General features: G+C 41.0%; 1 protein-coding gene across 2 annotated transcripts; it reads right to left on the bottom strand.

The window, feature by feature from the left end:
• Positions 1 to 40896: 40896 nt before the first annotated feature.
• GLRA3 (glycine receptor alpha 3) lies at positions 40897 to 111882 on the bottom strand. Of its 2 annotated transcripts, none has more exons than XM_033160940.1 (9): positions 111222 to 111882; positions 89470 to 89597; positions 80955 to 81022; positions 65930 to 66153; positions 63634 to 63716; positions 57215 to 57352; positions 54535 to 54617; positions 51281 to 51427; positions 40897 to 41255 (listed from the first exon to the last, which is right to left on the bottom strand). In XM_033160940.1, the coding sequence occupies exons 1-9, from the start codon at positions 111290 to 111292 to the stop codon at positions 40974 to 40976; spliced, it is 1224 nt and encodes a 407-aa protein (XP_033016831.1). In that variant the 5' UTR covers positions 111293 to 111882; the 3' UTR covers positions 40897 to 40973. The 2 variants fall into 2 exon arrangements, with proteins under 2 accessions (XP_033016831.1, XP_033016830.1); XM_033160939.1 differs by having other exon boundaries at positions 54535 to 54749; positions 111222 to 111880.
• Positions 111883 to 136281: the final 24399 nt, after the last annotated feature.

Below are 136281 nucleotides of genomic sequence, written 5' to 3'. Positions count from 1 at the left end.
TCCCGCCAGAGCGGTACCTATTTATCTACTTGCAGTTTGACGTGCTTTCGAACTGCTAGGTTTGCAGGAGCTGGGACTGAGCAACGGGAGCCCACCCTGTTGTGGGGATTTGAACCGCTGACCTTCCGATTGGCAAGCCCTAGGCTCTGTGGTTTAACCCACAGCTCCATCCATTGTAGTGGATAGGTAAAGGTAAAGGATCCCTGGACAGTTAAGTCCAGTCAAAGGTGATTATGGGGTTGCAGGGCTCATCTCACTTTCAGGCCAAGGGAGCCAGTGTTTGTCCACATACAGCTTTCTGGGTCATGTGGCCAGCATGACTAAACCGTTTTTGGCACAATGGGACACCATGACGGAAGCCAGAGTGCATGGAAACACTGTTTACTTTCCTGCTGCAGCAATACCTATTTATCTACTTGCACTGGCATGCTTTCGAACTGCTAACTTGGCAGCAACTGGGACAGAGCAATGGGAGCACACCCTATTGTGGGTATTCGAGCTGCCAACCTTCTGATCAGTAACCCCAAGAGGCTCAGTTGTTTAGACCACAGTGCCACTGGTAGTACAGTGGTACCTCAGGTTACAAACACCTCGAGTTACAAACACTTCAGGTTACAGACTCCACTAACCCGGAAGTAGTACCTCGGGTTAAGAACTTTGTCCCAGGATGAGAACAGAAATCATGCCGCTGTGGTGCGGCGGCAGCGGGAGGCCCCATTAGCTAAAGTGGTACCTCAGGTTAAGAACAGTTTCAGGTTAAGAACAGACCTCCAGAACGAATTAAGTTCATAACCAGATGTACCATTGTAGATACAGTGAAAGAAACCAAGTTTCCATCTCTTTTTTAAAAAGCCATAAATACAGCATTTCTGAAGACAATATTCACTTGAGGACTGCAAATATATAGATGCACCCAACATAGATACACATCTAGTGTTGCTTATGAGCTTAATAACACAAATGGGGGAAAAAAAAACAGGGTTCAACTTTTGCAAGGCAGGACATTTGAGTTTCTTCAATTTCTCCTACCCAATGCTGTCTGCTGTCTGCCCCCTCTCCCCCACAAATTCTTCAAAGCTGCTCCTGAGTCTTGTGGGGACACCTCTGGAACAATATGGGATGTGACAATAGAGGGCTGTAATGGGTGGATGTTTGGATTGGATTCCTCACCTTGTGCTAGCAGGAAAGGTTATGCTAGTTCAAATCCACCATGTGATGCAACTCTATATTCTGCCGTGATAAATGTGGGGAAAAAAGAACACATGTTTTGTAAGCAATAGTTGCATCTAATAATGGAATACTTAAATATAAAAGTTTGTAACTGGACAAAGCAATGAGGCCAGAGCTAAATTGAATTGCAGGAGGCACATAAAGCATGCAGAGCGCTAACCAGAAAAAAATGACCAGAAAAAAATTATTAAAATGTTGAATACCTCATGTTGTCAAAGCAACATGAAATGTTACAGATTCTTTTTACAGTCCTTGAATTTTCACTGGCTTTGGCCTGTTTCATTGTATATTCATGGAGTAAACATGTCCAATAGGATGCAAATGAGGAAAGGAAATTGGGTTTCCATATTGTATATTTTTAGGGGTGGAAATAGGAGATATTAAACTGCCTGCCCTGAAAAGAAAAGCAGGATTTCATCAACCCCTTTACTTTCTATTTTATAAATCAACTGTTGAATTCCTTTATTAATAATTGCTGTTGCATTTGTATTCTACCTTTTTATCTAAAATGCTCAAGATGGTTTACATGGTTCTCCTGCTCCTCCTTATTTACCAGTAATCCTCACAACATCCCTGTGAGGTAGGGTAGGTTGAGAGGTAGTGACTGGCTCAAAGTCACCTAGTGAGTTTATCCTGGTCCTCCACCTACTGCACTGCCCAGAGCTGTCATGGTTTGGCCAGGTCAATAATTGTGTTTTAATGTGTTGTAAAAGATTCTGATCTCCTCAGGCTGTGCTGAAAAAGGAGGAGAGTGCATGAGCTTGAGGCTTATTTTTGTAATAGTAAACTATGTGTTATATCTGAAAAGGCCAATGTTTCATTTTACCTTGAAAAGTTGCTGGGAAACAGATCTTTCTTTGTGAATGACCATCAGATCCCCTGTCTTTAGAAATACCATTTATTGTTGTTGAATGGCTGCAATAAGAAATACAATGATTTTCTTAAGAAATTGATTTATTTTCACGTCTTGCTCTACTGGCACAACTACAGAAAAAGGTTGAACAAAAGTTGGGAACAATTTTAAAGTGAAACGTATTATGATGAATTAAGAGGAATCCCATACTCAAACCCTGTTTTTTGATGTTCAACAAAAGAGCATGCCTAATGTGTTTGTGCTGAACCGATCTAGAACCTGCAGGAGCAAAAAGTTACCTTTAGGGAAAGTATTTCTTCACGGACAGATTCGCTGCAAAATATGGCATCAAACTTCAGAAAGTATGAGCATAAGGCAGACAGGAAAGCGGCTCTGTTTGAGAGGCTGAAAATTATACTCCTAAGGCCTATTATAGACCAAGTAATGTGTGGGAGTCTGTTACTGGAGAACCTGTGGAGTTTAAATGCAATCAAATTTTGTCTGCGGGATATGAATTAAAATTTGAAGATAAACTGGGAAATACATAAAAGTGCTTGAACGAAGTAATTTTGCAATCAGATAAGAAGTGTGTAGTGTGGTTGCAGATGTGCACAGCGTTCATCTCAGGAAACTTTTGTATCTATCTGTTTAGCTGTGCTGTCTTCTTTTTTTTTAAAAAAATCGGGTCAGTAGAAAAGGGAAAATGTCCTCATGCGCCCTACTGCCAATTTGACTAAATGTTCTGTATTTCTTTGGAAATGTGGAATTGCAGCTTCAGAGGTCCACGTTAGTTGGAGAATTACAGAGCACAGGGACCGCTTTGCCTATGGAAAGCAATTTCAACGCAAACATATTTAGAAATGGTAGAGTAGGTTGATGTGGTGCTAAATGTTGCTTCCATGCTTGGTTGCAAAAACATGTTATAAATAAGTCCACACGTAGGGTGTGGAAATGATATATGAATACCTTTAGGCACAGTGTAATGCTTCCTGTGGCAGAACCAAAGGCACAGCTGCCAACAATACCATGTGTACAGCCAAGCACAAATTCTCCTTCCAGCCAACTTTGCAGTGCAAATGGAAGTGTATTTGTGAGAGTGCAGGGTGCCAGCAGCTCATCTCGGTGAATTCTGACCAATTCTCCAGACATGTCACTTGGATCAGAAAAAGGGGGAGAGAATGCAAAGAAGAATCCAAACAGCATAGTAACAGATTACAGCAAGAGCTCTGTGGGGACACTCTTAATGGAGAAGCCCAGCACAGGGGATAGTGTTGATTGTTATGAAGCACTTTGACATTTCAGATGTAGCTACATGTAGATGCTCCAGTGGTATAGAATTCTTATAATACCACAAGCAATTTCTGCCAGTATGTAAGGCAGGGAAAGGGAAACGAAGACAAGCTGATTGCAGAAATACAACTGAGTATAAGGATAGGCGTGCCTGGCGTGCTCTGGTCCATGGGGTCACGAAGAGTCGGACACGACTGAACGACAGAACAACAACAACATTTTCACATCCCCTCTTCTCAGCAATTTTTCTCCCTCCATTGGTAAAAAACTCAGATAAATCATTCCAATTTTTCTAGCTTTAAGGATAGTTGTAGCTTATCTACTTACCATACAAAGAATGTCAAAGTAAGTAGATGTCATAAATCAATTTGTTGTGCAGTACTTACCTGCTCCTTTGTAATTATATCAAATAAACTCCCAAACAGAATTGTTTAGTAGCCGATGGATAAGTGGAAGAAGACAAAATCAGTGGGCAGAAATATCCAAATGCAATAATAATAGAATACTAGAGACACTCCCTAAAAGTGGCGGCAAAGATGAGTAAGAAAACTAGAGAAATAGATTTCTGCTACGTAAAGCTGCACTGTATTTTAGGAAACAACTGGGCAGGGAAATTTCCATGAAGACCTGAAAATCTATGAAGTGTAAATGCCCAAATAGTTTTTTGTCCACATTTTTTGTCCATATTTCTGGGAAGTCCGCTGTATGGAAAGCATCCTTCATGTCTTGGGAATGTAACTTCTGCATCCATGTTGCCCCTACTGTCCAACAGATAGCTCAATCAGTAGAGCATGAAACTCTTAATCTCAGGGTTGTGGGTTCAATCCCCACATTGGGCAAAAGTTTCCTGTTTTGCAGGGGGCTGGACTAGATGACCTTTGTGACCCACTCCAACTCTATGATTCTATGAATAATTCCTAAGAGGACAAGCATGCTTTCTTTGGATCCCAGAAACCGTTGTTTGTTTGTTTTTTAAATTGATAGGTCTGCATCAGTGTTAGAAACAGATATGAAAGCTAGGAGCTAAATGGCACCTTAGGGAAGTTTTTTAATGTGTGACATTTTAATATATTTTTAATCTTTGTTGGAAGCCATCCAGAGTGGCTGGGGTACAAATTAATAATAATAATAATAATAATAATAATAAGCCTTGGTTATGGGCGCAACAAGAGAATGTCTAGGCATGCTTTTTAAATAACAAGAATACAAAGCTGAAAATGAATGAGCTGCAGCTGAAATAGTATGTTCATTTTTCACATGGTCTAATCCTTCCCCTGCCCACCCCCCTAATATTCTTAAGAGGGTCTCTTCCCCAGTCTTCAGAGAGTAGCTGGAAGTGGGGAGGCAGAAAAACGCCCTCCTTTCCTTCCACTCTGCAGTTTTAATCTGAAATCTTAGGCGCAGTACTGCACCCAGAGCCCAGAAACTGCTCACGCTAGTGAAATTCCCTGTCGCAAAATGCGCCTAGAACAATGGGAGTTTCAAACACTGGTCTACATGATATCATGGGTATCATTGAATGATGCAGCTCTGCATGCTCATTTCTTTAAAATGTTAAACATTCTCTCCTCCTAGCAGGGCAATTGGTCACGAATCAGGAAATATTCAGAGGAAGACAACCAAATGAACTTCCCTCAACTGTATGGGTGTTATTTCAGCTGCAGCTTGGTATTTTTCATTTACAGGCTATTTTTTAGGCCAGCTGTGCTGTAAGAATGAAAAGAGGGAAAGCTAAGCAAACAGAATCCCTGACATGACTTCATGTTGCTGTTCTAGGTGAAAACAGACCAATCCCCAACATGATGGGGACTGGCTATCATTAGGTTTTCATTAGGCTTTTCAAAGTTTAGCTGCATGGGTGCTAAGCATTTTTATATTTTATTACTTTATTATTATTATTATCTCTCAGGGCTGTTTCAAGCACTGAGTGGTGGGAAGATCTTACACATGTGGTGGTGGAATTAGTACACATCCCCCCATTACTTCTTTACAGAGGTGCCAACTTGCATAAAATATTGGGGGGGGGGGCAAGTAAGCCCTATCCCGCATAATTGATCACATGATGCAGTGCACAGACACCATTTCAATGTCAACGCCCATCAACTTGGGACCAATGGCCCTCTCAAATATTTTATTGGGGAGGCTGAAGGACCCTCGGCCCTTAGGAGTTGGCTCCTATGACTGGGAAAGGCACCCACCCACCTCACATACAGGCTGTTTGGAAATATCCTGTATGGGATATAAAACTTTTAAACCATGAAATGGATAGGCATGAACTTGTTTAATTTATATTATTTGCAGTGAAATCTTACAATTGGCTATTTCTGTGGGTTCTTTTAAGCTAAAATTAAATTTTGCTCAAGTAATTTCTGTTGCATACCTCAAAATGAAGTTTGACAGATCTTCCTGTGTTTAAGTATCTCTGAAACCAATTCAGAAATCGGTTCAATTGAAGTAAATGGCACTGTCTTTGAAGTAAACAATCTTAGAATGTGGATGTAACATTCTGATGCAGCTTATGCAACTATTTACCATCACTTCAGAACTCTCTTTGTACTCACACTGTCTACGGTAGCATGCAATGTAAGACAATTCTTTGGGGTGCAAGACTGAACTTGCTCATTATATGTAAAATGTGTCTAGGATAGGAATTCAGAACAGTCCTAGCATCTCTCCAAAGAAAAGGATCACTTTCCTGCTTGTTCTGAAATATGAATATCATCACAAGCATTTTAAGCATACTTTCATGAGAAAGGAATAGGGCACCTCCAATGCTTTCTTGCGGCATGTTTGTAAATATGCAGAAGCTACATATGAAATTTAAACTTTTAAGGTGTTGTTAATTATAAATTGCCAGTTACATATGCTATTAGTAGAAAACAAATTTATCAGAAGGCTGGTTTCTGTTGAAGTAATGTTTAAAGGTTGCTTGATTGCGAGCAGGAAGAGAGAAGTAGATTGGGGATTCATTGTGGAATTTTCTCTCACCCCCTTTTGTGTTTGATTTAGTTGGAGTAACAAATGTCTGTTTTAAAAACTTGTAATGTGGCATCCTCAACTCTAAGCACATTTTCCTCAGTATTTTTTTTTAAATCTGCCTGCCTTTGTGGTTAGCTCCCAAGTAGCTAGGTCAGCAGCAGGCTGATAGGGAACTTAAATTTTTAAAAATAATATCAGTGCTCCTTAGCTGACAATTCTGCCCGCAGGGACAACCTTATCTGAGGTTTTCCCACAGTGGATATAGTCATGCTGCTTACTCTGGCCTCCACTGAACCAAAAGGCTAAATCTGGCCAGTTTGAGAAGGTGCTCTGACTCATAAAGTAAGCTAATGAAAACATCCAGCCACAGCGAGTAGATTATGTTAACGTTTCCATTTGTCGGTAGAGCATTATTGCTGAATAGGTTCTTTAGAGAGAGAAGTAAAGTGAGCTGAATTTCCCTAGTGGGAAAGTAGAAGTATAAAAATAGGACTGTACGTATAATGAAAAAGCAGCTGATGTTTCATGTAGTCCAAACTCCCTGCCCTTATAGTATAGCTAAAGTAATTTTACCCTTAAAAACTTCAAAACAGGTGATTTCTCAACTCATTCATTTATTGTACTTAAAAACAAAAAACAAAAAAATCCCACTTAACTCCCTGATAGTCCTTTTGAAAAACAACAGCACTGTTTCTTATCCTGTCTGAGGTTCAGTGCTATCTCCTGGGCTACACTGGTTTATGTGATTCATGATGGAAAGAGTTTTAGTGATAACATTTTGGTTTAGTTATTATTTGCATCGCATAATGGTAGATTGTAGCTTTAAAACAAAAACAAAACAAAACAAAAACAAAAACAAAAACAAAAACAAAACAAACTAGATTGGGTGGGATATTGACCGGCTCAAGTAATAGTCCTGATTTTACACTTGGGATTTCAGACAAAACTTTGAAGGTCCGATAATATAGATACCTTTATTCATGACCGCTTGCTTTAATACAACACTTGCGTTATTATGAGCTTTCTGTCTCCAAGTACAAGTTTTATTTAATCCAAAGAGTTCAGGGTTTAGGCCATTGTTCTGATCTAGGACAGAACAATGGAGAAACACTGAGAAGACAATTGGGAAGACCTCTAGCCAAGAAAGCTTTATGGAGCGCATGTACTCTTTGACTTAAAGAACACGGGGGTTACAGTGACATGTACAATAACATAAGCAGTTCGCCATAAATTGCTGCTTAAATATAGGAATATGCTATCCTATTTACAGTGCAGGTTTACTTAGAAGTGAACTGTGTTCAGTGAGGCTTATTCTCAGGAAGGGTTGGTGCCAGGCTTCAGGCGGCCCTTGGCATTGTGCCACCGATAGGCCCTCACCTGAACACATGATCCATCCCAAGACAGCAGTGTCCTCCTTCTGCTATTAACACAGCATGTTGTTGTCGTTGTTGATGATGATGATAAATTTTATTTATATGCCACTCATCCAACTGGGTTCCCCCAGTCACTCTGGAAAGCTCCCAACAAAATATTAAAAATGCTTAGACATAAAAGCAGTTGATTTTAAAACAAGTCCAATTAAAACTAAATTAAAACTGTGTTATCTGGGAGCTCCGGGACCGGCTGCATAGTTCAATGCCATCTTGACAGGAAATCCATATTAAAAACACAATAAAACCTAGAAAATGAAAACAGAAAATACAGATACAGATACAAAATACAAATTAACATTTGAGAACAATTTACACCCCCCCCCCCCAAAAAAATAATAATTTGCTACCCTCCATGCTCAGCTCCTGGGCTGTAATTGAGCAGCAGAGAGGAAGTGATGCCACTTTTGAGCAGGAACCAAGCTCGGATCCCCTCTTCAAAGGCCACCTGCCATTTTAATTAACTCAAAATGCAAGGCTGCAGCCCACACATATTGGAAATGATTTCCTAGATCTGTGAGCTGGCGGCATTTCCTTTGGGGTAAATGAAAATGGCTGGTGTCCCCTGTGAATGGGGCCAGGGAACCTACCCTTGTCACATGGGTGAAAGGCTCTTCTGAAACACTGGAGACCTTGGCCAACGCCCAACCTTGTTAGCCACTGGCCCTGGGGGGGAAACATTAAGTAAGGTTGTGTGTATGCTATAAATTGTATGGCAAATTTTGTATAAACAAGTGAAACTGACAACACCATGTTGCAGCATGGATGTTCCTGCTCAGGATTGCATCCTCTACATCCCTTCCTGCCCCACAGTGATATACAGTGGTACCTCGGGTTAAGTACACTTCAGGTTAAGAACTCCACTTAAGAACAGAAATCGTGCTCTGGCGGTGCTGCAGCAGCAGCAGGAGTTCCCATTAGCTAAAGTGGTGCTTCAGGTTAAGAACAGACCTCCGGAATGAATTAAGTACTTAACCCGAGGTACCACTGTAGTTGTCTATTGCCACAGAGCCTGCTCAGTCCTCATTGAGCCGTCTTATTTCATTACTCACCCTTTTAGGGTGTGTGCTTCTGCAACCCTGCTGTTACTTCTCTGTTGTGGATGGGGCTGTTTTGGCTACATATGCAACAACACAGATGCACAACCACTGGAAACAGAAGAGCTGCTTTCTCATACAGTAGCTAGCAGTATGAATATATCACCGGAAACCCAGAACTATCACACTTGCCACTTGCTTGAAAATCCTGCCCTATGCAACAGTATTCAAGGCAGTTTGACACTAATTACTAAACATTCCTGACAGACAAGTCAGAAAAGTGCCTGAAGAAAAATACACACTAACTTGTTCTTTTGGATGTTGAGTCAATACAGGCACTAAAAGGAAATGTATCTAGTTGGGGATGAATAACTTCCTAGAATAACAAGGCAATCTAGAAAGTTATAGGAGGGTAGTTCTATGACAAGAGACTCCTTTATTTTTGTCACAGGATTCTCAATGAGTGGGATAGATCTTTTGAAGGAGACATATGTATTTACACGTGCAGATTTTTGTCGGTATTGATCAAACACAGAAGTTGCACAGTTCTGCATCTTTCTTTAATTTTGGGAAAGCCCTGAAACTTGTGCTGCCTCCCCCCAAAAGAAAACTGGAATTCTGAAACTTTAAATAAATTCCGAGGTTGGTGTTTCATAATTCCATGGTGCTGTTCAATCCCTTAAAGCTGACATATTCTATTTCTTTTTATTCCTAGAAAAAATTATTTCTCCTATCATTAACCTATTTTTGTTCATTAGAGTTATGTTGTTCATTAACTGATTTACTGAGAAATCTAAAAAGTTGTAACTGATTCAGTTCTGAAAATTATTCAATAAATTTGAATGTCGTCCCTGAACCAATTTGAACATGCCTTTCCCAGCTAGATAAATGGGTATTTACGTGTCCACTCTTGTTCTGAATATATAATAATAATAATAATAATAATAATAATAATAATAATAATAATAAACGCCCCGCCCACCTGACTGGGTTTCCCCAGCCACTCTGGGTGGCTTCCAACAAAATATTAAAAATACAATAAAACACCAGACATTAAAAATTTCCCTAAACATGTGTTGTTGTTTTTGTGCTTTCGTTTTCAATTATTTTATGTGTAAATTGCCTGGAGGATTAGAGTGAAATTAATAAATTAATTGTAACAACAACAATGTTTCATTGTTTAAAAGTCCCCCCCTCATCTCACTTCATCTCACTCATCGAAATGAGTATATATGCTTTAACTTTATTTTTATGCTATCTTTCTTATGCCATACTCTAAACTAAAACCCCTCATAAAACTTAGGCTTGATGGTTGGTGGGGAGAGAGCCATAGGGAGAAGTGCAGGCTTTTCTACATCAGGTTGCAGCAGAGGCCTGAAACACGATATTCCAAAGACAGAGTTGGGCCAACCATGGAATTGCTGGATCCAATGCCAGCCCAATTCCAGTAAAAGAGCCTGATATTGGGTCATCTGCTGTGCCAGACTGGAACTGGTGCAGCTAACTCCCCAGAAAAACCATATCTACCTTCCATCTTGACTGGTAGGGGTACAGATCCTGTGGTGGTTCTGCTGCTCCGTTTGACCCTCAGTTGGGTTAGGATTGCTCTGCCCCTGTCTATCTGTTACAGTATGTTCCCTCTCCTGTGGGTAGCACACAAAGTGGTTTGTACCCAAACATCTCCAGCAGCAGCATCCTCGGTGAAGCCACCAAGGAAGGAGGCACCCACCATGGTGCTGTTTGTTAACTGAAATTCTATTGCAGTTTGTTGCACAACTATCAGCCAGGAACACATCACAAACTGTCACTTCTTTTTATACTCAGTAATTCCATTCACTTGAATCGGCAGATTGAGCAACTCAAGTCTGATGGCTTTTGATTTGTGGATGCATGTAGACAGAGCAAAACTCGGCACATTAAACCCCTATTGGCAAGGTGTACAGAAAATGTCTAAAGATAATTGCGCATTTCCAAGAAATGGTTAGGTAAGAGATGAGTGATGGTGAGAAGTGTTTTCCAAATGCAGGTGAGGTAACAGTTGGTGGTTAACTTTTATTCCAGTCTTTTCACCACGTGGCACCAACAATGGATTTATTCACATATACTACCTGGTCACGAAGGGGTCACGAAGAGTCTGGTCCATGGGGTCACGAAGAGTCGGACACGACTGAACGACTGAACAACAACAACAACAAGCTTATATCACAGCAGATTCATATATTGGCCAGCTGATGGACAGGAGAAGGTAGAGAGTATTTACTTTTCAAACTACAGATCACATTACCTCCTTGAGATGTTCCAGAAGAAACCACCAAGATATCGAAGAGAATGACCTGGGTTGCACTCCCCGAACCTCTCTCCTATTAAATGTCATTAATCAGGGTGATAAGGCAGTTTCAGTGTCGTGATCAGGCCTGAAGCCAGACAATAATGTCTCCAAGTGCAGGTGACACTCAATTTACGTGGGGGTTTTGTTCCAGGGATAGCATGTAAAGTCAAAATTGTGCATAGTCAAAGTTTTAAAACAGGTGTACTAAATTCTAGCCTTTTTTCTGGACACAGTGGCCACAGTTCAAAGTGCTTATGGAGAACTTATTCTTTTCACGGTCATTTCTGAGGTAAAATTTTGTTTTGAGGAAATGTAAAAGGTTAACTGTATGTCAGCTGTCTATGCTTTATACTAAGAGGTGTTTAGATACATGGTATCAGAATGTGCAGGTGGCTAACTGACTTTGGATGGATGCTGATGATAGATAGAGGATAGAGATAGATTAGATACCGGTAGATAGATGATAGATAGATAGATAGATAGATGATAGATAGATAGATAGATAGAAGATAGATGATAGATAGATTTGAGTGCAAGGCCCTCAAAAACAGAGCATTGAAAATGGCAGACTGAGTGGTTCTGCCACTCATCCCATTCTGCCTCATCCCAGTGAATCACAGTAGTGCCCCAAGGGAAATTTGAAGTGATTGGCTGCAGAGAAGCCCTGGTGGGAAAAGAAAAGGTAAGTCATAAGCCAGAGTCCAGGTCAGTCATTGTGAAGAAGGTCAGTCACAGTGAATATGACAGCCAGCATGAGGAGAAGCACAAGCAGAAGTGGATAACTGATAGTATGAATAGGGAGATCAATAGGTCTCATTCATCCTATCTCTCTCCTGAGAGAGACCAAAGCAAATTCACTCAAGATTGGGCTCATCTACATGTATCTGCCACTGTGCCACCACTACCTACTCCAAAAATCCTTCCAGCAGAAGGGAATTGGTGTCTGGGCAGTAGTTGTTAAATATAATTGGGTCTAGGGTGGTTTTTGTTTTAGGAGTTAGTGCCCTGCTACACCCTTCAAGATGGCAGGCACCACCGAAACATAATGACACATTTAGCACATCCTGAATCCACCCTGTCACATCTTCCTGGCTAACTGATCATCCAAGAAGGGCAAACCTCAAACCAATGTTCCCTACTCAAGGATGTCGTGAAGCTAGTGGACCATTTTCATTGCATAATTATGTGCTCTAAGATGTGTTTGATCAGCTTCACAGGATGTATTGACCATATGTACTGTAGCCATTCAGAGTCCATGGTTCCCTAGGTTATCCAGGCCTATTATGACCTCCACAGCAGTGGAGAAGCCACTCAGGAGCAATTGCCCTGCCAGATTTTGCCATTTCATAATGAGAATAAGGCATTGCTGGGATCACCAGTTCTGTACACTGGCAAGTCTCCCAGAGCATTGAGCAATTCATCAGTGTTATCCATTGGTCTATGGGACTGGAAAATCCAATAAGATCCCCCCATTCCTGCAGGAGAGAACTGCTACTGTGAGTCCAAATCTCACCAGGAACTGAAACATCATGAGACCACCCCATTCCCCTCAAACACCTACCAGTCTGTGTTCATGCTGCACCAAACCTCATATGGGTCAAATTGAGTCAGACCAACTCCACCTAGCTTGTCAATCCAAGTCTCAGTGATGCATGCTAGGTTGGATTCATCATTCATGGCTAAATCCTAGATAAGCAAGGGTTTATTGTGAAGTGCAAGCCACTGTTTGCTTTGCTCTGCCCATTATGTTGCTTTTTGCTTGCTAAAAGCAAGCCACAGAATGCCTGATGGCTTTGCTTTCTTACCTGAACTCACCTAAGAACATTAGAAGAGCCCTGCTGGATCACTAGATGATATCAAAGGTTCCTTTAGTCCAGCATCCTGGTCTCACAATGCTCAACCAGATATCAATGGGAAGTCCGCAAGCAGGACATGAGCACCACAGCACTCCTGCCACTTGTAAATCCCAGCAACTAGTATTCAGAGGTATGCTGTCTCTAACAATAGGTAGTACATAGTCATCATGGCTAGTAGTCACTGATAGTATTAATCTGCCTAACTCCCTTTTAATACCATGCAAGCCGGTGGTCAACTCTGGAGACAACCTCTGCTAGTGGAGAAAGGGGTGGAAGAGGCACATATGTTGCATGTCATTCATGCATGTGGGTGGAGATGAATGAACAGAAGAGAATGCTGTTGCAAATTGCACATGAACAGCATTCTGTACAAAATTTAGAACTCAAGATAGAGCAATGGAGAATTCCTAGTGAATTGGTTTCCCATTGGAAACAATATCATGTAGTTCAGAATGCTGAAATTTGGAGAGAAACTTAAATGAGGATGATTTTGGAAGCTTCCCTTTTCCCTTTGCTCTTCAGGCATTTTCCATGAAAAATCGCCATAGTTTGCACTACATCCCAAGTACAGTTGTTGCTTAATGCTCCAATTCTGGAGCATTAATTCTGGAGCATTACACAGAAGCAAGGAACCTGCTTCATCTTGCTGTTTTGTACAATGTCTAACTAAAAATCATGATGAATGTGTACACCATAAATGACTGAAACCCTTCTCATAAGATGATTTACCTTGCTGCTTGAGCAGTACTTACTCAGAAGTAATTCTGTTTTTTTTTTTTTGCAGGAGTGAATCACATGCAAAGTATCCAAAGAACATTCCACAATGAGGAAGACTGACGCAGAAGAATAGCTTGCTCCTCCTCCTCCTTAACATGAATTGGATAATGCAAATGCACTAGGAGAATACAGTGCTTCTCACACTCAGGTGTTTTCAAAATAATGCAGTTAAGAGAACCAGTTGGTAAACCAGGAAAGTCGCCAACAATATTTTGGCAAGGTTATTAATTTGTGTTGGCTGAAGAAATATCATGCAAGGTGTTCTCTAATATTACGGCCAGATGATTGATTAACTGAAGTGATTTACAAAGTGCTCCCTTTCTCTATCCATTTTTTGTATATAGAAACCAGTGTATATAATCTAACTTTGCTAGTGATGTGGCCTAAACATTCATGGCATCTGAACTGGTGGCGACAGACCAGGAATGAAACCTTGGGTTCATAGTAGATGGCTGAATGTCAAACCAGCAGCCATGAAAAAGAAGAAGAAGAAGAAGAGTTTGGATTTGATATCCCGCTTTTCACTACCCGAAGGAGTCTCAAAGCGGCTCACATTCTCCTTTCCCTTCCTCCCCCACAACAAACACTCTGTGAGGTGAGTGGGGCTGAGAGACTTCAGAGAAGTGTGACTAGCCCAAGGTCACCCAGCAGCTGCATGTGGAGGAGTGGAGACGCGAACCCGGTTCCCCAGATAACAAGTCTACCGCTCTTAACCACTACACCACACTGGCTCTTAACCACTACACCACAAAGGCAGATTCCATGCTAGAGATTATTAGGAAAGGAACTGAAAATAAAACTGCTGGTATCATAAAACAAATCTATGGTGCAACTACATTTGGAAGATGAGGGAAGCCCCAAATAGAGCGCATTGCAGTAGTCCAGTCTTGAAGCAACCAACGCATGAACTACGGTGGCAACGCTTTCTTGGTTCAGGAATGGCCATTGATGTCAAACCAGATGCAGCTGGTAAAAGGCACTTAAAGCTGAGTGTCACCAGCATATTGATGGCACTTCACCCCAAAATGCCTAATGACAGCTCTTAATAGCATCATGTAGATATTAAATAGCACTGGAGGTAAGATAGTCACCTGTGGCACCCCATAACACAGCAGCCAGTGGGGCGAAATACAGGTTCTTATGTTCTTATGCTAGCCTGTGTGCATTAGTCTACTAATGGCTTCTCCAGTGTTCATGCCCCAGCAAATGATTTCTTGAAAGTATTAGCAAAGTGGGGAGAATTCAACATCTATCGGTTCATAAGAAAGATGCACCAATGTTGAACCACTCAAGATTCCCATAGCTAGACAGGTGAATATTAATAGCCTATTCGCGGTTCATGGTGTCTCGAAGAGATATTTTTGTGGAATATGTTTCTCCAAGTGTTAAAAAAAAACCAAGCAGCTGAAACCATAATTAAACGTACTTTATATTAACCCACTGTTTCACTGCACAGTCTGGATTTTGCCTGGAAATATATCTTGCGGAAGAATGTATGTGTGATTATTCGCGGTTGCCTGTAAACCAAGATAAGCTGCTTCTGTGGAAGTCAGACATGAGTTTGGAAAACATGAATTGTGAATATAGAGTAGATATATAAAGCAGTCTGACTGCTGTACACCTTTCCATGAAGTTACTTGCTTGCAAAAGCATATTTCTTAAGAAAGGACAAAGAAAGGCCATATGACCTCTGTTGAACTGGTTCAGTTGTTCATGAAAAACAGGATCTAAATTCCATAAAGATGTCATACATCTGCAGATACCTACTACTCTCTAATCCCTGATATGTGACATGTTGCCACATGCAATTGGAAGGCAACTGTGTTGACCCATATTTTCTTTCTAAATCAAAAGCAGCTTTTAAAGGCAAATGTTTCAATATAAGAAGTGGGCTGAGGAGAAGGAGGCTGCTTTATCCTTTCTGTTTCAGCCATTTTTTGCTCAGCACCCCATGACAGCCTGCTATTTATCACAAAAGAGTAAATAGTCACCTCTTCTTTTGTGAGTGGGTGTAAAGTAGCTTGAGGGGAGGTGGATTCTGAGCAGAAAACATTTGGTAGGGAAAGGGTTAAGCAGCTCCTCCCACACCTGTTTCTTTGGTGAAACTCACAAGTTTTGGTTTTAAAGGTTTAAGAAAATGTCAGAGAAAAGGCATGAGCTTAGCTCATTGTCCTTTTGAGTGCAATAAGTTCAACAGGACAAGATGTTCTTATAAGAGTGATGGTACTTTTGCATTCTTCATCAGTGGGGCTATCCAAGTCATGTACTGTAGCTTTTTGTAAATGAGTCACAAAAGCATGTAGGAATATATCTGCTGTAAAAAGCAACAACTCTTAGGCATTGTTTTTGCATGTCAGCACATGACATCCATCTCTTTACATCGGCCACTTTAAACCTGCAGGTGTACCTGGTATATAATACCCAGGGCTTTTTTTCAGTCGGAACTTGCTGGAATTCAGTTTCAGGACCTCTCAGGTGGGCGCCATTGCCATTCTAAGGGAACAAGGGAGGTTTTTCATAGTGAGTTCCAGCTCCTCTTCTTCTAGAAAAACAGCACTGATAGTACCCAATAATCTTTTTAATTATCTACAAAGTTTCTTCCCAACAGAGATGTGAGCAATCCCTCCAAAATACGTACGATATCTGATCCCAGAGCCTGATATCTCCAAATTTATCTTCTCGGAAATTATAGCTTTGTTTCAGATACAGCTGTTGCACTCGTGTCCTGCCTGTAAGCTCACCGCACTACAGGCACCTGGCTGGCCACTCTGTGAGAACAGGATCCTGGCCTACATGGCCATTGACTTGTTACAACAGGCTGTTCTTTTGTTGCTGCTGTTTTATCATTGGTTTATTAATTGCCTTCTAAAACTAGCCTATCAAGGCGACTTACCTGTGATTGAAAACAGTTATAAACACAAAAACAGCAAGAACATTTCAAACAAGACTAAGAACATAACAAAGTAGATGCTCGTGGTAAATACCTATTTATCCAGTTGGGAAAGTCTGTCAGAACAAAAAATGTCTTCAGTTGTTTCCGGAAAGTGGGAGCCTTTGGTAGCATTACACCAACGAAACAGAATCTTATAAACATTTCCCATAAAGAGAAGGGTTATATACCACAGTGCTGCCCCTCTGATTTTCTGGCTGTGCCAAGTTGTGCTGTACCAAGAATCTAGGCAGGCGCAGCAGGGTGAGATCCATTTTACCCAGCTCACCCACTTAGGTTTCAGTAATACAACCTCAGGTCAGCTTTATCATCCATGATCAAAGTATAATAATAATAATAATAATAATAATAATAATAATAATAATAATAATAACAACAACCCGCCCATCTGGCTGGGTTTCCACAGCCACTCTGGGCAGCTCCCAACAGAATATTAAAACAGAATAAAACATCAAACATTAAAAACTTCCCTAAACAGGGCTGCCTTCAGGTGTCTTCTAAAAGTCAAACTGTAAGCTATGCTAGTGCATTATGGAAGGCCTCAGGTTCATTCCCTAGCAATCCAGTTATAAAAGGACTGGGTTGCAAATGAGAGAAAGACCCTTGACTGAGATCTTCAAGAGAAACAGGAACCTACATAGGAAGTTGTCTTATGCCAAGTCAGACCTGGAAATGCCAGGACTTGAACCCAAGACCTCACCCACTGATTTGTGCCCCTTTCCCAGTGTGAGAGCTCATACCAGTTAGAGTTAATACTGGGTAGATGAACACATAATCTGACCTTGTATAAGGCAGCTTCCATTTTCCTAAAGGCGATAGCCTGAAATCCACCTTCTATTTACCCTTACAATTGTCCTGGGTTGTTCATTTTACTTAAAAGCATTTTTTTTAAAGTGAAGTACCTCTGAATAATTCAGGGCCATTCTGAGGGCAAACAGATAGTGACATTTAGGCTATCACCTCTAGCAATTGATATATTTTCCATGGTGTATTCTAATAACTTATAACATAGCCTGAAGTTTGGTGTAAGGAAAGGCCGTTCCCTGTTCTAGATTTTTAAATGTGACAAGCATGAGGAAAAGATACAGAAAAGAAGTTAATTGGTACACAGTGTACAAAAAATAATAATGCAGCCTCTGCCTGCAGGCATGCATATAAAGGATTTCATTCCATTTGCCAATCATTAGCAGCAAAATACATATGTAATATATCAGTAGAAAAGGAAGGATTTTCTAAGAATTTAAGCACTTTAAGTCCACCTCCTGTAGTTTGCCAGCTATTTATGGAAAGCAATTTGTGTGTCCTTTCAATGTAAGATTCATTTATTTATTTCACCTTTTCTCCAAGGAGCTCCAAGGTGATGTAAATGGCTCAGGACCTCAATATCTCGAGGACTGCCTCTCCCCATATGAAGCAACCTGGACTGTGTGAGCCTCATCTGGGCCCTCATTTGTGCGCAGTCTCCACAAGATGTTTGGAGGGCAGAAACACAAGAGTAGGCCTTTTCTGTGGTGGCTCCCTGCTTGTGGAATGCCTTCTCCAGGGAGCCTTTGTTACATATCTTTAGGTGCCAGACAAAAACATCCCTCTTTCTCCATGCCTTTGGCCTTTTAAATGGGTGTAATTGTTTTTGTTTGTTATGTATTTTTGTGTTTTTATATTGTAAACCTCCCTGTGATCCTCGGATGAAGGGCGGTATAGAAATTTAATTAATTTATAATAATGTCCTCCTCCTCATATAATCGGCACAACAACCCTGTGAGGTAGGTTAGGCTGAGAGGCAATAATTGCCCAAGGTCACCCAGTGAGCTTTGTGGTTGAGTGAAGATTTGAACCCTGATCTTCCAGGTCATAGTCTGGCACTCTAACCCAGAGGCGTACCGAACCGCTTGGCTGCCAAGGGCGGCAAGCCAAGCAGCACCCCCCCCCGGGGGCAGGGCCTCGCTCTGTAGCGTATGCATCATGATGTCATGATGCATGCACTACGGAGCGCACCCCGGCCGGACTTCGCATGTCCGCACATGAGCAGTCCTGCGGGCTGCTGCGGACATGTGCAGTTCGCCTGGACTCCCAAGCTGCCGCCCAGCACCCCTTCCATGCGGCGGCTGCTCGCGCGGAAAGGCTGCTTGGCGGTGGCTTGGGAGTCGCACTTGCAGGAGCGTGGCACAGTGTGTCACCCTCCCCAGGCTGGAACCCGGGGCGAACTGCCCCCAATGCCCTGCCCTCGCTACGCCACTGCTCTAACCACTATACCACACTGGCACTAGTACTGTGGGAGTTTGCTGCTAAGGCTAATTATGCCCAGTGTGCTAAGGAAGAGCAATTTAAATTGTTGTAAAACCTGCTGAGAGAGACTTGCCTATATGCATCAAGGGCATTTTCTGGGCTATGGAGCAAAGGTAGATTTCTCCATGGTGTTTTGATTAATGGTAGCTGCCAACAGATACTGTAGGTGTGTTTATAGCATGTTTGCTTTTTACAGGCGTAGTCACAAGGAACACATTAACCCGTCTAATAAATCTAAAGTAGCATAGAAAATCTAAAAAGTGCAAATGTTTACATTATTATTTTAGGAGAGGCTCATTGGTTCAAAACAGGCAACACCCACACTCGTACATGTATATGGTTCATCTTATAATTTTTTGTGAACCTTTCATTTGTGTTTGTGTTAACATTTAAAAAAAATTCTGGAGGGCTGATAGTCTTAATTAAAAGTAATAAACAAAACTTCGTTCAACTTGCATTCTTCCTGCAAATTTTTTAAATAAAAAAACTCCCTGTGCAGAAATGAATAAACAATTGCCTGTGTGACTATTATTGGGGGTGGTGGTGGTACAGGAGTGATTGCGGAGAGGGACAAAAACACATTCTGTCAAGGTCTGCCCACTGGCGTGGATAGCAAGCTGCAGAACAGCAAATCGGCATCCAGGCAGAATTTGTGAAAACTCATTCGCCAATCATACACACAGAGAAAAAAAAGAACATGAATGACTTTTTTGGGACTCACTCACCCTGCCCTACTTCCTCAGAGTAAGGCATAGGAATGGGGCAGGCACTCTGCAGAGAACCAAGCAGTTGCAATATCTTTGCTGGGTGAGTAGCTGGGGGTGACATCAGTGGTGGATGATGAGGCAAGTTCTTTCACTGCTAAGAGAAGTGCTTCACTGCATCTCATGCAAATGCCAGCCCTGAGGCTCAGTGTGTCTTAAGACCATGTTCTCTAGGAATGAGACTACAGAAATAAGTTAAAACACTGAAACCATTTCCGAGATATGAATGTTTTCAGTGATGGTCCAGTCTCACAATCTGCGTTTGGTGTGTTTTTGAAAGCCTGAGGAAGAAAAAAGGATTACTATGTCAGCGCTCTGAAGAAAAGTTCATTACCAAAGCAGCCTGAGAAAGTGATATGAGTCAGGCTCCCAGCTCAACTAGTGTTATCAGTGCTCCCATTTGCAAGATTTCCAAAGTAAACGAAAGTTAGGAACAGCAAGATTACAAAAGTACTAGCTAGAATACATTGAAGGAGCAATTTCTCAGGAGCTTTTCGAGGAGTTGATAGTTGAGGCCTGCCTTTAAAATAGTTATCTGATGAAGGGGGTGTATTCTCAGTTCAGTTTGTTATGAATGAAAATAGCATTGCTTATCAAATGTCAATATGGTAGTGTAATCAGGCCTGAAACGAAAATTTCACTACATTGCGGGTGGGGGTGGGGGGTGGTATGCCAAAATTAAAGTTGTCTAATATTTCATTTTAGACTTGAAAAGCCTTATTAATGATTGTTATTTCAAATTTCAGCAAAGGTTGCTTTGGTGAAACTTACGTTAGTTGATTAAATGTGACAGAGCAGGTTTGTTGCTGTTTAGGGATGAAATATTCTTATTTTATGTGCAGCTGCCCTAACTTATTTAAAATACAAGATACAAGACCAGAACTTTATGGCTGATACCAGTGGTGTGAGCTCCCAGAAATCCTAGATCCCGCCTCTGTATAAATAGTTGCGTTTGCCAGACTATTTTGAATTGTGGAACAAGAAGAAATACAGATGTGATTCATTCATTCATTGTTTTTGTTGGGAATTTAAAAGCTCCACATCAAAATGACATGATTCAGAACTGTGGAATGCCATAGAGAAATGTTTGATTTCTGTGAGGAATTCAGAACATTAGGTTATTTCTGACATTTTGTCCCTAAGTGCTTCTGATAAATGATTTCTTAGAAGCCCCAAGCTTCTAAAATGCCATAAATAGTTATATTAGATCCATAGTAGGGAAGAATGAATATGTCAGTTTTGGTTCACTACTTTTCTCATTTTTCCAACCTTAAATTCTGTTTTCCATATTTCTGCAGCAATCTGCAATCTGTTGTTTTATCTTTTTCTAAAAAAGATTCTCTTGAAAATATGTCAGCATTTTAGTACAACTTACTCCTAATATCTGTATGCAGTTTTGAGTTTTTAGAAGAAATTTCTCGCATGTAAAACATGTTTATGTATTTTATGCACATTCTCCCCTAATACATATCTTTTGTGCATATTGTGTGGATAGAGAACTGTATTGCAAAATTCAGAATTTCGAAGAGTAGCTGTGTTTTCATTCACACATTAGTTCAAGAAGTGTGAATGAGGTAGTTTCTCATTAAATGCAAACAAAATAAATTTTCTCCTCCATCCCCAAACTATATGCAAAAACAATATATTTATTTAATTTGATAATGCAAGAACCATTTCCTGTCCGACATTGGATGTATCTCACTTATTTGCCTTCTGTTTGGTTCCTTCCTTCCTTCCTTCCTTCCTTCCTTCCTTCCTTCCTTCCTTCCTTCCTTCCTTCCTTCCTTTCATAACCTTAGATGTGTTCTGCAGTAGCTACATAGTGGCCTGCTATACTGAAGCTTGAGTCAAAGCTAGGGCCTGTGCCAGAGTCAGAGAAACACCTTGAGCTGGAATTTGAAGAGTCACAGACAAAAAGTGAATAGAAAGCCATGCTTCTAGTACTTGTGCTATTTCTCACCAATCCAAAGGTTTCATGCAGCCTTCACTTTGGCCTGTGCAATGCCAGGCAATGTTGCACACCCTGTTCTCTTCTGAAGCCTGAGCACACACAGTTCTGAATCACAGTGCAATCCTAATCGCACCTGTTCAAAAATAAGTCCTCTTGAACTCAATGGTGTTTACTCCTGAGGTAAGTTGCTTACGGATTGCAGCCCTAGCCTCATTAGAAGTAGGTCTTTTCTAAATGCTGTGAGGTTCTTAACAATTAAAAATAATTATCAAGACATACATATCAATACATACATATCAAAAAAATAACAACCCACGTTTGTATAAAACAATACAAATAAACCAATCTAATTTAACACCTTAAAAATAAACAGGAGAGCAAATCTGGACTGAGCTTCAGTTTGTTGGCTTTCATTCATTAATGGACCAAGACATCAGTCCAGCACATCCCCTACCACACCTGCAGATGTGAAGGAGAAGTGGAGCTAGGTATCAGCATATTGCTGACAACATATTCCCAAACTGAAAATGATCATTCAAGTAGGACCAGAACCACTACAAAGCCCACCCCCAACTCCGACAATTACTCCAGAAGGATACCATGGTTGACCAAAAGCTACTGAGAGGCCGAGGAGAATTAACAGGGACACATTTTCCATGTCTCTCTCCTGACAGAGATTGTCATACAGGGTGAACCAAGCAATTTCTGTGCCAAAACAGGGCCTTAACTCAGATAGAAATGTATCTAGAAAACTGAAATGTATCTAGCCAACTGTCCCCTCTCTGCTAGTATTTTTATCAGCCACGAAGGGCTGATGATACAAATGGAATACTGATTTTTGTACTTTGCTCAGCACTGCTGAGAAATGTTGAGAAATGATTTGGAACTTTCCAGTCAATGCTATTTGCTTGATTATTAGGTTTTTATTTTTAATAAAATATTGGAGGGATATTTATGTGTGCGCTGGCATTTTTTACATTTCAGAAGACTCATGAGACTCTTTTGTCTGTTTTCATGATGAATGTAGGTAATGAAAGCCAGCACTGGAAAGAAAGCCAGTATGTTTGACCTTACACAACTCCTGCAGTTTCTTTCATACAGATAATATTTGCTGAATCTAGCTAAGAGATAATAGTGTGTATATTGGACTAAATGACTTTAAATCAGTGTAGTCCTAGCAAAGTCCAAATGAAAAATGGAACCAATCACCATAATGGATGAAGTTCATTTGACTTCTTAAGCTCATGTTTCCTGTTAATTCTGCTCATTTACTAAGTAACCATTTAACTCACTCAAAAGGTCTATATTTTGGACAAACGTACCTTTCAAAATAGTATATACCTTTCTTCTCTGCAGTGGATTGAATAGTCCATATATCGCTAAATGTTAGTGCAGATAGCAATATTTCTTTTTCATTCAGCACCATAACAGCCTTGTGAGAATTATTACATTTTAACTGAAGCTGAAAAGAAGCAGCATGTTGCTAGCTGACATTTGAATAATAAAGCTAACAATTATTTGATTCTATTTTTATGTCCCAAGGTAGCCAAAAGGCATTACTTCTGCACAGCAGATGGGTGGGTTAGGAATAATAATAATAATAATAATAATAATAATAATAATAATAATAATAACATCTTTTCTCCATCCATACATTGTTATCTCCCCATTTCCCTTTATCCACCTGCTCCAAAACTTAATTTATTTTTTTATTTATACCCCACCTTTTCCCCTGACATGGAATCAAGGAAGCTTACAGAGAAAATAAAAACAGCATAAAACACAGGGGGAAACCATTTAAAAAACAACTAAACATTAACAGAATTAAAACACACAGAACCTATTAAAACATATGTATAAATACAATAAAAAGTGGTAAAAACTGATTGTTCTGCCCACAGCTCCCCTGTTACCAAAACTAGTTCTGTAGGTCTGTTTAAATCTGGGGTAGGCAACCTAAGGCCCGTGTTTTAATCAGGGGTAGGCAAACAATTGCCTTCTCAATCTGGCCCATGGACGTCCTGGGAATCAGCATGTTTTTACATGAGTAGAATGTGTCCTTTTATTTAAAATGCATTTCTGGGTTATTTGTGGGGCCTGCCTGGTGTTTTTACATGAGTAGAATGTGTCCTTTTATTTAAAATGTATCTCTGGGTTATTTGTGGGGCATAGGAATTCGTTCACATCCCCCCCCCCCCAAAAAAAATATAGTCCGGCCACCCCACAAGGTCTGAGGGACGGTGGACCGGCCCACGGCTGAAAAAGGTTGCTGACCCCTAGTTTAAATGTAGACAGTTTGTGACTTGAAGTTTGAAGGGGGTTTTTCATTGCCAACTTCAATTGCAAACAAGCAAACTACTAGTAAGCAGAGATGTGCAGAACAAAGTGATGAAAATGCGCAGAAGAGGAAAACAAGATGCAGGTTGAGACCTGAACGTATTCAGGTGCTGCATATTTTGTGATCTCATTTGAGAAGAGGTCCCTGGAGCTCAGAGGCCAGGTTCTTTTGGGAGAGAGACTTGGGGAAGATATGTCCTTCTTCAATGGACACATTGGTGCCTCTGGAAAGAGAGGCCAAGGACAGAATGCATATCAGCAAATGTAGAGCTTCATGACAAAAGCAGGGAGGCCATTCTGTAGAGTGTTTCTATTTATTAGAAGCATCTTCTAATTTGTGCATTTTATAGGCAATAGATTAAAAACACCTTGTTCTATATTCAATTGAGATTGATAGGTGAGACACACAATATAGTAAAAATGAAATAAATGTAACCACCGCAAATAAAGGAACATTCTAATGCTAAGTACATCATTTGGATAGAGGTTTATTCAAAATTGACATACTTGTGTGTCACGGTCTTAATCCAGTAATACATGCAGTAGGATCAATGCATCAAAGCTTTTAAACTTTTGTTAGCCGACAGTCCTAATTCTCAAAGCACCAGAAATTAGTTCTGAAACAGAGAGAGGTGTTAGAAGACAGTTCTCGATGCACTGTTGGGAAGGCTGTGTTGTGTAAAGGCAGTAAAAGAGACATTAGCCCTTCAGAGACCCGTCTATCAAATATATAGATTGACATAGGCTGCAATCCATAAAACTGCACAGCTTCAGTTCATTTCAGTAAGGCATTAGTGATGCATGCCTCACAATAATTAGTAAGCATGAGCAGTAAGACAATGCCTGATGGATTGCAGCTGTACTGTATTTTCTTTAACAAAGAAAACAGCCCAGAAAATGAAAAATTGCATTAAATAAAAGATACTGGGAAGGAAGTTGTTTTGGCTCAAACAGTATTCTGGAACGTTTAATGCAGAGCCAGTATTTACATGTCAGCAGTTCTAAATGAACTCCTAATGGTGATATAATTTGAGACATTTGGCATCTATCTGTCCTAAGATGTCAAGGAACTGTTTCCTTTATTGTGACTTATGCAGGGTGGGGGTGGGGACAAAAGCACCACAGCACTGATTTGTATGTCTTAAGTTTAACAGTGTCTCTGCTAAAAATAATAATATTTAGGGCAAGTTTATATTCATTCTGAAACTGTGTCCAATTTTATTTTACCCACACAATAGCAATGTAGTCATGAAGCTTTAGGGGGGAAAGACAAAAGAAGAAGATCCATTATTATATCTCCCATGGTTTTTTTTTTTTTTACTGCATTTAAAAAGGGGTAATAAGAAAACAAACCAGGAGCTACTGGTAGATCTTTAGATGATTTTCAGTAGATCAGCAAAGGTTTCTGATTCCGAGCTGTTCAACAATAGCAACAACAAGAAAACATTTCCCAACTACATTTCACAGCTAAAATGAAGTCAACGATGACTAGAGTGAGCTTTTGAAGAAGAAGAAGAAGAAGAAGAAGAAGAAGAAGAAGAAGAAGAAGAAGAAGAGTTTGGATTTGATATCCCGCTTTATCACTACCCTAAGGAGTATCAAAGCGGCTAACATTCTCCTTTCCCTTCCTCCCGCACAATAAACACTCTGTGAGGTGAGTGAGGCTGAGAGACTTCAGGGAAGTGTGACTAGCCCAAGGTCACCCAGCAGCTGCATGTGGAGGAGCGGAGATGCGAACCCGGTTCCCCAGATTGCTAGTCCACCGCTCTTAACCACTACACCACACTGGCTCTTTTGTGTGGATGGATTGTGAAATCAGTTCGGTTCTGGTCCTGAGAACCAATTCCTAGGTCAGAATATAATCAGGGGCACCCTTGTCTTTTCAAGCTCTATGATATTGGCACCTGGCTCTCACTAGGAGATTTTGGAATTCTGGTAAAGAAATAACGTACACCTGACAACTGTGAAATCTTCCCACTCCTGATTTAAAGTGTCAGGGTCTCCCATTTTGATCAGGGGTGCTATTCTGGGCTAAGAGGGAGAGGTTAAATCTTCCCATCATGCTCTTTCCACAACTTAAATCGTATGCGTGGCCCTGAAGCTATTTCATTTAGCCTTTAGCCACAGAGCTGGGTGAGTGAAAGACCACTACAAGTACCTTTCTTTCTCATCTCCTTGATAACTAATAGCTTCATGCTGTGTGTGTGTTTGTGTGTGTGTTGTGGGGGTAAATGCCTGATTTAAGTTAATGAACTGGTAGAGGGAAGGGTTAGTTCCTCCCTCCCTCAGTCCAATAGTACTGATCACACATCTTCTTCAACTGCTTTCAATGAAGGAACGTTGGGAGTTGTTGATCATGGATCTCCGACTTTGGATTATTTTTCCCACCACACAGCTGAGAGATATTAGTCATGAAACTGAGCATTTGGGCCAAGCAGGCTAAAGTGAAATAGGCACACTTAAGCCTATTGACTTGTTGGATCCTGCCCCACATCTAAATAGGTTAATTATTGTTTAAAAGAACTGTTATATAATGAAAGTTTCAGAACATTTGTAGTACGTTTGCAGAGTTCAATCAAACTAGACACAATATGAAACACACATCTTTTGATGGTGTGGGGAAGGGGATTAATGTCATTCATGCCATTTCCCCCACAAAAGTTTCCTCCCACAACCTGCTATTTGCCTCAGGAGATAAGCTGCTATTTGTGTTTCCGGTGTTTCAGGTAGAGGTCTAGATGACCAGCACCTTGAGGCTTGTTGGATGGAAGGCACTCCACAACTACTCCCATGATCAAATGAATTGGTGGGACTGCTTGATGTGGTTCTCTTGGAGTCTTCCGGATGCCAAATGCTGGGGGGGGGGGGGGCTGACACTTGTCAGGCCACACACCTATGGCTTCACTTCATGGAAATATGGTTTTGCCATCTTTCATGATAGCTTGGGTGAGGGAGCTGCTCTGGGGTGGTTTGGCAGGAGATTTCCTGCCTGGCAGAACAGGCTGTGCCTCACCACACTTGTGTTTGGATTCACACAAATTCTTCTATGTTATATTTTAATATATATAAACTTTAAAAAAATCACAAATGTTTATTTATGGATTTTGGAGTTTATATATCACAGGTAACAGTGCTGATACCAAAGGGCATCAAGGGAAGGGGAGCACCACCTTGGCAATTAGAAAAATCAGGATAAAATTTTCAAATATAAATAAAGTGGAAGTATAACAAAATAAAATTTATTTACCATCTTACTGTAGGTTTTGTTTCATTTTGAAAAATAAAACTTCCTTTTATAGTTTATATCTTGAATTAGATATATATGGGGGCACAGAAATCTCTTAATTTCTTAGGGCCCCTAAAGGTGTTGATTCAGCCCTTCCAAAATCATAACATGTCAGGAATAAAGAACAATATACCTGAAATATGCAACAACTCTCTGGCCCAACATGCTCCCCTGCTTGGCATATATTTTTCTCATGCTATGGTGCATGTAGTCTGTGAAAAGGAAATGTGTGTTCCATACTTAGGACTACACAGAAGAAAAGGTATAAATGTTTATAACTGTCTTTCCCCTGGAAAAGCAGGCTTTATGCTCATTTGTCCCACACTTTGATTCCAGGTGCCTATATATTTGTGCCAATATACTTCCCTAGCAGGCAAATAAACAAGGAACTGGTGCAGGAGGAAAGCGTTGATCCCAGATTATCCACAATGCAGCCCTAATTTGCATCAGAGGCTTCTGTAGTTACTTTAAAAAATAATGAAGAATAAGGAGATGGTATTGTGATAACGCATCTTACATCTCAGAAACGTAGAGCCTGAAATGAGACATATTTGGAGCCAGAGCCGCTGGCAATTTGCAATGCAATCATGGACCTGTCTGTTGAGAAGTAACCCCACTTGAGTTCAATGGCACCTATTATCAGTTAAGTGTAGATAGCTTTGCAGCCTTAGCCCATCTTTCTTAATAGCTTAAATCACCTTAGAGACAGGGAAACTGTACAGTCTTTGCCTTCCATGTGGTTTGGAGATAAAAATTAAGTAGAGGCATGCGAAATGAATCAGATTCCATTTATTCCCCCCTAAGACTGCAAAAAACCCTAGAGAGATTTGTTCATCTAAAAACACGGCACTAGAAATTTGTCTAGGCAGCTTAATTTTTAATCATTTTATTAGTTGATGTGAACAAATTGCCTTTCAATTGTGTGAGTTCCCAAAGAGGAGATTGTGGATGCTATGCTTCTCTCTTGTCCTCCTGATGCTTAAGGATAAGCCATTGTTTGGCTCGGTATGTCACCCAAACCTAGGCTTATGGTTTGTTTCTTCAAGACATGGCATCCATCTTTTTCTGCTTAGTGGTACCTAACAGGACAGAAGTTGAAAGCTATGCATTGTAGTTCATAGATATGTTGGTGCAAACCACAAATCCATCCCCAAATCCAGGCAATTCCAGATTCCTCTGGCGTTACTATTTGGAGAGGGTATGTGAGAGAGGAGCTGCGAAGACATTTACCATGAACTCCCTGGAAACAGGGGCGTAGCAAGGTAAATTGGTACCCGGGGAAAAAATTTTTTTTGTGTCCCCCCCCAGAGGCATAGGAAGGTCAGGTGGTACCTGGTGCAGAAAATTTCTTGTCACCTCCCCCCCCCATTGATCCCCCCCGCCAAAATGGTTTTACATTATTTCATATTTTCTTACAAAGGAATAATAACATGTATTAATGATAATAAATTTTTATTTATATTCCTCCCTCCCCGGCCGAAGTCGGGCTCAGGGTGGCTAACATCAGATACATAACTTTGGTATAAAATCAAACAATAATTAAATTACTTCCTAAAAACATCTCAAAATCAAATTAAAGTCTAATTAGATGGCTTTCCACAGGGTTAGGGTTGGGAACAGTAAGTGCTCCACTAAACTGAAATTTCAGCCTTCACAACATAGGAAAACAGCCAAGTGAACAGCTATTTTGGTGGAGGAGGGTCAAGATATTAACCGATATGCATGAAATTTCATATATAGCTATATAATCCCTAGTATAGTAAGATAAGACCTTTGGAGCAGACATTTTTTTTTTAAAAAAAAGTTTTTTATGAACCGCCCTAATAGGGCAGTAATTGTTCTTTGATAGTTTGTCACCCCCTCCATTATGGAACATGGGGTGGCCCTCCCCTTATGCCCCCCCTTGCTACGCCCCTGCCTGGAAATGTATCTTTACACATCTCTTGATTTAATTTTGGACAGCACCCTTTACTATGAGATCTAGCTTTTCAACTGATTCACTTTTCTCCTTTCAATCTTATTTGTCAACCTGGCATAGAAGCCAAGCTTAAATTTAGCAGTGTTATAAGGGGATCAGTGTTTGGCTCTGAATATTAAGAGAATACCTACAACAAACAGTTGAACAACTTTAATACTGTGCCTTTATGAAGTGGGTTTTATTTAAATTCCCTGTTTAAGATACTTAGCTTTATGTTTCTTTCAAGTTATACAGCAATGTAGAAAGCATATGAGTGTTTATTCTCCCCGTGTATATAATCTCCTTTATATTTGCGAAACATTACACACACGTAACAGTAAATATTACTCCATCATATTATGACCTTCAAAGGTCGTTGGCAGTCAGTTTTGTCCTACACAGTTGCTAAATAAACTTTGCGTAAAAACACCACGCCACCTACCTGGCTGGATGCATTGAGACTGAGATACCTGTACTGACTGGTACAGGACTATAGGCCAAAATATATTGAGGGCACCAGCTTAGCAAAGGCTATTTTATACATATGCATATAAATGGAAGGCCAGTATATAGCTAACTTTATCGTTAAGTAATTTGTCCTGGTGCAGGGATTGTGTCACATACCCTCAGGTCAGAAAATCAGCAGTTTGGAAGTGCACACATGCCTCTGCGATCTTTTCACATCTCTGATGAACCCAGCATTTGGGCCACAGCGTATGAGTTAAAAATATGTTTTGAATCAGGAGTGGGGAACCTCTGGTCTATAGGCCAGACTTGACCTGGCAAGCTTCTTCACTTGGCCCATGAGGCCATTTCCCTGAAACCATGTTCACCTGTTCCACATCTGACATCATATGGGACATTAGCTGGCAAGCAGGTAAAGATGCAGCTGCAGAAAGCAGGATTAAACTTCTAGCAGATAATTCCACTGGCAGTGTGCCACTACCAAGAAGGCCCTGTCTTGCATCGGCACCCAGTGCGCTATGCTGGCTGGTGGGGCCATGAGAAGATCTTCCCCAGATCTTAATGCTTGGGCCTGCAGATATTGGCTTTGTGTAGACAAGGTCCCACAGCTTCTGTAAAACTGTGCCGCCAATTCCCAACCCTCAGACCCACTCCGGGAGGATGCCACTGTTGGTAGTATCCAAAGCCACTGAGAGATCAAGGAGTTGTTTTTCGCCCCCCTCTCTTTCAATAAAGGTCAGGGCAACCAAAGCTGTTTCACTGCTGAAACCAGATCTTAAGACATAGGAAGCTGAGTCAGATCACTGATCTCCCTAGCTCAGGAGTGGGGAACCTTTGGCCCTCCAGATGTTGACTCTCATCACACCTAGCATGCATGGCCAGTGGCCAAAGAAGAAGTTGCGAGTTTAGTTTGGCAACATCTGGAAGACCAAACGTGCGAGCTAGCTCAGTATTACCTACACTGACTTGCAGCACCTTCCTAGGGCAGATACGGCTTCCTGTGGGAGTGCCCTGGATGCAGAGTAAACAGAAGTACGCACACAGCCATAATTAGAAGAGCCACCCATATTGAAACTGCACCGTTCAGCCTTTAGCTGTGCAGCTGAGTGGGATGCAAAGGAGAGATACGAACGTGAGGTAGGCATGGACTTTGCTAAAGTGTTTTATCTCGTCGTCAGCACTGCTGCTGTAGTGAAATAAAAGCAGCCTAATTAGGCACACAATTTCCTCTAGCGTGCACATTCTCCTGGTGCCTGATCAGGGTTCCTAATTAGTAACATGACACCTTTCAACTATGGTTTATTTGACAGTAGGAATGAAGCTCGGTAACCTTATGCATTATACTCTCTAACGTGTAGAGAAAGAGAGCCACCTGGTGGCAGGCTTGCCGTGATACTGATAACTAGATGTGCTTGTGAACAAAGAAGCATTAGGTGACATTCTCAGGAAGTGATAAGCTGTAAAATAAAACCACATAATGGATACACACGGTATATTTGGAGGCAATTCACATGGAGAAGAGATGGCATGTCCAGTGTTGTTGCTCTTAATAGTTTTTAATTTCTATTTTCTGCTGACGTAGGCCACCCAGTAACCCAGTAACAGAATGCATGAAAGAGGTTCAAGTAAATTGCTTAAAGAAACTTTTGTGTCCATTTATAAAAATAAGACTACACTTACTTCAGTCTTGGGTGCATATTTATACTAATTTATGAAACTGATCCAAGCTGATTTCTTCCCAATTTTCAGAGGTGTAAATGCACCAAGGTAAATGGTTTTATAAATGGTTTCGAAAATGGGGCAATTAAACAATTGCAGAAGTATATGCGTTTATAATTCCAAGGTTACAGACTGTGTGACAGAAAGCCAAATAACGTCTTATGTGAAAAAATCTGTGATTGGATCACCAAACATAATTGTCTTCATCTAAAAGTAATTTGGTGGGGGCATGTCCTGGTTTTGATAATATCATGCACCCCAAGAACTGCAGAGAGATGCACAGGGGGAAAAGAAGGGAGATTATTTTGCTACCATCATAAAAGGATCAGGTCATATGAAAAAGTTTCATCATATTAAAGAAGTTTGGGCTGCTTCCAAACAACCTGCTTTATTGACTATTCATCCTGATTTGTTTGCACAAAGTTTGCAGGGATGCTTGATGTTTACTATTTCATGAGCATTTTTCCCAATCTGTTTGCACAAAGTTGTTATCTGGACTATAAGCTGTGGCTAATTCATCAATCTATTTATATACTAAAAACAGTGCCTTTTTGTAAAAAAATGTTTAGGGGTACTCTCATTTTGACTCAAGAAAACCACCATTTTATAGTTCAAATCGGGGAAAATAAATACAGTAAATGGACAAAAGTACAGAGATTCACAAAATGTTTAGGGGTATGTGTCCCCCTCCCCCCCGAAAAAAGCACTGACTAAAAAGAACCGCACAAACAAAAAGCTTTTTAAACTGTTCATCCAAATTTCATTATCTCATGCTGTACATTCTGTACTCACTTACCTGAGACAATGTCCCACTGAGTGCACCTGTGCTTACATGTTCAACCTCTAAGTGAACATGTCAAGGTCTGCAATGTTCACACGCTGCTTCCATTGTGTCCACATAATAACTGCTATATCAAATCATCACTTCTATTCTTCACAACTTCTGCTTATCCCATACAATAATAAAACTGCATATTTTTCTACTTTTTCAATCAATTGCAGGGTCCCTTTCAAGTCTACAGTTCTCTGATTCTATATAATGTGTTTAAATAGAATCATAGAATTCTATATAAACACATTATATGGCCCAAGTAGGACTAATTTAGCCAGCTAGCCCGGGTGACTATCTAATGTTTATAGGATGGATTTCCCCAATTGATTTTTGAACTTTGAATTTTATTGTTATTCATGCTTCTGTATTTTATGCTGCTTTTATGTTGTATTACAATTAAGTGTTTTAAATTTGTTGTTAGCTGCCCTGAGCCCGGGTTTCTGAACTGGGAAGGGTTGGGTATAAATAAGAATTATTATTATTATTATTATTATTATTATTATTATTATTATTATTATTTTCATGAATGTATGTGCTTTTATGCACACTTTCCCCCTAATATATGCATTTTTGTAAACATAGGTTTGAGTACCCTGTTGCAAAATTTGAATAAGTGCACATTTCAAAAAAATGGCTTTTTTCAGTTCTTATATTGTTTTGGAAAGTGCAAATTTGATGGGCATGGCTTTAAGTGTGAAGTGAATCAAATTTCTTCCTTGTTGCTGCCGGAGACTGAATCCAGAGTTTAACTTACTTAAACTTTAAAATGTATTTGGGGGATTTCAGCCCATGCATCTTCTTTAAGGATAACTGCTTATACAAGCTGATGTGCATGGACTATTGCTTTTGTAGGCAAATTATTCATCTCATGGCACCCACATGACATGTATACATTATTTGTTAATATTTCCTTAGAAGTATCTCCCACTCTCCAGTGAAGCATCTGAACTTAAGAAGGCACTTGGTTATTGGGTACTGAGAGTTGCTTATCATGGGAATTTCCATATTGGCTGCTCTTGAAGGAGGTAAAGGTAAAGGTAAAGGTAAAGGTAAAGGTAAAGGTACCCCTGACCGTTAGGTCCAGTCACGGATGACTCTGGGGTTGCGGTGCTCATCTCGCTCTATAGGCCAAAGGAGTCAGCATTTGTCCACAGACACTTTTTCCGGGTCATATGGTCAGCATGACTAAGCTGCTTCTGGCGAACCAGAGTAGCACACGGAAACTCCGTTTACCTTCCTGCCAGAGCGGTACTTATTTATCTACTTGCACTTTGACGTGCTTTTGAACTGCTAGGTGGGCAGGAACTAGGACCAAACAACAGGAGCTCATCCCGTCGCGGGGATTCGAACCGCCGTCCTTCTGATTGGCAAGCCCTCGTTCACAGGATTTTCGTTTATCATTTCCTTTCATGTTTGCTCCTGTATCCACCAGAAAAAGCATTCCTTTTCCCGACTCCAGTTTGTTTCCTAAATATTAGCAATTTGACAATCAATATGTCAATGCTTAAGTTGTGTGAACAGTTTGAGCAGTGTCTTGAAAAATGGTAGCTTTTATTCTTGTTTTAGAACAAAATATATACAATTACATGAACACCATAGGCAGCACACAACTTAATACCTCTGTCAGCAGAGCATGTTAGCTGTAGTGCTGAATATAGGAATACAAGAAAGAAAAGGAGTTTAATTAAACTCATGCATGACACTTTTCATTGGATTTTACTGAAAAGAAATACTTCTAGACACAAATTGGTATTTGCTGCTGTCTAGACAGAACTCACAGGATGATATGTTTAAAAATCACAGACAAGTCATTAACACACTAGTATAACAATATATATATTTTGCTCTCACCTTTTATGGAAGCTTGGCTGACTATCACACAAGCTACTGTATATAATGTTTAAACTCCATGTTAAAAGCTTATGGCACAGTTTCTTTTCATGTGGCTCACAATTAAATATCCATAGAATGTCAAAATTTACGCAGTCCATTTCATCCATTGATGCTGTCCTGTCATAGGTTGACATTTGCTAACTTAAGGAATGGCTCTTGCATATTTCATGGAGATGAAAGTGAAGAAGTGCAATAAATATCAAAGCATATCGAGAATACAGCATGAGCCAGCGTTTCATGGCCTTTAACCCAACTATTTCCCTCAATCTCATCTGTTTGCACAAATATTCCATACTGATAATGGCTAAGAGACCACAGTGCAATGTATGTTTCGCCAGGAGGCACCATTCTGTAACCTCTGCAAAAAAGAAGAAGCTCCCATGCAATAGACACATCCCAAAACCTGTATGCACATCTTTGTATTTCCATATGTTAATTTGCAAAATAGATTTCAGAGCTGTTTCGAAAGCAAACGAAAACACCATTAACTCAATTTTTTCTTATCAAACTAACCTGTGTTAGTACAGATTCTGCAATGAGTTACAAGATTATTGTAAGAATTACTATGAAGCAAATTTTGGAGAGCTATCAAGGCATTGAAGCAAATTCTACCCCAGTCAAACTGAGAATTGGAATTACACGTGGAAGGTTTATGTTGTGCTCTTTGTCTTACTATGTCACTTTCTTGCAGTTACAATTTAAGCTGGGCTTAATGATATTAACAAACAGTTCTTTCATCTAGTAGAAAATATCATGAAGTAAAAATACAATTTATATTTTTAAGGTTAGAGAATCTATTACCCCCCAAATATTTTTAATACAAAGATTTTTAACCCCAAATAATATTCCTTAAAATGATTACTTATCAGTGCTGTAACAGGCAGAGCTATGTAGCAGTAGCATTTGTCTTTCTTTAAGTCTAAAGTGCACATTTAGATTGTTTTATAGAAGTCTACCTGGTATTACACAGACAAAATATGTGCTTTTAATAAAGATTTGTATCAGTTCTCTCAAATATAAAAATTTACCATAATGCCTAAAATAAAACTCAATAGAAGAAATATATATGATTAAAATGGAACTGGTGGGAAACAAGAGGTTTATTTTGTAACATCGCCAAGTCCATTTAAACAAATGGTACATGCACTCAAAACTCCTCTAGCTATTTTAAATACATTGCTTATAGAAACTGGGTCGTATTTCCCTCTGAAATAACACCTCTTTCCCTCCTCTTATGGAAGCTTCATGGTGAATGAGAAGCAATAGCACATTGGCTGCAATAATTAGTAGTACAACCATACAACTTTACGATATCTTGCATCTAAATGTGTACTAAGCTGACAAGAATTGAGCTGCTTTAAATTCAGGAGACTGATAATAGTGGAATATGCCTGCAACACAGGATAAATTGTAATGAAATCGTTCCTCGTTCTCCCTTAACATCTTACATGGTTATAATCTATAAAAGAAGCCAGACCCAGGCCTCCAAATTTCAGGTCAGATATCAGTGCTTTATATGAAGCTGCTTTTATGCCTGATCAAATCATTTGTCAATCAAGCCCAGTATTGTCTAGTTTGACCTATAGCAGCTCTCCAGGGTTTCCCTCAGAAGTCTTTGATATCACTTTCTGCCTGATACTTTTAAATGGAGATACCAGGGATTGGACCTTGGATCATCTGCTTGCAAAGCTTCCAATAAACCATATCACATCCTCCATGGCTTCTTCTGCCACACAGAAGACAGAGTGACTAATGCTGTCTGAGCATTAGTGTGCACCTCAAAGCTAAGTTTCCTTGTGCTTGTTCCAGAAATAAATTGTTCCCAAAACATCCTGCGGTACCTTCTTCCGCATATTCTACAAACAATGCTCTCAGTGAGGGTTTTTTTTTTTAATGGCCTCAGGTGTCTAACATAAATTTTAACACCCTAGTGGTCCATGTTTGTGTTTGTGCATCTCCTGCAATGCCAGTGGGCATTGATGTCTGTCTGCCCCATTTCAAAGCACTTTTTAGGTGGGGCAACACAGATTGACATTGTGCCCAAAATACAACAGGTATGCTGTTCCTTTCGGGGGGGACGGGACTACGTAGCCACAGTAGGGAGAATCCGAGTATGTAAACTGGATTGTGAATTCTTTGCATATATTCCATAAGGATATAATAATGATACTTGCCTAAGATAACTGAGCCCTTTGATCATAATTTGGGGCTGAAAAGGTCTTTCATATTTCCATATGGATGTGGACTACAAACAGTTCTTGTGTTAGTGGACTCTGTAATAAATAATAATATTTAGAGAGTGGAGTAGGAAGCAGAACCCTATTCATGTGGCTAATACATGAATGAGAGGTAGAGCTACTATGCCGTCCTTTATGCTGTGCATACATACCCAGTTCTGAAGGTGGAATCATGCAGACCTTAAGGAAACCCAATGCAATTGGGAGCCCTGATCACATACAGGACCTACACAAGTACACACATGGGGCTGAAAACATGGGAGGTAAGGCCAAACAATAGGGTCCCTATCAATGCATTAGCTGTCTCCATGGAAATACTAATGCCTGGAAGGGGTTAGAGATAGAAAGAGATAAATTCCACATATCTCCACTCATGAATGTCTTGTGCTTCACATATTTCCAAACAAACAAACAACATTATTTATACCCCTCCCCACCCTCTCACTATATATAAGGGTCTGGTGACTTCTGTTTCAGTGTATCCGAAGAAGTGTGCATGCACACGAAAGCTCATACCAAGAACAAACTCAGTTGGTCTCTAAGGTGCTACTGGAAGGATTTTTTTATTATTTTATTTTTTGTTTTGACTACGCCAGACCAACACGGCTACCTACCTGTAACTGAACATATTTCCATATGGCACATAAGAATCCATGGTTCATTTAAGACAGCATTTTGGTTCCAACAAAGGCCAGTCGGATGCTTCTATTCATGAAAGGGCTCGTCTACAATTCCACTCATCCCATGTCTAGAAAGCATGGGTCCAAGTGGTTTCCCACTTTCCCCATTCTTTCGAGGCAGGAATCTGAGTGGTTTTGCTTTTGCTCTAAACCAGGAAAAAATGGGAATCTGTGGAAAACGTGATTGCCATTTGTTCCAATTCAGCACTTTATTGCAGCCTTGTTTAGAGGTTGTGAAGTGGCATCTGATTTTTGTTGTTGCTTTTTGTGTGTGTGTGTGTGTGTGTGTGTGTGTGTGTGTGTGTGTGTGTGTGGAGGGGCACAAAGTTCAGTCATTCTGGTGTCTCTGCCTCCTCCCTTGTCCACAACGTCCCACACTAATTTCTTCTGGGTTCGTTCACAGGCAAAATAATGATCACCATGTTGCAAAACAGTGAAATCAGATCAAAAGTGTTGCCCAGTTGCCTAGGCAATGCGGATACACTTCTCTGACTTCTGTACTTTGCTGCCTGCATCACAGTGATTGAAGATAGGAACAAATGTCCATTTGACTAGGAAATGTGGGGATGCTTCATTATCTTCCTGCAATTTGCTGGAGATCTTCCAATTTTCTGCCAAATGGTCCTTATCATCATGACTGTGAGAAGCCATGAATAACAAAACTGGTGTAAATTGGATTCTCCCCCTGGTGGGGGATTTCACACACTGGACATGTCCTAATTCACCCCAGAATTTCGCAGTGGCTGATACTTCATCTCAGCCCCAGCTGTAGCACTATAGGGTCTGACACAGAGCCTGCAGTAACCTGGATACAGGGAAAACATGTTTGCTAACTGGTTGTTTTTTTTTTTAACAGTGCACTAAATTCATAAGAAGCATTAGTTTGTCTGACAAGGGTCTGCAACACCATTCCTGGATTTATTTGTGTGATAGGTTGTCATATGCCTGCTGGTATTTTAGATTTAATAAAATAGGCACTAGTGGGTTGCTGGTATTTTTTGGTGGCATGAGACAACACAAAGTCTTCCTTTATCATTCTGCATTGTAAAGAAGAGAAATGAATTTGATGATATGCCCTTATGGCCCAACTTTATCCCATTACCTGCACTCTATATTCAATGAAAAAAATAATTTTGTGAGCAAAAGTTAAAACTTAGTTTATAATGCTTTGTGCAGAACATTCCCCTAGGCCAGGTTAAAGGCTATATCTTAGTATCACACTCATGGCTCATGAACTGGGGAATATTGGATTTTCTCTGTAGGGCTGCTTGCCTTCACTCTTTCAGACTCACAACCTTTCCCATAGATTAGGCACCTCATCCTGTTCAAATATAAACTATCTCAAGCCAATTGTATCCTCAATAGGCATGCTGAACTTTTTACGTTGAGTTACCAAAGTAGTATGGCTGCACAATCTGTGACTACTGGAAAGAAAGCTGAGAGGGCTCTCCCCCTTCCCCCCCCCAATTCATAGCCCTAGAGTGTCTGTAGAATTCCGTCATGTTCAGAAATTGTACAAAATTCATTTGCACAATTATTTACTTAGATTTAACAACACATTTTAAATCATTAACCTTTGTATTGATCACACTGAAGGCAGATTCAGAAATGTATAACTGAGATGGCACGGTCCTCACAGATTGGCCACACCACCTCAAGTTTTGCATTGGGAATCATTTGTTTGAAAGTACTTCCTCAAGAAAATATCTCCTGACATCAACATACAACTATGTTAGAGCTGTTTTTGACACAGGACACAATTTGCATATGGTTTACACCCACCCATACTTAAATGGATCTATTCAAATCAAATTTACTTTTTTCCCTTTTTAAAGTCATCTTAGTAAATATTTCTAGCAAACAAACACATTACGGAAATAGTCCTGTATCACATTTGTTCTTATTTAAAAATCAAAGTAAAACTTCAGCTTTGATTTCCCTTTTCCTTCAAAGCAGCATCTTCCTTCTCTGGTGTTCAACAATAAACTCTTGTGGTTTTTCTGTTGGCACACTTACAGAACACATATCATTCCACTGCATTAGATATGCTGTAGAGCAAATATATTCTGTCTTTGCTGATGAGAACTGTCAGAAGAAACAAAACAACAACAAAAAAACAGCTTCTAGGTGCAAAGTTCTATTCTATATTTTCTTTTAAGCCCATAACACAATATATAATTATTGAGAGAATAAATTTAAAGGGCTGTGCAATTCTAGGAAAAGGAAATAAATTTCCTTAATTTAAATATCTAGATGAAACATCACACCAGGAGGTGTGCTAGATTCTACTTCCACCATTCACACTGTGGCCCTGCAAACTACCCCCAATCAGGGTTTCCCAACTACGTAGAGCAGATATTGGGAAATGTGGGTGGGAATTGGGAGGGAAGGGAGGAAGAGCAATTCCTATTTGTGCAAGTGCACTGGTGTAGGAAGGGCGGGGCATAGGGGGCGGGGCATCCCGGGCAGCGGGATCCCAATAGGGTTCCATCTCGGCGCATCCTGCCCCCAGAATGCACGTCCCGCCCCCAGAATGTGCGCCAGCCCCACCCCCACCTGCTTCCCGCCCCCAGTGCCAGAGCATGAATCTCCTCCACTGTGCAAGTGACAGTTACAGTCTGTTGCACAAGTAGAATGCCATAGTTGGCTATCTGGTATCTTTACTAAAGAATTTGCCTTTCATAGGAAGGTTTTCGTTTTCCCCAATTTTGTTCTAGCACTTCTTTTGATATTGTTCAGAACATATGTATGTAAAGTCAGTTAAAATAAATGGGAGCTACATATGATTTTCAGCATGTTTACCTGGAAGTAAGTTGAACTGATTTCAATGACACTAACTTCCTAGTGTATATTATGTGTATATTACAGAATCAAATATGCACCACTGCCCCATAATTTCAATAGCTTTAAGCATATTTAACCTTCATGGAACAAAATCCTCTCCCTCTCTAGGGCCCTGGAGGTGACAATACTCATTTGAGTGACTCAGAATATCTGACCTCACATCCTATCATGTAGAATCTATGTTACATTTTAGAGTAAATACCAGAAGCAAGTGATCTGTTTACTCAACAGAAGGTCTAGCCTGCTGAGTCATACTCTCTGTACTGGTAAAGGATGTGATAAGACAGTTTCCTGCCTTGAATGCACAGAGAAATTTCACTAAGACATACTTTTTCTTTTTATAAAACGGCCAGCAATCAACAAACTTCTTATTCCAGTGCAGAACTGAAGCCTCACCAGAAACACCAGCAGCATTTCTCAGAGTAAGTGGTTTGTGGATTGTGTCACTATGAAGTATTTTATATGAGATTTCTCTCTTTAATGTACAGCCCAATATATGCTTGGTGTTTATTATAAAAGACGTTGGCAGTGTCTTTAAATTTAGAAAATGTGCTTCATCACTTAAAGGGAAACTTCTTTTTTAATCAGCCCCCCCCTCCGCCCTCCCCCCCCCCCGTGGCAAATCTTGACTTATAAAGTTTAAAGGAGACTGTAAAGTGGAATAGCATTTCTGTTAATACGGCACTTTGCTGCAAGAAACGTCAGAAAATATTGTACCATTATGGAACAGCAGCATATATAAACACATTGGCAGTAGAGTTTTAATTTAGAACGTGGTGGTTTCTCTTTGCAAATGCTGGATACTTTTAGTTGATAAGAAGTTGAATCGCTGTTGCAGCAGATACTGTAGCTTCTTCGGATTCCACTCTTCTATCCTTTTGTGACTTTGCATAGCAAGTCAAATGTGATTCCCCCCCCCCATGTCCTTTATGAGCCAATCGGTATTTGTACCATAGTAATAGAGAACCAGAACTGTTAAGCACTGGAAACCTTAATCTTGTTTTTGGTGAATGTCCTCGTGCCGAACGATTTTGTAGATGACCCAGTAAAAAATGTTGAATATCAGAAAGGCTAGCGGAAAACAGGCTCGGGAGATGGTGTCAATTTTCTTGGCCCGATCAATGAATACCTTCCTCATGTCTTCAGGGCTTTTTGGTGCTGGTTGAACTGGATTGTTTGGTGCTTTTGGAACCACTCCATCTTTTGCTTGTATACAGGTTGGCCCCATTCCATAGCCTGTAAAACTGAACCGATTTTCTCTTGAATCTTCATCCTGTAAAAATAAACCAACAGGAAAAATCTTCACCTGGAAATTCTAACAACTGAAATCTTCGAGACCCTTTATATCGTTACTCAAAAAAGAAAAAAGAAAAAAATTAAAACTATCGCTCTATATCCTCCCCTCCCACAAGGTAATCAGCTGCTGCAAATGCAGTAATACCAGTAGCCCAACTACTGCCGTGTTGGCTGCAATTTGATTTCTATTTGAGTCGCAATTCAATAATTCTAAAGTACTTGTTGGCTATTTTGTCTATGAAGCATGGGTCCTGGTTCCATCAACTCCCTCAACCTTCTTGCATTGAATGAAATTGTCTGAATGGAGATTGTAAGCATGGTCTGTTGAACATCTTTTCTGCGATCTGTTGAATTAACATTCATCTGGACACACTAACAGATGCCCCTTCTGACCTTCCTGTCCAATGTGGGAAGTCAAATGCAGGGGTTGTGAAGCAGTGTGCTCTCCTTTCTGTATCCACTAAAACAATTAAATCTATATATCTGCATAGGGCTTTTGGCATCTGGCCATGTGAGAAATTTTAAAATCCAATATCTGTTCCTGCCTGTCACTGAGTATTATGTTTCTTAGGATGTTATCTTACATCTGCCTATAGATGATGTTTTTAGTTGTAACCAGTGCTATTTTTCTAGAAAAAGAAGTGCCGGAATTCACCATAAACATCTCCCTTGTTCACTTAAAGAACAAGGCAATGGCACTCACCTGAGAAGTGCCAGAACTGAGTTCTGGCAAGTTTTAGCTGGGGGAAAAAAGCCCTGGCTGTAGCTGGATAGATTGTAGCTTTCAGTTGCTTGCTGCAGTGGAGGACAGAATATAATAACCACACCTTTCATAATAACTATGTTAATTTGTGATGCTGGGTTAGAACTGGGCTGTTACCAGGATACATGCAATAATAGTTAATGGCCTAGATGACCATTACAAGTGTGTACTTGGTTCAGATGAATATCGAATTTTGAATTGAATCAGGAAGATTCAGAGAGATTTGGGGATCTTCCAAGGCAAAGTGGGTCTCCTTTGAACTGAGCTGCTCCTGAAGTATCAGATAGACTCAGATTGTGGGTCTCTTTGAAATGGCAAGTGTCTAATGCAAAGATTTTTGCAGAAGGTCAGGAAGGGGACTTTAGTTTTCTTTTTGACAGATCTACCTTCCAAACAGGGAATAATTTTTCTGCATTAGGAGTGATGAAAAAGAAGGAACTGACTGTTCTCAACTGAGCAGAAGTGTCCCCGCAAAACCCACAAACTGCTTTTATTGATCCCCTGCACCAATTAATTCTCCTGAAACATTACCAGTTACTGATCTGCAGGCATTTCTACAACATTTGCTATTTTCATACAAACTCTGCCCAAACCACAGGAAGGTAAGCGAATCCTTTTCTTCATTTAGTTCTCTCCCCTCCCCCCAAAAAAATGGTTTCAAAGGCACCCAACGCAAAAAAAATGTTGCACCTTTTGTTTTGAAATCTAGCATTTTTAAAAACCTAGAAGCACCTCTTTGACATATACTACTTTCATACCAACTGTCTACAAAACAACAGAAGTTGGTGAGGGTCATTGGACAACAACACAGAGCCTTCAGTATCATTGGCCTAGTCCTGTGGGATATTCAGCAAGCACTTACTGGGCTACCTTTTGAGTGCTTTCTGAAAACCTTTCTATTCCACCAGGACTATGCCGGCAATTAAAAATGCATACTTCCACAATGGTTAATTGGTTAATGTCTGTTTTTAACTTTTCTATGTTTTTTATTGTATAGTTTTATGTTTTATGGCTCTAAAACACTTTGATATAGTTTGTATGATGTAGTGGTATATACATATTTTAATAAATAAATAAAAATAACCTGGGAAAAGAAAAACCCCTTTTAAAACCACCCTAAAACTGTAGAGGCTGTCTTGGTAGAAACTTCCTTGTACCTATCCTCCTTACATTTGATGGTACTCCTCCCCAGAGAAAGGGAAATGCCAGCTTGACAAGGGAGTGGAAACAACTCCATCAGAAGCCCCCCTGGTTGGCTGCTGGAAGGCTCCACTGGCTGGAAGCAGTGGTGGAGGAATGGGGGTGTAGAGGGAGCGGACCGCCCCCCGGCACCACTATTCTGGTAGGGTGCCATCGCGGCGGCCCCCCAGATGCGTGCCGCGCACCCCCACGCACCGGGCACAACACCCCCACAGGTGGCGGACCATGCCCCCAGAACACACGCCACTCCTCTGCAGGCGGTGCGCCATGCCCCCAGGGGTGCCAGCCACGCCCCTGCCTGCTCTCCACCCCCGGTAGTGGAGCATGCAGCTTCGACACTGGCTGGAAGGCTTTGCTGGCAAGACCTCCCAAGAACAGGATGTGAACATAGCTAGGTATCAATGGGGGGGGCGGAGTTTCTGAATCATCTTTTTCTGTGTTTTCTTCCTCCCCTTTTGAGCAAGGCACAGCTTGCATGCAGCAGAGCAACTGTTGGCAGACTGGGGGTGGGCCTCAAAACTAGATGATCCCTGACTTTAGTACTGCTCAGTACTGGGCAGCTTCCAGATTAACTTTGCCAAGATAATGTCATGTGAAGATTTTTGCCATGGCATTTAAGTATGTTGAATATTCCATTTCAAGGCACGCCCTCGTGTGGTGAGATGTGGTGCTTTGCCCTCCAAGGGAACATTGTTAAATAAAAAAAAACACCTGTGCTCAGTGTGTTAGACTACAGTAGTTTCCTTAATGTGATACCATATTCATACAAAGTGAGATTGAAAGAGTTACCTGTTGGTAACTTTTTCACATTAAAAGGTGATGTGTGATTATGCCAAATGATGGGTAAAGGTTGTAATTAAAATAATTACATCATTAATTAATTTTAAAGGGTCTTAAAAACAAAAGAGGGCAATACACAATTATTTTATCAAGAAATATAGATGCTTTATTTCCATAGGGTGCCTTCTAGAGGAAACATGACACAGAGTTCCATGACAAGGGATTATTGTTTCTAGGAGACTTCCACACTCCTTACTTTCTCTAGACTATGTACTTAGTCTGCAGCTGAGCTTGATTAAAAAAGTTCGGTGCGAAATAGTGAAATCAGTGCAACAATAAGAGGAAATTGCTTTCAAAGCCTACAGGTGCACCCAGAAGAACTCACAAATAGGATGAACTGAAAACATTAACTGGTATCCAAAGAGAGCCCTTTTTAACAAGAAAGTCTACATTGGCTTTCCTGCAGGTATGGCTGCCTCCCCACTCCTGATAAACAAAAATAAATGAAGATTGAACACAACAAGAAAATAAATAAGCTGTGGATTGCTAACAAATGAAGAATAACAAAGTTACAAAATGAAAATAGGACATGAATGGTATGACATGATTCAAAATAATAAAAAATCTTGTTTTTACTTCAAATACTGTGAAATATAACTTCTTCGTTATAATTAATCCTAGGCAATTATATATAAAGCTTGATATACATGGTCAGCAAATGTCAGGCATGTAGATTCTACTAATATGGAACCCATTTTAAACCCCTAGCAATGTATTATATTATATTATCATTTTACCCTGTCTCTGTATCCTGCATCATTCAACGGAATGAAGTCACATTCACTATAATTTCCCCCCCATATTATTCATAATTCAACATTCACATTCACTTCTGGGCCCTGGGCACAAGGGGCACCCTATCACTGACTTATTTGCTTATCTACTGCATGTCTCTCAGATCCTGGCAATGCTTTAACATTGCATCAGTATAGGAAACCTTAATTGTTTCTTAATATTTATATTGTTTTTGCAGAAGTATTTAGGTGTACCATATTTAGATGTATTAATTTCTAAACCATGTTTTGAGGAGAAAGAAAATCAGATGTGAATTCTATATTACGAACTCCAACTTAACCACCACAAATTTTATTTCCATGATGAAGGCAGGCTGAACCTCTCTAGTAACAATATGTATCATCACACAGAAGTAGTAATGGAAGTTCACAGAGTCCACATGGAAAGACATTAGTTCAGACAAATGGACTGGGCCTTTGTTAATGACTGGGTAGCATGTTAGGACAAATGGGACATCTTCTACATAGTTTACCCTTAAATTTATATTGTAGATTTGAGGCAAAGTCCCGTCTATGAATTCTGCACTTCTCAAGCCATTGCTACGCCGCAATGATTCATTGGTTTCATTTCCATCAAGCACTCCCTCATAAAACTTTCATCAAAATGGAAGGCAGACCACAAAGACAACAAAAGAAAATAAAAGGGGGGGGGGAGAAATGATTATTAGTGAAAAAAAACATATAACCAACCTAGTCTACAAGTAGTATGGCATTTAGAACTTGGGTTAAAAAGTTGAAGAAAAGTTGAAAAGTAAATAAAGACTAGTAAAATGTAGCCTTATATGTAACACTATATTTTGTTCAACACAAGCACAAAATTAGTATGCATGCTTGCTTCTTTAAAGTGGAAATGCCAACAAGCAAAGCAATATCCATATGTATCATTTATTTATGATACACCGCCAACTTACACTCTGCAACCCCTGTAAGTGCTTTTTAAAGGGCAAAATGGGTGTGAATTTTAGATGTATTCATCCTAAATATCTTTAGATCCAGTTCATGAATTTAGGGATACTGATTCATGCAAAGGCAAAACCCCAACTTGCACAGATGACTGCAGAATCTTCAAAATATAAGTATACAATTTCCCAGCGCCTCTTCCAAAGGTTTCCTGTTGCAACCACTATTTTTTAATCAGCTACTGTATGCTTTCCATGCTTGCATTACTGATACCCCTCATAGATGTGATGTTCTCTCTTCTCAAAAATAGTACAGAAGGTACAGCTCCCCATCATAATGTGGGGAGCACACTTTGTGCAATGCCCATGTGGCATGATGGGAGGGAGCCCCGCTCCCTCCCCCTCAGAACCTCCCTTGAGGTCCAAGCCCATCCTGCTCATAGAAGCCAATTGGAAGTCCAGAGGTTGGAACTGGGCAAGCAGATCTGATGGATAACATGTTTCCATAAGCCTGTACCTAGATTATAAATTTGGGTATGGACCATAGGCACAGCACTGATATTGTTGTCATGTTTCCTACCCACCTTCTTTCAGATAATGGGCATCATTGCTATGGGCTTTGGTTCATCACTGGTTAATAGGGCTAGGAAGGAATGTTACTTGCAGCTGCAATTGGCCAAGAAGCTGTGATTTTTTTAAAGAAATATTTATTGTCACAACTTTTATTTGGTTGGAATTCATAACATATTGAAAGGGGGACCCACCTCATAAGGGGTCTTTGGAGTGTCTCACTACATTATCAGAACATGCTTGAGGGGCTGGGCTGCCCCACATCCAGGCTTCTGAGGGGTCTATGATTTGCCCACCATGTGGACTAGGGGCGACATAGGACAGCAGATGTTGTCTGCTTGTTTTGTCAGGATACTTGCCTATACTATGTCAAAAGTTGTGGCAAGTTCCAATCCACATCAGTTTTCCCGGGCGTGTGCCATGCCTGTAGAACATGCCATAAAGTGTGAGGGCCACAATTTCCCTCTTTGCTGTAATAATGTTTTCAGAAGGTAGTGTAGAAACATGTCTATGCATTTACTTAAGTCTGTAGTATTAGCTTCTGAGTATTCTAGACAGAGCAGCTGAAGTCAATTTGCAACTGCAGCTCAACCCTGGAACTATCCGGTGCAGATTTCAGGGTTAAGCATCAATTGACTTTTCAATATCTAATATTCAGTGCTCATCCAAAAGTATCTGATCTTTGACATGTGATATTTTATATGCATCAGTATGCAGTGTTCGGCACATTGTCAGTCAGCACTGCTGGTTTACCATATTCCCCCACATATTATTTCTCATTGAGCAATATTTGATACTTAGAATTTGATGGCACTTGATATCTGTCATTATCTAATAATCTGCACATAATACAGCATTTACTATTTAACATTTAGTTTTTTTTTTTGCTATTTCTTGTGTTAGTTTGAGGCTGTAAGTGGCTACTTGCTCGGCTGCCTATAGTAGGAATAATCTCCAGACAAGTGGTCAGGATTTTAGTTTAAAAAACAAAAGAATAAGAAGATAATTGGTGGCATTTGTGGGCTAGTGGGCTCCCCCCCTCCCTTAAGGCCTAACTTCTCATTTTTTTCAGCTAGAAGCTCTCCGAAGCTGGTGTTGTTTTGGGAAAAGGTCAAGCCACTTGTTTTCTCCCCCAATTATATAGCTCACTAGGAAAAATAAGTAACACCAAAAACATGTTTGAATAACATAAATTGAAGTGATAAATGGAGTGATTCCATTAAATGAATGCTTGACGAGAATAATAAAAAAGGGAAACCAAAATGGAATCTCACAAAATATTTACGTATCAGGGGTTGGTGGATCACAACTTCGCTCCAAGAACTAATAGGAGGAACTGTGGTGAATTTTAGTTACATGTAGGTAGCCGTGTTGGTCTGCCATAGTCAAAACAAAATAAAAAATAAAAAATTCCTTCCAGTAGCACCTTAGAGACCAACTAAGTTTGCTCTTGGTATGAGCTTTCGTGTGCATGCACACTTCTTCAGTGAATTTGACACTGGAAGGGTTGAAAGGGGGAGAAAAAAAGGTCTTCTTTACATCTTGTCCGAGAACAGAGAATGGTCCAGCACTGTAGCTCTGATCATTCCACTTTTTCAGTCTACTACAGCTTGTTGACCTGGATATTCTACCAGAAACCTCTAACCAGAAGACTGTTTTAGCAATAATTCATGCAGTCTCAAAAAGTTCTGTGTGTGATGAGAGACTGTGCTTCTATGCATTTCCCATTGCATATGTATTGTAAGGAAGGTGGGGCATACACATCTACATCCATATAAACACAGGTTTGACTGCAAAAAGAATCCTTCCAAAAAGTGGAAGAATGATGGAAATCAAGTGTACCTCTGTGCAAATATGCATACTTGTTCCATGCTGCATAATGCATACAGCATTTGCAGTCTACAAATTATTTGGACAGAGCATTATTCAGCAAAGCAAAGGAGGGGAATTTAGTTAACAATGGCTCTCCATTCAGGAAGGAATGTAACAATTAAATGTCAATAATCATCTCACCAAGGGACAACCCAACCAATCGTTCATTCTCAATTCTTGAATGTTGAAGTCAGATTCCAAAATCATTAACAGGTTTCTAGATCATTGGCCTGATAGTGTATAAAATAGCTATCCATATGTGAGGAACTCTGAGTGGATGGCATATGATTATTGAATGGCAGTTTCATTATTCCTGACCACACTTCCCATACAGTATTTAATATTGCCATGTCAGAAATGGAATACAGTGGTACCTTGGTTCTCAAACTTAATCTGTTCTGGGAGTCTGTTCGACTCCTGAAACTGTTCGAAAACCAAGGCACGGCTTCTGATTGGCTGCAGGAGCTTTCTGCATTTAAGCGGAAGCCGTGTTGGACATTCGGCTTCTGAAAAATATTCACAAACCAGAGGAGTTACTTCCAGGTTTGCAATGTTCGGGAGCTGATTTGTTCAGCAACTAAGCCATTCGATAACCAATGTACGACTATACTGTGTTAAGCAGCACACCTTTGATCAATTTACACAGCATGCTTCTAACATTCATGAAAGGAAATGGTAATGTAGAATGCAACAAATACCGTACCTTATGGTTGTATCAAACTAAGTCATAGTCATAGTAGACCCCATGAAATCAATGGACTTAAATGAATTAATACCCAAAAATTCAATGGATTGACACTGAGTATGCCTTAGTTGGATAGAGCCCTATGTGGGGAAAAATGATTTCTTGATCTCTGCTCATTTCCTGGTTAGATATAATCCAATTGGCGAAGTTTTTTCTTTTTTTCTTTTAATCTGACTGCAGATTAAAAAGAAAAAGAAAATTAAAGTCCTAAACTAGAAAATTAGTGACTCTTTAACCACTGTCAGATGGGTAAAAAATTAGAAACTAAGCTTTATAATTGTCTGAGATCTAAAGGGAGAAGCAAAGCAGGATATTGCAGGTTGTTAATGAAATCAAATTACATGTTCTAATTTACCAATGAGAAAATCCATTCCTCTTACAAACTGAAATGGAACCAACTATCTGCCTGTGTTCACTAAAATTCATTTTTGTTCCATAGGGGCTTCAGCACGATACAGATTCTCACTTCTGCAGATTCTATCACATTATAATCTGGATGATTGGACCTCATCTGTTAGCAATGTTAAATACTTTTAAGTTCTAGGTCACCTCCATCTGCGTAAGCCTATAAAACATCTGTACATATGTGTATGTATTTAAATTTGTGTTGCATTCTGTACCAAGAAGAATACTTGAGTTAACTCATTGTCCCATGAATACCAGTCATTTTATAATATGATAAAACATTTTAAGATTTGTCAACATTCAGTGTCGTGTGACTGAATTTTATTCCTGCTGTTATCTGGGAAGAAAGATGAATGTCAGCTTTGAAACAGGAGGACTTTACAGCCCAGCCCTCCATGAGAGTTACGTTAGTCACCACCCATAAGGAACTGTTGGGTTATGGGATCACCTTAGCACTCTTCTTATACTTGGATACTCATTTGCATCTATTTTTATTGGTGCAAAAAAGAAATGAAAATGTATCACAACTTATAAAATGGTCGATGTCTATTAAGTTGTGTGTGGGGTGATTGTTAAACATCTTACATTGTTCTGTTCCACTTACAACATCTAGAGTGGTTTACTTTGAGCATGCCACCAACCTGGTGCTGGTGCTCACAGGTGTCATGGCACCCATGAAGTCTTCTAGTAGTGCTACACACTGAGTTTTCCTTCGTTCCTTCGTTCCTTCCTTCGTTCCTTCCTTCCTTCCTTCCTTCCTTCCTTCCTTCCTTCCTTCCTTCCTTCCTTCCTTCCTTCCTTCCTTCAACATTTCTAGCCCTCCCAGAGATGAAGTTATGGGAAGGCACCTTCTAAGCAATATATGTGAATTGAGAGTGGTATGGTTACCTCACATTTTCCCTCCGGTACTGAGGAATGCTCCCTTTTGTTGTTAGACGGGAACAGCATCAGTTTGTGTTTGAACGCCATAATCAGGAACAGCAGGACACAGCTGACTTCTCAGGGTAAGCATAAAGTTGTTAGGGTGGTTGTATCTCTAATTTTGTGTTATGCCATGCTCTTTGTGGCAGACATTTTGTTTTATGCCATTCCCTCTCCACGGCAGCCATTTTGTGACAGGCACCCCCAGCCAATTCAAAATGTGCCCACTAGTAAAAACAGGTTTGGAGACCCCTAATGTATAGAATGTGATATAGATATGCAGTGGCCCTCTGCATCCATAAATTATTTCCTGCTGCAGTTTCCAGCTCCTTCTTGTTCTCCAGAGGATCAGTCATAGGTGTCCTTCCTTCCTATGATGCAACTATGTCTTCAGGGTCCTTGTACCCCTGCTCAGATTCCTAACCCCTTGGCTATTTTGTGGGCTGATCTTCAACTTGCTGCACGAACCATTTTCAAAAGGTTATGATAAAAAGATAAACCCATATTGACTCTGTAAGTTAAAGTGTGGAATCGAACTGCTAAATACATGCAGTGTCTAATTCCCTCTCTTGCAACTCCCCAATACAAAAGTACCAAAAACGAGTCTTATATAAGTAAAAAGATTAAACAAATGTGAATACATCAAGGTCTTCCATTGAACCATAGTAGGAAATTATTTTAACACATTTCAAACCATCAGTTTCCATCATGAAGGGGCAATCTGCTAGTATTCTCAGAGGGTGAAATTAAACTCTGTGCAGCAAGCTTCCACGAGGCTCTTGTCCCACTTAAATCCCTTTTTAATCCTTTCTCTGAAGGTTTCAGCGGGATTTGTGAATTACACAGGCCTTGTGCTGACCTTAGGCAGACAGAATGTTATCCTGTGTTAACATGTTACTTGTACAGCCACTCCTAAGACACTGTACCATTGTTACAAAGCAGACAGCCCTTTCTGCTGCCTGTATTTCTTTAACCTATGGCTGTCATATTTACCTTGTTCTTCTTCCTCTTTCGGTGGAATCTCAAAAGTTCTTTATGCTGCCTTGACACAAAGTTTACAGCTGCATATTCCAGAAGTGCCGAGAATACAAAAAGCAGGCATACAGCCATCCAGATGTCAATAGCCTTGACGTACGAGACCTATAGATAGCACAGAGTAGAAGACTGCTGGTATTAGAAACACAGATGGGAAGTGCAGTGTTTCCTAATGTCAAGGAAAGAGAAATGTGTTTCCCCAAGCCCAGAGAGAAAGCTAGTTTTACGGGGAGAAAGGGCAAAGGCCAAATCTATATTTCCCATAAAAGTAACATTTCCTGAACACTTCACACTAAAAGCACTATCCTAAGATTTCCTGTGCATTATATATAAATATATAGGGTGAAAACTACTAGCTATTGTGCTAACACAGCATTGCAAATCATTCTTCTTTCTTCTTTGTCAATCATTCGTAGCTAAGTAAGATTGTCTTCCATAAACATGGTTTTAACAACGAGTCCGTAAGTGACTGTGGAGGCTGATTCTGGATCCACGCGTCCTTCCATGGTGGGGACATTGGTTTCCGGATGGGAGTTGAACACTGTGTGGATTTGCCAAGCGTGCCTTCCACTTAGCACGTTTCTCCCTAGTGTCCTGAGTTCGAGTGTCTTCAAAGCCCGTGACACCTTTGGTAAAGGCTGTTCTCCAATTGGAGCGCTTGCAGGCCAGTGTTTCCCAATTGTTGATATGGAATGAACAAAACCCCAGCACAAATGCTCACAATCTTGCCCACTGAATATTTTTGAATCTACCAAAAATGTCTTATTATTCTAGATATGACTATGTCTTTGAGCTCCACATGTCCCCACATGGTCATATGGTTCCCATTCCCAGTTTAGACGGCTGGAGTTCCACAAATTAACTTATTTTAGGATTTAAGTTGTTGGTAAGATCCAATGATGCCAAGCTGCTTTTGGAATGGACTTCTGCTCAGGTAACAGCACTTGCCTTTCTCTTTCCGCTGCACCCACCTGTCCTTGAAATCTACATTGTGGGGTTGGGGAACCCACTGTGGAAGATTTGGGGGGGGGCAGGGTTGCAGGAAGGAAAAGAGGAGAGTCCTGTTGCATCCATTTCCACAACACTGACACATACCAAAATCAAGAGCAGATGAGCTCAGATCAGGCATTTAGCTTTTTAAAGTTGTTTGCCTGAATAGGAAAGTGAAAATTATGTGTATTTAGTTTCTAAGATCATGCTCTTTACAAGCAGTATTTTTTTTAAAAGAAATATTTCTCAAAACAAATTTTAAGTGCTAGTGAGAAATAGATCAATTCTCTTTAGATATCTAATAAGATATGATGAAAATATTCACTGTAAGCCAAAAAGGAGCTAATGCACTTTGTTAAAGCATCTGTAACATTTTTTTTGGGGGGTGGCATATCATTTAACTACAAAATAGTGCATCCCAGCTGTTCAAAACAGTCAGAACTTTAGCTTTGCATCAAAAAAGCTTTGGAGCTAGAAATAAACAACTTAACTTTTCTTTTATTAATAGCTGGGATGTAGTATATATCTAGAAGCATTTGGAACCATTTAAAGAAGCAGCAAATATTCCACTTTTAGGGGCTGAACACAGTATTTTAGCCCAGTTCCTTACCACATCCATTACGACAAAAGAAATTAAGCTACACAGCCAAGTGGACTGTTTCTTTTCTTCACAGACATTGGGCAATTCTTTCTCAGAACTGAACATCTAGTAGCAAAAGTTTCAAACAGTACAACACTTCAGAGCACTTTTTAGTTTCAGTTATATTGATGTACTGTTCTGTTGAAGTCAGCATCAGGGTTTCTTCAAAGTGAAAGGAAGCGGAATTTGACCTTGAAACAGTAAATCAAATAACAGAGATCTCACACTAGTGGTGCTTTATGTCTGCCATCACCTTGTGAACTACAGGGAGTTGTAAGACCTGTATGTACAAATCAGGGTGTTGTAACTGCCAAAAATGTGTTCAGGAGAAAAATAAATAAAGCTACTACTTACAACTATATTCACTATTTTATGGCAATGGGTATCAAGTGGCTATTTCACAAGAGAGTTGCAATACTACTTCTGAACAGCAGGTTTTGTAATCATAGATTTATTATAATATCTAGCTTAGTCATTCAAGTGCAGCTATATAGAGATTTACGCATAAAATAGAAATAAAGGCTAAAGTGCACTACACAAATGGTTTAGCTTTAATCACCAAAACTTGCCCCACTGAAAAGATCTTTCAAGGTTTATGAAGGTACACTAGCCACCCCCCATCCAGATTATGCTGAAAACAAACTCTCTCTTCAATTATAATGTTTGCAAGTATCAATAGCATGAGATAGAAGAAGAAGAGTAGAAGAAGAGTTTGGATTTGATATCCCGCTTTATCACTATCCTAAGGAGTATCAAAGCGGCTAACATCCTCCTTTCCCTTCCTCCCCCACAACAAACACTCTGTGAGGTGAATGGGGCTGAGAGACTTCAAAGAAGTGTGACTAGCCCAAAGTTACCCAGCAGCTGCATGTGGAGGAGCGGAGATGCGAACCCGGTTCACCAGATTATGAGTCCACCGCTCTTAACCACTACACCCCATGATTTGTGAATCCACCCACACTGGATTATTGGTGGTATCTGGAGAAAGGCCAATATTTACAAGATGATAGGCTAAGACAACAATGAGCATTTACAAAGATTATGACCAGGAACGGGTATTGTTTGCCTCAGGGAAGCTATTCTTGGCAGCAGCATCATGGCAACTGCAGCTTCAACTCCAGCCCTCAGCTTGGATCTCAACAAATCTCTGGACAGTTCCACATGTGTGGGTCTAATATAACTGCCTGTCTTAAGTACCTTTGCTTCCAAAAGTAGTTGTCACAAGAAAGCACCGTTAACTGATACTAAGAGGCCCTGAGGGAATGTGGCACAAAAGGAAGTAGATCAATATAAAACAAACGCCCTGCTGCACAGTAAGGAATATCTCCAATGAGAATCTACATTTCCACCACCAGCAGAGAATTTGACATAGTTGAAAATGATTAAAGCAATTTAAGGTTAATTTACAAGGTGAAAATGTCCTCTGCTACTGCAGTTCTTTCATAAACTGTGCTATACATATATTGCTAGTGGCACGTGTTTTAAGACTAACACACAGTATACGCAAATAAAAATAATAGCCCTATGTTCAAGGAGGAGCAAAAAACACAGAGAGAAATACATAGTCCAAGAGCTTGCATACCTTTGGCAGGGAAGCCCGTGACCCTGAACTCTGTGTTGTCATGGTGAGTACTGTTGTTATTCCTAAAGCCACTCTTGCTGGTGCTGCATCCATATTGATCCAAAACGACACCCAGGAAAGTATGACAATTAGGAGACTGGGTATATACATTTGAATGAGATAATAGCCCATCTGCCTTTCAAGGTGGAATCGAACTTCAATGCATGTAAACTTGCCTAGTTACAACAGAGACAAATTGTTAGCGGAATTAGCTGTGGGGTTGTTGTTTTTTTTATCAGCGGTGAGAAATGCAATGATAAAGCAAATTTTTAAAATAGCTTTCTGTTTATAACAATTGGTGAAAGTTACTAATCCAGGGGGTCTGCAACCTAAGGCCCATGGGCCACAAGTGGCCCATGGGGGTCGTTTAACTGGCCCATGGACCCCCGCCGCCTGCTCGGTCTGCTCCCATGCACCACACTGAACCGTGCACAACGCTGAACCAGCGTGGAGCTGAGCAGGGACCGCCTTCCATGATGTTGGCCGGCTTCCCATTGGCTGCAGGAAGCTCCTGCAGCCAATGGGAAGCTGCGCACGCCTCCTCTGTGCCAGAAGGAGCACCGGAAATAGCGTTTGCGTGTGTGTGCATGCGCACACACTCCGGTCCACTGCAGCGTCTGCAGGACCGTGAACCGGCCCAAGCCACAAAACCTTTGCCGACTCCTGGACTAATCTATAATTTTTTCCAGCCTTTTCTTGCTCTTTTCCATTTCTATTTGGTGGGGGGAAATACATTCATAGGATTCACAGTATACTTAAATCATGTTACATGCCAGAGACAAACAGCGGGTAGTCTTTCATGTCATTATTGTGAACTTCTAGAGCAGGTGATACTGACAAGACTTCTGAAGAGAATGCTGGACTAGGTAGACTTTTCATCTAATTAAGCAAGGAGTTTCTTAAGAGTTCTGGAAAACACAGGCTTTGGAAAATTCAGTCATTTGTAACATTACTCTGACTTTTCATAATAACACTGCACAGTCACAACACAACTTTGAAGGCCACTTTAACAGCCATGGCTTCACCCAAAGAATCCTGAGAACTGTAGCTTGTTAACAGTGCTGAAAGTTGTTAGGAGACAACTCACAGAGCTACAGTTCCCAGTACCATTAACAAACTACAGTTCCCAATAGTCTTTGAGGGAAGCCATGACTGTTAAAGTGATGTAAGAGTACTTTAACTGTGTGGTGTGGCTATGACCTAAGTCAACTGAAGTGCTTCTCACGCAAGTAGGTGTTGTAACCCACATTATTACAAATGTCTTCATCATAACCTGCTTCTGCATGAAGGAATCCAGTTTGAGCTTTGTACAAGGGCTGATGAAAACTGGAACATTAATTTGGGAAGACAGGGAGTATAAAGAGCAAAAATTAAATTCATGATAAATGCAAAGAGAGAGAGAGAGAGAGAAGCAAGCAAAATACAGTTTGCTGTGTGTGAGGAAAGAAGCCATGCTGTTTTCTTGGGAAACTGCTTACTTAAATCCTTGTTAATAATTCTCCATTTTCCCCTCTGATCATTTTATTTAATCAGGGAACTCTTATTACAGGGATTGGCATATGGTTTGTTCCACAGGTTGATCAACAGAGGCAGAGGCATAGCTCTGCCAGCTGACACAAAGGTGATTAAATTTCTGTTTTGCTATCTACCCAGCAGCAGTCTAGCTTTACTATATTTCTGTCCAGAAGCTAAAAATAGGCTAGGGTTGTTCTGAACATTCCAACTTGTGGAACATTTGGTGGGTTCATAGAGGGAGCACCTTTTTCATGCTAGAAATAATGCTACATTATCAGGTAGAATAATTTCCAGGAACATTCCAGGGCTGATTTGAAAGCACATGTCTTTGTAGCCACATGCTCTAGTTCTTTTAAGAAAAGGGTTTTTTTAATTTTTAAAAAATGGATGTAAAGTCCTCAGACCACCTCATAGTATTGTAAGCTTACTATGTACTCTCCAACCCCTCACATGACTTTCTTTCTCCCTGGATATTGCCAAATTCCTTCCCTTTTATGCTTTTCTTTCAGAGTCCATGGATAATGGGTATTGAAACTTAGCACCCAGGTGAAAAGATGTGGTATTATTATTATTATTATTATTATTAGGTGAACAACAATTTTTTAAAAAAATAGTATGTTCCAGAATGTGTAAGACTTAGGTTCAAATCTCTGCTCAGACATGAATTTATTGGCTTCGGTTCACTGTGTGAAAAAGAGCTCTGACAGGAAAAACGGAAGACTCCCAACAATCTATGTGAATTCATTGGTGTTTCATTGTATGCCTCTTCTCCAACTTCTTTGGCTTTCACCCAAAACCCAAACTCCGTGTATTTTAGCTCCCTTGCGTTTCCCTGCTTTCCTCTTGCTTTTCTTAAGCTCCTGCATATAAAATGGACTCATAAAACTATAGTTTGGATTCTCCCCCCCCCCCTGCTTCAAAAGTCTGGTGCTGTTTTTCCTATGAGATTATGATCCCCTTGGTTGCCACTTGGTGGTGGCAGCCATAATGTTCAGCAGACAACATCCCATCGCCCTCCACAAGCCATTGCTGCTTTGTCAACACTTGTTTTGAGTACTCCTAATGACTAACAGGGAAGAGAAACGACGGGACTTTCAGTTGTCAACAAGCTGCGTGATTCTTCTACCTGTGTTGTAATGCTTGGTGCAGTAACATAAATCTTTATCTTCTTTCAAGAGAAACTGTGGCAAAGTGAGTCCATCGGCCACCTGGACAGCCCCCTTTTCTTGCCACTCAAAGATGAGATCGTTCATCGTGTATCCAACTAGGAATTAAAAACAAAGCATACAGAAGATGTTGTCATAACATAAAATTTGCTTCAACTCCAGATTCCACTATGAAGGGAAATTTTTGAATTTTGCCTGAGATTTCCCTAAATGAAGAAAAGACATTTTCTTCTTTATCATTCTATTTATTATTATTATTATTATTAATCATCATCATCATCAGTGTAAAGTGTAGGAGGAAACGTTTCTTACATCCTGGCTCAAATTAAGCTCAGAGTATCCCCATTAAATGTGCTGATCTATGAAATCAATCCTTATTAATTTCATCAAAATTGCCCAGACGTTCTGAAATATTCCTTCTATTTGTTTGTCTTCCATGAGGTTTTCCTTTGATGCTTAGCTGGGCAGTGATGACAACAATGCAAAAAAGTATAGTGTAAATGTTTCCTGTTTTAGTGTGGATTCCTGTGTTCTTTTGTGTTTGAAGTTTTTAATAACTATCTAGAAAGCAACCTTAGCTCTAAAATGGTGTTATCATGTAAATACTGTAACCTTACTGCTGTGTTTCTCAATGCACAATATCATGCAATATTACCCTATTACAAATCCATAGAAGAAGCTTACAGAGAGAGAACCACAGATGCATATATTTTATCACACCTTGTATACATTCAGATGAAAACCAGCTGTGTGTAAAACAAATTATCATTTGAAGCATGTAGATTCTAGCCAGGAGTAAAATCTCATGAGTGCAACTCATTGAACTGACAAGGAACAACTGCTATGTCAAAATGGATTTTCCAAAATGAGATTCATTCATTTAATATGTATTTTAATTATAATTATCTGCCATGGCCACTAACTCGTTCTATGTTACAATTCATTTAACTATGAAAAATGCATAGGCAATTGCTGATACAATATTTTCTTTCTACCTTTTGTCCTTTTGAAGACATGAGGCAACCTGGAATTCACTTTTTCACTGCTATGTTTTAAAATCACTAAGAAAAATATATCAGACTAGTGAAGGTTGAGATAGTATAAATTATTCTACAGGGTTGTAGCTGGGTTGAATTTGTGCTTTTCATATATACACACTATATAGCCTGTGCTAAAACTTGCATTGCACCAGCGTGTACCTAATCTGTAACACAGACATGCCAATTTTAATAAATCTGGCATTACGGGAGCAACAAGACGGCACCCTAGGCAGATATGCCAACAAAACACATCTAGTATTTGGGTTCCATTATCAAAAGTAAAACATTTTAGCATTATGTAATAGGCACATGGAAGAGACACTTAAGGGATTTTCTCCATGGATAATACAGAAATTAAGGTGAAAGCCTTGGATACTCAGATGTCATTAACTCAGCAATCCTATAGTTCCTCGGAGGGCATCTCAGGGGCCATATGAAACATCAGATCTTACTCTCTGAGTTCAGAGAGAGTGCTACAATAGGAATCATGGTCTGATTTAAATTCCTCCTCCCCAGTGCTGTGGAAAGATGTAAAGCCTTGCCCCAAAGTCAGGACAGTCCCACAAATGGATCTGTTGGAGTGGTTTGGATCGTGTGACAGAGTGGTTTAAGACAACCTTTCTCCACCTTGGGTTCCCAGATGTTGTTGGACTAAAGTTCCCATCACCCCTAGCTAGCAAGACCAGTGGTCAGGGATGATGGGAGCTGTAGTCCAACAATATCTGAGGACACAGCGTTGAGAAAGAATGTGTGCCAGCCCAGGAGCTGGTGTAAATGAAGCATCAGAAAAATCAGGAAAAGTACATAAAAAAATGCCTTCACCTTCACTTTCATCCTACTGGGAGAGAGCTCAGTGGGTTGTTTGATAAGGCAGAGAAAACACCTTCAGTCCCCTTTTCTTCTACCCCATGGTCTTATGGATATTCAAAGAAAGAAAGGTTCTTGTTCTATCCTTTCCCCTCAAAATGCATCTTTGGGAAAGTTGAGGGGGTCGTGCTCCATCCTTCATGGCTCAGGAGGCCCCCTCAATTGTTCAGAGAGGCTTTGAGGACAATCATGTGCCTGTGAGGGACTATTCTTGTGTGAACTTATCTAAAGATGGAAGCCTTTAATCCTAATGTGTACATTACCCACCAAGGATACCCCCTTTATGTCTCTTCTATATACCTATTATGCCATTCAGTATGTGCTGTTTTTAAAAATAAGTGATCTAACACTATATAAGACTGAGCTTTTACACACTTCTTGTCTATCAAAGAATAAAGAGTGGTGGCATCAACACTATTTTTACACACTCCAGTGTGTGATCCCAAACAATCAGGAATCACAAGGAGAACATGATGTCCTTGCATCACATAGCTGATCAAATTCATGGTGGTGTCACAAAGGGTACACTTTTCTACTGTTCTATCTCTGAATTGGGCAGGGAGAATTAATATGTTTGTACACATTACCCTGGCAACTGAGCAACATTCCCTACTTTGCCACAATGCACTAACAGTTACATTGTTTTCCAGGGCCACGGTGCAATAATTTTGCCGGAACCAATTTCTAGTTGCACTAGGTTCTGCATGTCTGGCTGGGAACAGGGCCGTCTCGTCCCTAGGGGCTGGTGGCGCGCCACGTCAGAGCGCCGGCCCCCCCAGGGGCGCCCCCACGAGCCCACCGGCATACCGGGCGCCCCCTCCCCAACTCGCCCCCGCCCCCATGGGCCCTCGCCTCCCAGAGCCCCAGCTGGAGCGCTGGAAGGGTGCGCAAAGCCCTGTGCCGCTCCAGCGCCATGCTCCTCATCCCTCGCTCGCCCACCCCCCTCCTGAGGGGCAGCCAGCATGGGAGTGAGGTGGGCGGAGAGGCGGCATGCCAGGGGCGCCTCTAAGACGGCCCTGAATGGGAAGTTAGTTAGGATTGGTGAAAGGAATTCCAGCACAGTTTCCTCCTCCACTTTCCCTTGACTATCACTTCCCTTTGAACAATGGTACATAAATTATCGAAGAGGAGAGGCATATTATATGGGATCAGACGAACACTTCATGCATTAAGTATGTACTGTGATAAATATATTATAGCACATTCCATGAAGATCCCATTCAATTCAATGGGATTGCATTTTAATGTGCTACATGACTATTTTCTGCTTTTGCTATAATAGACTAACATTGCCCCATACATAACATTGGCAATGAGAAAGCTATGTATCCTTTTACATGGTTATTTAGTTAATTTTAATTTATAATATCAAAATTTATAAATGAGCTTCATGGACAACTAGGAGACTACATAACCTATTACAGTGGTACCTTGGTTTATGAACTTAAATCTGTTCCAGAAGTCTGTTCTTAAACCAAAGTGTTCTTAAACCAAGGTGTGCTTTCCCATAGCAGTGGGGGACTCAATTTACAAACGGAACACACTCAACAGGAAGTGAAACTTGTTCTGCTTCCAAGGCAAAGTTCACAAACCAAAACACCTACTTCTGGGTTTGCAGCATTCTTAATCCAAGTTGTTCATAAACTAAGCTGTTCTTAAAGCAAGGTACCACTGTAAAGGATGAGTGCATCATTGGCTATAGTTTAGAAATTACTGGAACAGCCTGCCAAACAGTGAGACTTTGGACTGATCCTGTGAGCAGTTGGCAGTCCCCCGTTCTTTCCCAATTCAGTAAGATTAGCACTTAAGACTGCTTAGTTGATAACAGTGTCAAACTTATTTCATTTCATTGCAATCATGAGCCGACCCAAGACATATAAATATATTAGAAATATATTAGAAAAACTCTGTGTTAATGCTACTGCACCAGAAATGACATCATTATCAAATACAGTTTGTGCACCAGAGGGCAGAAAGTCACTGTGCTTGCCTCAGTGGGGAAGAGTGGGATTGTGAAGAGATGGGAGCAGACAAGCAGACCATGGTATGTTCAAACAGCCTTTCAGAAACCGCCAAGCAAGCTACATTTTTGTAATTGATACAGGGTAGAACCAATAGGGATATGATTAACAGTCAGTATGATAGGACAGTCTTGGATAATAAGCTTGTAGCATGATGCCTACATAGCAAAAAATATCACCCCTGGGCATCAAAGTCTTATTTCTCCAGCCTACCTTCTAGGATTGCCATATTTTGAAGAGCAAAAAAAGAGGACACTATGACGACTCTGATTTTAAATACTCCTACTATATGTAGCCTCTAGAAGCTGTGATATATTGCTGAGGGGGGCAGGTAGGAGAAGAGAAGAGGAAAGCAAGTTTTCAACCACAAGTTATGTCTATGTCTCATCCAAAAAGTATAGCAAGAGACATTTTGGCAAATTTTTAAAAAATCCACCCAGACAGAAATTTAACCCCTGAAAAAGAAGTGTCCTAGAAAAAGAGGCACATAGTAATCCTACTTATCCCTAAGCTTTGACTATGTGCTACCTGCAGCCATGTCATCCTGGATGAGAAACAAGCCCCCTTCAGGCATTGTCTCCACAAAATCCAATTCCTGTGGAGGAAGGCAGTGGAGACACATCCACTTGTCCTGCTGCCATCATCACATCCTTGTAGCCTGCCCCTCCATTGTCCACATGTTGGGGTAGTGTCTGAAGAGTGGTGCCTATTCTATATGTGTCAGAGGTTCTAAAGCACAGGGAGGCAAGCAGGCTCTTTCTTCAGATATCCTACCTGGCAACACGTAGCCACCAGGAGTATGGGATCTGTGGAAATGCTAAGGAGATAATGGGGTCAGGAGGCACAGCCCCATTCTCTTCCTCCATGTGATTATGATCATACAGAGGAAAATGCCTTCAACTATTGTGAGGGGCTTTACTAGGGAAATCAATGACCTATATGTGTCCCACAAAGCCTAGCCTGGTCTACATGTCGATAACTAATACAAGTGGTGGACTCTGTGGCCTTAAAATAGAAAAAAAGGAAAACTGGAAGAAATCTTTAATTTTATTTTTCAATGTTACTTTTCCATTCTACAGAATGACCAGCATTTATTTGCTGGATACCATCCCCCTCTCTTAGTTTTATCATATTCACAAAAGTGCCCTCAACACAATGGGAGGCTTCATAGTGTTTTTGTATAGGAAGCTTTTGTTCACAAAGAGCTCAATTGGTTTAGACATTTTGCCTTACAGTTCTCTGAGCCGAAGTGACTTATTTGAGTTCTGTTCTCATTATTATTTTTACAAATTACTATTTAGGACACATGTTCCAGAGCAGCTTTGCTTTGCTGACTGAATCTGAGTGGATCTCTAGGAATCCTGCTGTGGTTCAAAAATATCAAAATGTTGACTGCAGTGATTTTACTACTTTTCTGCAAAGCAACCCAATAACATGCCTTTAGCAGGCCCAAATGCACAAAGCTCTACAGTGGTACCTCGGGTTACAGATGCTTCAGGTTACAAACTCCACTAACCCACCCAGAAATAACGCTTCAGGTTAAGAACTTTGCTTCAGGATAAGAACAGAAATTGTGCTCTGGCGGCACAGAGGCAGCAGAAGGCCCCGTTAGCTAAAGTGGTGCTTCAGGTTAAGAATAGTTTCAGGTTAAGAATGGACCTCCAGAACGAATTAAGTACTTAACCCGAGGTACCACTGTACTTGAAGAGTAGAATTCTAGGAGCTACATATATCACACATGCTTTTCAGTGTGACCTAAGTTCCACTGAGAAAAACAAGTGGATACTATGGTTTAACATTCCAGCCCGCTCCTTCTAGTCTGACTGGAGGACTATCACTACTATTAATATAAATCTCACATACATACAATGTACCTATATCACCCAATAATTGTCATTTTCTGCTACCCCATATCAGGACCATTACAGTAGAAAATGTGAAAGAGAAGGCATCAGTGACTGTGTTTCCACTCTCCAAAATTTGGGGTCTCGTTCAAAGAGGTTGGGGAGATGAGTATTTTCTTCATGGAGAAACGTGTATTCTGATCCCAAAACAAGGGGATCATTATGATTATTTAGGATTGATTTTTTGGCATAATTCACAAACTTTGGCTACTAGACTGCCGCTCATTCAATCAGACTTTCCTTTTCTCTCTTCCCCTGTAGCCCCTCATGCACCCCAAAATAGCTTTGGAGGGTCCTACAAGCAGAAGGAAAGGAAGGTGGAGGTCTTATTGTGCAGAGGAAAGTCCATTCCACTTCTGCATGGATACCATTGGATTTCACCCATTACTGCCTATAATATTTGATCCATATAACATCAACATGAAACATGATGCATTTGAAGAAGGCAGCTTTTGCCTATGAAAGCTTATGCTGCAATAAATAAGTTGCCTTCAAGTTGCCACAGGACTATGTGCTATGAACATGAGAATACTATGTTCACACTTACAGCTTTCCAGCTGCATGATACATGTTTGGACATCCATTGGGAAATTTTTGAGGTCCATTGGGCAGGAGAGTATTAAAGTCAATCTGAAAGAATACAGAAGAACTATTATAAAGTGAATGTTGGCCAACACACATTGTCTCATATTCAAAATTACTACACACACACATCCATTATGCAATAAAGAACAAGAGTCTTGACAAACAGGCAGGTGTACAAACCATTTAGGCATTTGGAAAATAATATGAAGTCAATATGCTTAATTTGTGTGTGTGTGTGTGTGTGGGGGAGAATAAGGTTTGCAATTCTACCTTACTTGGAAGTAAATCCCATGAAAATAAATGGAGCTTACCCCAGAATAAACAAGTTTTTCACCACAGCATTTTCTAAATACAATTCCTGCCCTGATCAAATTGTATTGTAGCATAGACCCTAATCCTGCAAGTCCATATTAGTTGATTGTGATATTACAACCAACAGGAATTTAAGTCTTTCAAATAAAAGGCCTCTGAGCCTGCTGGAGGAAACCTTCTGTTTCCTACAAGGAAAGGTGATCCTTTATGATTTCAGTGAAAGTGTTGCACTGGTATCCTCTGTCCACAGATGCCAGAAAGGAAGAATGAGTTACCGTAAGAATCCCCTAACAAGAGTGCAAATGAAGGACCTTTGCAAAACAAAATTCACAGAGGTTGTTTTTGGGGTTTTTTCCGGAGAGGAACCATCTAAGAAGGGCTGAAATCTAAACAATGTTACACTTTCCACAACGTTGTACAATGATCTACACATGGATTTCTCAAAGGATGAAAAGAGTTGTGCCAGAACTGGCTCTCTGTGTGTCTCCCATTTCATAAAGGCAGCAGGGAAAAGTCATTTTGTGTCTGAGACCTGACCAAGGGGCAACGATTACTGGGTGGTTAACTTTCTGGATCATGGTCAGAACTTGGGTCCAAGTCAGGTCTTGAACCAAGAACATGAGAAACATCAGGCAGAGATTTCAAACCCAGGTTTGATAGTTATTTCAGTTCCAAATGTTTTCATAGTTCTCTTAAAACTACTATTTTCTGCTACATATGCTTAACTGAGTCATGAACACACCCAAATGGTGGGAAAGACTTCTTCTTTTTAACGCACATTGCATACTTACACTATGGACTTCACTAACACTAGATAGACACCAGCTTAAGCTTAGATGGTTCTAAAAGATTATACAACTTCATGAAGACAAAGCTATAAATAGCTACTAGTAACATGCAGGGGCATAGGAAGGGGGGCCGGGGGCTGCCGGGGATGTCACCCTGAGGGCAGGTGACAAAATGGCGGCCGGCTGAAGGCTATATTCACTGTAGGGGAGCCGAGGGCGCACACATGCCGTCATTATGGGCGCCACTCGATCGCCGTCTGTATCAGCGGCGCACATGCGCATCCATCAGGTGGTTTTCCCCGCCCCTCCACAGCCCGCACTGGGTGCTGGAGAGCCTTACTTTGCCACTGGTAACGTGCCACCTCCTGTTTCAGAGGCAGCATGCCTGTGAGTATCAGTCACTAATATCAGGCAACAGTAGGAGAAACTATTGCCCTCATGTCCTGCCTGCAGCCTTCCTATAGGTATCTGGTTGATCACTGCAGAAGCTGGATGCTGGAATGTTTAAGATTTGGTCTGATCCTGCAGGGCTTTTCTTACATCATGTTTTTTGTTCTTATTTTGGTAACTGCTGATATATTGTGGTCAACAATATATGAGAAATTAAATATTACAAATCTCTAGAAATCTAGAAGTGAATAATCACTGAACTGTTACTGAAATGAAGTAAGGAATTCAGAGTAGACATTTATCTAAGACTTCCATTCAATAGTACTACTTTATCAGAGAAAAGACTCACCCCTAAGAAAGAGACACAACTCTTATTAGCACAACACTTTTCTCCCACATCTAAGCTTTAGTTTGTTAATAGAAGGCTAGAACCAGTAAATAAAACTAAAAATAATGGTGGTGGTTTTTTGTTTGTTTGTTTTTTGCTTTCAGAAGAAAATTCAGCAGTGAGACCTCTGTGTGCAATTGAAAGAAATGGCCTCTACATGGAACCATGGCATTTTAAACAGCCTCCAGTTATTTCACCAATTGAATTACATATGGATGACTTAGAGAAATCAGCCTATGTCCTTGTATCTATGTATGTTTAACAATCCACAACAAGGGAATGCAGTGACTGTTTTCATTAAGGGAATGTGTACTGCATCCAAACTAAATCATAACCTCATTGCTTCCATATCACATCAGAGCCTTTTATTTGCAATTTACCTGATGGAATAGAGAACGTTTCCATTTTTAAAAATCCGTAGCAATTTGTTGTCTGTTGTTACTTCATGAAAATTGGCGCCTTTTTCATTGGCAAAGAACAAGTCAGGTTTCCAGATAGAGTCCAACATGGATGGGTCCAAATCTAGAGAGTCATCTGGATATTCACTATAAGCAAGACGGGGGTCATTCCAGTTCTGACGGAGAAAGATGTTCACACGATAATCCTAAAGTAAAACCAAAAGTAGTGTTTTTAGCTCCTACCTTTCATTTGGTTGAATAATATGGAATTTACTAGCTGTATCCTTTAAATAAACTTAACTCCCTGAAGTCCTGGATTATATTACTCATCCTTGGCTTGAACCATACTGTTTAGTCACTGAACATAATACTGTATTAAAACCTAAATTGCATTACAAATATTAATCTATCAATTTGGAAAGAAATGGTCACGGACCTGAAACACTAATTATTTACAGAGAATAAAGCTTAAATGCTTCAAACATGTATTATTTTGTGCAATCAAAGAGCAGATTTATATTTACAGAGGTAATTTGCTTTCCTGTAAGAGGATTATTATATAATAATTCAGTTTCTTCTGTTCTCAGTTTGTATTAATGGACAAGAAATAAGCCTGACCTTATGTAAGCCTAACAGAACATGTGCGTGAAGTTCTTTCCCAAAACTCTGGAGAAAAATTGGGGGACTACCATATACCATTGTATGGCATGCCATTGACATTCTTCAATGAACTCAGCAGCTTCAGGTGTGGGGCAAAGAAGAGAGAAGGCAAATCCTCATAGATAAGGAGTTGCCTCCTTTGTTCCTAAGGCTTTTTTTAATGGCTGCTAGGGCCAGTGCCATGACATGGGTAGCGCTGTGGGTTAAACCACAGAGCCTAGGGTTTGCCGACCAGAAGGTCGGCGGTTCGAATCCCCGCAATGGGGTGAGCTCCCGTTGCTTGGTCCCTGCTCCTGCCCACCTAGCAGTTCGAAAGCACGTCAAAGTGCAAGTAGATAAATAGGTACTGCTCCGTCGGGAAGGTAAACGGCATTTCCGTTCGCTGTTCTGGTTCGCCAGAAGTGGCTTTGTCATGCTGGCCACATGAACCGGAAGCTGTACACCGGCTCCCTCGGCCAGTAATGCGAGATGAGCGCCGCAACTCCAGAGTCGGACATGACTGGACCTAATGGTCAGGGGTCCCTTTACCTTTACCTAGGGCCAGTGCAGTGTAGTAATAAGAATGCTTGACTAGGAGTCAGGTGACAGAGGACTTATATCACTCCTGAGCTATGAAACTCTCTGTTGTTTCTTATTTCATATATCAAGTTTTTCAAAAGGGGATGAAGATGTCTCAAAATGTCACAAAACAATGTGCAAATGCTAAGCATACAATATCCAAGAGCAGGGGTCAGCAACCTTTTTCAGCCGTGGGCCGGTCCACCGTCCCTCAGACCATGTGGTGGGCCAGACTATATTTGGGGAAATGAACAAATTCCTATGCCCCGCAAATAACCCAGAGATGCATTTTAAATAAAGGGACACATTCTACTAATGTAAAAACATGCTAATTCCTAGACCATCCGTGGGCCGGATTGAGAAGGCGATTGGGCCGCATCTGGTCCCCGGGCCTTAGGTTGCCTACCCCTGTCCAAGAATGTATATAAAATATGCAAATTATACTGGGAGCTTGTAGTGTATTCATTGTGAATACTGGATAGCTGATAGTAACTGTGAATGAATAGGAACAAACGCAACAGTTGGAGATGTGACCGTCAAGGGTGAATCCATTGTGGGGAAAGCTGGATAGTGAAAGACATAATATAGCCCTTCTGGCGCTAAAACAAGTAGATTATTTGTGCATTTGTCTCTAACCAGTAGAAATATATATGAATCTGGAATAATTTTTGGAGGGTGGGGGGGGGTATAGTGGAAAAATTATGAAGTGCAAGAATCTTTACCCCAGTAATTATGTTTTAGACATTAATTTCCACTCTTTCTTTTCCTTTTCCATTTCCCCTTTTCAAAAAAGGGAAAGTCCAACATTTATACGACGATTGTATTTACTAATAGTCTACAGTGCATGTTCACCTGATACATTTTGACAGCCTTTCTAACTTTAGGAACAACTCAGTGAGAATCAAAACCCCTCCAGTAATTTTGCACTTTCTCTAATAAAGCCTATGAGAGTGCCCTCAAATTTGGGAGTTTAGAGACGACCTCCCCCACTGTTCTACTGGGGTAGCATACATGCTCAGTGACATTATTCTTCCCATACATCTTTTATTTCTTTAGACTAGAAGTGAGAACATCTTTTTTTTTTTTAAACCAAATCTCTTGATAGTAAAATCCTTTACGTGGAATAGTTGTCGTAAGTGTGTGATGAACAGACCAAAAGCTGTCGGCGCTGTCAGTAGTGTGAGTCACAATAGTGCTGCTAATTTCATCAAGGTCATGCAATCAAAAGAAGTGGGCACATTTCAAGGGAACAATAGGCTTGCACAAAACAATTGCTTTTCCTGCTGCACCAGCCCTTAAAGGAACCACCGCAGCTCCTTTCCTTATGACCCTCCTTTTGCTTCATTTCAATATTACCTTTTTCTTCTTTGCTTAAAACACAAACACAAAAGCAGCACCTTTAGCTGCTTGAATGAAATCTCCAGCATCCCCTGGCCTTCTAATTTCATTACCATTTGCTCAAACTTGGATGAGCACATTGGGTGCATGTGCCAACACCCCCAAGCAGCTTTAGCGTATAATCTTTTTAAACCTCACATGGTAGAACTGCATTCTATAATTAAAAATACAACGAATGGTTTGCAGTTAATTTGTATTGCATGATTTACATGCTTACAACACAAAGATGTTTTTAAAAAATCACAAAATGTTGTTTGACTAGGGCAAAGAATGAATGCAGCCTCCTTTCCTCAAACTGCAGACTCTTACAGTGGGTCCCTCCCAAGAATCGCACTCTCTGTGCCACAAGGTTAACTTACCAGAGGAGGGAGCTGACAACCTCTTCTCTGCTGTAAGGTAAAGGTAAAGGGACCCCTGACCGTTAGTTCCAGTCATGGATGACTCTGGGGTTGCGGTGCTCATCTCACTTTACTGGCCGAGGGAGCCAGCATACAGCCAGCATGGCTAAGCCGCTTCTGGCGAACCAGAGCAGCACATGGAAACGCCATTTACCTTCCTGCCGGAAGGTATTTATCTATTTGCACTTTGACATGCTTTTGAACTGCTAGGCTGGCAGGAGCAGGGACAGAGCAATGGGAGCTCACCCTGTCATGGGGATTTGAACCGCCAACCTTCTGATTGGCAAGCCCTAGGCTCTGTGGTTTAGACCACAGCGCCAGCCGTGTCCCTTCTCTGCTGTACTTTGATGCAAATATAGCAGATCGAAATAGGGTAGTATTGTAGGAGTCAGGTGCAGAGCTGAGCTGAAACAGTCTCTTTGGTTTTGTTTTCAGTTTCATTATTGCCAAAAAGCACATCCATTTTTTCCAGTGCATTTTCCACAGCTTCCTGGAATTTTATTTGTTTTTCAGTTAAACTCTGCACATTACACAGCTGTAAAAATCCTCAAAGGATGTTTGTTTAAGACTCTGTGGTAGTGTTCAGGCCCTGAGCTAGCTCAGGGATGGGTGAATCAGCTTGTTTCCTTACTGTGTTCACTCATAATTCTGTTCCACCCTGTTTCCACATTAATCTGATCTGCATGCATATTTGCATAGTATTTCAAAGACACATTTCTTCTCCAGATAAGCATTTCATTTCTAAACCTAGGATTTCTCAAAATATATGTTTTGAAATGCACTTTAAAAAAAGAAGACAAGAAATGTGTCACTGCAGAGCAAATCTGGTAGACAGCTATGTTCTGATCGACAGATTACTCCAAGAGGTGCAGATCAGGTCAGTTCATATCAGGATTCCTCCCGCATCCTTTGCTCATCGTGCATAGCTCAGGTGAGCTCCAGAGCTTTTGGAGCAAATGAACTGTGCAGACAGGCATGTGGGAAGCTCTCAGACAGAACAGAAATGCTGTGACAACTAATCCCTGATCTTGTGTAACCAAGACCAAGGAAGCTCCGCACCCAAAATTGCTATTGGAACTTCTTTGTAGGGCTTCCAAATCTTTAATTAGCCCCTACTACTTTGTTTATAACAGCAACATCAGGCAGGTGATAATATTTATCTCCATGCTGTGAAAAGCAGCTTCACTTATTGATTTTTTCGGGGTAGCGCAAACTGCTGGCCAGACTGTTTAGCTTTGATCTGGTCAATTGGCAATGCTCAGAGTGGGGGTGTCTTTTTTGAGGGTTTTTTTTGTCTTTTTCCACTTCTCTGCCCACCAGCCATTTAACCAACTCTACAGCTGCCACCACACAAAGCTCAGAAGGTCATGGAATGGGAAAGAAAGTAAGATCAGAACAAAAAGAATCTTGTCTCCTTCATATAAATGATAGCTAGGCAGTCATCAATACCTTTTTAGTTTATCTTGAATCTTTGCTATCTACAGAACTAACGATTGGAGAAACAAGTCTCTTTTCGGATGGTGAAGGAATTTATTTGACAGGCAGGCTCAATAATGAACCATGTAAAGGTGTGATTACTGACTGTGACAGCAGGCGTATGGATTTTTAAAAATGTAATCCCTGTGTTTATCATCAGTGCTACTGCAAACCAGTCACCAGGGAAGTGAACTGTGGCAAATAATTTGCTAAAGGCCTGCTTCGTAAAACACACAGACTTTTTGCTGTTTTCTACGTACCATTGGTAAGCTACCAAAAAAAACCCCAAAACAGTGTGGGAGCAAGAGTGCACAAAGGTTTTATGGGTCATATAATCAGAAATGCATTATACAAGGTTTGGAAAGGTACAAAGGGCTGTTAGAGCCAAAAACTCCAAAGTGGATTTCTCCGGAAGAGGCGAAGTCGGTAAAGAAGAAAAACATGAAAGGGAACTGGTTAACATATAACTCTTTATTGATAGAGGAAAATAATCAATTCACACTTAGGAAGTATGAAGAGGTAAAAGATCATCTTTCAGGCTGGGTTGATTACCATCAACTGCACGGAACATTTAAACAAGATAGGAAAAATGGATTTGTGAAAGAAACGTCTAAATTTGAAACATAAATTTTAAATAATAACACCAAAATAATATAAAAAATGTACCAAATCCTCCTTGAATGGAAAGTCAAGGAGGAGGAGGTTAAGGAAGTTATGATCAGATGGACGCAGGACATCGGCCACCCTATAATGTTAAGCCAGTTGGAAAAACTTTGGAAATCAATGATGAGGTTCACTGCATGTTATAATAATGAAGAAAATATACTAAAGATGCAGTATAGTTGGTATCTAACCCCATCAAGTCTTTCCAAAATGTCTAAAAATCTTCCCAATAATTGCTGGAGATGTGGGGAAAGCAATGGAAATATGTTCCACATGTGGTGGACCTGTAGAAAAATCAAAGAGTTTTGGAATCTAATATACGACGAACTTAAGAAAATCTTGGGTTTAACTTTCCACAAAAAAACCAGAAGCTTTCCTCTTAAGTATTATAGGAAATGATATCCCGGAGAAACTAAAAGATATTTTTCTATACACAACTGGTGCTGCACGAACACTGATTGTGCAGAATTGGAAAGGAAAAAAATGCCCTGAATATAAAGGACTGGTAGAATAAGTTTCAGGAATATGCCGAGATGGCTCAGTTGACCAACAGTCTGAGAGGGAATAACAGACAAGCTTTTGTGGTAAAATGGGAGAAATATAGAATGTATTTACAAAACATCAATAATGGTATAAAGTCTGTGACGGCCTTTGAGTGACCCTGGAGGGGTAAAATACGGATGGTATGAGTTAAGGCTATTTTTCTGGTTGTAGATTGTTTTTGAAATGTATAACGGATAATCAAAGTGTTGAGTACTTTCGCAAGCAGAAGAGGAATGTTCATGGGAAAAGATAGGAAGTAAAAATAACTTGAAGAATGTTATTTATAGGGTCCCCCCCTTTCCTTCTCTTTTTATATATATATAGCTTATTTATGTGAGGATAAAAGAAAAAGAGAGCCAACTGAGAGACAAATAGCACTATGGATTGTATATATACTTAATTTTTTCCCCTTCCTTTTTTTTTTTTTTACTATTTTGTATAGTGGAACAGAATTGTATAAAGTGTTTAGCGCATATTGTATGTTGGTGGATGTCTGAAGCGAAAACTAGAATAAAGTATTTGGAAACATTAAAAAAAAAACAGTGTGGGAGCCTGCTCCTATGCATATTTACTGACTGTATTCAGTGGGTAAAGAAAAACCGCGCTGGAGTATGATGTTGTTGTATCCTTTGTGTTTCTCTTGACTCATACTTTACAGAAAGAATTCAAAAGTGACTAAAACTATGGAATGCACTTGCTAATACATTGTAAATGGTTCTAGCTGTACATAAAAAAGGAATGTAAAAGGCAAAATGATTATATCCACATTGAAGCAGAGGAGAAGGAGCAGGTTTTTCAACATATTATTAGAAGTTTATTGTGCATAACAGCAGCAAGGGTGACATGCTGCATCCTTCAACAGAATTAAGGGTAGTGAACGTGTCGCTCCACTGTGAGAATTCCACAAGACGTATCTTCATGTATATGGTAGACCAGGGGTCAGCAAACCTTTTCAGCAGGGGGCTGGTCCACTGTCCCTCAGACCTTGTGGGGGGCCAGACTATATTTTGAAAAAAAATATGAATGAATTCCTATGCCCCACAAATAACCCACAGTTGCATTTTAAATAAAAGGACACATCCACTCATGTAAAAACATGCTGATTCCCTGACTGTCCGCAGGCCAGATCTAGAAGGTGATTGGGCCGCATCTGGCCCCTGGGCCTTAGTTTGGGGACCCCTGTGGTAGACCATCTTCATAGGGAGGGACACTTGGATAGCAGAGTACAGCTGGAGGGAAAGTGCAATCATATGTTTCATAGGCTTTGCTGAGGATAATGGCGCCATAGTTTCATATTCATCCTTTTCACTAAGCACCTGCAGGCAGTTTACTGATGCTCAGGAATAGCAGCCATATTGAGAAAACAAATGGCAGACCCATTCCTAAGGCTAGTATTGCATATATCTATACTCAGATTTGCAAAGAATGGCAAAAAATCTGGAGGACTTCCGGTTTGGCGCCATCCCCGCCGGTCGGGAGAAACCTCGCGTCCGAGGTTTCTCCGTCGCTGCGGGGGGAGGGGGAGTCGAGACTGTTACTCGACCCCCCAAAATCACCAGGTGGAGAGTCCTGGTGCCGTGGGATCCGGCGGGCCCCCCAGGGCACCTCCTTTGCTCTCCGGTTTGCCCTAGTAAGGGCAGCCGTGATGAGCGAGGTTGAAGGCGTGGGGGCTGTGGATTTATCACTAGCTTCGCAGCGGGAAGTGGCGGTGCCGGCGGGGGTGAGCGCCAAATTCTTCTGTGATTCGGCTAATTGGATCTTGTAAGTACCAAACTTGCTAAAAATTACGAAAATCTATTTAATTTGGAAGTTTTGGGAACTCTAAAAACGGAAGTTGGTTCCCTAAACGTTGAAGAAGGAGGAAGCAGTGAGATTTTGAGTTCCGAAGCAATTTATGGATTTTGTAAATAGAAAATTTCTGAAGCTTTTAAGATATAATTGTTCTCTTCCTGAGATACTGTTTGGACTGCATAAGCTTGCTGGACTTTACTGACCTTATGGACTTTATTGATTTTATGGATTTTATGGACTTTGAGGATGCCCAAATGGAAATGGTCTAAGGATTTTAAAATAAAAGTCTTGGAACTTTTGTGCAATTTAACAGAAGGAATCAACCAGCTAAATCAGCTAACGGGGACAGTACTAGCTGCGGACTTAGCTGTGCAAAAAAAGGAATTCAAGGCCTTTTGTGAGAGCTACAAGGACAATTACAATGAAGAGGAGAAAATCCGAGGGAAAAAAGGTGGATTCAATCCGTCGAGGAAAAATAGAAAAATTAGGAGGCAGAAAACAACAAGAAGAAAAAATGGGAAAACTGTAAGGAAAAAGAGTGTCCGGCGGAAGGCGGTACAGACTCTGGTGGTTGAAAAACTCTCAAGGACATATGAGATAAGAATGGAGTACAAACCAGTTTCCCAGGACTATGGAATTATGGTATTTGAAAGGGTGGGTTGAAAAACTTATGAACTTTGTGGAAACTTTTTGTCTACTATGGTTTGACGTATGGTATGTTAACGGATAATGGTATGGTCTTAAAATGAATGATGAGATAAAGGGGTGAAGGACTTTAAGGTAAATTCAATTTTAAATATGTTGTCATAATAGATTGGGGAATAACAATGAAAGCTTAGGAATACAGTGAATGTGGAGGATAGTTAAAAAGGATGAATTAGATTTGTAAACTGGAAAAGTATTGTGTAAGAAATATTAGTAAATGTAAGAAAGAGAGGAAATAATATTGAGATTAATTGGCAATAACTGTAAATTAGGTTCTTGGTTGGAGTCAACGGGTGGAAGCCGGGGAAGCCCTTAAGGCTAAAGATGATACGTGCATTGTAAGTGATTAAATTGGCAAAGCATAAGTGTTCACCCCAGTGAGAGGGGGGTTTATTTGGGTATGCTTCTCTTGGTGAGAGAAGGGGGGGTTAGAAAATTTAATCATGTGTTGTAATTCGATTGTAATTTGGTTATAATTGGAAAAAGTCTAATAAATAATTTTTTTTAAAAAAAAAATCTGGAGCATGGAGGAATTATGTTTACATGTTATTTGTCTCAAAAGTTTTCTTAAATGCATCTTCAATTGATTCAAAACGAAACAGAACAAAACATGGGTGTGAGCTAAATGAAGGACAGAAACTTCGGTAATAAATACTTCAATATTTACTGTATACAGGGGACGCGGGTGGTGCTGTGGTCAAAACCACTGAGCCTCTTGGGCTTGCTGATCAGAAGGTCAGCAGTTCGAATCCCTGTGATAGGGTGAGCTCCCATTGCTCTGTCCCAGCTCCTCCCAATCGAGCAGTTCGAAAGCACACCTGTGCAAGTAGATAAATAGGTACTGTGATGGCGGGAAGGTAAACAGCATTTCCGTGTGCTCTGGTTTCTGTCACGGTGTTCTGTTGCACTAGAAGTGGTTTAGTCATGCTGGCCACATGACCCGGAAACCTTCTGTGGACAAATGCCGGTTCCCTTGGCCTGAAAACGAGATGAGAGCCCCAACCCCATAGTCGCATTTGACTGGGCTTAACCGTCCAGGGGTCTTTTACCTTTACCTTTTATTTACTGTATGCAAAATATTTTACTTCAGTTTCCACATGAGAAAAACTTTATATTGATTTCCTCTTTCATTTACCTTGGTAATCACTTCACACAGGAGTTAACACAGCAGGTTCAATTTTGAGTGTGCAACAATTTCTGTTACCATTATGCAATTCATGCATATCTACACAGTTGCCCTTATTGTGTTAGGTGCTTCCTTTGCTTAATTTGTGAACATACTGGGACCAATCTAAACATAATACATGTTAAAAACAAAAAGTAGCCAGAGGGAAATAATTTTTCCAATGTCTTCAGCATTTAGCTGTCTCTCCAAGTGTGTAGGTTAATCTCAGCTTAATATATAGATGATTTTACCCTTAACTCCTATTAGAGTTAATGGCACTTAAACTCGCAAATCCCTCTCCATCAGTATAATGCACTCTTTTAGCCTATGTTCCTTTTGCAGCTGACAGTTTATTTGCAGTCTTCTTTCAGAGCCAAAAGTCACAGAACTTTACAATAATGTGAAATCCGAAATAAACACAGAAGCAAAACAACCTGCCAACTTCTTTACCATCCATGGTAGTTGCACCATTAACAGCTGCTTGATGTGCATCCCTCAGCAGGTGACAATGTTTATTTATCTACAAGCTGCAAAAAGATTTGCCTGTTGATGTCTGCCAAGCAAGTGGTTGCTGAAGGCTTTAAAAAAAAATTGCTCTGGCTATTGCAGATACAACATTCTGTTAAATTTCTTCTCAGGACCAATGGACAACTGAAGCCTGAAACTTTCTATGAAAGTTTCCACAAAGCTTATTTGGGTAGTCTAAAAGGTGGTGTTTCTAACATTTATAGAGGTATTTTATATTGTTTAATGGTTTCCAACGTGAGTTTAAAAGGAAGTATGGGAAGCTGATATCGGTTTGACAATAGATGATAAAACTTGGCAAGCATTGTGGCAAAAGCCTCCAATTAGTGTTATGTTTGCTATCCATGATGGAAGTAATGTTATGCTGGTATTTTACCCCTGCTAAAGTTGCTAGGAAAAATGCTGGTCTTTCAAATATATATTGGAGAGGGTGTTGGGGGTAGAGATTCTTCCACCCCTCTCTTTTTGTTTTATTTTAAACTAATAAAAGTGTTGTTTTTTAAAAGAAAAAGTCAGGCCCCACTTTTTCCTCAATCAGTTAAAAACCCCATATATTATCATTTCAGTTCCTGTGCTTCAGTTCCTAAACACTCAAAAACAGTTGCCCTCTTAAGCACTTAATTCAAAGCAAGCTCATTGACTTTAGACTGCTCATTATGAATGAGGTATGGTCTGCCACATTTTGCCTTTTGAACATACCCAAGGCGGGTAGCCACTTCATTTTTACACCAGCAGCATGCAACCTGGTGCCCCCACATGATGCTGATCTACAGCCTCTATCATCTCTGACCATTGACCATAGCTGGGGTTGATGGGGGCTGGAATACAAACACATCACTGGGAGGGCATCTCATTGTCCATTCATACTCTCTGTACCCTGAATTTTCAATGAAATGCAAAGACACACTTGCTTCTCATGATTTTTTGGAGCTTTCTGGAGGCGCGCTGGGCTAGCAGCTTTGGAGTTGGGACAGCTGAGGTTGTCACATCCAAACAATAATTGTCATTTTTGCTGTTCAGGCTAGGCACTGTTGGCAATCATCTCCCTGTGCCTTTAAGTCTATTTTCTCAGTGTGAAATGCAGGGAGTGAAAGTTCCACTTGTTGAATTTTTATTTGTCACACAGCAAGGTACATGGAACCTGCCAGAAGTGAGTTAGCATGCAAGCCTAATTTCCTAGTTCTTCTTCAAACTGTGAATAATGTGTTTCCAAGGCTGACTCTCTCTATGATTATGAGATTAACAGCCTCTTTTGACCCGAGTTTTCTAAGAATAAGACAACTAGACAGCCTCACACAAAAGAGCAGAACTAGTGCCAGATTCAGCATGCAAGTCAGATCAGTCACTTCCTGTTCCTGGTCCAGTCAATGTGCCTAATAGCAGCCAGCCTTGAAATGCCTGTGAGGAAAAGCTTGGCAGGACTAAGGAAGAGACATGGTTCCTTTACACAGATAATTGGCTCCATTAAAGTCGCTTGCTGTTCGATCCCTTTCCAAGTGTCAATGAAACAGTGGCACATTTACTAGTCTCTTAGGATCTGCTGCTTATTTCATAAGTGCTGCTGTATTTTGTTAAGCAGCTCAAGAACAACAAAGCACAATCTCTCTCATTTGGGGAGATCATCGCAGAACTATGGCAAGGGCCACTGGCAGGATCTAAAGAAAGACTTCCTGAAGAATGGGAGATTCCTGGTGAAAGGATGTTGGCAAATACAGGGCTGACTTGCTGCCTCCTCTCCTTCTGAACCAATGTGACATATAACAGCCACGAAAAATGCCAAAGGGCACACTGCGAACAATATATTGATAATGAGAAGAGTCTACAATAAAATAGGCAAAAAAACAAAAAAACAAAAACAAAATAAAACCCATTACAATCTCAAAACATACATCCCAGCAAGATGTACAAAGAACCATATAGCACAAACATTATTATTGTATAGATGTTTCTCTCGTATCGGTCTCTACAGCCACAGCAGGTGCTGTAGCCTTTCAACAGTTTGACTTCATCCCAAAGGCGCATTCTTCCGTAGTATCCCAAGAATTCTCCAAGAAGCTGATGAGAGGCTTCCAGGTAAGATCCTGTTTGAAAGAGCTTCCTAAGATGGTAACACCTTAAAAGCATTTAAAAAATAATAATTAAGGCCCTGATTGCAGTTTTCACAAATGGGTGGGGAGACTTCATGAATGTTTAACTCTCCAAACTAACTTGATTCCAGGAGGGCAAACCCACTGCAGGGGTCTAAAATTATAGGCAGGTGATAATTTTGGGCTGCCTGGACATTCCTTGAAATGTGCAGTTTGACCATTAGGCAAGCATGGTGGTGTGGCAAGTGTGTGGTTACAAACTGTAGAATGGTGCCGTTGCATTTGATCCCCCCCCCTTTTTCTTTTTTTGCACAGTGTTCTGAACTCCCTAGTTCATGGGTAGGAAAATTGTGTCCCTACAGGGGGTGTTAGACCTGCAACTCCCATTGTCCCTGATCTCTGGCCATGCTGGCTGGGGCTGATGGGATCTGGAGTCCAAAAATGTCATCCAACGGCTGTAGGCTAGCCACCTTCTGCTCTCATTCATTAGAACTCCTTGCTGGTGACAGGCAAACAGTGCTATCAGGCTACAATTCAGGATGCCTCTATAATCCCTCCCCACAAGCAAGGGGGAGGAATACAGCTGTGACTACCAGCTCTTGCATTTTTATTCCAAGTTTGATGGAAAGGAGAGACCAGCTGAAGAGGCAAAGCAGTCCCATCCTCTCTTGGAGTATGTAAATATATAAACTAGTAGTACCATATGCATTTTCCCAGTAGTAATGTATGGAAGTGAGAGCTGGACCATAAAGAAGACTGATCGCTGAAGAATTGATGCTTTTGAATTATGGTGCTGGAGGAGACTCTTGAGAGTCCCATGGACTGCAAAGAGATCAAACTTATCTATCCTTAAAGAAATCAGCCCTGAGTGCTCACTAGAAGGACAGATCCTGAAGTTGAGGCTCCAGTACTTTGGCCACCTCATGAGAAGATAAGACTCCCTAGAAAAGACCCTGATGTTGGGAAAGATGGAGGGCACAAGGAGAAGGGGGCAACCGAGGACGAGATGGTTGGACAGTGTTCTTGAAGCGACTGGCATGAGTTTGGCCAAACTGCGGGAGGTAGTGGGGGATAGGGGTGCCTGGCATGCTCTGGTCCATGGGGTCACGAAGAGTCGGACACGACTGAACGACTGAACAACAACACCATATGCAGGCGGGGGTGGGTGGGTGGTAACTCAATAAAGCTCAGCCTACTTGGATACTGTCACCATCCTAAAAATTTGGCCCACAAAAGGTTAAATATGGTAACTAAGTGGTTGAAGTACAGTGATCTCTTGTTGGAAGAGGGTAATAAATTTAAATTAAAGTCTTATGACCAACTTAAAGATAAATTGAATGATTGGTTACAATATCATCAGATCAATGAAATGTAAACAAGTTAGATAACTTTAATTTTGAAGAGCTTTTCTTGTTCGGTACAGTGAAGTTAAAGAATATAGATGCTAAACCAAGAGAGAGGTCACAAACAGAGCTATGTGTGTTTTAAACATGCTCATATTCTCAAAATGATTGCTTTGATTCTGACAGAATTTGACAATTGCTGACCGCAAGAAAGTCCTCCTTTGAGCTGCATCAATGCATAATTTAGATGTGAACTATTACAGAGCCCTGGCATTCCTCTGCATTCAGGGCAGCAGTTTACTAGGGAGTTCTGAAAATGATGTACTATGAGCAGTGAAAAATAAAAAAAACCCCTATGTAATAATTTATAATTGATTGCAGCCAAGGCCCTAGAGATGAATATGTATTGCATGTGCCCACCTAATTGCAGCTTTCATTTTAGATGAGTGAGTTTCTGACTCTTATCATGGAATGAAAGGATCTCAGTGTGTGTGAGGAGGGTCTGCCAAAGACAGAGAAACAATGGAGTCAGTATGATCAGGATACAACACTTCAGTATATATCTGTGCATCTTCCTCTCTTCCCTAGGACCTTCCTCACTTTGTCCACAATATATTTCCACTTAATTGCTCCATCCAGTGGTACCTTGTTCTGATAGGATTCTTATGCAACGACTTATCCATTCACTTCAATGTAAGGAGCAGCTCTGCACATGTAGATCTTTCATTTCCATTCAAATAAATGTGAATGTTTTCATATTGTTTCATAATGTGCAAATATGATAAATTAGGCTTGAAAGATGAAATGGATTGAATCTCTCCTTCACATTCACCCTTCTTTGAATTTTGCAATGCAACTCTCCAAACAATGTTTATAAAAATGTACATAAAAACAAATGCAATAGTGGAAGTAACACAAAAAAGTATTATGTTAGCAGAAATTGCTTGCAAGAATGTATGTGTTAATCAAAACTACATACAAAATATGTTTATTAGGAGAAATCCACTCTGAATTTTCTGAATTAGGAGAAATCCACTCTGAATTTTGTTTTGTAAATTGCTGCAGAAACACTGAGAACTGAATTTAAGATTGGCAAAATGGTACAACGGAAATTGGCAGATCCTTCCGTCCCTAGCAGTAAGGTGAAGGAAAATTAAATAAGGGCAGAGTAGAAAACAAGGGATGAAAAGAACACCAGGTCACATAATATCAGAAAAGAAGTAAAAGATCATGCATTTAAAATAAACAAATCCAGATAGGTTTGTTTCCTTCAAAGGCATTCAACAGCCAATTCAATCCTTGGCATTTAGAAGTTAGATTTAATACAAAGTTCTTGAATTTTAATACAAAATTTCTTGAATGTCTGACATGAGGAATAATCCTTCATACTTGGCAAAGGGATGCAGACACGAAGCTGCCCTTTTCAGTGAAAGGAATGGAGATGCTTATGCAGGAACTCTGCAAGTACATGGAAGCATATGCCCTGCTCAGCACTCAAGGGATTAGCCACAAATGAGTTTGTTTCATTTTAAGAAGGCTTCACCTGCCACTTAAAGATCACTGATCAGGATTGCATGCAAGTATATTCAAAAGTAAGTGCTAGTAAGATCTGCGGGACTTACTTCCAGGTTAGTGTGCACATGACTGCAGTCAAAATATTTGAAATGTAATTGTTTGTGATAAAGAACATCTTACCATGGTTGTTTCTGCAATGGACCCAAAACTGTTTATGAAGATGTTGCATGTCACATTTACCGGAGGCCCTGTAAATGAAATCAAAACGTGCAGAAATTACTGCTCACACCAAACAAACAAGCCAAAATCTATGGCTGCTAAACCAGGGATGGCAAACCTTTTTTTAGTCCAAGGTCCACATTCTCTTCTGGACAACCTTTTGGGGGACCACATGCCATGGCAGAAGGAGACAGAGCAATGAAGGTGATGCTTATCGTTGTGCATACGCTAGTTTCTACCCACCCACCCACTCTGCCCTCCATCCAAGCAAGAAAGAGACATTGTCAGCAGAAGGCAAAGCGGGGGGTGGGTGGGTTTGAGGATCATTACTTGAGAGGATGTATGGCCTCTGAGGGGCAGGCTTGGAGGGCAGAATTTGGCCCCATGCATGACGTTCTCTATGCATGAGCTAAGAGAAATGGAGGTAGTACTGCAGCCCTAAGACCACCTTTCATATATCCTTCTCTTTGAGTAGCTTTCCATTTTTATATGCATCTTAAAGAATCTCCCCTTAAAACTCCACAGAGAAATGGGATGGGATGGGCTTACTTCCATTCCCTTGCAGAACTGGAGTGGAGATTGTCCCACAACATCTTTTTTCTGTAATACACAATAGGCCGCCACCCAGAGACGTTGATAGCCTATGCAAAGTTCATCTGAGGGCCAGATGTTTGGAGAAAAGGCATATGGGTGAGTAGATGCAGAAAGTCCCAGGTTCGGTCACTAGGATTTCTGATAAATTTAAAAACGCTCGTGAATGGAGCTCAAGGACAGGCGCTGTCAGTATGGGCAACAATGAACTAGTTGAGCCAACAGTCTGACTCAACAGCAGGACTGAGACCATGTTGTGCTGACAGAATCACAGAATTGTAGATTTGGAAGGAGTCCAAAGGGTCATGTTGTGCAATGCAGGGATCACATAGAGGTTTAACTCTATTCCTGTGCATTACAGTTCCCCCAATACACTCATGTAGCAGATACTAGCAACCAAACTTTCCCTCCCAGAACTCATATCAGCTTCAGGAAATTTTTGGGGAGGACTGGTGGAGAGAAGAGTTAAACTGACTCCCAAAATCCTTGGGTCTGCTTACATGCATTTAACATTGGGCACGCATGGTGGTGTCACAATCTTTGTCCTTTTGGTTTTCAATCATCTCATTCCACTGCCCCCCCCCCCCATTTGTGAATGGGAAGAATGAGCGTTCCCCACATCAAACGTGGTGCACATGTTGCGAGGTTGCGGGGAGGCCCGTTGAATCACAGTGGTAGCTCCTGGCAGTTGGTCTGGCTTCACCTTCCCAGGTTGGGATACTTGTGGACTCCACCTACTCTAGCAGCCGCCCAATCCCGGCTGGGGAGGTGTTGCCTCCACTGCCCCCCCATTTGTGAATGGGAAGAACAAAAGGCTGTTGCCAGAAGGGAGGTGATCAAATGCTCCAATGGATGCATGGAATACCATTATTCCAACACCTATTGCACAATTGCACAAATTTAATTTAAACTGGATGTTAAAGTCATTTACCTTTGGAGGAGAAAAAGCAATCCAGCTGGTGCTACCAGTTGGTAGCTGATCAGAATGATCAGCTAAGCGCCTGCTATGAGACCTATAATAATGGGCAGTATGCTTGTCACTTTCAGTGGAACAATGTACACTGCAGCCTTTCGGTGCAATGACTGAAAGTGACACTGTTTCAACAGATCTATTCCTTTAAGTTAAATCAAATCACATTTTACCGCCCTGACAAGTTAGACAGGGTTGTCAAGTAGAAGAAAAGGGACACACTCCCTCAGGCAGTCTAGACATGTTTTCTGCCTCAACATCCAACATTTGCAGAGGCCTCAACATCCAACATTTGCAGAGGCCCAACACAAAAAACCCACACCGCATTCTGAACACTGGTTGTGTAGCCCTTTGTTTCACATGCATTTGAATGTATATCGCTGGATTTTTCCGTTCTTTTCTGGGAGATCCACTAGTGAGGATGGGGAACCTGTGGACCTCCAGGCATTGTTGGACTCTGGTGCCCACAGAGGAGTGCCTAGCATCTTTACTGCGCTCCTTTTGCCGTGGGCTGAAGATGCACCTCTTTACCGCAGCCTTTGACAGTTAAGGTATTTGCTGAATTTGCACTCTTTTGTTCCATTGGGATTGGTTTGATAGTTGTAATGGTTTTAATTGTTTCTATCCTTTTGCACTCTGTTGTTCTATCCTGCTCTGGGACCTTGCAGCGAAGCCTGGGCATGAAATCTTCTAACTAACTAAATAAATGAGACCCAGCCAGCATGGTCAATGGCCAACGGATAACTGGGCACTGGATCGCCAGAGGTTTTCCATTCCTGAACTAGGAGAACTGTATGTAAATTGCTTTGAGTCCAGTGATTTTTTTTCTGGGGATACTCAAGTCTACGCAGTACTAGCACCTTCTCCCGCCCTCCCACAATGTTAAAAGTGTGTCATTTACTGTAACAACTTCATGGTGAGTACCAACACCTTTTTTCCTTTTAAAAAAGCACTGTTTGAGCCATTTCTGTTAGTAAAGTGATTAATTATTATTACTAATAATAAACACCTGTGGTTCTGCTCACAGACATGCCCTTCCTTTGTGTGGGTACTGCGAGGATGAAATGCCCCTCAAACCCAACACTCAGGGGTGCATTCACACTGCACAGCTGAAGAGATGGAGCAATTCAGAATTGTTGCATGAAGGGATTAAATTCCGGAATAATAATAATAATTCAATCAGTGCTTGTTATGTCTGAAATGCAGCTTTTGTATGGCTGATGTAAGAAATAATGGATTATTATTCTGACAGGAAAAGTGCTTTTTGCAGAAGCAATGATCTCCTTTTTAAAAATTTATTCTTATTAAAGATTTTCTTGGTTTACAAAAGTACATGCCCTGTCTGTTTTTTTCAGGTTGTGCAGTCGTTCTTACAAATCAGTTTAATTTGTTGTGAAACATTAGTGTTGAGTACAGTATAAGGTTGGGGAAGAAGAGGGATGGTGAGAGGAGGGGTGGGGTGGTGAGGCTTATATTCTTTTGTATAGTGCATGTATGTGATCTCCTTTAAAAAAAATCAAATAAGGTGTCTTTTGAGACTCATTAGTACTGGATTATTGGCACTCTAGTTGGTGTAGCTTCCCCTCATTTATATATATGGTAACAGGCCAGTTTTGTTGTACTTTCCCTCTTTTCTTCTAACATGCACTCAGTGCACTTGTGGGGCTGAAGGTGAAATTCATAAATGGGAAATGGAATAAACTGTCATGTGAATGCAGCCAATGTTTCTCTCTCTTACTTACTTATCAAACCTTTATTAGGCATTTACATGTAAAATCACGAGAGAAAGAATCACATACAGGAACTTTAAAATATATATACACAAAGAAACAACAATTAAACTCATAGGCTGATCGTATGTGTGTATTAGTAAAATCTAGAATTTCGTCCTGTTAAAGTACTCCTTGAAGCACTGCTGCCAAAAACTCGGCTACCCCCGCAGTCACCCCTTGGTCAATGTCAGACTCTCTCTCTCTCCCTCTCTCTCTCCAACATATCTAAGTTTCTGTCTGTTATTCAGGGAATAAATGTTTGGATAGTTTAATCATGAGGGGCAACTTGTATGAGTCTACTGAATGTTAACTTAGAATGTTTGAGTTCCTCTCCCACCATCAACCACCAAGTGGCCTTGGATATGCCAGACTTAGATGCACATCTGTAAAATGGGAAATTTTTTATATATTATCCAAAGTAGTTATAACAAAAGGAGGATATTAGTGCATTTTATTAATTTCCATTCATAGCCAATTCCAGGAAAATTAAACTAAACCTAAGGTCCTTCTTGGATAACAATAATAATTAACATGCAAGGTAGAAAACAACCATTAAATAAAAACCACTATGAAGAACTATAGGGTTGTGTCTAATGTATAAAGCAATTGAATCACTGGAAGAGTACAATGATGCTTTGCCACCATTTTGCTACAGGCTAAAAAACAAAAGTTTTTTTGATTTATTTATAATGAGCTAGACTGTCATAAGGGATAAGCGGCTGTGTCACTGCTAATGCTTTCCTGCACAGAGGCCAGTAGTAAGGAAACAATGCACTCGACAATCAATAATTGAAATAATAATTTGCCTGCTGGAAAGTGCTTGGACCATCCTAGAAAGAACCTCCATCCCTTCTCTCTAATGTGTGCAGTCCATACATGGCAAAGCCTTTTCAGATGTAAAGCTGGTGGAATGGTGTCTATCAAACACCAATTATACTCTACAATAGAGTTTGCTTTTTAAATGATTTTACATTAGACTATGGTTTACCATGACCACTTGAATGTGAGAGGTCCCAGAGAATAATTTGCACCTACTATGTCCCTCTGTGGTTTTTTTTTTAGCTAACTGAAGTGTGGCAGAGTGTGTGAAGGATTTAGGACAGATAAAAGAAGCCTCTACTTCATGCAGTGCACAGTCAAACTATGAAACTTGGTCTCCCAGGAGACAGTGATGGCCACTGATTTGGATGGTTTTAAAAGAGGATTAGACAAATTCATGGAGGCTACAAGCCATGATGGCTATGCTCCACCTCCACAGTTGGAGGCAGCAATGGAAACCACAGGAGGGCAGAGTGCTCTTGTGCTCCTGTTCTGCCTTCCTGGTTTCCCACATTGTTGGCTGCTGTGAGGACAATACAGTGGTACCTCGGGTTACATACGCTTCAGGTTACAAACTCCGCAAACCCAGAAATAACGCTTCAGGTTAAGAACTTTGCTTCAGGATAAGAACAGAAATCATGGTCTGGAGGCACAGCGGCAGCGGGAGGTCCCATTAGCTAAAGTGGTGCTTCAGATTAAGAGCAGTTTCAGGTTAAGAACGGACCTCCGGAACGAATTAAGTACTTAACCACAGGTACCACTGTATGCTGGACCAGATGGGCCACACTGGCTGTTCTTAGCTCATGATGAGTTTTTCAAACCAGTAATCACAGCTAAGGTCTCTCCATCTTAACCATGACCTATAGCCAAGGTTTGTTCCATGCTTAGAGTTTGTAAGCATACAGTTTGTAAGGAGGAGAGACCTTAACTACAACACCAAGTTCAGATTACATGCTAATCCAAACTTTGATGCACCGTACTGAGCTAAAAAGCCCAGGGAGGAGAAGGAATGTGCAATTCAGCCAATTTTGGTTTCTATCGGGCCTCATCCATGCTCTTTCTTTTCCTGCGCCTAGAAAGCACATATCTGAGCAGTTTTCTGCTAGTCCTGTGCTTTTCTAGGCATGGTTCCAAGCGGTTTTGCCTTCGCCCCACCACTTTCTTCCAGAAAACCCACTCTTTAGCCGTAAGTCAGAACCAACAACCATCCATGGAAAAGCCAATTGCTGTTTGTTCCAATTTAACACTAAACTGCTGGTTTTCCCACAGGGAAAGCAGTGGGGCACACAGAGATATGGATAACCCCTTAGTTTCTCATTTTCCCACTTATATGTTGTTTTCCACATTTCCACATCAGTTTGCAGATTTTTTTTTGGGGGGGGAAACAAACCCCTTCATGATAATTCAGCCTTTTAGTGTGATTTTCTCCTAATATACACATTTTTGTATGCAGTTTTCCTTATATACACTTTTTTCAATGCAGTTTCCCCTAACAGAATGCATTTTTGTATCGTATTTTCATTAATATCTGCATTTTTACGCACACTTTACCCTAGTATATGCATTCTTATGCATGCTACTTGGCTGGAAAATAGCACTGCGGAATTTGGAACAATGTGAAGTTCAAGGGGTGTTGTGCCTTGTTTAAAAAAGTGTGAATTAGGTAGGTTCACCTTTAAATTATAGCTGGATTGAAATTTTTCCTATTCCTGGCAAGAAGCAATGTGGCTGCCTCAGGAGCCAGGACATTTGAGCATTCATGCTAAATCATTGGTTGGCTTTAGGTGCAGAGTCCAAAATAATATGAAATTCTATTTGGCAATATTTTCTCCCACAGTATAGAAACACACACAAACCACAAAACTCAGCAAAGAGAATGTTTATCTGAGCAATAAGTCTGAACCTCTCCTTGCAGGTATTCCTGCAACTGACATCTTTAAATGGCATCTCAAGATGTTCCTATTTATCCTTGCTTTTGGAACATGAATTGTATGATTTTACAGATATTACTTAGTGCTTTAGTATTTTAATTGCAATCTTGCGATTTTATTGATATTTTTATAGCATGATTGTTTCAGTTTTATGTTTCTGTTAAGCCACTCTGTGGCAGAAGGACAGGACTTAAAAACATTAAAACTAACTACTGCATAATAGTTCCGATTTTTATTTTTTTTTTGCAAAGTACGCTTTTAAGAAAGAGAAAAGTGCCAAATTAGACTTGTGTCCCTTCTGTATTCCAGCAATGACAAAATAAGGCTTTTGATATTTAGAAAACATGTTGCATGCACTACTGGCTCAACATCTGCCCTATTCCACACTGTTGGCATGACCTCCTGGTGTCTATAATAAGCTCCACTATCCAATCTCCAAATGACCCTCCATGCCTTCAGCTTTCTACTAATGCTTCCCCCCCGGAGATCTTGAAAAGATTCCAATAAAAAGTGGAAAGAGATTGGGTTGCCTCCCATTATTTGCCTGAAGTCATCTTCTGTGCAGCGTAGCTAAGGTAGATTGAACTTGAAGTTTATGTGCTAATGGGAATAACTATGGTAAGCAAACGAGAACAGCTTTGGCTGCAAAGCAGTGGCAGTGGGAGAGAGAGAGAGTAATTAGGGAGATGATACCGACACAACATCAGGAAAGTAATATTAGAAGTGCATATCTTATGTAACTGTGCAAGTTCACTTATATAGCAACCTTCTTTTTTCTCTCTCACCAAGCAAAAAACCCAAACACACAAGGATCAGCACATATGGAACAGCTGCCCATGGAGGCAGAATTAAATGGTTCCCCATAGCTAAGAAGCTGTTTGTGTGAAGTGGTTCACTGAGTTGCTATGCAGATGAAGGAATTCAGTCTGTTCCTCTGCACATGTTTGGGTTTAAGGTTTCGAGGACACTGAGAACACTGATAGCTCACTATGTGGTCCAAGTTACTGTGGGGAATGATTTAAATAAACCTCCCTATGAAAACCATTTTGTGTGAAAGAGAATATCTAGAAAGAGGGGAGCACTGTATGCAAGCAAATGGGATAAAATGGTCTAGCAACCTACATTCCCACATTATTCTGAGTTTAAACTCTGCTACTGAAGGCTCTCTCCTGCATTTTGAATCCAGGCACCCAGCCAATCCATACACATGGATCAGAGGGTTTCATATTTTCCACCCACATATAATTGCATGATGCAGTCATCCACAGGGATGGTATGCACACAAATACTGGACACGAATACTGGAATCATGTGGGCAGGACAAACTGTGTGTGTCTTTCTCAATTAGGTGATTTATTGTGTGTGAAAGACCCACACAATTGGCTTATTCATCCACATTACTATTGAGTAAGATTCCAATACAAGGACAGAGGTAGGATCAGATATGGCTGAGCCATCTGAAACCCATGTGGTGGTCTCCCTCCTTTAGGAATGGTGGGCATTGCTCTCTATCCTTACCCTGACCCAGTATTTTAGTTTGCCCACAACACCTGTGTGACCCTGACAGCAATGTAGCATCTAAGTTTTGGTTCTGACCAAATCTCTAGCGCCTGATGGCTTGAAACAAACAGAATATTTGAATAATGTAAGTTCTCAGTACCACCCATAACAGTCCATCTTTTCAAGGGAGCATAGCAGAGTACCATTGGCCTAAGGAATCTCATATCTGTCTATTTTTTTATTATTATTTCCACCCAGTTCTAGAAATACTTCCACCTTTGTATATTTAAATGTCATGCAATTTCTGTGGTTGCTTTTAAACCATGTGGGCATGTGGATGTTTAATTGCAATAGGGTGCATTTTTTTTCACCCCATGCCTACTCATAACTGTTTTAGCGCTGTGCTACCTGTTATAGCTACCCGCTTGTGTGATGTTTTGGGGACTTTCTGCAGGATAGCAGGGAGGACTAGCTGGGGTAAAGTCAGAAGGTTGGCAAACTAGTTCTGCGTTCTTCCCATTTTGTGTGACAAGACTGTCACATCCAGTTTGACACTTCATAACAGACATATTATAGAACTGTTTGGCACTGAATAGCTGCAATATTCTTTAATGTTTCTAACATAACCTTAACTACATTTAGTAATTTATATTCTGTCATCCAAAAATGTTGCAGGAATTCTCCATTCCAACTGAAATTTAGCACTGTAACATCTCTAGAAGTTTCAACCAGCATGTGGTTGAAACATGTGGTTGTTGTTTTAAAAAAGAAAAGATCGCTGAAGTGTGAATGATCAAAACCATATTCTCAATTATGAGCCAAACATTTTTCTTGCTTCTAAAACAATTCAAGCAACATTATAACCCAAATGGACACCTGGGAGAGGCCATTACCTTTGAAGTTCGGTCTTATTCTTGCATCGTAGCCAGACATCCTACCCATTAATTTATCCAGGAAATCTGATGGAGACATTGGCGGGCTGCGTGATCTTGCACTGTCTGTTTCCTTCGTGGCCACCAAACTAAAAGCAAGCAAAATCCACAATTTTAATCAGCTTAAGCGTCCAACATTTTTGAGATTCAAAAATGATGTCTTTGTAAGAATGAGCTTAAATGATAATTGTTGAAAACTAAATTGAGAATTACATTGGTACTACTTTCCATATTTTCCCCTTCCCTAAATTAACCAACCATATTTTAACAGAATAACACCAAATGAGAAAATGAATATACAGTATTTTCAAGGTTGCCATCCTAAGCAAATAACAGTGGAAACCAAAGTTGTGGCTTAGTGGAAAAAAGTTGTACCAAATCTCTTTTAATAAATTTCATCTGGGATGCCCAAGAAGTGAATGACTTCCATTGTGAAATATATTTCCATGGGATATAAACCCTATTCAGGAGTTCAGCTCATGAGTAAGTGGCCCAAATGCTACAGCAGAGGTTCTTACATGCGAGTAAGGAGAAAAGCTTTATTTAAGGCTTACAATGGCACAGGTCAGGCTATGGGTACAGATTGCCAAAAGCACAGCTAGAGAATTTAAGATCAGCATCAGGGATCTAAAACTAGATGAAAGCTGCAAAGATGTCCCAACAAATGGTCACACCTCCCTGTCAGATTTTGAGTTTAACTGTGGCGTGCTGTCCCTGTGAGACTGACACACTTGGAGGCACAAACTTCTATGAAGAGCATGTATCTGTTAACAACAGCAGAGGCAGCCCTGAGTTTTCAGTGATGGGATGAAGGTCAGTCCCACAAGCTGTTGCTCCAGCTGCCCAGACTCCCCTCCTGGCAGGTTATAACCCTCATTGATTGCTAGGGAATCTTGCTGCTCTGTGGCTAAGAGCAGGATAGGCAGCTAAATGGGACTGCCTACACTTTTCCAACATCTAAATGTACAGGAAGCCGCATCCTCCCTCTCAGCCTACTCCCCACCTGTGGTGCCTTCCATGCTCTGCTCCTCATCTTCCTCATCTTGCTCCACTTGGGCTCATGGTAGTAAGTAGAAGATAAGAGTGAGAGTGAATGCCTTAAGCTTTGGCCCCTCCCACACCTGCTACAAGTTGGGCCCTTCTGTACTCATGGGGGCTTCCTGCATCACATATAACCCTCATTTTCCAGGGCTCCTCTTTGTGTGGGGAACCTATACAGTTAGAGCAGCATTCTCCAACCCACGGCAAATGGTCACCCTCCAACTTGCTGAGGGAAACAGCAGGGGTCAGAGACAGCACATTCTGTTTGCCACAATAGCTTACTGGATGTCCATGGGAAGACCACAAGCTGAATTTGAGGGTAACCACTCTCTCTCACTGCTGTTCTCCAGTGGTTAGTGTTCAGAGAAATGCCTCTGTTGATTCTGGAAGTAGCATATAGCCACAATGACTACTGTACTGGCATTACACGAGAATAAATTACAAGACTGACCGGTAATGCATACAAAGATTCCTCCAGTCACCCACCGATGGTCTAATCCTCTGTATTTATGCTGTGTTGTATAAATACCTTGGATCTCAAATGCCTTGGCTGCTGAACAAATCAGCTCTTGAACAATTGAAACCCGGAAGTGAGTGTTCCGGTTTTCGAATGATTTTTGGAAGCTGAACGTCTGCCACAGCTTCCGCGGCTTCCGATTGGCTGCAGGATGCTCCTGCAGCAAATTTGAAGCTGTGCCTTGGTTTTTGAACGGTTTCGGGAGTTGAACAAGCTCCCAGAATGCATTCTGTTCGAGAACTAAGGTATGACTGTATAGGAATGGACTTGGTAGCACAGCCATGTGCATATATTCACAGTGTTCAGCTGGGTTTACATCCATTTAAATGGGCATAGATTGCAGCCTCAGAGTCTGAGCATACAGCTGAATGCAAGCAGGTGCCAACAATTAAGTGTCTGGATGTTGCAGCAAGAGACACCCCTGTTGGGTTTTATGCGTGAAGGTGCCTATGCAAATTTGACGGCCAGTCATAGACTTTGAGGGTGCGGCAGAGAGAAATTGGGCAAAGCGATCAAATCCCAATCCCTTTTACGCATGTTGGATCAACAATTTGCACAGAGTTACTGCTGTATCACAGATTAAAAGTGTTCCATGTACTACAACCCAGTGTCAAGGACACCTCTTAATGTCGGGGGGGGGAGCATTACAGTTTCAGAACAAGATGCCACCCATTTTCTTTCATTCTTATCTCTTTAACTTGGTTCATCCTTTGACATGCTTCCTTCTGAATCTACTTCAACGGTTTGCCTCAGCCGTTTCCCAGAGCAACACAAATCCATTTCATACAAACGGTGAAGTAGGTGACTCCATATGAAAGCTCAGTCCACAGGAAAAATGCATAAAGTACTGTACTCCTGCATCATGTGACTTTTGCTGCTTATACACTACAGTTTAAATCATATCACACGCAGCTCCCTAAGAGGCTTTGAATCACAACAATTTGGCATGGTGGCAGCAACGACACCACAAGACTAAAATGAGTATTAAGCCTCCAGTGACTACTCTTCAACCAGGCCTTGGGCTGATTAATACTCTACAGCCTTTTAAGTGTGTCTGTGGGAAGGGGGGTGTTATTGTTTTGTTGTTTTGGTTTAATTATTTACTTGTGTTTTACCCTGTGTTTTATTCTGTGAACAGCCCTGAGATCTTCTGTTGATAGGCAGTATATCAAATAAATAAAAATAATAAAATAAAAATACTCTTCTACATTTTACCTGTGTCATACATTTCAGGGGGGGGGGATACATCATTTTCTCCTAAATGCATTTGAATGACCCTGCAGCTGTGCTTCTAAAACACTGGGGCACATGACCCACTAGTGGACCTTGGTGCCACAGCCTGCCCTGCCCTTTAGCTATGCCACTCCCCTTTCGCTTGGACTAATGTCAGCATCAGAATTTTTTTGTATGCTGAGTAAAAATGTCTAGAAATCAAAAAAATGGGGGGGGGGGTTGTTAAAGAGGAAACTCTCCTTCTTCTGAGGCAAAAGTGCCAGAGAAGGTTTTGAAGGAAAATTGAAAGTGAGATAAAATGTGTGGGTGGCATTCAGTTCTTGTCCAGATTAGATCTATTGAAGTGAATGGACATGGCTAACTTAGATTTATTATGGTACTTTCTACAGAAAGACAACTTACCTAGAACAGCCAGCATAGTGCTTGAGGTGTTGTTATGCACCCCATGACCTGGATAAAACAATATCTCCCCTGAAGTAAACTCTTCACCCCAGAAGGTCATATGGCACCATATTGTTCCAGATAACTCATTGTGCAGAAAGTTCATCTTCCTTTAAAAGAAGCCTCTGCAGCGGAATTAAAACTAAAGTCAATGAAAGCAACTCTCTCCCAGGCAAAATTGTCATCTTGGCCCAACATGAAAAGTGTCATTTTAAATATCCTGCTCTTCTTGTGCGTTCTGAACTCTCTGTGATATTCTAAAGGATGCTCACGTACACAGATCACAGTCCCAGTATAACCTATTTCAACTAAAACAAGTTAGTTTATTTTAATTTTAAATAGAATTGTTTGTAGGTCCTCTAAAAAAGAATCTAAAGTAGTCAATAAATACACAGAATGACTACAGCAGTCTGTGCTGAAAAGAACCCAAAACATGCCTGAAGGGAAAATAAATGTAATGTTTGGCTTCATACTATTTTTTACAAGTGCTTGACCCCCTCAATACATCACTCAGTACTCATCACAATATTACTCCAGTTACCAGGAGTCATGCCCAATTAATAAAAAAAACAATATATCTTTATGAGGTACTCAGTCTCTGCTGTTGCTTCACCTGCTCCCAAGCCTCAACACTAAGAATTAGGTGTGGTGGATATTTAAAATAAAAACCAGCCTATACTCTGCACAAACTCAGGCATTTTTGATTCTTCATATCTGTAGTACATGACTTGACTCCTGGCACTGAACTGAAAACATGTCCCTTCTAGGCCCAAGTCACTGACACAATGCTGTTGCTTGAGTGCAGAACCAAATGTTACCAAGAATCATATAGAGTTGGAAGGGACCCTGAGGATCATCTAGTCCAACCCCCCGCAGTGCAGAAATATGAAGCTGTCCCATACAGGGGTCAAACTTGCAACCTTGGCATTATCAGCACCATGCTCTAACCAACCGAGCTATCCAGGCTGACATACAGTTGGAAAGGATCTTAATGCACAATGGAAACAAATAGATTGATGCTGAAGATCTAACTTACAGCAATAGCTCAAGGGCTTCCAAAGTTTATGCCACCACAAGGAGTATTTCTCTTCATATGACAACAAAAATTCCTGGATAATGTGCCTAATGTTTCTGTTGCTCTAAGGGTCCTTCTAAACACTTCCAGTACCAGTGGCAACTTACAAAGGCTCAACAATGTTGCAAAAGAGACTATTTGGTTTGTCTGTTATATCATTTGAACATGCTCAAGCATCAGCCCTTGACCTGAAGGAACTGGTGGCCAAATTAGCAAAGGAAAAGGCATGCAAAGTGATATTTTGATGTGCCTAAAATTGAAACTTTTTAGAGACAAGATGATTCAAAAAGATTTGTGTGCTAAAACATCTACTGCATTTGAGAAAGATAATTAAAGATTGTTGTGTTACTTACTGTTGCAATTTAAATTTAGCAGTTTCAAGTTTTGTGCTTTTCATCCCCCCCCCCAAGGTATCTGTGTTTGAAAACTGAAGATAGAATTCTTTTTAGGTGGGATGCAAGTACTTAGCCTTGCCTAGGACACAAGATAACCCAGACAGCTGCACTGAACACAATGCATGCCTGAGAGATGGCCATCCAACTTCCTCTAACATCAAGGAATCATTTACAGCATTCTGAGGTGCTGTGAAGGAGCCCACCTTGGACCTAAACACCCATATTTCTGGTCTGACTAATGAAATAGCAAAGCTTCAGCTTGAATGCTTGCTAAAAGCTGAAAAACACTTTTCAGTGGAATGTGATAAGGGAATTCATGGAAGAAACACATTCAAGCACAGGCAAATAGGCAAGCACTTTCAGTAGATGGGCATTAACAACATCAAAGTTTTATAAGGAGTGCACTGAAGGAAAAACTGATATCAGTTTATGTCTACATCTGACAAAGTATCAGTCTTATGTGGGCATGCATATTGAATATCAAACATGTATACTGCATCTGAGGAACATACCATGCTATACTGGTCTGACCACAGCTGTAGAAGACATCATTCTTGAATAGTAAAGGTAAAGGTAAAGGTAAAGGCACCCCTGACCATTAGGTCCAGTCGCAGACGACTCTGGGGTTGCGGCACTCATCTTGCTTTATTGGCCGAGGGAACTGGCGTACAGCTTCTGGGTCATGTGGGCAGCATGACTAAGCCGCTTCTGGCGAACCAGAGCAGCGCACAGAAACACTGTTTACCTTCCTGCCAGAGCGGTACCTATTTATCTACTTGCACTTTGACATGCTTTCAAACTGCTAGGTTAGCAGGATCAGGGACCAAGCAATGGGAGCTCACCCCGTCGTGGGGATTCGAACCGCTGACCTTCTGATCAGCAAGCCCTAGGCTCTGTGGTTTAACCCACAGTGCCACCCACGTCCTATCTTGAATAGTAGTTAGGAAAAAATGACAGCCACATGTTAAGTGCTTCCTTACCAAGTAAAATCTTTGTATTGTGTTGTTATGAGTTTGGGGTGTTAAAATGTATGCTGAGACCCACCAGATACCCTCACCTGGTTTAGCTGGCCATTTGAAGCCATTCCCAGGGTGTGGCTGCTGTCACATACAGACAGCTTCTAGGATCCACAGGTGACAGCTGTGCAGGGCGGGGTCCAAAGGTGGACAAACTACCCCAGAAGGAGTATGACATGTCACTCACCCACTAACACCCCATACACCCCAACTACACAGACAACAAGCAACATTCCAAAATATATAGTACATTGTCCAGAGGCCCCATCCAGTTCCCCCAAGGAGAACACACAACTAGATGTTTAGTTCTTTATTGGCAAAGCACTAAAGCACATCAGCTCCTAAGGCACAAGAATTACATGCACCACTCCTGCTAAAGAGCATGCTAGGTATTGTTCAGACCTGTGCTCCTACCCAACAGTTGGAGTAACAGTGCGCCATGCCCCCTTCAGCACATTTAACCCCCCCCCCCTATGACTTGGTGTGCACAAGCAACCAGCCACTTCTCCTGCACTGCATCTCCAGCTGCTCCTGATACTTTAAGCTCTTCCTTGTCCTTGGAGACAGTGGGGGAGGTGATGGAGGAGATTCTAACAGCCCAACTCTCTTTGGAACTGTCTCTTCCACCTCTGTGCCTTCCTGCAACTCTTCCCCCACCTCTGAGTCTTTTCTCCCTGCACAGGTGGCATAAAACCACTGGCCCATTTCTCTGGATCATTCTCCTGCTCCTCTGCCTCCTCTGCACAACCTTCAGACTCCTGCCTGTTCTTGCCATAGAAAAATGCAAAACAAAACAAAAAAACAAAAACAAAACCCCCCAGCTTTTCAGGTTTTTAGTCCAGTGTCACAATGACACTAGATGGTAGAAGATTTGCTAGCCTAGCCTAGCTCCACTGTAGGTCACTTCTAGTTACTGTAACATCGGCAAGTGAAGGAGTAAGTAGAAACACAGTTAGCGGCTATGTATTTATATATTTGACAGAAAAACAAACTTGTGCAGGGAACCTTAACAAGAAGCTAATGAGACATATTTTGCTCACAGATAGTTTCTGTGAAGAATTGCCCAGTTATATCACATACTGCCTTTGCAAAACAAGACTCTTTAATGAGTGGGTGCACAGTATAAAGGCACATTTCTTTATTACCATTGCAGTTACAGCTTCCATTAGTAACAATGCAAGTTTTATATATGCAGAAGGCATGGAATTATTCTTTTCATGTTCTGCATATCTTTATTAGCAGCTTTAAAAACAACACAACACTTGGACTTCAAGTGTGTGTTTAGACCAGCCTTCACTAGCTTGGTTCCCTCTAGATATTTTGGACTACAAACGCGTACCAACTCCAGCCATCACTCTCATGCCTCTGTGGGGTTTGTAGTCCAATGCATCTAGAGAGCAGTTGGTTGGCAACGGCTGGTCTTAAGAGAAGGTAAAATGGAAACTGGATGGAGGTTACCAAGAGAATTTTCACTAACTTGGCTTTGGAGAGCTACATTGTGTATATGAATGGGTGGGAAACATTTTAGTGCCTCTTCCATGTCAGAGATGTGGACAATAACATTTCCTAGCTTCTTGGATTTCAGCAGTATGTCAATGAAAGTGAGAAGGAGACACTGCAGCTGGGTCCCTCCCACCAAGGAGAGGAATGAAGGTGCCCAACCCTACTCCTTTTCCTACAGTTGTGTCCCCTGGGCAATATACAAATATGGTCTTGTCAAAGCCATCACCTGGCTGATGCTTGATGGTGCAGATCAGGACCTTTTTAAAGGACTGGGTGGGCACTGGAGGCCTATCACATCTGGGGAGTTCTCTGGGGCCAGAGAAAGAGATTTCCCCACTCCTGCTATAGGTTATACTGGATGTTCTTAGTACCATGATGGAAGGCAGGGGAATCCCATGGGATTTAACCTTAGTGAAAAGCAGTTTGTAGAGCTTTAAAATAAAATAAAATAAAAAAGATTTTAAAATGCTGATTTTAAAGTTTAGGCTACATTAACACTAAGGCTATACGATATGGGGCTATCTGTTTAGCTCCATTCCATTGTGGGTTATGTTTTCCTTTTCTTCTTCTTCCAAGTTCCTTCAGAAGTTTTTAATTCTGTACAAATGTATTTTTTTCCTGACTGACAGTTGAATAAAAGAATGTATGTAACACTAAGGCTATTGATTTTTTCTTTACAAATGCATTGCTATTTCATAATAGCACAATGATTCCAAATGCTAGAAAACTAAACTCCTCTGAATAATTAAACAGGATGATACTGTTTGGTTAAACATTATAACATTATTCATATTTTGAAGAGGAGAGGAATCCCGAAGGCTCCATCGACACAAAGTGTTCCTGACCAAGAAAGGGTGGGAGGGAGATATCATCAATAAATCATGCTGCTCAGAGCTACAACTATTCCATGTTATTTATCAAAATGCATTCTCATCTGAGTGCAGTGGCGTAGGCCCCGGGTTCCAGGGGAGGGGGGTGTCACGTGGCGGCCCCTCCCACCACTCCCCGCCGCCTGGCACCCCATCCGTGCTGCTCCATGGATGGCCAGGGCAGCCCCATGAGCCTCTGCTCGCCCGGCGGCTCCCCCGGTTGCTGTGGGAGCAGCAGTGCCGGGCGGGATGCACTGCTCATGTCCAGAAATTCCAGGCATGCACAGTGCATCCGAGTCGGCGCCGCTGCTCCCGTGGCGACCGAGTAGGCTGCCAAGTGAGTGGTGGCTCGTGGGGCTGCCCTGTCTGTAAAGCAGCACGGATGGGGCAGCCCACAATCCGTGGCCTGCCCGGTCATTGCAGGAGCAGCAGCGCCAGGCCGATGGACTGCACACGTGTGGCATTTCCGCACATGCGCAGCCCGTCCCAACATGCGTTGTGATGTCATGACGCACGCGGCGTGCCATCGCGATATCCCGCCCCCAAGGGGGTGCCTCCGTGTGCCGCCCCGGGCAGCGTGGAGGCTTCCTCCGCCACTGACTGAGTGAACTGTAAAACTGAAATACTGTAAAAGGCAAATAACAAGGCTCTCAATGCAGCTGCAATATATATTTTCTTCTTTTGTTTTAATTTATTCCTCAAAGTGAAACAAGATGGTTAATATCAATAGCCTCTAGATGAGAGATGTAAAACTTCTAGAAAATTTGAAGCCATGGGAATGAAAACCCTTTCATTTTGCTTGTGTATGTGTGTGTAGGAAAAAGCAGAAATTATATATGCTTCCTTTTTTTTCATGGGAGAGATGGGCAAGCTCTCCTCAGTTTTGTATTAATTTAGAAGTGATACAAGTTATTAAAGAAAGAAAATCAGCAAGAACTCAGATTATTTTCTGATATAATCCAAAGCTTAGAAAATGATCCCATCCCCTTTTTGCCAGACCAACAATCACTCAAACAGCTTCCCTCACAGCCCCCAAACACAATCCCTCTTTCTCTTTATTTTCCAGTAAGGCACTGACATAAACAACAGTAGCACATGGAGACAATGGAGGGATGGAGGCCTTCTCCTTTCTGCTCTCCTTCTTCACCACTAAGGTGTGCTATGGAACAGCATGCCAGGAAGAAAGTCTAGGTGGCCCTTTTGGACTGGTAGTTTACCCAATGGCTACTGCAATGTGAAGACTATTAAGTTTAAAGGGCCACTGTGCCCTTCATCCACAGCATGCCAGAGCACAGAAGCAGGGAGGAGAACTTCTCCCCTACCCTCATGACCTGCTGTTGCTCCTGTTGCCACAAGTTTAGTAAAGGAGAGTGGGAGTTTGTTTGAGAGGTGCTGGCAAGAAGGATGTTGACCACTCTTTTGGACTCAGATTTTAATCTGAGCTGGAGAAGAATTGAAGGGCTTGAAAAAAGATTATTTTTCCATTCAGGAGAGCTTTTGCAGTCTCCAAAATTCTCATCTGAGGCTGAGCTTGGAGAAGGTTGCTGGCATCTTGTAATCATTTACCAAAGGTGTCATGGACTTTGAAGATGCTCAAACTCAGGACGAAAGAGAGAAACGTGCTAAGAGAGGAAGCATGTTTGACAAACCCTCACCATGATCAACTCCCATCCGGAAACGTATGTCCCCACTGTGGAATGACGTGTGGATCCAGAATTGGCCCCCACAGTCACTTGCGGACTCACTGTTAAGCCTGTGTTCATGGAAGACAATCTTACTTGGCTACGAGTGCTCACCAAAGAAGAAGAAATCATTTGTGAGGGGAAAGCTACATGATCAATTTGTGATCAGCACACAAATGGTTCAGTCTTTTCAACAGCATCTCATCTCTCTGGAATGACTTAAAATTGACCTCTTACTGGCCAATTTGTGCACATTTGCTCTGATTTCTGACATGCTGCCACATTCTATGCAAAAGAGAATCAGGTGGTGATGAGTATCATGTTCTGGAATCAATGGGGAAAAGCTGGGGCACTTGCTAGACCTATCAAGAGCCCCATCAATGCATCCCGATGTCATAGCTGTGATGAGTTGTGGCCAAGTAGCCTTTGCAAATGTTACAACACATTTTTTCACAGAGCTAATCTTGCAGAACAGATGAAAAATGCAGGGGATATTGGATCTTTTAACAAAAAAAAGAAAAAAAAGATGGATGAATAATTCTGTTGATTTTTGCAACCCCTGCACTGGCTAGGTCTTAATTTAAGATTCTTACCATTAAAGAGCCCTTGTGTATCTTAAGAATATCTCCTTCTGTAAAATTCCATCCATCCATCCATCCATCCATCCATCCATAAAGATCTAGTGAATGAGCTCTTTTCATATCCCATCTATGCTGGAGATAAAAATTTGTGCAAGAGCAGCATCTTGTCCATAACGATCCCAACCCTTTGGAACCAATTGACTTACCATCAGAATAAGACTAACCTTAAAATTATAATGAAGCAGCAATGGTGCCTTCTGTTATTGGAAGACTTTCTAATACTATACACTTCATTTTTAATGACCCATGGCTAGTTAGTAGTTTTCTGAAAATACGGCTGACTTATTAATCCTTATGACACTTAAATGGTGGTTGAGTTTTTAAACTCTTACTTTATTACTTTGTAAGTTACTCAGGATGTGTGATGATGTATTTCAGTTATTGATAACTGAAACGTGGGGCATAACTTAACTCAATAATGTTTGAAGACAATTCAATAGAAAAATAAATAACACTCCAATGGACGGTGGAATTAGTGATGAATCAGTGTTATAATACCTTTACTTCACTATTCAAGGTGACGTTTAGCCCAGCAAAACCAGCCATCATTACTATTTGGAAACTTGCATTAATACAGGAGTTAACTTATTTTCTCTGTTAAAATAAAAAAGGTAAAGGACCCCTGACAGTTAAATCCAGACAACTCTGGGATTGCAGCACTCATCTTGTTTTACAGGCTGAGGGAGCCGGTGTTTGTCCGCAGAAATTTTTACTGGGTCATGTGGCCAGCATGACTAAGCCGCTTCTGGCGAACCAGAGCAGTGCACAGAAACGCCATTTACCTTCCCGCTGGAGCGGTACCTATTTATCTTCTTGCACTTTGATGTGCTTTTGAACTGCTAGGTTGGCAGGAGCTGGGACCGAGCAACAGGAGCTCACCCCGTCATGGGGATTCGAACCGCCAACCTTCTGATCGGCAAGCCCAAGAGGCTCAGTGGTTTAGACCACAGAACCACCCACGTCCCATGTTTTTCTCTGTTAAGTTAGTGCATATATGTGTTAGGGGGGATATAAATTAGGCAGTTAATGTGCATAACAACTGGCCATTGTGCACCTTTACCAGGCCTCATAGAAAACGTGCAAATAATTTGTCTATGAAGAGGGAATTGTGCAAATTTCCAGGTCAAGATAAATAATCTCCCGCCAGAGCTGGTGTACAAATGTGGTGGGGTGAAGCAGCTGCCTCAGGTTGCTGAGAGGCAAGAGGTGGCATTTCCTACCCTATCCCACTGCTTCAACCACTGGTGGAGAAGCTCTGCTTTGTTGCTGATCTACAGCACCAAAGCTTTCTGGAACGCGCCTCCCCCTCACTTGCCAATCTTTGGCAAGAACGGAGTGTTCTGTATGCCCTTGCAGAATTTTACCACCACCACCACCACCACCCAGCAGAAAATACTTTGCAAGGGGAGGGCAGCCCTCCTGGCTCCAACAGGCTCCTGAAAGCATGCATATATTGCCCTAATATTGTACATTCCCCTGTCATTACGCACAATCTCTAATAGGCACATTCTCCATAAGACCTAGTGAAACTGCACATTGGCCAGTTGTTTTGCACATTAACTGTTAAAATTACATTGCCCTTAAAATATTTATCTGAGGGTTATTTTTTAAAAAGCAAATGTTGTTGTCTTATACATGGAAACATACAGTACATTTAATTACTCATAATTTGAACTGTGGGCCAACCATATAACTATCAAACATGCACATCATTACCAATCCAATAATTATTAAATAATCATATTGACTTAGCTAATAGCATGTATTTGATCCTTTGGACATTGTGTATATTAGTAGATGTTCTCAGTCTATCTGTTAAAAAGATTTATGTTGCCTTTCATCGATACAAGAACCAGAGTGGGGAACAATAATAAAAAAACCTATAAAAGATGCCAGTAAAACCAAAGCCCACTTCTTAAAACACCAGTAAAACAAGACAATTTTAAAAGGGTTGACAGAGGTGAAGGCTAAAAGAGATATACTGTATCTTTACGTACTGAAGTGGGAGAGCATTCCACAAATGGGGTATCACAATGAAAAGGGGCCTCTCTTAACAGTGGAATTAAAAAAAAAAAAAGAGTCCCCTTTGCTGCTCCTAAAGCATGGACAGGCTGATAATAGTGAGGAGCCCTTTTCAGGTACCGGTATTTACAACAAGGGTGAGGAACTGCATCTGGATGGAAGGCCAGATCATTCCAGATCATTATCTCTCTCACCACCCATATGCCAAGTTGGACAGGTGTACAAGTCTGACAAGTGGGTGAGTTGGACAGGTGTGCAGGTGATCCTTTTTTTGCTTGCATGGTTTGAAATCAAATTGTGAGGGCAAAGACATTACTCATGGTCTTGGAAAGCCCCATGTAAGCCCCACCTCCATTCAGCTAAACAGCAGTGCTTGCAACCCTCATTTTGACTGAGTCAGGATTTCACCTGCCCCATACCTCTGGCAGCTGTGTATGGCTTGGTTGAAATGGCCTTGTGGGCACATCGGAAGGCCTAGTGAGCCTAATTAGATCTCCAGGCCAGAGCTTGCACACCCCTGATGTGGGGCTTTAAAAGTAAGCAGCAGCATCTAGTATGGCACAGTTTACTGCATCTTCAAGCCTTGCTTCATAATTTCACTTTCCCACAGGGAAATTAGTATTATTTTGGAGGAGTTTGCACATTCTTTGATTGCTTTTCCATGCACAAGTCCATGTAGTACTCAGTATCTAGAGCCATCAATATCTAAATTCCTTAATATCTAAAGCTGAAGTCCAAGGGATCAAAACTGACACTAACTTTTGTATTTTTCTTTACTTAACTGGTTTGTGGTTTCGAGTTCTAGTGACATGTGTTGTAAAGAATAACAATATTATTTCCAGAGTGACTTACCTCTGTTTGTAGAGCAAATCAGTTAGCTTGGAGCATATTAAGAATGGTTAATAATAGGAAAATGAGTTTAGCACAGCATGCGGTGTGAAATGTAAATAGAAATCCAAGCATCATTTTAACTTGGTTGTCCTATAAACTGCCAAGTCCCACGATAGTTTCCAGCCTTGGCTTTTTCTTCATCTGAAAGATGAACTATTTCACTTAGACTCTCCTATGGGCAAGCCGATAATGTGCGTTGAGTCCGTGTGTGCAGAATGTGGAATGCAGAGAATCAACAAGGTCTTATGTACCATAGAGCAATCACATAGCCACTCTGTAATGTGTCAAAGTCTGCATGGAGCCGTTCAATTTCTAGTTTAGGCATGGTAGTCCCATTGCTCCCATGACTTCAAGAAGAGAGCTTAAGCTAAGTTCATTTTCACTGACTTGGCTGAGATGAAGTCATCTGAAACCTGCAGCTTTGGTCACATTTAGTAATTTTATTACAGTATTAGGTTTAAACCTTTCTGTACTGGACATTCAAAATTCAATAGAATATATAAAAAAAACATTTATTCACAAAACCATTTAGAAGCCTGTTCTGTGCTTCTAAATGAAGCATAGACAGGAGCAAGATGAGGGGGACCATTTTAATTCCTTTGTAGGTTGCTATCTTTGTGGCCACCAGAATTCCTCCCCCCTTCTTTCTAGTGCAACAACACAACCAATGGCATTATGCTGGTAACAGACATACCAGTATTCCTGACAGTTGTACAAGTGTAGCAATCGACCGCTTGCATGGGCATTGGAGAAAAGATGGTGGGATAAACTAGTATAGAAGATGACACATCTGTGATGCACCATAACAAAGGCCTTGCCTGGTCGCTTGGCTCTATGCAATTCTACACGCCAGTTGTATCAGGGTAAGCCATGCTAATGGGATTTAAACGGACAGGCAGCATAGTAGGCCAGAATTGCTTCACACAGAATGCCTCTGAAGCTATGTCCTAACAAGCCTCTGTGTGCACTTCTGCAGCTACTTATATCTATACATCAGAGTGTGAAAGCAGAAAAATCAAAGGAGATAACAAAATACTGGTTTTCCAAAAGCAGAACAATCCTACTACATTTTCTTTTGATACGAGATATTGTTAGACCAATTTCTAAAACATATAAGGAAACCTTAGCTGACAAAGAATTTGAAGACCTGACCAAGATTTGTGAAGAAAATGAATAGAATGTGAAAACCAGCATAAAGATTCATGACAGATTAATTGTACCAATCCTTAGCTTTCTTAATAGTAAAGTAGTGGCAGTAGCAGACAGCTATATAGGAAATACTGAACAATGAACTAAAAGAATAATGGCCTATATCATGTTTTTCCTGTAAAAAACATAGTCAAATAATATGAAAACAGGACAATCTTTTCTCCAGTTTTCAGATTCCCCCCCCCCCCCCAACAAAAGCATTAACACTATTAAGGGGAAGTATCTGATGGCACATCCCTCCTCTATATTGAACTTTTGGAATTAACTTTTTATTTCTTGCTGAAAACCTATTTTAAATGCATCTGCAAAGTTTGAAGGCCATAGAAATGGCTTGAATTAATTCAAATCTATATCTCGTTCTTTGAAGACCTTAGAATGGGTCAAAACATTAAAATAAGAACAATAATAAAACCATAAAACAACCACAACCATCCTCCAACTGTCTGTAAACATAATAATACACAAGCCAGACATGCAGCGCTGTTGTTGTTTTTTTGGGGGGGATGGACGGGGGACAACAACTAAAAAAACAGTGTTCATATATCAATAAAAGTGTTGCTCTATGCAGCAAAAATAGAAGTGATAGTATTCTGTACTGTTAAGTGCTATCACCAAAAAGGCAAAAAGCAAAAGCAAAACAGTGCAGGTGTATCAGTCAAAGGTATAACAAAAGAGATTTTTTCTTTTAACCTTCCACCTAACAATGAAGAAGAAGAAGAAGAAGAAGAAGAAGAAGAAGAAGAAGAAGAGGAGGAGGAGGAGTTTGGATTTGATATCCCGCTTTTCACTACCTGAAGGAGTCTCAAAGCGGCTAACATTCTCCTTTCCCTTCCTCTCCCACAACAAACACTCTGTGAGGTGAGTGGGGCTGAGAGAGTTCAGAGAAGTGTGACTAGCCCAAGGTTACCCAGCAGCTGTATGTGGAGGATACACATATGTATGTGGAGGTGATGTCACCAGCCAGACCTCTAGGAGTAACATCTTCCACAATCTGAGAAAGCCATATGCTGGGCTATAGATTCCTGGGTTTCACTAAGAGAGAGCATTTCCAAAAGGATCTCAAATCATGAGCAGATCTTAAGTCATGGGCAGGACTAAAAGAGAAGGAGTCCTTCAGGTAACCAAGTCCTAAGCTGCTAAGGAATTTATGTCAAAACAAAAAACTTGAATCAGGCTTGGTAGCAAATAGGCATCCAGGACATGTGTGCTGGCCCCAGGGGTTTGTCTGTGAAGGGTGGTCCAAGTCCAGTCCTGGGTCTAGGGGTCCAAAGGAGGTCAGTCCGGCGGGGAGCGAGGCAGGGAGCAGGTCAATGTCCAAGGCAGGTGCAGGCACGAGGTTGCAGGTCAAGCATAAGCTTGCAGCTAAGTTGCTCACGCAACTTGGGCTGGGGCTGGCTGGCTTTTATCTGGCCCTATGCTTAGGGTGTCCCCGATCCTCTGGAGACTCGCCTCTCCTCTGGGCCTGGAGGCGAGCACTCCTCCTGTAAGCACTTAGCTCTCTTCGCCGCTCTGTCCTGAGCCTCTACAGCTCAGGAGAGGCTGGTGGGTTACTGGACCCAGGGGCCGCCTCAGCTTCCTCTGATGAGGCTGGGAGTGGAGCACCTGCAGGCAATGGGTCCTCCCTCCCATCAGGAGCCAGAGCAGACTCTGCTGATGCCTGCACCTGGGGATCCAGCACAGGTGGGGATCCTTCAGGCTCAAGCCCTGGCCCTGGCTCAGCTGGTTCTGGAGGCGGGGAATCCTGTGCAGGCTGGGATCCCTCAGGTTCAGCATCTGAGTCTGACTCCCAGGCCATCACACCATGTCTTTACAGACTGGTGTTACATGGCGTTACATCTATCAGGTTCATCAAGATCCTGGTATCTGTTATTTTGCACTAGCAGCAATCTCCATATAGTATTCAAGGGCAGCTGACATAGAGCACATTGTAGCATTCTAGATGTGAGGTTACTAAGTAGAACATAGATTACTGTCCCCTGGCTATATCTATTGAGCCATAGCTGAAAACAGGCCTTCTGACCCTTGCACTTCTAGCCACGAGGTAGAATCACATCTAGATTATGCACAAATGCAGATTTAGGACCATGTGACCAGTTCCCCTACACAGGGTGCAGGGGCCAAAGAGGTGTCTTCTGGCCTCCTTCCCAATATCTAACTAGTGCTTGCTTGGCTTTGGAAAGAAGACAGGAGGGCTTTAGGACTCTGCCAGAGCCTTGTACCTCCTTCCCAAAGCCCAGCACCCCCTTTGGAAAGGCGGCTTTGACCCAAATTTTAGCATCACACAGGGTGCCATATCACCAAGGTCCCCACCCCTGTTATGTACCTGGTCCTTCAGGTGCAATGCAAGCCCATTTAGAACATACCTAATTCCTGCCTACTTAGTATATGTTTATTAAAGTTTTATATATGTTTCAGAATTCAAAAGAAATAACAAAGAAAATTAGAGATGCAAAGATATGCCACATAGAGTCACAATAAGCTGTTTATCCTAGAGCAGGGTTTCTCAAACTTGGGTCTCCAGATGTTGTTGGACTGCAACTCCCATCATCCCTGACCACTTGTCCTGCTAGATAAGGGTGATGGGAATTGTTGTCCCAAAACAGACCCAAGTTTGGGAAACCCTGTCCTAGAGCAACAATGGGGAACCTGAAACCTTCTAATCAGCCCCAGCCAGCCTAGCCCAGTCCAACTACATCTGGAAGGCTTCAGGTTTCTTATTCCTGATGTAGTTCGGAGCCCAGTATGCATTCATTTTGAGATTTGGCTCCTATGCGTGAAATAGTAACCTTCCGAGCATGAACTATATATGACCTACCTTAATGTCTTCCCAGTTTGAGGCAGCCTTCGCCAACCTGATGCTCTTCAGATGTTTTGGACTACAACTCCCATCAGTGTTGGCCATCCTATCCAATGGTCAGGTATAATGGGAGCTGTAGCCCAAAACATCTGGAGGGTAATAGGATGACAAAGACTGGTTGAGGTGTGTGTGTGTGTGTGTGTGTGTGAGTGAGCTCCCCTGTTCCCTATTTCATTAAATAATCTAAATGTGATACTTCAGTATCAACATCAGTGCTTTTTATTGCTCAGTATTCTCACTCATGGGAAAAAGGAACATAAAGCACTATCCTGGGCATGTTGCCATGCTTCTTAAAGTAACTATTTCTAATTATGTTTATACAAGTATATTTATACAACATTTATAAAATGTTGGCGTGTGGAGTGCTCCAGTTCATGAGTTCAGCTAGCCAACCATGTGGTCTTCTAGGCTACTCCATTCCATTCCCTGTTCCAACATTTAGCATTCCATTACTACCAAGCATTTGCAGTCCTCATTTGGCTGTTTAGTCCCCCCACCCCAATATTTTTGGTAGTTCTGCAAACCTTGGGGGACCCCTGGGCATACAGATACTGCTTTCTTGTTTTTCAGTGGCCTTGAATTGGCTACAATCTTTTCAGCACCCGTCAGATGAGTTTGCTATTATAGTTTGTGATACGCCAGAAATTTCCATCCACATAATTTCCCTCAGTCTCACTTCACTCTGGGCATTGTAGTCTTAAAACTGCACAAACTCCTTCACTTCCCTTCTTAGCCCATGTCTGCTCTCTGTCTTGTATTTTGTTCTATAAAACCTTTAATTATTTCAGGATGAACACAGTGAATCCAAAGCAGTGAGAATATAATTCATGCATTGTATGGTTTGGTAAATGGCAGTCTTATATTTCACACAGGGATGCATTTAAAAGACTATTTCGCCACACATAATATTGCAGCAAAAAAAAGTCTGCTTCTGGAGATTTTTCACATAATACACATTCTGGTGAATTTCTTGTAAAAATGGTTGGATGAGAACATACACCTCCAAATGAAATAAAGTTAGTTCTAACTTTAAATTATAGGATGATAGCTCTTATATTTTACGCTCCTACATAATTGCTCAACACACCCACTTGCTCTGTTTCCCTGTTGTGACTCAAGAACAGATCCCTCCAACTAGAGGTCACTCTCACTTGTCACAAACACTTTTATATGCGTCATTACCTCTCAACTATTGTCTGAGATTATTTCCCTCTCACTCAGATAGGGGGCTGAAGCATTGTGGCATCTTAAAAAAAGCAAAAGCAAAAAAGCAAAATGTACTCTTCTCATTATTGCTGACTTTAAAAAAGGAAAGAAAGTATACTACCTCTAAGTTTTGGCACATTTGCAAAATTTTATCCAAAATTAGAAATACATTTTCCACAAAAAAATCAGAGGCATTCTCTACTAATCTTCAGCATATACAGGTCTGCTGGCCCCTGCGTATTGGACATGAAATGAAGTGATGTTAGGCACATTGAGACTACTGCCTCTACTCTCCAAACAGACAAACAAGTGGAGCACATGGCAACAAAACAAGTGAGGGGTGCTTTTGTTCTAGGTTCAAGCCATGACATCTCTCCCTCCCCCATTGTTCTTTCCCCTTTCAACAAGCAGTTAACATTCCATGCCCACTGAGCATGCTCAATTGTCATTGAGATGGTATGCCCCTCTCCATTATGGGGTTTTCCTTGGGCTGAGTTGGGGTTGTTGTTGTTTTCTGCAGGATCTCAGTCCCATTATACTCTTAATTTTTAAGTTGATGCCTACAGACAGTTCTGTCTCCAGTACCTGAAGCATTAAGTAACTTCTCAGTGTGATTGAAGAAGTGACTTACTCAAACAAGTAGACAAATATAAATATATTGTTCCATTCCAGGCACCCCACTCTGTTGTCGTCGTCCCCCCCCACTTCTCACAGTTGTATGGTTATCCCCCTCTCATCCATTCCATATTCTACCCCCCACAAAACTAAATATTGTCAATCCAGGAACCTCTCTCATTCTCTTAGAATGGCAATGGCACCTACCAGAGAGGTGCTGGAACCCACATGAGAAGTGCCAAAATTGAGTTCCCGTGAGTTCCCCCTGAAAAAGCCCTGCCTGTGTGTATTTCTGGGTTCCGCTGTGTCTGCAAGTATTCTGTCTTGTGCATCAGTGGTTCACATAAGCACAAACATGGGAAGACTCAGATTACTATTAGCATATAGACTAGTACCTCAATTTTAATAGTATACCAGGAATTCTCTCACTCTAAGAAAAATCAGGTGCACCTACATCCCATTGAAGTGGATTTTAAGTGTATGCACTTTTTATTTCAAGAGATTTATATACATTTCTTGCTGCTTCCAAATAGTTTTTGTCATACATTAAAAACACACCTGCTTTAGTAAAATAAGACTAGCAGCTAAAGCTAAAATATGTGGTTTATAAATAACATGCCAATGGCATATCTAGTGAGGGCTCATTTCATTTCAACCTCTAACTCTGCATGTCCTCACAATGTTGTGCACTTTCTCCATAACAGCCTGATAAGGAGTTCCTCCCTTTGACCCTCTCACCCTTCCTAGTACCATCATAGCTATTACCTTTTAACCAGAGCTTGATCATTTTACCAGTCTGCCAAAGTGAAATTAAATGAGTCCATCTTGGCTGGTGGTCAACTGAGGATATAACCCCAATAACCTCTGGAGTCAATATGAACTTGAAATGAGTTTGGGGTGTGTGTGTGCAAGGCTTCAAGTATAATTGCCCTGTTGACTTCAGCTTCTCAGAAATGCACCTAGTATATTACCACTGAATAAAAATGATTTAAGGATCCCTTTGTAATACCCTTTCACCAAGTTGAGAATGGAAGCTCAGTTACTTGTTTTGTACATGAGCCCTTCAAAAAAACAAGATTTACCTTACCAGCCATGCCATAAAATAACCACCAGATCTACTTCATACCGTAGCCTTCCATTAATGTTATAACCATCATGATAGTGAGGCACAACCTAAAGAAATTAGTTCTGCATTTCATAATGCAAATTAGCAGCTTAAGAACATGCAGACAAACATGCAGAAGCTTCAGGTGATGCTTGCTAATTTCAGGGGTCCTTCCATGTTTTTGTAGCACAGCTCATGAATATTTGTATGTGAAAAAGAATTTCACTTACACATCAGTTTTCTTCCTGCATGTTTTTTTATTTGAATATGAATATGTGCATAATATTTCAACATCTCATGCATGTTTGTCATGCATGCTGTATGAAAGTTGGATTTTGAATAAGTTAAAATTATTGGATTTAAGCCAAATTTTGATGCATTTTATTTTAATAAAACTAAACTGGCTTAAATTCAAACATGTAAACTGAACTGTGGAATGGGCAATAATCATTATTTTTAAGGTTCTGTGTGAAATATCCCAAGTGAGAGTGGGGCAATCCACTAAAATACACATTTGAATATGTGGCACAGGGAGTACACAGTGTAGTTTTGGGGAAACAATCCAATATCAAATTCTTTCTTTTCTTTGTGAAGCAGCTATTGGGACATGGGATTGGCTCTTAGGGATTAACTGTCATACACAGGTGAAACTCGAAAAATTAGAATATCGTGGAAAAGTCCATTTATGTAAGCAATTGTTTTCATTAGCTACTGGAGTTTAATATATGAGATAGACTCATGACATGCAAAGCAAGGTATGTCAAGCCTTTATTTGTTATAATTGTGATGATTATGGCGTGCAGCTGATGAAAACCCCAAAGTTGAAATTGTAAATTTGGGGTTCTCATCAGCTGTACACCATAATCATCACAATTATAACAAATAAAGGCTTGACATATCTCACTTTGCATGTCATGAGTATCTCATATATTAGTTTCACCTTTTAAGTTGAATTACTGAAAGAAATTAACCTTTCCACGATATTCTAATTTTTCGAGTTTCACCTGTATTTATTTCAGTGTGAAAGAATAACAGAGAGATTTCTAGTTCTGAATAAACACTGTACAATTCAAATATTGCTCAGTAATATTCTGTGCTTCCTAATAGAATAGCGGACAAAACAGGATACAGAACTCCAGGAGAACCAACTTGGGGAGGGGGAGGCGAAATTTAAACATCAGGCACAGGAGTACAAAACAACAATGGTATGGTATGCAAAATACTATTTCACAACAGTATCAGAGTGTCCACATAAATCTCGCTTTGCTAGTCGACGTCTGTGGGGGCATTAGGAGTGGAAGAGGCATTTTCCACAGCTCCGTCCATGAGTCCCGTTGCCTCTGCCGCGCAATCACACCAAGTAAAGCACATCTGGGAGATCTAGCGGAGACTCACCTGAGCAGCACCGCAGCTTCCCACAGATAGAATCCCGAGACAGCTGCACGCAGGTATCTAATCCGGGCCATGATATGGTGAGGAATTCACAACCTCCTCCCAAGCGAACGTGTCCGAGTCATGAGGGAATCCAGGAGGGAAAGCGGAGGAAAGGAGAGTTCAGCCCGAAGGCTCTTCGAGAGGCTGCCGAGTGTTCAGCACCTCGGAGAGCTCCCCGGCACCCTCCAGCACCTGTAAATCCAATCGCGCGAGGACGCCTCTGCCCCGGGTCGTCTATTCTCCAGCGCCTGGGACTTCGGGCATTTTGGGGTGGTTGTTGTTGGCAACCAGCTCGCCAAGGGTTGCGCTGTGCATTTAAAGAGAGAGGCTGATCCCAGGAGGAAAAACCAGGCAGCCGAGCAGAGGCATCGGGAGAAGCGAAGCAGAGGCAGGGAAGACCTACTTTCCGCCTTCGCTTCCTCCGGTCCTTCCTTCTCCGGCCAGAAGCCAGCTCGCCACATTCCTGAACACTGGGAATGCCAGGGCTCGGGAGGGGAGGAGAGGGGAGGGGAGGGGGCGGAGACGGAATCAAAGCAGTGGACTTTCCTCAGCCAGTCAGGGTAGCTCCCAGGACGACGGAGCACATAGGCAGAGCTGCCTCGCGAAGACGCAGAAAGGGGCGCCGGGTGGGAGCGCGTTTGTACGGAAGCACGGGGATTGACGAGGGATCCTCTAGGCAAGGATGCTGTGGAAAAGGACGGAGGAAAGGATTCCCAACCGCCTCGAGGAGGAGGAGGAGCAGGAGCAGGAGGAGGAGGAGGAGTGGGGAGATGAGGGGAACTGTTGTTTGGGAAAGGGATTGCTCCTTACTGTTGGGGGAAGACAAGAAAGACCTTGCCCGAAGGGACACTTGTCCCCTTAGTGCTTTGTCTCTTCATGATGGAAAAGTTTATGTTGTGCAATGGTGTTACGGAAGCAATGGGGTCTCTCTCTCTCTCTCTCTCTCTCTCTCTCTCTCTCTCTCTCGCTCTCTCTTTCTCTGTGTGTGTAAACATCTGGAACAAATGTGGTGAGGTTGTCATGATTCTCCGGGTCGACGATGTTGATGGATGTCTCTCCCTAGAGTTCAGAAAGAGGACTGTTACAGCCAGTAAGTGTGGCGAATAACCATCAATGTCCAGCGCAATCAGTTATCTAAAATGAAGAAGGGAGGGAGAGAGAAGGATCGGCAGTACAATCCTGTGCATGTTTACTCAGGAATGTCCTACTGTATTTAGCAGGGTTTACTCAGTAACTGATTTCAGGATCTCAGCCCACATGTTTATATTGGTGGTGGAGCCGCTTCTACTGTTATCTTCATTGATAAAGCAACATGAACAACCTTCTTCTTTGTGGATGGTTGGGATGCATACAAATTGGCTTCTGCTCTTTTTGGTAGCATATCAATTAAATTATAAAATTAGACCAATTTAATGACTTTGTTTAAAATAACATGCACACAGGCACAGTACTCAGATTTGGTTTTAGGCATTCTTCCTCACATTCATCTTGGGCAATGAATCCACCCACTACAAGAATAATGTTAGAAATTGCATTCCCTTAAAATAACATTTTATTATTTTAGGCTGCACTACTAACTCTGTACTTGGATATAAACCCCATTGAATTTCAATGGAACTTACTTCTGAGCAGGCATGATAAGGATTGTGCTGTTAGTTATGTAAACATTGGGTAGACTGCAAGAAGATCAAACCTATCCATTCTTAAGGAAATCAGCCCTGAGTGCTCACTGGAAGGACAGATCCTGAAGCTGAGGCTCCAATACTTTGGCCACCTCATGAGAAGAGAAGACTCCCTGGAAAAGACCCTGATGTTGGGAAAGATTGGGGGCACAAGGAGAAGGGGACGACAGAGGACAAGATGGTTGGACAGTGTTCTCGAAGCTACGAACATGAGTTTGACCAAACTGCGGGAGGCAGTGGAGGATAGGGGTGCCTGGCATGCTCTGGTCCATGGGGTCACGAAGAGTCGGACACGACTAAACGACTAAACAACAAGACGTACTGAAATTAACTGGGGCCAATTAATTTCAATGAGTCTTTGAGTAAAAGTTAGTTGGATTCAATCTCTTCTTTTTAAGAAACTCTGAACTGGCACTTGAAGAGAAATGTAAAAATTTCATTTAAATTAGTTTCTACAATCAGCTTTGATAAGCATGTGCATGTATCAGAGGTGAGAAAAGAGGCATAAAACACACATCATATTTGGAGTACTAACTTTTTTAACTAAGCTATTTAATTTGTCCTGTTTCCCACAGAGACTTAAGCAGATGTCGAAACAAAATAGGAAATTCTTTCCAGTAGCACCTTAGAGACCAACTGAGTTTGTTCTTGGTACCTGAAGAAGTGTGCATGCACACGAAAGCTCATACCAAGAACAAACTCAGTTGGTCTCTAAGGTGCTACTGGAAAGAATTTCCTATTTTGTTTCGACTATGGCAGACCAACACGGCTACCCACCTGTAACTTAAGCAGATGTGTTTTTCTTTTCACAGTATTAATTAAAACTACTATCAGGAGGTTTCTAGTGTAAATAGGCTGCAGTTATAATTTATATACACCATCCTAAGTGTGCATTATTCAATACTATGGAAATTCTTAAAGAGAATGCATGTTGTAAGTACTAGTTTTTCTCATTGTTAAATTCACTAGGCATATTTTGAATTGGTGCACTGATTGCCTTGTTCTTAAGCTTATGGAATGGGGAGCTTGTGGAATGGGGAAATGCCTGCAGTATTGTATTAAAAAAACTATTTGAACACACACAAGACAGAGGATGCACAGTACATTCAAACTTTCCATATTTTACTGGTTTTGACTGTGTAGTCACAAGCTATTTGTTTGTGGCTGGGATGGAGAATCTGTAACACTCTAGATGTTGTGCACAACACTCACATCCTTTTACTGTTTCTTTCATTGTTAACGGCACTAGACATATTTCCTGGTTAATTTCTTGACCATTGGCCATAATGGTGGCAGCTGATGGGTTGGAGCCCAGCAGCCTCTGGAGGGACATAGGTTTCTCATACCTTAGGGTATGATTGATCCAGGCAAAGTTAAGCACTTAACACCTACTGAGAAAAGCATGTGCTCTTCACATGTAAATCAACTGGATTTAAAAGTATACATTTTTTCCCTTGGTTGTATTCTGATTTGTACTTTTTTATTCTTACACCAACCCATAAAAACTAAAACTGACAAAGGATCAAAAGAAAAACTAATCAAGTGCCGAGTAATGCCTGGGTTCTATTGGACTACACAGCTATTTACACGCATCCAAGGAGTCTTTGGGTTTGTAACCCCTGTGCTAGATAGTACACATTAAAAAAACAACACTAATAGATTTTTTAAAACAACAACAACAACAACAACAACAACAACATGTTATTGTATGGGTCATGGGTCTGCTATTCAAAGGGGGGGGGGAATCCAAAACTACTTCTGGAGTTCACCTAAAATTTATTATTGTTACTGTTATTGTTGTTAACCAGGGTTTATTAGTCAACTGGCTGTAATACATACCAGTAATCTTAGTGCCTGGAGTGTGAGAGCAAGCTTCATCCTTTCATCCTTCTGTAGCAGCAACATAAATAAGTGGGCAGCAGAAAGTTGGAGACTAAAGGAAGGGAAGGCTGGAAAGGCTTCAGTTTTTCCTCAGAATCAGATCTGAGCTAGAATATAATTTAGGTAGTCAAAATACTAACCACAAAATACTAACCATCACGGTCATGTGGCTGTTCCTCCTCAAAGTAGGAGGCAAGTCAACACCTCTGATTGCAGCTTGCTTGATTGTTTTGTTTAACTTGGAAGCAAACCTTGTTCATCTTGAAGTCACAAAAGTGCTGTGTGCATGTAATTGAGTTCTGTGATGTGTCTTACAATTTTCCAGCTATCATTTACACACACAAAAATGTTCCAGTGTTTGGACAGGGCTCAGAGTACTCTCCCTGTTTCAAGTGTTTGCTAAAGCCCATCTAAAAGATTAAAATTCCCACACTTTGCCATCCCAGCATAACTAGTTATGAGAGACTACTACTTTATGGAATGATGGAGAACAGACAGAATTAACCACTTAAAGGTCCAGGCCCACATAATTTCTAGGCATTATCTGAGCATGAGAGGTTCAATTGCTGGGCACCTCCTTGAAATCTAACCTCCTTAAAACACAATGGTCTTTTGTGATATGGCATTACAGCCCTCCTGATATTCCTGAACTCCAATTCCCATCAACCCAGACAAGCATATGATGATGGGAGTTGTAGTGTAACAACCTCTGGAGGGTCACAAGTTTCCCATCACTGGTCTAGATCATTTACATGCCAACTATCTGCATAAATCTTAAAGAACTATTTGTGGCAAAAGGTGTAAACAGAAAATACTTTTTCTTACTCACTATGAATGGCTGGTGCAGTCATGTTGAGTGATTAACTAGGGCACCCAGTTAAAACAACAAGAGAAATGGGTTTCTAACTTGAGAACTAAGGAAGGAAGGAAGGAAGGAAGGAAAAGAAAATGTGTCTTCACAGTTACAACCCCCAGTGGAAATTATACTACTATAATGCAGGGCTTAGATTTCCCATATCCTTAATATCTATAGGCTTATTTAGTTGAATGGTCTGTTCCCAGGGAATGATAGATTCAGATGGCTTTGTGATGGTTCTTCAGCATGTTCTTTTTGCCATTGCTTGTCATTGAGTTCAAGTTCTCGACAGGATGCAGTAGTGTCTTGGGTAGTTGATGCAACCAGTCAGCTGGTTTTCTGAGAAACTACAGGTAATGAAATAGAGGGATGATGGTAGACCATTTGGAGAGAGAAAACTAATGACCAATCTGATGAAACATTGACTTTGACTCACTTACAGGCCCACTCCATGGCAATGATGGTGGCAAAAACTTTCCTACCACCATTTCATTTGCACAGTCAGTCAGCATAGTGATTTTATACATGTCTATTAAGAAGTAATCTCCACAGAGTTCAACAGAACTTACTCCCAGGTCAGTGTGTATAGGGCTGCAGACTGAAATGTCAAACTGAACTGTGACAGCAAAGCTTCATTTGATCCAATACTTGTTTCTATTCTGTTCAGATAATTAATGCCTAAACTGATTCTCCTCTTCTGAGATGATAGATGAGAGGATAGGTGTTACTTCTATTTGCTATGTTCCTCCTCATAAACCTCTGACTGCTGAAGGTCTGGAATGATAGATAATGTTCTAAGCCCCCCTAAACAAGATGGTATGGAACATAATCCATTATGTTTGTTCTCCAGTAGCCTAGTCCAATGAAAAATACTATATTGCAATGAATTATGCAATTCATATTTTGGTGTTTATTTTTAAAGTTAAGAATGGTTTAGTTATGTCAGTTATGGTGGTTTTCTCAACCCCAAAGTTTTCCCAAGATGTAACTCAATCCAGTGTGCAAGCCCAGAGGTTTTAAGCTATCATTAAACATACAACCACAGAGAAAATGTCATTTGATTAATACTGCCTCACAATTCAAGAGACCAAGGCAACAGAAAGGAGTGAGGGCAATAGTTGTTTAAAGTTTCATACAATGACACTGATCCTGAAAGCAATTCAGGATACAAACCTAATAATTCTTACTTGAAATGTCCATGAAATTAGTAGGACTTACTTCTCAGCAAACCTACTTAGAACTAGGCTCAAGACACTGATTTCTATTGTATGTAGCAGTTTATGTTGCGTGGCAAGGTCCCAAACCCTCCCGGGAAGTGGAATAAAGACACATGAAACAGTATTTTAGGTTAATGGGTGAAAAAGGCCACAACTTTATTGGTTACAGAATTTGAGTGGTATTGGCTTAGGCATTGGAAACCACATGACTATATCTGACTCCTGCCCGTCCGCAGGAAGTCTTGGAAGGGTTAACCACCAGTAGTGGGAGCCCTGCTGATGCACATCAACTAGGAACTCCCCCAGGGGGAAACAACAGGGATTGTCCGGATTGGACAGCCTAAGGATGGCGTGGCCGAGGGCCATCCAATGGTGCAGGGGCTATACCGCCCTGTGTGCATGGGGAGGGCTTGCTCCCAGCCTGCAACGTCATCTCTCCCAGGAACGGAAAATGGCTTTAATTTTAGAGTAAGTAATTTGTCAACTACTGTGGAACAGCCTCCAGCATCTTGAGCCCCCTTCAGGCATTATGGAAAAGGAGGAATTACCATGTGAGATGAGATAATGGAGATGGGAGGCCTAGGTCCTCCCACTTCCATCACTGGCTTTATTGCCTCTCACAAGTTGGAAAGTAGCTGGGAACCTCTTGTACCTATGGAAGTTCCTCATGTATTTTGGAGCCCTGGTTTTCCACAATACCTATTCAGCTGATTATTTGCCATCCGGGAGCACTTGCTGCTTGATGAGTAGCATCTATCTTCTCAGGCAGTCATGGTCAATTGCCTTAGAAAAATGCAGAGTGCCTGCCAAATGCCAATTAAGTAGCTGCTCATATTTATCAGTGAACACCTATCAGATGCTCTCAACTGGCCTTGACTAGAGCATCTTGCTGTTAAATTGGTTATCTTAAACAACCAACTTTTGTGATGTTTCAATAAAGGAGTTTGGGTGGGATTGTACCTGTTAGCCCCCGCCTCCAATCTCCACAAATTGATCAGGTCATGTAAACAGAGCTGTAGGCCCCAACTGCGAGCAAGTTTAGTTATATGTTAGTCATGGAACATAAAACCCGAATTGACTGTATCCATTAGTAGAATTGTTATTGTGTGTGGAGCAAAAGAGACTTGCCATTGTTATGATAAGTGTAAACCATTGCTCATATGTGCACTGGAAGCTGGACATTTATTTTCGTGCCATTGTGGTCAAATTGTAGCTGAATATTATGCCTTTTTTTTATCAATGGAACAGTGGTAGGAATGCACTAATGGGGAAAACGTTCAGGGGAAAGGGCCAGAATAAAAGGCCTCCTAATAATGAGCATAGTATTGCATTCTGTGTGAGCACTCTTTGAAGACTTGTTACTACACAGTTAAAAAGCCATTAGGTAAAGGTGTGCAAGCATGTAAGAAAGGTATGTTTGAGAGTTCCCCCTGTGAAAGCATCTAATTAAATGTCTAAGAATAGAATGCTTACACATTAGTCATGGAACTTTCGAAATGAATGCTGATGCTTAAATACAGAAGAGCAGGTGCATAAATAGGATGATTTGTATTCCATTAACAGCTTGCCACTGAAAGATGAGTTCTGAAATTAATCTCGGGTGTTTATTTCTGAAATTGTAAATTATTAATGGGGTTCTGTTTTGTACTCTTAATACGATAATGCTATGCTAACCTACATAGACTCTCTGGTTGCAGTTGCATCTTGAAACAATATACTGTAAATCTTTGAATTATTTTAATGGATTTCCACTGCACTCAATAGTGCCCAGTTATAAGTACTTTGGTTTCAGTCAGTGTGATATAGTGCATAGTGCTGACTTTAGATTAGAGCAGGCATAGGCAAACTCGGCCCTCCAGATGTTTTGAGACTACAATTCCCATCATCCCTGACCACTGGTCCTGTTAGCTAGGGATGATGGGAGTTGTAATCCCAAAACATCTAGAGGGCCTAGTTTGCCTATGCCTGGATTAGAGAGAACTGGGTTCAAAACCTTTTCAGTCACAAAGCTCACTAGGAGATCGTGGGGCTCTCACTATCTCTCTAATTAACCTCCCTCCCAGGGTGGAGATAAAATGATGGATGAGCAGGATGCTCTTGAGGGTCGTTTCACCCAATTGAAGCCCATCATGTTGTTGGCCATCATTAAGCCCATCATGATCATTTCAGTTACTGAAATGATTCTCTGTTTTTGGTTCTCCGGTGAGTTGGAAGGTGCTTCCAGATGGATGTTTATTGTCAGATGGGTGATCTTCATATATACAACGTTCATACAATCCCAGTGGCATCAAAATGCCAGCCCATATTTCCCCTTCCCAATTTAATCTGGATTTACCCTTTCCAGGAAAGAGCCAATAACTTTAAAATAGAACATGCTACAAAGGACCCAGTTGTGATATCTGAATGATCACTATTAAGCCCACATCTGGAGGCTTCCAGAATGTAGGACCGCAAAGGGCTACCAGAACACAGATACTGGATTTTACTTAATTCACATGTTTCCTTCTGGCTTCCACAAGGCTACCCAAAATGTTGTATATGAAACCCCTGGTATGGTCATCATTATTAATGGTTGTGAAACCATTCATTTGCCTTTCCCTGTAAAGATCCCCATTTTCTCCCCTGTTGTTCTTGCTGGCAATTGAATCATTAGTCATAGATATTTAAGCACAAGTAAATGAGTCAAAATGAATTTCAAGGAAAAGAGACGTTATTAACTGGGGTATTGCTTTATAGAGTAATAGGAGTATGAGGGGTTTACAGGGTCATCAAGTCCAATCTTCTACTCTGCAGCAATGCTCACTAAAACTAAATTGTTCCTGACAGGCATTTATCCAGTCTTGCTGTAGAAATAGAAACCTCTAGATATGGTGTTTTAACAATTTCTCCAGGCAACTGTTTCCATACAAATAGTCTCTTGTGACAGACTCTAGATTCCATACTGGTTGCTTTACAGCTCAGGGCAGGTGCCCTGGCATTAGTTCACCAACTTCTCCTTGCCTAGAGCACAGATGTTAGCAAGTTATGCCACAGGCCGAAGCACCTGGGCTGCCTCCTTGGCTCTTCAATATAGAAAAGGGTAGTTGCTGTCCAAAGCAGGCTGGAGGGGCCTCAGAGTTGAGGCCAAAGAAATGCATATGTTGTCATGAAATAAGCAGCCAAATATTTGGCTTTATATCTGCAGCCTTGTAAACAGACAGTACCTGCCACAATGGAAAATGCTTTCAATTTGCTTTAAATATTCTGACTCAGGAGCTCCCACTGAAACAACAGACTTAAACAATGTGAAAATGAGTGTCCCTTTGTACTGTTCATTGGCGCTGTTGCTGAATGAGCTTTGATCTTATTTGGGAATGACTCTCAGATGAAAATTCCCACTCACCTCCTCCCAACAGGTGGGTGGAGTTTGTGACCCCGTGTGGGGCTTACCTGGCTGGGTGCCACTCACCTGGTAATAGGGTGTAATTGGCCCGCCCCTGCCTGGCAGGCCAATGGGCTGTGGGCGGGGGTGTGGCGAGGGACAGGTACTGGGACCGATCCTTCAGCCAACGCTCATTCTTCTTCCGTCTTTTTCAGGATCACCCACCCAACCCTAAATAATAAATTCGGATTTCTTGTCACCTTTTTCTTTTTTGCAGCTTAACCTCTCACATTCCAGGTGAGCGGGCGCTGCTATGGTCATAAGATGGTTGCTGTATTCAGAACCAGCAAGGAATTTTCCCTGCATTGGCAGGGTTTGCCTTCCCAGTAGCTATTCGTCACAACTTTGGCGGTTTTTGAGCCTTGTTAGGTATCCTTTAGTTTAGTTTATCTTCGAGTGTCAGGGGAGAGCATCTCATGCACCCCCATGCGGAGGCATTTGCAGGGCCCATTAAAGAGTGATTGCAGGAGTCACTGGTCCTAGAGTGGCGGCAAGTAGGTCAAACTCCCAACTTAGGTGCAGTGCGTGGGCACGCTGTGTAAGTTCATGCTTTGCTGTTCCCTCACATGACACCAGATTGTCCCTGCACATCCTCAGCCTCAGTGGGCTGAGAGGGATACCTTTCAAGGCCAGGGCCAAGTTTCCAACACCTGAAGTTCAATAAAGTTGTGGCCTAATTTGAACCCATACCTTGGTGTCTAGTCTCTTTCTTTCATGAGGGGAGGCTCCAAGGACAGGGTTTGGCACGTGGGCTCGCAAATTATTCAGTGGGTTATAGAAAATTCTGAGCATCAGGTTGGTTCCCTCTCCCCTATTCAACTCCAGGAAATAAAGGTATTTCTCTCATTCACACACACACACACACACACACACACACACAACCTATTTTGAGGACCACAGACATGGCTTGAGATAATATTTTGAATATATATTTTAATTAAAGAATTATACGTGTTACAGATTTTAATAATAACGAGCAGAAGGAGAGATGCGAATCTTACGTCACATGAAGCACTTTTACAGCCACCATGAGTTTTTTATTCTGTGAAGAGTCACTAAAGGTGGTGCTAGGGCATCTGTGACAGAACGTGATTAACTGCATGCCGTCTTCTAATAACCAAGGGTAAAAGAGGAAGATTTCAGCTGGAACTTGAGCATAACATGGCAATAGATAGTGGATTTCGGAAATCTGACCGTGGCTATTTATTGCTTATTCCCAGCTTTTTGCATATTCTGTTTATTGCCATTGTTTTAGTAATAAATTGAACACTTAAAAAAAGAATACTTCCACACCAATCTCTTAATGTATCTTTATTTTCAGGGTTCTAATCCCGACAGGCCATGCTGCAGAAGGCAATTGGTAACTTTGTTCATTTAACAGCAGTGAAAATATGGGGATTGTGCAAGAGAGTGATATAATCAGAAGTCAACAAGATGTTGTTTGTGAGACCCTTTCACCCCTCTCTCAAAAATCAGAGAGAAAACTAATTAATTTTCCAGCACCAAATGCCTGTGGCCAAAATTGCACAAATTATGTTTGGAGCTTTAAAAGTTAACTGCAGTTTTAGCCCGCTGACATGTGGAATGATTTATAAATCTTGTACTCATGAATTGCAGAATTTGCCCTTTTAACACTGTTTCGTTTCATTTTTCTCATCAACTTTTGGAAACTTTCATGCACCTTCAGTGGTCCTCTAGCCTATGAAGTTCTTCAAAAAGGTTAATGAAAAGGAAGATAAAGGTAACTCAGTGGACATAATTTAAGTGATTTTATAAAAACTTTGATAAGGTCTTTGTAGGAGAAGGCAAATAAATAACACTGGTCTTCAGTTCACTCCAAGTTATCATATATTTTAAAAAGTGGATGCTGATAGGAAGAAAGTGTTAGTGCACAGATAATCCTGAAGTATGTCCTGGGGTTAATGTTACCTACCATGGTAAACTTGAAGTCAAAGTTCAGAAACAATTTCCACTTGAACCAATGATTAATCTTTAACTTCCAGCAAATCATCTTACAACTTGCACTCTTAACTTTATACGTGATGAAGATTGAAAGCCCAATGTAACCAGTGAATACATTATTTGTTGCTTTCAAAAAAAAAAGTTATCTCCATTGTATGCTGAAAACTGATCACAAATCAACATGGAATAACCAGATGACCACTTTGCTATATGGACAGTTATAATATATACTTAGTTCGGTTTCGCATGCCTTGCACCTACCCCACATTATGAGGAATTTATGGGAGATGGGGCATTCCCACCACACTTTGTACATTTAAAAAGATGCACTGATACTAACTGTGCTTGAAATATATATATGGGGGGGGGATTTGTCTAGTAACAGCTTGTTGTTGTTGTTCAGTCGTTCAGTCGTGTCCGACTCTTCGTGACCCCATGGACCAGAGCACGCCAGGCATGCCTATCCTTCACTGCCTCTCGCAGTTTGGCCAAACTCATGTTAGTAGCTTCGAGAACACTGTCCAACCATCTCATCCTCTGTCGTCCCCTTCTCCTTGTGCCCTCCATCTTTCCCAACATCAGGGTCTTTTCTAGGGAGTCTTCTGTTCTCATGAGGTGGCCAAAGTACTGGAGCCTCAACTTCAGGATCTGTCCTTCTAGTGAGTACTCAGGGCTGATTTCTTTGAGAATGGATAGGTTTGATCTTCTTGCAGTCCATGGGACTCTCAAGAGTCTCCTCCAGCACCATAATTCAAAAGCATCAATTCTACGGCGATCAGCCTTCTTTATGGTCCAGCTCTCACTTCCGTACATTACTACTGGGAAAACCATAGCTTTAACTATACGGACCTTTGTCGGCAAGGTGATGTCTTTGCTTTTTAAGATGCTGTCTAGGTTTGTCATTGCTTTTCTCCCAAGAAACAGGCGTCTTCTAATTTTGTGACTGCTGTCACCATCTGCAGTGATCGTGGAACCCAAGAAAGTGAAATCTCTCACTGCCTCCATTTCTTCCCCTTCTATTTGCCAGGAGGTGATGGGACCAGTGGCCATGATCTTAGTTTTTTTGATGTTGAGCTTCAGACCATATTTTGCACTCTCTTCTTTCACCCTCATTAAAAGGTTCTTTAATTCTTCCTCACTTTCTGCCATCAAGGTAGTATCATCAGCATATCTGAGGTTGTTGATATTTTTTCCGGCAATCTTAATTCCGGTTGGGGATTCATCCAGTCCAGCCTTTCGCATGATGAATTCTGCATATAAGTTAAATAAGCAGGGAGACAATATACAGCCTTGTCATACTCCTTTCCCAATTTTGAACCAATCAGTTGTTCCATATCCAGTTCTAACTGTAGCTTCTTGTCCCACATAGAGATTTCTCAGGAGACAAATGAGGTGATCCGGCACTCCCATTTCTTTAAGAACTTGCCATAGTTTGCTGTGGTCGACACAGTCAAATGCTTTTGCATAGTCAATGAAGCAGAAGTAGACGTTTTTCTGGAACTCTCTGGCTTTCTCCATAATCCAGAGCATGTTTGCAATTTAGTCTCTGGTTCCTCTGCCCCTTCGAAATCCAGCTTGCACTTCTGGGAGTTCTCGGTCCACATACTGCTTAAGCCTGCCTTGTAGAATTTTAAGCATAACCTTGCTAGTGTGTGAAATGAGTGCAATTGTGCGGTAGTTGGAACATTCTTTGGCACTGCCCTTCTTTGGGATTGGGATGTAGACTGATCTTCTCCAATCCTCTGGCCACTGCTGAGTTTTCCAAACTTGCTGGCATATTGAGTGTAGCACCTTAACAGCATCATCTTTTAAAATTTTAAATAGTTCAGCTGGAATATCATCACTTCCACTGGCCTTGTTGTTAGCGAGGCTTTCTGAGGCCCATTTGACTTCACTCTCCAGGATGTCTGGCTCAAGGTCAGCAACCACATTACCTGGGGTGTATGAGACCTCCATATCTTTCTGGTATAATTCCTCTGTGTATTCTTGCCACCTCTTCTTGATGTCTTCTGCTTCTGTTAGGTCCTTTCCACTTTTGTCCTTAATTGTGGTAATCTTTGTACGAAATGTTCCTTTCATATCTCCAATTTTCTTGAACAAATCTCTGGTTTTTCCCATTCTGTTATTTTCCTCTATTTCTTTGCATTGCTCGTTTAGAAAGGCCCTCTTGTCTCTCCTTGCTATTCTTTGGAAATCTGCATTCAATTTCCTGTATCTTTCACGATCTCCCTCGCATTTTGCTTGCCTTCTCTCCCCCGCTATTTTTAAGGCCTCATTGGACAGCCACTTTGCTTTCTTGCATTTCTTTTTCATTGGGATGGTTTTCGTTGCTGTCTCCTGTATAATGTTACGAGCCTCCATCCACAGTTCTTCAGGCACTCTATCCACCAAATCTAAATCCTTAAACCTGTTCTTCACTTCAACTGTGTATTCATAAGGAATTTGATTTAGATTGTATCTTACTGGCCCAGTGGTTTTTCCTACTTTCTTCAGTTTAAGCTGGAATTTTGCTATAAGAAGCTGATGATCTGAGCCACAGTCAGCTCCAGGTCTTGTTTTTGCTGAGTGTATAGAGCTTCTCCATCTTTGGCTGCAGAGAATATAATCAATCTGATTTCGATGTTGCCCATCTGGTGATGTCCATGTGTAGAGTCGTCTCTTGTGTTGTTGGAAAATAGTGTTTGTGATGACCAGCTTGTTCTCTTGACAGAACTCTATTAGCCTTTGCCCTGCTTCATTTTGAACTCCAAGGCCAAACTTGCCAGTTGTTCCTTTTATCTCTTGACTCCCTACTTTAGCATTCCAATCCCCTATAATGAGTAGAACATCCTTCTTTGGTGTCATTTCTATAAGGTGTTGTAAGTCTTCATAGAATTGATCAATTTCAGTTTCTTCAGCACTGGTAGTTGGTGCATAAACTTGGATTACTGTGATGTTAAAAGGTCTGCCTTGGATTCGTATCGAGATCATTCTATCATTTTTGAAATTGCATCCCAGTACAGCTTTCGCCACTCTTTTGTTGACTATGAGGGCCACTCCATTTCTTTTACGGGATTCCTGCCCACAGTAGTAGATATGATAGTCATCCGAACTGAATTCGCCCATTCCTGTCCATTTTAGTTCACTGATGCCTAGGAGGTCAATGTTTATTCTTGCCATCTCATTTTTTACCACATCCAGCTTTCCAAGGTTCGTGGTTCTTACATTCCAGGTTCCTATGCAATACTTTTCTTTACAGCATTGGACTTTCCTTTCGCTTCCAGGCATATCCGCAACTGAGCGTCCTTTCGGCTTTGGCCCAGCCGCTTCATCAGCTCTGGATCTACTTGTACTTGTCCTCCGCTCTTCCCCAGTAGCATGTTGGACGCCTTCCGACCTGAGGGGCTCATCTTCCAGCGTCATATCTTTTATATGCCTGTTGTCTTTGTCCATGGAGTTTTCTTGGCAGGGATACTGGAGCGGCTTGCCAGTTCCTTCTCCAGGTGGATCACGTTTGGTCCAAACTCTCCACTATGACCTGTCCATCTTGACCTGTCCATAGCTTCCCTGAGTAATTCAAGCCCCTTCGCCACGACAAGGCAGTGATCCATGAAGGGGAGTAACACCTTCGAGACCAACTAAGTTTGTTCTTGGTATAAGCTTTCGTGTGCATGCACACTTCTTCAGGTATCTTAGTTGGTCTCTAAGGTGCTACTGGACAATTTTTTTAATTTTTATTTTTATATTGCAACTGTGTCAGACCAACACAGCTACCTACCTGAATCACTAACCGTGCTTGTTTATGAAAAGCAAAGGCTGTTGTAGTGATCCATAAGGGGGTGGGGACAACAATTGGGCAAAGATTTTGAGTTCTCAAAAATGCTTAATTAGATTGGATGTGACACAAAGCAGTGGGAAATGATTGGGGAGGTGGGGGGGAGGGCAAATGCTAAAGTGAATGTTGTAACCATGAGACCCGCATTTAGACTCAGAAACTGTTCACAATCATGTTTAACATACTAAAACGTGCAAGAATTTCTCGGGGATACAGTCCTTTGTCCATAATACAGTCAGGCATTGCAAGCTGGACAAATTCACTTGCTTACTCATTCATTAATAATTGTATTTGTACGCCGCTTTCCCACAAAAGGAATCATGCTCAAAGCAGCTTAAAGGTAAAGGGACCCCTGACCATTAGGTCCAGTTGTGTTCGACTCTGGGGTTGCGGTGCTCATCTCGCATTACTGGCAGAGGGAGCCGGCATACAGCTTCTGGGTCATGTGGCCAGCATGACAAAGCCGCTTCTGGCAAAACAGAGCAGCACATGGAAACACTGTTTACCTTCCTGCCGGAGTGGTACCTATTTATCTACTTGCACTTTTGTTGTGCTTTTGAACTGCTAGGTGGGCAGGAGCTGGGACCGAGCAACGGGAGCTCACCCCATCGCAGGGATTCTAACCACGGACCTTCTGATCAGCAAGCCCTAGGCTCTGTGGTTTAACCCACAGCGCCACCCGTGTCCCTCAAAGCAGCTTACAACAAAGAAAAATGGAATACATCTCAAAATCGGCAATCAGAATAACATCATAATAGCAAACATACAAAAACAACATTTCAGTACTATAAATATAATAATATGATATTAACAGAACCTCCAGGCAATAGCAAAAACAACAAGGGAGCTAGACATTTTCACCTTGGTCCTAGAAACACCCCTCCCTTGATGTTGATCACAGTCCTTATCCTGCAGCAACTTGCAAGGCTTCCAAAGGCAGAGTGGGCTTGCTGGAAACACCCCTGCCATGATGTTGCAGCTTAGTATCGCCCAAATTCATAGGCCAAATCAGATGGCTACAAATTTCATTGCTACTTTGTACTGATTTTGAGGGGTAAAATTAGCCCTTGGTGGATACACAATCAAGAGCATACCAAACTAAGTCATTATGATAATAAAAACAATTCCAAGTTTTCAGTTTCTTTCAGTAATGTACAGATAAGTATTATTTCAGCTGAATAGAAACTGCCTTACACATGTTCCCTGCTGTAATCCCCTATAGCAACAGTAGTCCTTTGATCATGTATGGACTTTTGCTAAAGGTATCAGCCCTCCCCATCATTACATCACCATACCCACTTAGCTTAACTATGTCTGAGAAGTCTGTAATGATGAGGTGGCACATGGGGACAGGAACTGCAAAGGAGAAGTGAAAATTCTATTTTGCAGTGGTGAAGCATCAGAGAACTTGGGGTCCATGATACATAGGTATCTTATTTCCTTTGTTCTGTAATGTCCCAAGACCTTTCTGATTGTGCAGTGTTGAAAGAGGACCAACTTGTGCCAGAAAAATATGCTTGTCCTCTCCGTTTATGACATTGTCTTGTATTCAACTCAGCACATTGGTTGAGCCATGCAATATTCCACAATGTTCCTGAGACCTTAGCAGTCAGCAATGTACACGAAAGGTATTTGTGCTCGCCGCAAGGTGGAATAATACCTGTCAGCAGGTTTCTTCTGTTGAACACATCACTTTGCAGCATATAATCACGTTGGAGACAGCTACAAACACAGCTGAAATTCAAATGTGCTCAGTATGGCTAAGCTAAGAAACATCTTGATAGAAGAAGAAAGCAGTAAGCCAGCAAAACTTACCATGTAGAACTTGTTACTGAAAAGTTTGGCAGATGGCAATTACAAATGCCAGATGGATTTAAAAAAAGAAAAAAGAATAGCTGTGCAACAGATGTGGTAATCAACACTGGTAAAAATAAGCTAAACTTATGTTCATAGTTGTACTGTATGCTTGCAGGATCCTTTGATGAAATCATTTCTGAGTTAAATTGGCAAATTCAAGAAAAGTCCAGGTTATCTATAGGTTAGAGACAGGAATGGCCCTACCATTAGGTGGGTTGACTCAGGCAGCTGATTTTGTGACAGGGCAGGAAATTGGTACTTTCAGGATTTTTGTAATAATATTTTTGGGGAATATTTTCTGTCTCAAGTGTCTAGGATGAGCAAATCTGTCAATTTTCAGTTACTGTCAGCTTTTCTTCCTTCCCAGTTTCTAGTTCTCCACATTTCCACACCACAAAGGGCCAGCCAAGAGGCAAAGTCAGAGCAGTCCATGGTCAGGTTTGGCATAGACAGGCAATCCAGCAGCAGCAGGAAGTGCACAGAGCTGGTACACAGACGTTGTTCCAGCAGCTCTTCCAGCCCACCACTAGGATATTTGAACTAGAACTACTGGAACCATATCCGAACCTCAGCTGACTCCTATCATCTCCCTTTTCTCCAGAGGTCTCCCTGATATGAGCGTCTGACTGCTGAGAACACCTGAACTCCTGAGGAGTCCTTGCCTATAGTCAGGCACTTCTCTGGATGTGCTGGGTTTCCACCTGGCATTTAGCATGCCACCTTTTCCTCAGGCTTGGGACTTATATGGCCTCAATGTCAGAGACTGAAGTCATGCTGGGCATGAACGCAGGGGCAGAGGAAGCCTCTTGGCCACCCGGGGCGGACAAGAGTGCTGCTTTACGGATGGACGGGGCAGCCCCATGAGCCACCGCTCACTTGGCAGCTTGCACGGTCGCTGCAGGAGCAGCAGCACCGGCTCGGATAGACTGAGCATGCGCAGCATTTCCATGCATGCGCAGTCCATCTGACATCAGGATGCCCTGCCCCGGGGGTGCCTCCATGAGACATTTGCCGCCCCAAGCGGCCAAGAGGCTTTCTCCGCCCCTGCGTTCATGCCCAGCATGACTTCAGTCTCTGACATTGGGGCCATATAATTCCGGGCATTTTCCGGGCATGTGCAGTGCATCCGGGCTGGCACTGTTGCTCCAGCGGTGAGCGAGCCAGCCAGCCACCGAGTCAGCCGGCGAGCAAGCGGTGGCTCGTGGGGCTGCCCAGCCGTCCGTAAAGCAGCACAGACGGGGTGCCAGGTGGCGGGGCTCAGCTTGGGGAGTGGCGGGAGAGGCCACCAAGTGTCACCCCCCTCCCCTGGAACCTGGGGTGCCCCGTCCCCATCGCCCCTCCCTTGCTACGCGACTGCATGAATGGCCCTCCTTGGCCTCAGTTCAGGATCCTGGCTCCTCACCCCAGATGGACTTCATCAGCTGGGACCAGACACTCACCCGCAGTTTGGTTATTGGTTTGATCCCATACCTTGTTCCCACTATGTAGATTGGTTTTGTGTTTAAATAAATGTGGCCCAATTTACCCAAACTTTTGGGCCTTGTCACTTTATTTCCCCTGTGTGTCCATCTTGATAATTACTGTTATTATCTTTATCAGCCTCATTATTTTTGGTGTTGTGGTGGTGCTAGACAGATTCCTAAGAGGGAACAAAGAAGTCCAGAAAACTACTAAAATGTTTTCCAAATATACAGCTCTTAGTCTGGTCTGGTCTAGTCTCATATACTCATATACTCTTGTGTGCTGATAAAAAGTACTGGAGAGAAATTATGCAGCCTAAGCAAGAGGTGCAGAAAATTAGAATGCAATCTGGAACTGCAAATGTACAGTAATCACTTGATGGAAATAGCAGTGCAAATGAGATTTTCTTAGGATTTTAAAAACTTGAAAATTTTGTCATAATGGACTTGCACATTAACACTGATTATGATCATCTTGTAATCAAATTTTTCGTGCTGGTGGGAATGCTATTTAAGCACCTCCCCCCCCAAAAGTACTTTAAACACTGAAGTAATATTCCCAACCATAAAGGAATAGCAACATCATTTTCAGACTTTTTAAAGCATATTTGGTAGAGGTTATTCTAGACAAGATCAACAGTGAATTGATGAATGTCTGAAAGCTGCCGTTTTAATTGTTTTCATATTGGTTTAAAATTACCATTGGAATTTTCTTGTTTTACTCTTTCAGTGTACTGATGTTTGGCCCTGACATCGTGACTGATGAAGGGCAGTTCAGAAATAAATCAGGAGAAATACTGTAATATAAATGAAATTTGCTAGATCATAATCTAAACTGTATTGCTACAGCTGCTGGATGATAGGTACATTACCAATTAATAGCTCAAAATGGTTGACTGTTGGTACATAATGGCCATAGTTGGGAATCACCTTGTGTGTTTGAATGACGCCCATTTGGAAGGGAAAGACTGAAAATGAACTGAGTTGGCTGGAGTCACTTTGGGAGTCTGATGATGGGGAGCAATTGGGGGCCCTATTGTGTTTTAGAGGTTTTGTTGCTCCCAGACCTAACCACGAGCCACCATTCCTGGCAGTAGCGGTGGGGAGGACTCACAGTGGGGCTTTGGCTAGACTCTGAACTAGGAGTAGCTAGCATGCTGCCCTCCAGCTGTTATTGGACTACAAGTTCCATAAGCCCCAACCAGCATGGCTGATGGTCAAGGATGATGGGAATTGTAGTCCAAAAATATATGGAAAGCATTACACTGGCTTCCTTTGACCTAGATGCTGTTATGAGCCTTATTCATTATAGCATATAGAGATGTTGGGAACCACATAAAATGTAGTTCCTTAGGGGCATCAAGAGTCAAGGGAACTATATTTCCCATGGCTCCTGGTGGTGCTGGATACAGTGGTCGATAGGGACTAACATAGCAACTGCTGTGAGCCCTTCCTGCCATTAAGTAAATAAGGCTGTGATGTTGTGCTTCTTATCTGTTAATTCTCACCCCCAATTAGCTAAGAACGCTGTAAGTTACTTGTGTTAACTGGGATGAATGACATGGTTATAACAGGCATTGTATTGACAATTTTTTAAAAGAAAAATAAACATTACTTTACTAAAACAAACAAAGCCTTAATTTAAAAAAATCTAACGAGATATTTATAATATGATACAATATGATACACAAACAAGTTTGAAAGCCTAGTTGTAACAAAAAAACTCAAATAAATCTTTAAGAAATTTGGGAATGTATTTAAATCAAAATCTAATCAAGATCTTTCTAGCTTTCCCAAGAAAGAAAAGAGGTTGAGTTAAAAAGTTGATATTAAGCTTCCTAAATTTTCTGACCGTCTTATTTATATCTGGAACTTCATGAGCTTGTAAATAAGTTATTACTAACTTGAATGAAAACCATCTCTTCACAGTAAACTGTTTAAGCTTCTGGCTATACCTTTAAAATGTTGTTTACTTCATGCTCATGTCAGCATTTCCAAACAAAGATTTCAACAAACAAGACTCTTGACCTTAGATAAAATTTAAATTTCCACCCTTTAATCTCTGTGTTGCTGGGTTAGCATTATTCCCTGCCGAGTACTCTCAGTGATTGCTTAAAAATCTCTGCAAGATCCCAGGGGTTTCAGGCACTTACCCAGGGTTCATGTTTCCTTTTGGAAATGAGGCACACTGGAGACTGTGGTGTCTTTAGGATAGATGGTTTATTTACACATATATACAGTTTGAGATTACAATGGGGGGGGGGGTTTCACAGCATTGACACCCCAAAAGGTGTCTTGCTTCTCCCATGACCACAGCCGTGGATGCAGAACAGAAATCAGCCATCATAGCCTGACCCTTTCTCCTGCTTTCTGCCTTTACCAGGCTGCAACCTTTTACCTCTAAAACTTTCCTTCCAACTCTGACTTTGTCTGCTGGCACAAAACCCCCCAGGTGTACAACAAATAGTTTCCTTGTAGAAAAGTGACAGCACAGGTATTAGAACACACAATCAAAAATGGATCATAAAGCACAATTACACTTTTAACACAACACCAACACCAACACAGTAAGAGCTTATTTGTAACTAGCAAGTCCCAGTCCATTGGAAACAGGCCTCCTTCTTTCTCCTTGATGCACACTCCTAGTCAGTTCTTCATGCTTAAGCAGCTTTCTGACTCACACACAATTATCTGAACAATTCATAAAAATAATCAAGTAGTTCCTACCACCACAGGCACGCAAAAATCAGAAATCAACCACATTTCAAAAATCATGGCCAAAATTGCAGGTAGGATAGATCTGCTGCTCCTACAAGTGGATCAACAGCTACCAACTCATAGCAGTATTTCCTCCACTGATATGCTGTGATCATTATCAATGAATTAAAAGAAAAGACAAAATCGAAAATTCTTTCTAGTAGCACCTTAGAGACCAACTGAGTTTGTTCCTGGTATGAGCTTTCGTGTGCATGCACACTTCTTCAGATACCTATGGCAGACCAACACGGCTACCCACCTGTAACTGGAACTATTAAAAGAAAAGAAGCATGAAGGTTCTGACAGCATGCATAGACTGTCTCTAGTAACTCTTAGGGGAGGGGGACATACTTGGTTCAGGTCACAATTAATGAGGACCTACTTTATTAGCTCTTCCCCAAACAATAAATGAACCAAAAGACACACAGCTGGGGTCCTTCAACATTTGCACTTTTCTAAATTTTGCAATGCAGTCCTCCAAAATGTGTACAAATATGTGTATGGTAGGAGAAAGTGTTCATATAAATGCATGTATTAGTGAAAATAACATACAAAAGATGCATTCAGGAAGACCACTTGCAAAAATGTGTCTATTAGGCAAAATTGCATATAAATATGTGCATATGAGAAGAAATGCACACAAAAATGCTGTTTGGTTTTCATGAGGACTTTAAAAAAAGAAAAAGAAAAAAAGATTGCAGTCTGGTGTGGAAATGTGGTATACTGAAGTCGAGACTGGGAAAATAAGAAACAGAGAGATACCAAAATGGAAAAATTAATTCCTCACTAGTTTGTAATCTTATTTTACAGTAAGGGATTTGCCAGGTTTGTCTTGTCACTGCATCAACAGAGACAGAATGCAAAGGCAATATTTGTGTCCATGCCACAGAGCTCCCTAGAACTGGAACATCAAAGACACAAACCTGGGGAATTTATTTGTAAAGGAGCACCATGTGCTCCACTACTTCTTTTCAGACTTGCAAGAGAAGCATGGGCAGTGTTCTCTGGAAATGCAGGGACAAGGCTGTGCAGGAGAAAGCAATATTTGGTCAGTAGCAGATGGCATGACAGAGTAGCAGTGTTCACCTGTCCTCCTGACAGCTGAGTCACTGCTGCTTCCTTGGACAGAAATGGGGAGGAGGAAGAGAGGTTGGTGTGGTACAAACACACCAGCAGGAATGTTTGCACCATGCCAACCTTTCCATCACCTTGTCCTTCCAGGTAAGCTGCAGCAACTCAGCTTTCAGGAGGTTACATGAGCTCCACCACTCCACTACTGCATCTAGTACAGGATAGGCTGTTTTGCCAATGTTCTGTGATTGTTTATTTCTAATGTGTGCAGGGATCAGGGATCGGCAGGGCTAAAATGCTGTTACTTTACAGGAACTGAAGTCAGTAAATTATAACCCTAATATGATTATAATAATGTCTTCTGATGTACCCTATAGCTTCTGCTCCTTAAATTACTTGGAGTTTAGATATTGATGATGATGATGATGATGATGATGATGATTTAAAAATTACTTAGGACAATTTCTGATTACAGATAAAGGGGAGTTATTTCTAGAATGTGGCATATGCAGATGAAAATGGACATTCTTACTGACAGATGGCCATGTTGTCCTTTTTTAAAAAAAAATATGAATATGCAGATATTATGCATCGTGTTTGAGGCTAGTATTGCTATTTATGGGTGACTGTTTTTTATAGTAACTTGAAGAAGAGGTAGCTAGTACAAACATTGCTGCAAGTAATAGCCTGGGCATATGAAGTACAACTATATATAAACTATAAGGCACACATCATCTAAAATAGCAGGACAGTGATGGTCAGGTGTTGTTTACAAGGACTCCCACATGACATATGAATGGTAAGACTAAGCATTACTAAGCATCAGAAATAATTTCACACGTTAAGGGTGTTATTCTTGTAAGTCAGGTCAGTGTAAGGAACTGATGGAAATTCAGTGCTGTAAAGAAACAATAATTCCCCAATACCCAAAGTAGTGGTGATGCTAAGATGTTGCTTCAGCTGTATTGCCTAAGGCCTTCATTCTGTGTGCCTGTGAAATTCCTGGCTTCAATTTGTTGTGTGGGCTTAAAAATCCATTGGAACTCTAGAAAGATGATGGGGTTTAATCTGTTATGGCACCTCTGTGGAGTCACTGCAGGTTCAAACAGAAAGGCAATTGTATCTTATGCCTTTTATTTCTTCCGATGACCTAATCCTTTGCAAAAGCACCTCTAAAGTTAGAATAAATAATAAAGGAGAGAGTAAACACCCCTGTCTTGTTCCTTTAGTTATATTAAATTTATCAGTCAAATCGTTATTTACTATTAGGCTCGCTTTTTGTGCCTTGTAGATCGCCTCTATACCCCTCCTAAATTTGGTGCCAAATCCTAAAATTTCCAAATTAGTTTTCATAAAGGACCAAGACAGGTTGTCAAATGCTTTTTCAGCATCCAGGAAAATTAACGCGGCTGGTTTGTCTATCCTCAGATCCAAAAAATCAATAATATTTAACATCATTCGCATATTGTTTTTCACTTGTCGCCCTGGGAGGAAACCTGCCTGGTCCTGATGGATTAAATGAGTCAAGATCTTTTTCATTCTTTGGGCCAAGATATTTGTGTATAACTTATAGTCATCATTTAACAATGATATTGGCCTAAAATTTTTGACGTTTGTAAGATCTGAATCTTGTTTCGGGATAAGCGTAATAAACGCCTCTTCCCATGACTGGGGCAATTGTCCTTTTTCCATGATATTGTTCATCACCTCCTTCAATGGCGGGACCAGCTGTTCATATAATATTTTATAATATTTTATAGAGATACCATCTGGTCCTGGCGCCTTATCATTTTTCCCCAGCTTTATCGCTGCTATAATCTCTTCCTCTGTAATTGGTTTCTCTAATAGGTCTGATTCTGCCTGAGTCAACTGTTTAAACTTGTATTTCTCTAGATAACTTTTAATTTTTTCGCTACATTCTTTTGGGGCTTTGTAAAGTTCTTTGTAATACTTTAAAAAACTATTCTTAATCTCTTTTGGTTTGTCCACTGTTACGTTGTTTTCTACTAATTTATTAATCGTGTTCTGTGCCCGTCTTTTTTTTAGTTTCCAGGAGAGCCATTTTCCGGCCTTATTTGCATTCTCGAAGTTTTTCTGTTTTAATGCTTTAATCCTCCATTCCACCTCTTGATTTATCAAGTTATTTATTTGTATTTGTAATAACTTGTATGTTTGTTTTAGTTTTAAGTCAGTTGGTTTCAGGATCATTTGTTTCTCCACTTCCTTTATTTTGTGTAATAAGTCCTCCTTGTTTTTCTCTCGCTTCTTTTTAAGTATGTAGTTTTGTTGCAAAAAAAAGCCCCGCATGACTGCCTTACTGGCATCCCAGACTATGTTTATATCTGTCCCCTTATTCATATTTAGTTCAAAATAGGAATTCAGCTGTTCTTTAGTTCTTTCCAGAACATCTTTATTGTTTAGTATACTCTCATTCAGTCTCCATCTAAATTGTTTGGGTTTCTGAATTTCTAACTCTAATATAACTGCGTTATGGTCTGATAGCATTTTCGGCAGTATCTCAACTTTTTTGGTTTGGATTGATAGTTCTTTAGCTAGCCAGATCTGATCTATCCTACTCCAGCTTTGGTGAGGTTCCGAGTAAAACGTAAATTGTTTTACCATTGGGTTTTTAAAACGCCAAATATCGACTAATTCATTCTGGTCGATTATATGATCAAATACTTTTGGAAGTTTTCCTGAATTTAATTTTTGTTGTTTGCCTGACCTATCCATTTCCGTTGATGGGACTCCATTGAAGTCACCCATTAACATGATCTTGTAATCCACATATTCCAACAATATTTTTTTTAGTTTTTCATAGAACTCCGCTTTTTTGTCATTAGGGGCATAAATCCCCACCACTAAAATCTTTTGACCCTCTAACTGTACCTCCACACCTATTATCCGACCCTCTTTGTCTTTAAATTTTTGTTGTGCCGTATATTTACTTTTAACATACAAAACCACTCCCCTTTTTTTTCGTATATCTGAAGATATGAATTCGTTGCCTAGTCTGGAATTTTTTAATACCCTCTTGTGTTTT

This window comes from Lacerta agilis, chromosome 9 (assembly GCF_009819535.1).
Source record: "Lacerta agilis isolate rLacAgi1 chromosome 9, rLacAgi1.pri, whole genome shotgun sequence".
Classification (NCBI taxonomy): Eukaryota; Metazoa; Chordata; class Lepidosauria; order Squamata; family Lacertidae; genus Lacerta; species Lacerta agilis.
Note: the sequence above shows the minus strand (reverse complement) of the source record. Positions and strands in the feature narration are given on the sequence as shown.

Excerpts from the sequence above, each read along its gene's own strand:
- GLRA3 (XM_033160939.1), bottom strand. The coding sequence starts at position 111,292 with ATGGCCCGGATTAGATACCTGCGTGCAGCTGTCTCGGGATTCTATCTG. Across the intron at positions 54,750-57,214 it reads CACCAAGCATTACAACACAG|GCAAGTTTACATGCATTGAA; the intron begins GTAGAAGAATCA and ends TGTTGTAACTAG. Across the intron at positions 51,428-54,534 it reads CACGGGCTTCCCTGCCAAAG|GTCTCGTACGTCAAGGCTAT; the intron begins GTATGCAAGCTC and ends TGCTATCTATAG.